Below are 106197 nucleotides of genomic sequence, written 5' to 3'. Positions count from 1 at the left end.
ATCTGCTGGTGCTGTTGATCTCTGGGATTCTTGGACCAGATTGTGCTCCCTCTTATATGGACTCCGCAAGATCCCAATTTTCTGGTACACCGACTTTTTCCAGCGTTGACTTCCTCTTTATTTTATTTTGACCATGAATAAATGGATCTTTTTTTGAGTTTAGCAAAAGACTTTATGTTTTTTCTTTGAAATCATTGATTTTACACACAATGTTAAATTAACAAGGGACAACAATCTCATTGAGTTTGAAAAAAAACACACCAAAAATACATTACTAATGTTAATAATGTTCAAGTGGTAAGTCTTGAAAATCCAAAAATTTACGTAACCAAAAACGGTGCTTTGGGTTAACTTTATCTAAAAACTAAAAAATAATCACTATAAAAAAAAAAATAATAATGGGTTCTTTGTGTTAACTTTACAAACCTAAAAAAAAAAAAAGGGGAAAAAGTATTATTAGTATGGAAACATTGTTTTTAAAATGCATACTATATCATTCATGAGATCAAAGAGAAAAAGAATCCAGAAATCAGTTTGGGAGAACTCTGATTATGAACAGCAAAACACCTTCGTTCTTTATAGAGCCTTCGTAAAGAAGAAATAAAATGCGCTGCATTCAACGATCACAGATTTTGCAGCGTGATGAATGTGCTACCTACAATACGAACACTAGTTTTACTAGACCGAGTGCTTCCGTTTAGTTTTTGCTTATGAGCATGCGTCGTTTTTTTGTCCGTCGGACTAGCATACAGACGAGCGGACTTCGGGGTCCGTCGTAGTTACGACGTAAAGATTTGAAGCATGCTTCAAATCTAAAGTCCGTCGGATTTGAGGCTAAAAAAGTACGTTGAAAGTCCGGAGAAGCCCACACACGATCGGATTACCAGCCAGCTTTAGTCCGTCAGCGTCCGTTGGACTTTTGTAGACGAAAAGTCCGACCGTGTGTACGCGGCATAAGGCCTGGTTCACACCTATGCATTTTTTCAGTGCATTTTCAGTTTTGCAGAAACACACTACAGTCCATTTAACATGGTTTCCTATGAATGTAGTTCACATCTGTGCATTTTATGGAAAGGGCCAGGGATTTTTTTCTGGTTTTTAGTTCCATAGACTTCAATGTTTTAGGCTCGATTCACACCTATGCATGTTGCTTTTGAGCGTTTTTGGAGGTTTTTTTTTCATGCTTGGCACGTTTTTGAGCAGCGTTTTTGTAGCGTTTTTGCCGCGTTTTTGCCGCGTTTTTGCCGCGATTTGCGTTTTGCGTTTTTTTTTTTTTTTCATTTTTTTTTACAGTCTTAAAAAAAAATTACAAAAAAAAAAAAAATAAAAAAAAAAAAACGGCAAAAACGCACCAAAAACGCTGCAAAAACGCTGCAAAAACGATGCACTTGCGTTTTTGATGCTTGTCCATTGAAATCCATTACATGCAAAACGCTGCTTTTTGCATGAAAAAAAGTCCCTGACCCTTTCCAAAAACGCAGAGATACAAAAAAGCATTGATGTGAACATGTTCCATAGGAACCCATGTTAAAAAATTCCCATGCATTTCTGCAAAATGCAAAATGCATCAAAAAACGCGCTAGTGTGAATGGAGCCTTAGGCTCGATTCACATCTATGCATGTTGCTTTTGAGCGTTTCTGCAGTGTTTTTTGTGGTGCTTGCCGTGTTTTTGAGCAGCGTTTTTGCAGCGTTTTTACAGCGTTTTTTGCGGCGTTTTTGCCGCGTTTTGTGTTTTGCGTTTTTTATTTTTTTAATTTTTTTTTTTACAGTTTTTTTTTAGACTGTATACAGTCTAAAAAAAAAATTCCAAAAACGCAAAACGCCGCAAAAACGCTGTAAAAACGCTGCAAAAACGCTGTACTTGCATTTTTGATGCTGGTCCATTGAATTTTTTAACATGGGTTCCTATGGAACATGTTCACATCAATGCCTTTTTGTTTCTCTGCATTTTTGGAAAGGGTCAGGGACTTTTTTTCATGCAAAATGCAGCGTTTTGCATGTAATAGAATTCAATGGACAAGCATCAAAAACGCAAGTGCAGCGTTTTTGCAGCGTTTTTGATGTGTTTTTGATGCGTTTTTGCCGTTTTTTTTTTTTTTTTAATTTTTTTTTAATTTTTTTTTTAGACTGTAAAAAAAAACTGTAAAAGAAAAAAAAAAAAAAAAAAAAATGCAAAACGCAAATCGCGGCAAAAACGCTGCAAAAACGCCGCAAAAACGCTGCTCAAAAACGTGGCAAGCATGAAAAAAAAACCTCCAAAAACGCTCAAAAGCAACATGCATAGGTGTGAATCGAGCTCGATTCACATCTATGCATGTTGCTTTTGAGCGTTTCTGCAGTGCTTTTTGCGGTACTTGCCACGGTTTTGAACATGCGTTTTGCCGCTTTTTTTTTTTCTTTAACAGTGTTTTTCTTTTACACTGTGGTTGCTTAGCAACCAGCTATATACAGTGTAAAAAAAGGAATTTAAAAAAAAATTGCGTCAAAAACGCGCTAAAAATGCGGTAAAAAGGCGGTACTTGCGTTTTGGATGCGGGTCCATTGAATTCTATTATATGCAAAATGCTGCATTTTGCATGAAAAAAGTCCCCAACCCTTTCCAAAAACGCAGAGGCACAAAAATGCATTGATGTGAACATGTTCCATAGAAACCCATGTTAAAAAATTTCCATGCATTTCTGAAAAATGCAAAATGCATCAAAAAACGCATTAGTGTGAATCAAGCCTAAGCCCTGGTTCACATTGGTCCGACTTGGCATGCAAGTTGATATGTCAAATCGCCGGCAATGGCACCGTCCTAATCGATGCGATGCCGCATTTGCAGTGCCGCACCAATTTCCAAAAGTAGTTTCTGTACTACTTTTGCCGATTTCGGGGTGCGATTTCCATTGCGATTCCAATTCCATTGCGATTCTATTGCGATTCCAATGCATTTTTAGTGCTTTTTGCATTTTGCAGATTTGCACTACAGAACGTGTTCCATAGGAAACCATGTTAAATGGACTGTAGTGCAAATCTGCAAAATGCAAAAAGCACCAAAAATGCATAGGTGTGAATCCAGCCTTAGGCTGGATTCACACCTATGCATGTTGCTTTTGGGCGATTTTGGAGTTTTTTTTTTCATGCTTGCCACGTTTTTGAGCAGCGTTTTTGCCGCGATTTTGCCGCGATTTGCGTTTTGCGTTTTTTTTTTTAACAGTTTTTTTTTACAGTCTAAAAAAAAAACAAAAAAAAAAAAACGGCAAAAACGCATCAAAAACGCATCAAAAACGCTGCAAAAACGGTGCACTTGCGTTTTTGATGCTTGTCCATTGAATTCTATTACATGCAAAACGCTGCATTTTGCATGAAAAAAAGTCCCTGACCCTTTCCAAAAATGCAGAGAAACAAAAAGGCATTGATGTGAACATGTTCCATAGGAACCCATGTTAAAAAATTCCCGTGCATTTCTGCAAAATGCAAAATGCATCAAAAAACGCGCTAGTGTGAATGGAGCCTAAAGCCCGGTGCTGCCAAATCTCCTTGTGTGCTTTTCATTTCCGTCAATTTTATCAACTAACTGATAGCAATAATGGACAAACACTTCCCTATTCCTGGTGATCCATATTTCTTCCATTACTAAAGTTTGAAGGGATACATGCAATGAATACACAGCCACACCCGGCTGACTAAACGGTTTCTCTAGTTATATCAGTCTGGGACTGGGTAGTGCCTTTAGAGTGCTTAGAATAAGGGCGTGCATTCCTATTCCTAGGTCTGAACACCTGCTGTGACTGTTATGAAGGCATCCTGATCTAGAATTTTATTTTATGTATTGTATACTATATAAAATGTAAGGTGTTTGAATATGCAAATGTGAAGAGGAATACTCAGAACTATTAAAAATGAAAAGAATGGCAGCAAACAATAGAAGTGGGTGCTTTATTATAACATAGTCTTAGCTCACATAGATTATACACTACTGTTCTATCATATAAGAAGAATGAAGGCAAGCCAAATTAGGATGCCACTTAACCACTTGCCTACTGGGCACTTTCACCCCCTTCCTGCCCAGGCCAATTTGCAGCTTACAGTGCTGTCACACTTTGAATGATAATTGCACGGTCATGCAACGCTGTACCTAAATTAAATTTTTATCATTTTTTTCACACAAATAGAGCTTTCTTTTGGTGGTATTTAATCACCACTGGGTTTTTAATTTTTTTTGCTATACAAAAAAAGACTGAAAATTTGCGGCTTCACTTGCTGGTTCCCTACTGCGCATGCACAACTCGCGCTGCACTATCCCACTGGTCCCTGCTGTCTCCTGGGACCTGTGTGTCTCCCAGAAGACAGCGGGGGGGGGGGGGGGGGGGACGGAGAAGGCGCCGGAAGTGGCGTAGATACCTGCGGGTGGCTCGGATATTTATGATCGGAAGTGGGAGCAAAATACCTATATTAGACAGGTATCTGCTCCCCCCTGAAAGGTGCTAAATGTGACAGCGGAGGGGGGGGAGGAACCGGAAAAACGTAAGTTCCATTTCTGGGTGGAACTCCGCTTTAAGTCTTAAGTTATTACTAAAACCAATAATATTCAAATGCAGATGCAATTATTTAATATGATAAAGAGTAGATACATTATAGTCTTACAGATAGAACCGGCCCTTTGAGGGCAACCATAATGCTGATGCGGCCCGCAATGAAAATGAGATTGACACCACTGTTTTAGCATGTACGTTGATCCCTTTCTTAAAAATAAGCTTAGTATATCTTACATTTGACAAAAAGGATGGACATCAACAAAAGGTCTGTTAGATGCAGTACAATAGCCATAAAGAAATCCTGCCCTTCATTGCCTGGAGCTAACATTAGTATTCTCCAATATACCTTCCTTCTATTTGCATGGTGTGAAAACTGGTTTTGCAATACAATATAATGACAGTCTACATGGCACATACAGAATTAGATATATGGCAGAGCCTTAAGGTGTATGTCAGATAGAGCTAACACTCACAGAGACTTAAGAAAGGTGACACCTTGGGTTCTCCTCTATAAACTTTTGTTTTTCATATTACGAGGATAGCGTTGGGTACAATGGTCAATTTGTCACACTACCCATGATAACCAATTATGTTGTTCCTTACCACTAAACTATTAAATATTTTATTGTGCTTGTGGAGCTATGGACTGTTAAAATAATGCAGATTTTTGCCACACTGCCTACACTTTTTTATTGATGCTTTCAGTGGGGCGTTATGTATTGTACATGTATGCATTCTGTATACTTCTGTTCAGAATCTCACAGCATTAGCTGTTGAGGTATCAAGTACTTCCTTACCTTGTGCCTTGCTTGTTTTTAAGTTCAAAAGATTTTTTATTGGTTAGAAACAAAACCATGTAACAAAATAAATAGCATACAGTCAGCCATATAAGTGGGATATCACAGGGTACATAGAGAATGGAAGGGCAAAATGAACACCAGCCCATAATCCCTAAACACAATGTATAAAAAGCTGTGAGCCAACCAATCAGGACCAACACATCAACAGCTACATCAAGTCATCAAGAGTATCCAAAAAGAGTCAGAGCACAACAGTGAGCCATCTACGATAATTTGTGAGGGCATATCAGAGGGTACGCTGTATGCGCAGAAGGCTGGCTGTAGTGTAAACATGAAAATAAAGCCAAAAAAGTCAAAAGAAGAAGAATGAGAATGTCTCCAAAGAGAGAGATCAGAAGGTAAGTTAAGAATAGAAAGGAAGGAGAAAGAAGAGGGAGACCTAGGTATCTCAGATGGTAACATCATCTTGTATTTGTAGTGGAGTGGAAGACCTTCACATAGGCTGCCCATGGTTTCCAAGTTTGTTCAAATAAAGCTTGTTTATCATTACACACGCTATCAACCTTTTCATTTATCATGATCCACACAGTTTTTTCTTCAGCTGACGAATGGACACAGAGGGTGTTTTCCATGACCCCGCAATGGTGATCTTGGCTGCCAACAATATAAAATAAAACATAGGCTGTGGTGATCTCAATGGAAAATTATTGAGAGAAGCTATGTGAGGCTGCTGTGCAATTGCATACTGTATAAGAGAGAAGAGCCGGCAACTCCAAAGTTCTTGATGCAAAAATGTATTGTCTACATATGAGCATTAAAAAGCAAACAGCTGACGTGGTTTGGCATGAGCCTTAGTCATAGCCATTGCTATGACTAAGGCTCATGCTGAAAAAGTGTCAGATGTTTGCTTTTTAATGCTCATATTTAGTCAATAAACGTTTGGCTTAAGGACTTTGGAGTAGCTGGCTCTTCTCTGTTATATACAGTGGGGCAAAAAAATATTTAGTTAGCCACCAATTGTGCAAGTTCTCCCACTTAAAAAGATGAGAGAGGCCTGTAATTGTCATCATAGGTATACCTCAACTATGAGAGACAAAATGTGGAAACAAATCCAGACAATCACATTGTCTGATTTTTGAAAGAATTTGTTTGCAAATTATGGTGGAAAATAAGTATTTGGTCACCTACAAACAAGCAAGATTTCTGGCTCTCACAGACCTGTATCTTCTTCTTTAAGAGGCTCCTCTGTCCTCCACTCATTACCTATATTAATGCGCCTGTTTGAACTTGTTATCAGTATAAAAGACACCTGTCCACAACCTCAAACAGTCACACTCCAAACTCCACTATGGTGAAGACCAAAGAGCTGTTGAAGGACACCAGAAACAAAATTGTAGACCTGCACCAGGCAGGGAAGACTGAATCTGCAATAGGCAAGCAGCTTGGTGTGAAGAAATCAACTGTGGGAGCAATAATTAGAAAATGAAAGACATACAAGACCACTGATAATCTCCCACGATCTGGGGCTCCATGCAAGATCTCACCCCGTGGGGTCAAAATGATCACAAGAACGGTGAGCAAAAATCCCAGAACCACATGGGGGGACCTAGTGAATGACCTGCAGAGAGCTGGGACCAACGTAACAAAGGCTACCATCAGTAACACACTACGCCGCCAGGGACTCAGATCCTGCAGTGCCAGACGTGTCCCCCTGCTTAAGCCAGTAAATGTCTGGGCCCGTCTGAGGTTTGCTAGAGAGCATTTGGATGATCCAGAAGAAGATTGGGAGAATGTCATATGGTCAGATGAAACCAAAGTAGAACTGTTTGGTAGAAACACTCGTTGTGTTTGGAGGAGAGAAAATACTGAGTTGCAACCAAAGAACACCATACCTACTGAGAAGCATGGAGGTGGCAACATTATGCTTTGGGGCTGTTTCTCTGCAAAGGGAACAGGACGACTGATACGTGTACATGAAAGAATGAATGGGGCCATGTATCGTGAGATTTTGAGTGCAAACCTCCTCCCATCAGCAAGGGCATTGAAGATGAAACGTGGCTGGGTCTTTTAGCATGACAATGATCCCAAACACACCACCTGGGCAACGAAGGAGTGGCTTCATAAGAAGCAATTCAAGGTCCTGGAGTGGCCTAGCCAGTCTCCAGATCTCAACCCCATAGAAAACCTTTGGAGGGAGTTGAAAGTCTGTGTTGCCCAGCGACAGCCCCAAAACATCACTGTTCTAGAGGAGATCTGCATGGAGGAATGGGCCAACATACCAGCAACAGTGTGTGACAACCTTGTGAAGACTTACAGAAAACGTTTGACCTCTGTCATTGCCAATAAAGGATATATAATAAAGTATTGAGATGAACTTTCGATATTGACCAAATACTTATTTTCCACCATGCAAATAAATTCTTTCCAAATCAGACAATGTGATAGTCTGGATTTGTTTCCACATTTTGTCTCTCATAGTTGAGGTATACCTATGATGACAATTACAGGCCTCTCTCAGCTTTTTAAGTGGGAGAACTTGAACAATTGGTGGCTGACTAAATACTTTTTTGCCCCACTGTATTGTATTTAGTGTGAGAAGACACACTGAGCCTTGGCACCTGTGCTGCAGACCACTAGGATTGGGTTGCTTCTGTTGAGAGCGCTGCATCTTTCAGCTGTGCAATTGCAATTTCCATTATTTTGCGAATCATTGAAAAAACCCTGCTCCAATAACTTTTAATCTTAGGACACTCCCACCGAATGTGGAACATAGTGGTAATATCCTCTAAAGCATTCTACTGATGCCATTGGGTACATCCATCCTGGCTAGGTTAGTAGGGACCAAATATCATCTCATCAAAACTTTGATACCTGTCTTTATCAATGAAACATTCAATATGCCCTTGTAATAAACCTGCAGCCTTGAAAACCAGTCCTCCAGCTCCCGCACAAATTTAAGGTCCCTCCCCCAAGCCAGCATGTACTGATGTTTATCATATGAGGTGAGGTGAGCAGGGATGCATTTACCATGGAAATACCACCCCTGGAGCCCTGGTCTTTGGTACACCACTGTTCATAAGCCGTTAGGGATGGGGGCTCTGCTGAGGATCGGAGGGTCTGTAAAAAATTAGCTATTTGGAGAAAATTGAACTCTTCAGAAGGGGGCATCTCTAAATTTGCAGTGCAATGAGAAAGGGTAAAAGGGTCTCTATGCGTGTAAAAGTGCCCTATGCGGCATAAGCCCTTCTCTGTCCACTATCTAAAGGCTCTGATGTTCATACCTAGAGGGAAATTAGGATTATGAAACAAGTAATTTAAGGGAGTAAAGTCAGATACCAGTGCAGGATTGGTATGCATGCTGTCTCAAAGTGCAAAGGAATGAGATAGCGAAGCTGCCATAATGGGAGATCTATCCTTAGGAGGGCGCCACAATAAAAAGTCAATAGTATAGGATGTATGGCCTGTCTTTCCATACTGTATATACCAAGTTGGGTCGTTTACGCCGTGAGTAGATCACCGACAACTGCATTAGTTGTGCCGCTTTATAGTATAGCCCCCTTTGATGTAAACAGGGTAGTACGTGCCAGCCTATGGCCCTTAGGGCCCCAAATAAATTTAATAATTTTGGATTAAAAGTGTTTCAGATCTATTAAGGGGTACTGGCAGGGAACAAAACAGGTAAAGCAGTTTAGGTAATAAGGTAATTTTGATAGCATGTATTTTCCTGAGCCATGAAAGATCGTGCGTAGTTCAGCTTGAATGAAGGTCATCTAGGCGCCAAAAAAAGGAGGGTAATTAGCCATGTATAATGAAGAATAAGACACAGTAAGGTGAACGCCAATATATGGTAAAGCTATATCTTGCCACAAAAATGAAAAAGTGGTGCGTATGTGCCAAAACAGCGTGTCGGGAGTGGTAGGACTTGCCTTGCCTGTTTTTAACTCTTTTTCCATCAGCTCAGCATTCTAAGATTTTTGCCTTTAAGCCTAATGACAGTAGGTTTATATGGCCACGACTTTCAAGCTTATTTTCCATTTTTAGTAACAGAGTGAAACCCCTTCAATGCATTGAAATCACAAAGCACCCATGGGTTGCGAAAGTCCTCTCAAACCACCATAAGATTTTAGACAGTGGTTGTGAGATGTACAGTATATTCAATAACCAGCTGACTTCAAACACACTGATTTCCTGCAAGCTATGTGAACAGAAATGTTCTTCATGTCAAAAAGTTCAGATTCCTGGCAAGAGAAAAATGAGATGAGTGGCTGTTTACTTTTAAAGTGGTTCTAAAGGTAGAAGGTTTTTTTTTTATCTTAATGCATTCTATGCATTAAGATAAAAAAACCTTCCATGTGCAGCAGCCCCCCTCAGCTCCCCTAATACTTACCTGAGCCCCATCTCGATCCAGCGATGTTGTACGAGAGAGTCAGCCCTGGGACTCTCCCTCCTGATTGGCTGAGACACACAGTGGGTGCCAATGGCTCTCGCTGCTGTCAATCAAAGGCAGTGAGCCAATGGGGAGCGAGAGGGGGCGGGGCCAAGCCACAGCTCCGTGTCTGAATGGACACACAGAGCAACTGCTCGGCTCGGGCACCCACATTGCAAGCTGTTTCCTGTGGGGGCACTTGGCAGGAGAGAGGGGCCAGGAGCGCTGGCGAGGGACCCGGGAAGAGGAGGATCTGGGCTGCTCTGTGCAAAACCACTGCACAGAGCAGGTAAGTATAACATGTTTGTTATTTTTCAACCAAAAAAAAACCAAGATGGATTCCAGGAAGTAAATGTTACATGAATCATCTGCCCTTACTCAAGGTGGCCGCAGCTAGACATGCCAGGGAGGTGTTTTTCAAAGTGATTTCTCAACAAAATAAAGCATGGAGACATGGATGGATGGAGGAGTTTGCTTTGAATATTAAAAATAAATTATTAGTTAATAATACTGTATTGGTTATTGGTGTAAATTTTGGTTTGTGGTGCTCAGATACAGTGAAGATCTGCTTTAGACCCCTTTCACATTGAGGTGCTCAAAAACTGATGTTTTTTGTGGCGCTTCTCAAGTGCTTTTGCAGTGTTAGCGGTGCGTTTTTTTTTTACGGTCATGTGACTCACAAGAACAATTTTGCGGCGCTTTTGAAGTGCTTTTCATGCACTTTTCAGGCACTTTTGAATTCAATGGACAGGGGCTTTTTTAAGCACTCCAAACATGCTCCAAAGATGCTGCTTGCAGGACTTTTTTCACAGCCCCACCAGTGCACCGCCCCAGTGTGAAAGGATCCATTGATAATTAATTAATGGGAAGCAGTTTTCAGCAGCTTTTCAGGCACTTTTTTTTTTTGCGTGAACGCGTCTGAAAAGTGCCTCAGTGTGAAAGGGGTCTAAAAGTGACCATGTCAAGCTAAAAGAAAAAAAAAAACAGCTGTTAAGAGATAAACTTTCATCTCTCTTTTTATATAAATTAAAGCTCTACTGGCTAAATTCAACAGGCACTTCTACATACCTCCCAACTTTTTAAAATGGGAACGAGGGACGCCTATTAGCAAAAGTATGTAGGCATAGGACACACCCCCTTAAAACAGAATTATACAGAAAAACAAGAAAAAACACAAGTGCTTTTTTTTACCACTACTATTCCTTTATTCTGATTTTTGATATTTACAAATGCAGTAATTTAGAAGTTGGATGAAAGGTTTTGCACCGTGAAACATGTTTTGAATGATAAAAATGTGCATTTTATATACAACCTATATAGATCAGACCAAAATGAGGAGGACAGAGGGACTTTGTTCCAAATCAGGGACAGTCCCTCGAAATCAGGGCCAGTTGGAAGCTATGACTTCTATGAGTTTGGCAACAAACCAAGTGAACTACTAACCAGGACACTGAGAGAGAAGAATCTCTGCAGCTTCATTTCCCAAACAGATCTGCACAGGGTATAAAGATATTTAGATCTTCAGAAATAGCTACCTGATATTCTACCAGTGACTTTTCAACATATCACAAGACCGTGATCACCCTCCGTCTCTCTAAGATCTAGTGCAGGGGTAGGCAACCTTTTGAGCACAGTGTGCGGAAAAATGTTTTCAAAGAAATTGAGCGTGCCGATTTTAGAACAATAAAATGTCAACTTCACACTCTCAATCTCAAACATTTTTTTTTCTAAAGTAAATGTAAACTACTTTAGTAGTGAGAAATTAACATCCTGCGCTCTCATGCCTCAGATCAGCCCCAATTCCTGCAACTCCACACCTCAGATCAGCCCCAATTCATGAACCTTCACACCTCAGATCACTGTCCCCCTACAAATCTGTTTCACCACTGTACTCCCCAGCTCATCTGCCCAATCACTGTAACACCCTGCACATCTACCCCACCACTGTACCCCCTGCACATTTGCCCCACCACTGTACCCCCTGCACATTTGCCCCACCACTGTACCCCCTGCCCATCTACCCCACCACTGTACTACCCTGCACAACTGCCCACCACTGTACTACCCTGCACATCAGCCCCACCACTGTACCCCCCTGCACATCTGTCTCACCACTGTACCCCCCTGCTCATCAGCCCCACCACTGTACCCCCCTGCACATCTGTCTCACCACTGTACCCCCCTGCTCATCTGTCCCACCACTGTAACTCCTGTACATCTGCCCCACCACTGTACCACCCTGCTCTTCTGTCCCATCACTGTAACCCCCTGTTCATCTGCCGCGCCAATATTCCCCCTTTCTCATATGCCCCACCACTGTACTTCCATGCACATCTGCTCCACCACTGAACCATCTTCTCTACTGTCCTAACACTGAACTTATTTGCTCAACTGCCCCATCACTGTAACCCCCTTTCTCCACTGCCCCACGACTATACCTCCTGCACATCTGCTCCACCTCTGTACCCCCTGCTCCTCTGCCCCAACACTGAAACCCCCCTGCTCATCTGTCCCAACACTGTAACCCCCTGCTTTTCTGCCCCACCACTGTACCTCCCTGCACATCTGCTGCACCGCCGTATAAAGATGCTCTTCTGTCCCACTACGAAATCACCTTCTCATCTGTCCTAACACTGAACACATCTGCTGCACCACTGTAACCCGCTTTCTCATCTGCCCCACCAATGTACCTCCTGCACATCTGTCTCACCTCTGTACCCCCCCTGCTCTCTTGCCCCACCACTGTATCCCCCTGCTCATCTGCCCCACCAATACACCTCCTTTCACATCTGCCCCACTGCTCTACCCCCTGCTCATCTGGCCCAACACTGAACCCCCCTGCTTTTCTGGCCCATCACTGTACCCCCCTTCTCTTCTGTCCCACTGCTGTACCCTCTTCTCATTTATGATATGTGTGATATGCAGAGTGGTGAAAGGAAGCAGAGAGGAGACACATCTACCTGTCCTGGCACACTCATTCTGCTGATCCACCTCGCATCCAGCCCACGTGCTTGTATGTGATGTAAGTGATGTCACATACAAGCATATGGAATGAATGCACAATGATGAGCTCAGGTCAGGGGCATTTTCTGAAAGCAGTGGGCCTGTGTGCAGGATCATAAATTGGGCCCCTGCAGCTGAGAAAAAGTGGTTGGGTGTGATTTTCATTGCGCTGAATTCTGGCTCTGGCTTAAAGGGACACAGAGTGCAGAGGGGTTCAGTAGTAAATGACACAAAGGTTCAGGAATAATTACAACAAAGTTCCCAGAAGCTCAACATTAATTCCACAAACTGTCACCTGATTGTGGTTTTCTCAATCACAGTGAAATCCCTTCTTTCTGAGATTGGTAGTGGCAACCAAGTGAGTCATCTTCTTCCAGATGGTGGGCAGGGCTAGCAGGACTGTGATTGGCTTTAGCAGTGGCCAAGACAGTCGTCCTCCTGGAAACAGGGACCGCCCCCCTAGCAGAACTGCACCCAATTTCTTCCCCATCACAAGAGCTGACGATCGCAGCTACAGCAAAGCTAGAGAACCAAACAATGTTTCCCATCTTTTACAATGTGTGGGGGCACACTGCCTCCTCCTCAGGGCAGGTGCGGCGGGGGAAATTCTGAAATTGGAATGCATTAGTGTCTCACTGACACTTCCCTGTGCTGCTCTGCTGATGGGGATGGAGTTGAGTGCCGGAAAAAGAGGTTTTGCGTGCCGGGGGTTGCCTACCCCTGATCTAGTGAATGCCACAACTCCGCTGGAAAAATGCAAAATGCTACATTTACATCACTTCTTAACCTCCATTACTAAACAATAGGACCCACAAACAAAATCTCCCACATGACCCACAAACAAAAGTCCCAGAAGACTGCGGGACCATTCAGAAAGCGCAACGCCACTCGGGAATGCTTCACAGCCAGTTTCCTATACTTACAATGTCGATTGAAGAATTGGCTTGGGTGCCGACAGCGTGGGATCCCTGGACAGGTAAGTGGACAGGTAAGTGTCCTTATATTAAAATTCAGCAGCTACAGTATTTGTAGCTGCTGACTTTATTTATTTATTTTTTTTTGGCAGACTGGAGCTCTGCATTTTATAATATTAATCATATACTATTCACCTGGATACCCATCTGGGCCAGTGGTTTGTCCATTTTAAGGGATTTTAAGGGATTTACCTGTTTGATTTCAATTTCTCTATGGTAATTGGGGCCTCTAAGGAGGGTTTATAGGCAGGGCCTAACCCATGTATCCTAGAACTGGGAGGAGTCAACACACATGGGTTTTTAAAACTTTGTTTATATTGTGGAAATTGAATAGACCCAAACAGGGCACTTATAGCAATGGTACCACATATGTTGCAGACCATGAAATTCTTCAGGCAGAAGAGGGTAGTGTTTATTCACAAAGCACTTTCCAAAAGTAATATAACATGTACTTACATAGACCACAGAGGAGCACATCTCACTGAAATTCCTATTCTTTCTATTCTTGACAGGTATCTTACTATCTTACTCCTGTGCTTTCCCTATCTATCAGGGACTTTGTCCCTATCTCACTTCCACACTATGGGCACATCAGATTACACATAATCTTCTACTAAAGACTTCTGTGTCTAGATGGTTACCCAAATCTTGCAGGATTTAAGTATCCAATAAGCAGACATCCCAAGTCTCCTGCAAGGTGCGGGAGCCTCCCGCATTTTGGCTGCGGCTCCCGCACACCCACGAGTGCCAGCCTCAGCCAACCAGAAGAAGAGCGGGTGCAAGAAAGAGCAACACGGAGAGAGGTAAGTGTGCTGTGGCAGCCACTTTCTCTGACTGTACTAAGAACACATCTTACACCATAGATTACATCGCAGTACAGGTCATATACCCCGACAACAGGAGAGTGTCTTATGTCATAAGGAAAGAGGGGAGCTACAGGGATGAATCAGATGGTGAAAAGGATGGTGGGGATAAGGATGATGGATGATTATGGAGAGAGGGAAGGATAGAGGCTGCTTGAGGCATGAAGATGAAGATGGATCATGTGGTGATAGAGTAAATAGAGGAAAGAGCACAAGAATACAAGGATGAGGATGATGGGTTACAAGGCAGGGAGGGATGGGAATGATTATGAAGAGTGAAGTTGGGGATGAAGATGGTTATGGAGAAAAATGAGAATGATGGTGTTACAATTGTGGAGAGAGATGAGAATCTCTCACCTTTAATATCTCTCAGAAGACGTAAACCTCTGTATACTGATTCCATTTCATTTGATCATGTTAAATTGGTGGTGGTGGTGGTGATGATGGTGGTGGGGGGGGTGCTTCGAGGCCTGGAGCGCCACCTCCCTGAAATGAGTTTGCCACCTCCCTGAAATAAGTTTTTGCAAGTTGGGATGTCTGAATAAGATATACTGTCCTCCCAAAGTTGGCTGTCCAGAGTCCATAGCAGTGGACAAATTAGTTCTCTACGGTCTCCTGCCAGCTTGAAGAAAAGGAACAGTGCCATCTTTAGGTTAGTGGATATACTGCAGCCCAACACCTGTCTACAGGTATATCTTCAGGTAGAATAGAAGGTGGGCCAATTCTGTGTAGGTATTTTACTCTTTTTATTCTTGCTTTGAGGTCGATTGATGTTGTATGGTATGTTGTAAATTCGCTGGTAGAATTCTCGAAATCTGGTAGTTGTTTCTGGAGAATGAAATAGCTTTGTACTCTGTACAGGTCTATTTGGGAAATGAAGCTGCGGAGGTGCATCTTTCTCAGTGACCTGGCTAGCAGTTTACTCAGTTTGCTGCCAAACTTGAAAAAGTGCCTGTTGATTCTAGGGATGAAAACATGTCTTGTGGAATTCCAGACTTAGTCCTAACTAAAGGATAAGTTCACCTTTTGACAAAAAATAATAAATGTACATTTTTTTGCAGGTAAAAAAAACGTGCATTTATTATTTTTTGTTGCAGGAGCCTGTAAAGCATTGCAGCAGCAATGAGCAGATCGCTGATGCTATGCAGATCTCCTGCAGACCTCTCAAGGTATCTGATCGTACCCCGTACAAGCAACCCGATACATGCTGACAGGAAGACTCAATGAACTACCACAGTGCTCACAGTGCTATGGTAGTTCATTGAGAACTTCAAGCCAACAGCCGCTAAGGCTGCCGGGACTTGTCGTTTTTCATTCACAGAACACTGTGAATGAGTGACGCGTCTGGGCAGGCGGCGCTCCACGCGGACACACTTTTTTAAAATTGTGACAGCTAGCGGGGGGTAGAAGATCCCCGCTAGCTGTCAAAGCAGGAGGGAGCGGGGGGCAGTCCTTTAATAACGTGGTACATGTTACACCCTGAATATAGATGTAACATGGGTGTAACTTGTAACGTGTTATGAAAGGTGATCGTATCCTTTAAAACTGCCTCCTCTCCCCTCCTAACATCTATGATAACTACAAACAGGGAGTAACACCGCTCCAGGTGATCATAATACCTTCCTTAATGATCAGGTACAGGTCCAGTCTGTGATCTGGGTAACTGATGCAGGAGACAAAATGATTAATCGCACTCCAAGGATAAAGAAAATTGCTTTATTGGTATAAACAACATGAAAAACCATTGAGGTTACAGTATCATGAAAGCACAGAGGGAGCATCTATGCTAACTATCCTGTGTAAGAAAAATGTATATACTTACCATTTTATAGGCAGCTCGGGTCCGGTTATGTGCAGTGCTGTGTTTTGGCCTAGGCCAACAAGGCCCAGGCCTAGGGCGGCACTTTGCAGGGGGACGGCAAAAAAGCCGCCCCACCAAAACGGCATCCGCATCCTCCTCCCGCACAGCAGGGCACATCAGAGGAGTAAAGCTTAGCAGTGCAGTGGCGTCGTGGCTGCAGATGGGGCCAGAAAGCAGTGTAAGCAGGAGCCGTCAAGCTGCCCCCGTAAAGCCGTGATTCTCTCTCTCCGATTGGTCCTCTGCTGTGGCCAATCATGGGGAGGGAAACAGCGGTCAGGAAGCTGGGCGGCGGCACGGCAAAACCAATTAGAGTCGCTCTCTCTCTCTTCTCCCTTCAGCTGACAGAAAGGGGAGGGGGGGCGAGCGGGGGAGTTCTCTGGTAAATGGAGCAGCAGCGTTGTGACAGGGAGAGGAGAGCTGTGGGTTGTCTGTGTATCTTCCCCGCTCGCCCCCCCTCCCCTTTCTGACCGCTGTTTCCCTCCCCATGATTGGCCACAGCAGAGGGCCAATCAGAAGACTCTGGGGGCATCATGGGAAAAGTAGTCCCTGAAGAGTGGCGGCCCCTGTGTGTCCACAGACATCATGCTACAGCCCCCAGCATGCATGCACTCTGCTGGGGGGTGTTACAGGAGGAGAAAAAGAATACTGTGCTGGGGAAGCCAGATAGGGAGCCACACTGTACCCCTGTACCCGCACCACCAGAGCCACGCTGTACCTGCACCACCAGAGCCACGCTGTACCCGCACCACCAGAGCCACGCTGTACCCGCACCACCAGAGAGCCACACTGTACCCGCACCACCAGAGCCACGCTGTACCCGCACCACCAGAGCCACGCTGTACCTGCACCACCACCAGAGCCACGCTGTACCCGCACCACCAGAGAGCCACGCTGTACCCGCACCACCAGAGAGCCACGCTACCCGCACTACCAGAGCCATGCTGTACCCGCACCACCAGAGAGCCACGCTGTACCCGCACCACCAGAGCCACACTGTACCCACACCACCAGAGAGCCACGCTGTACACGCACCACCAGAGAGCCATGCTGTACACGCACCACCAGAGCCACGCTGTACCCGCACCACCAGAGAGCCACGCTGTACCCGCACCACCAGAGCCACGCTGTGCCCGCACCACCAGAGAGCCACGCTGTACCCGCACCACCAGAGCCACGCTGTACCCGCACCATCAGAGAGCCACACTGTACCTGCACCACCAAAGAGAGCCATGCTGTACCCGCACCACCAGAGGAGGAGAAAGATGAAGCTACTGCCAGGGTAGAGACATGCTACACTACTGACTAGAGTCGGCCTGGGCAACCCAGAGTGAGGGAACGTCCAGCCAGAGAGATCACTGTTACAGTTTCATCGGGTCTGGTAAGAGAGCCTGTTGGCCATTATCCATTACTATTCCCAGGGACTGAGCCATTAGGAAGTGCCTAACCTGATATCCTCTAGGCCAACCCTAGTGACGCCACTGTCCCGGAGCCCACAAGTTCCGGCACTGAGTTTCGGTAACTGGCCAGACAGGGATGCGCCAGCGTGGGCACCCAGGACATTTGCTGCCCGGAGTCCCACAAGGTGTGATGGGCTTTCCGTGGCAGCCGACACCTCTCTCCCCACTGTCAGCCACACACACTCCTCGGCTCCCCCTCCCTTCTCCTTCTCGGTTCCAATGTTCTAGTGTACACAGCCAGGAGGAGGAGGAGCCACAGAGGAGGGACACGACTTCAGTGCAAGAGCCTCCCAAAGCACCCAGCACACATCCCCTTACCCCCCAAATGAAAAGATGTCGCATCCCTCACTGTCCTCCTCCCGCGGTGTCCCTCTGTCCTCCCATGAAGATGACAGGGCGTATCTTAAAAAGGAAGGGGTGTGGCCTTGACAGGAAGGGGTGGGTCATAGTTAAATTAGGGGGTGCGCAAGCTTAGTCAGGCCTAGGGCAGCACAAAACCTAAATACACCACTGGTTATGTGATCTCCCCTGTGTCAGCCAGCCCTGCTGCAGGGGAGAAGAGAGAATGCTCCAACAATGGCTAGTAAAGCCTTGAATGGAGATGTCACCCATAGGCTTCAATGGCCCATCCATTGTTGCCATTACCTCCTCTCCCCTGCAGCTGCACTGGCTGACACAGGAGAAATCATGTGACCAAACCAGAGCAGTATGAAAATAGGTAAGTATATACATCTTTCTAGGGTTAGGTAGCATAGATGTTAGGTGATGGAAGGGGACAATTGTAAAGCTAGTTAGGACTAAAAAAGAGGCATTGTATTAGTTTTCAGATTTTTTTTTCAGCCTGACAAGGTCACTTTAATACCAGACTAAACTGCACCATGTAGATGTGAACAAACCACATAAATAATGGGGTCTCCAGGTCCCAAAATCATGCAGTAAAATGTATGTGATTATGTATGTGTAAAAAAAAGAAAACCTTTATAGATTAATTTACAGCACACCTATTACTTTAACTATAGTGAAAAAATCTGCAAAAATCATGGATACATATAATTATAGCAAATGCAGACAGAACTGACATATAGCATTCCTAGCTATGATCTATTAAAAGACATATATATTTTTGTATGTCTTCCTTCTGAGAAATACCGCAATAAAGTCAATGACACACCTTTTTCAAAGAGATGTTTGTACCTGCTTTATCCTTAACCATGGGTCACAATCTAAAAGAAGTATTGCACTGTAATGTATAAAACCCTCAGGAGGAAGAATTCAAAGAAAGGAGTGGATCAATATCTTGCACATGCAACCACCACTATTTATTGCACATATTAGGTTTTTATCATTCTATTTTTAGGAAACTATAGTGTGTTTTAGATGTACACGTATGTTGAACATGTATGCAGAGGTATCACTGTAACATTATTGGTGTTTTTGTTTTTTTTTCTGGATGCAGGTACCTTTTTTTCTGACGGGTACACGCTCCCACTTCCCTTATGTAAGAATTACAGAAATTTGAACCACCCCCTCCCCGCCCATGACCTCCTGGGACACATCACATGTTCAATCTGAAAAGTAGTTGTGAACATACTATGTTATAGACCAGGGGTCAGCAACCTTTTTCCACTCAAAGGCCAGATTCAATGGATGTGAATGCATGGAGGGCCGCATTTACCTGCTCATAGCTCCCAACTGTCCCTGATTTCGATGGACTGTCCCTGATTTGGAGCAATCTCCCTCTGTCTCTCATTCCTCCTCATTTGTCCCTCATTTTGGTCTGATCTATATAGTTGTATATAAAATGCACTTTTTATCTATCAAAAAGTGTTTCCCAGTGCTAAACCTTTCATCTGATTTGTAAATTGCTGCAGTTATAAATTACAAAAGCCAATATAAAGGAATAGTAGTGGTAAATAAGCACTTGTGGGTTTAACCAATCTTGTTTTTTTTGTACAATTCTCCTTTAAGGGGACGTGGTAGGGGGTGTGTCCTATGCCTGTATACTTTTGCTGATAGGAGTCCCTCATTCCCATCTCAAAAAGTTAGGAGGTATGCCTGCTAATAAATGAAGATGGTGAGGTCCAGGAGGGGATACAGAGGTGGCTGGGGGGGAGCAGTGGTGGCTGTGGACAGGGGGGGATACAGAGGTGGCTGGGGGGGGGGGGGGATACAGCGGTGGCAGTGGACAGGAGGGGACAGTGCTGGCTGTGGACAGGGGGAGATACAGAGATGGCTGGGGGGGGGGGGGGGATACAGAGGTGGCTGTGGATGGGGGGGTACAGCTGTGGCTGTGGACGGGGGGGTACAAAGGTGACTGTGGACGGGGGGGGGGGTGATACAGAGGTGGCTGTGGAAAGGGGGGTACAGCAGTGGCTGTGGACTGGGAGGAGGATATAGAGGTGGCTGTGGATGGGGGGGGGGATACCGAGGTGGCTGTGGACAGGGGGGTACAGCAGTGGCTGTGGACTGGGGGGAGGATACAGAGGTGGCTGTGGACGGGGGGAGTACAGCAGTGGCTGTGGACTGGGGGGGATACAGAGGTGGCCGTGGACAAGGGGTGGGTACAGCGGTGGCTGCGGACAGGGGGGGATACAGAGGTGGCATTGGACGGTGGGGGGGTACAGCAGTGGCTGTGGACAGGGGGGGTACAGAGGTGGCTGTGGACAGGTGGGGAAACAGCGGTGGCTGTGAACAGGGGGGTACAGAGGGATGGTAGGGTACAGCAGTGGCTGTGGATGGGGAGGAGGATACAGAGGTGGCTGTGGATGCAGGATACAAGAAAATGGTTGCCCAGCATTTAATAATGTCATCTGCAAAAGTGTCTGTCTTATATAATAAAAATGCAGGTACAGTATATACGTCATTAAAGCGGTTATATTGTCCGCTTGCTCATTTTTACCTACAGGTAAGCCTATAATAAGGCTTACCTGTAGATAAAATGAGTATCTCCTATACCTTTACGGTTTAGGAGATAATCACCTTGCATGCAGCAGCTGACGTCAGTAGCGCATGCGCAGTAAAGGTCAGGCGAAGGTCCGGTGCATAGTGCAGGCCACTCACGGCGCCAGAGCAGCGAACCCGGAAGAAACGCAGAGGGAACATGTCAGCTCCCTCAGGGTGACCAGGCGGCCCTGTGGGAGCTTCGTTCTAATGCCACGTACACACAACCGTTTTTTCCGTCAGAATAAACTCTAATGGTTTTTCTGACAGAGTTCCGACGGAGTTCCGCTGAAACGGACTTGCATACACACAATCACACCAAAGTCTGATCGTTTAGAACATGGTGACGTACAACACGTACGAGGGAACTAGAAAAAGGAAGTTAAATAGCCAGAAGCCAATAGCTGCCCTTGCGTCGTTTTTGGTCTGTCGGAATAGCATACAGACGAGCGGTTTTCCCGATAGGAATTGATTCCGTCGGAAAGATTTAAAACATGTTCTATTTCTAAGTCCGTCAAAATTTTCAAAAGAGGAAGTCCGATGAAGCCCACACACGATCGGAATATCCGATGAAATGATTCGGTTAGACCTTTTCTGCCGGAAAGTCCGGTCATGTTTACGCGGCATTAGGTAAGTACTTCATAATGAGCTAGTATGCAGTGCATACTAGCTCATTATGCCTTTGCCTTACAGGGTTTTTTTTTGGCCATACAACCGTGTTAAGAGCGCCACTCGGCACTCACGTGACTCGCCGCCTCTCTCTTCTCCTCGTCTGACAATTGCAGCGGCAGGGCTGTGAATGACGTCAGTCAGGAGGGGAGGGGGGGAGGAAAGGAGGAGGAGAGAGTCATCTGAGCGCTATAGCTGCATTTTTATTATGTTACACAGACACTTTTGCAGATGACATTATTAAACAGAGACCCACTTGTCCACGGGCACTGACGGGCTGGAGATTTAGCGCCGGGTGCGACCCCTGTTATAGAAACAGTTATAAGTATGCAGTCACCATAACTGCTTTTGCTTAGTTTCCAAAATTATCTGGAGGATGATACAAACAAGCGGAGCTTCACCTTTTGCATTACGTATTTTTTTGGGTTGATTGCTGACTCTACTCACAAGGAACATGAAAAAGAGAAAATATGAGTGGGGCTTGTCACTACTGGAAATGTGGGCAGGGCTTGTCACTGTGTTCGGCTGTATAGGGTGGAAAAAGTGGGTCACAGATCGCACCATTGCCTGGCCCATAGGGTGCGCACGAGGCACACAAGTGAGAGGATGGCATATGACGTGCACCTGAGATAGCGATGCTCTCGCTGTTTGGCTGGAAGTCAGCTTTACCACACATAAAAATTTGATCGCTTCACTTTCAAAATATACATACAATCAGCATTACTATACAGTATATTAACCACTTGCTGACCACACTATAGCCAAATGACAGCTACAGGGTGGTTGTCCAGTTCTGGGACAACGTCATATGACGGCTTCCCGTGATCGCGCCCACTGCAAGGCGCGGGTGGTGTGCTCTGTGATAACAGTGTTCCTCGGACACTGCTAATCACAGATTGTGGTGAAGAACCAATCAGCGGCCCTTTACCACGTGATCAGCTGTGTCCAATCACAGCTGATCACGAAGGTAAACAGATGCTGGTTATTGGCACTCCTTTGCTTACGCTGACAGCATGAGGAAGAGAGAAGAGAGCTGATAACTGGCTTCTGCAAAAGGGACATGTACACCGATAACTTCCAACAGTGAACACCAGTGCTGCCAACCTGTCCCCACCAGTGCTGCCAATCAGTGCCTCCTCATCAATGTCGCTTATCAGTGCTGAATACCAGTGCCCATCATCCCTTTAAAACCAAAAAAACATATAATAATTACACAGGTTCTGAGGCTAATTCAATGCAGATAAGGCACTAAGGGCTAGTTTTCACTTGCTTCAAAACAAGGCTTCGGATACGCTTTGTTAACCACTTGACAACTGGGTACTTAAAGCCGGATTCCGGCCGTAAAAAAAGTCAGCAGCTACAAACACTGTAGCTGCTGACTTTAAATAAGTACTTACCTGTCCCGGATGCCCGCGATGTCGGCCGCCCGAGGCCGACCCGTCCCTCGGCTCTCGGGTCCTGGCACCGCCATCCTAGGTAAGGGAGACAGGCAGTGGAGCCTTGCGGCTTCACTGCCAGTTTCGTACTGCGCACGCGCGAGCGGCGCTGCACTCTGTGAATGGCCCCGTGGTGTTCTGGGAACACACACAGTTCCCAGAAGACAACGGGGCCGCTCACCGAGGAGCAGAAGACGCCACGGAAAAGGAAGAGGCAGATTAGGAAGACTGCCTAGCAACAAGGGTTTAGGTAAGTTTAAATTTTTTTTTTTTCAAATGTTTTTTTTTTATTTTTTTTTTAGGATTTTTGGTGTAATTTTTTTTTCAGGGTGGCCCTCCACTTTAAACACCCTTCCTAACCAGACCAATTTTCAGCTTCCGGTGCTCTCACATTTTGAATGACAATTACTCAGTCATGCAACACTGTACCCACATGAATTTTTTGTCCTTTTTTTCACACAAATAGAGCTTTCTTTTGGTGGTATTTGATCACCACTGGGTTTTTTATCCTTTGCGCTATAATGCCGCGTACACATGATCGCACATTCCCACAACAAAAGCCATGTTTTTTTTCCGACGGATATTGGCTCAAACTTGTCTTGCATACACACACAAAGCTTGTCGGAAATTCCGAACGTCAAGAACGCGGTGACGTACAACACGTACGACGAGCCGAGAAAAATGAAGTTCAATAGACAGTGCAGCTCTTCTGCTTGATTCCGAGCATGCGTGGAACTTTGTGCGGAATTTCCGACAACAAGCTCCCATCAAATATTATAATACACGGCATAAATGAAAAAAGCCTGAAAATTTGGGAAAAAAATGCATTTTTCTTTGTTTCTGTTATAAAATTTTGCAAATTAGTACATTTTCTTCATAAATTTTGGCCAAAATTTATACTGCTACATATCTTTGGTAAAAATAACCGAAATCAGTGCAAATTATTTCATCTTTGTGAAAGTTATAGAGTCTACAAGCTATGGTACAAATCATTGAAAATTGATCATACCTGATGTACTGATCCCATTTCTCATTCTCATCTCATAGGTGTCGTTGTGGATCGTTGTGAGCATGTGGACGTTTCATCTGTCCCTCTACCTGAGAGCCAATATCTCTTCATTCCGCAAAGACGCCGTCTCCCCTTGTTGTAGTCTTTCGGTAATGAGCCTTTGCGGGAAGCTTTGCGGAAGAGGGGCAAGCTTGTATAGTAATTATCCACATAAAGATGGTAACGTTTTCCAAGGAGTGGATATACGAGCTCCCAAACCACTTTTCTGCTGGCTCCTATGTACTCCGGACATTCAGGGGGATGCAGTTGGGTGTCCTTGCCTTCGTACACCAGGAAGGCGTAGATGTACGCCTCGGTTACATAGCTTGTAGAGCTTAACCCCATATCGAGCCCTTTTGCTGGGGATAAACTGCTTGAAGCCAAGCCTGCCTGTGAAGTGGACCAATGACTCATCCACGTTGATATTTTGGTCGGGGATAAATAACTGGGGGAATTTCTCAGAGAAAAAATTTAGAAGTGGCCGAATTTTAAATAATTTGTCATGTGATGGGTCATTTCGGGGAGGGCACTGGTGTTCTGATTGTAATGGAGGAAACACATTATCATAAGGTATCTTGATCTTGGCATAATGGTTGAATAGATTGGCATGTGGTGGATGGGGTTGGTGGACCAATAGGAGTATAATTCATTTTTTTTGTTTGTGAGTCCCATATTGAATGTTAAGCCTAAAAATAATTTAAATTCCTCCACTGTCAATGCTCTCCACTCAAAGGGATGGGCATAACTTGAACCAGGGTTGCTTGTTAAGAATTGTTGTGCATAGAGGTTGCACTGGGCCACAATGGAGGATAATAGGTCTTGGGTAAAATTTAAATTTAAAAAATCAATAGGGGCAAAATTCTCTGTGTTCACCGGAACACCTGGCTGGGTGGTGAAAGGGGGGATGTTTGCTGCTCCTGAATTAGGGGGAAGCCACAGAAGGTTTTCGAGGGCATAGGGAAGGCCGGCATGAGTCCTAACGCTTTGGGGCCGAAATGACACCCCACTAGTTCTTGGCCTTTGCTGCAGTGGTACTTCATTTCTTCTGGATGACACTGTGCTACTGGTGGATGGCACTGAGCTGCTAGTTGATGCCACTGCATTTCTGGTGGATGGCACTGAGCTGCTGGTTGATGCCATAGCATTACTTGTGGTAGCCTGCTGCTCCATGCCAGAACGTCTTTGTTTCATGGGCACACTTTGCTCTTCCTCCGATTCTGTAGCAGACCCACTGCTTACAACAGGTTCATATTCTGAACCAGAATCAGACGCAGACTCAGAGAGCTCCCTGCCGCTCTCGTCGGTCAAGGTAAGCAGTTGGTATGCCTCCTCATCAGAAAAAAATCTTTTTTCCATACTGGTGACTGTGGGTTGTGGTGACAAACTGCTGTGGTAGGGGCATTTGGACAGATATGGCTGTACTGATGGGTGCTGATGAGGCTGGTCTAATAAGGCTGCACTGCTGGGTGCTGAAAAGGCTGCACTGCTGGGTTCTGATGAGGGTGCACTGCTGGGTGCTGATGAGGGTGCACTGCTGGGTGCTGATGAGGGTGCACTGCTGGGTACTGATGAGGGTGCACTGATGGGTACTGATAAGGTTGCACTGATGTACACTAATGCACCACACTGAGGATGCACTGATTATCTGGCACTGATGTGCACTGATAAGGTAGCACTGATGAGTGCTGATGAGGATCCACTGATATGGTGGCACTGATGAGCACTCACTTATGGGCACTGATGTGCAATATTGGGTACTGTAGTGGCACTGATGAGCGCTGTAGTGGCGCAGATGAAGGCTGTAGTGGCATAGATGAGCGCTGTAGTAGTGCAGATGAGCACTCTAGTGATGCTGATGTGGTACTGATGGCACAAATGAGCACTGTATTGGTACTAATGTGGCACTGATGAGCACTGTAGTGGCACTTGGCACTGTTGTGGCACTGATGGAGCACTGACGTGGCACTGATGGAGCACTGACGTGGCACTGTAGTGGCACCGATGGGCACTGTAGTGGCACAGATGAGCACTGTAGTGGCACTGGGCACTGGTGTGGCACTGATGGAGCACTGACGTGGCACTGGCGGCACAGATGGGCACTGAGGTAGCAGAGGTGACACTGATGAGCACTGTAGTGGCACTGATGGCACAGATGAGCACTTTAGTGGCACTGATGGACACTTTAGTGGCACTGATGGGTCCTGTAGTGGCACTGATGGGTAGTGTAGTGGCACTGGTGGCACAGATGGGTACTGTAGTGGCACTTGTGTGGCACTGTACGGCACTGCTGGGTACTGTTGTACTCTGCAAATCACTGCACACTCACTGTTTGACACTCAATCTCTCTTCCCTCCTCTCACTCTGTATCGGTGTGAGGAGAGAAGAGAGCTGGACCTCTGTATGACCCCAGTTTGACCCCGCTGTCATTGGCCCTTTACCGCGATCTGTGTTGCGCCGGGTCCCGTGAACCCAGTAAGCACAGACACTTCCGTGAGTGCGAGTTCCGGAGGACGCCCATAGATGTCCTCCCAAAACAAGCCGACCGTGCTGGTTAAAGCTCTCTGAACGCCAGTCAAAGCCCCTGTCACTAAATAAAATGGTTAGCATACAGTCCTGTTTACACCTTGCTTTTGCTTGGTGCTTCGATGGGGCTTTGGTGAGGCTTCGGTGGGACTTCAGGTAAGCTTTGCCACTTTGGGACTTCTATGGAGGCTTTGAAGACACTTTGAAGCACCACTACATGGGGTATAATTTTTGAAGTGAAGCCAAAGCACAGCAAAACAAAAACAGGTGTAAACAGGACTGTAAGCTGACCATTTTATTTAGTGACAGGAGCTTTGACTGGTGTTCAGAGAGCTTTAACAATGCCTGTCCCAAGCCATGTTTTGAAGCAAGTGTAAACTAGCCATTAATGTGTGTTGAACCCGAAGCAAGTGTAAATGAACCCTAAGTGAGTTTAATTACCACCTTAATCAGCCACAGAACCTGTGTAATTCATACGTGTTTGGTTTTAGAGGGATGAGGTGGCAACTCTACCCTCAGTGCCCCCTATAAGTGCCCATCAGTGCCACCTATCAGTGCCGCCTCATCAGCGCACATCAGTAAAGGAGAAAAAATACCTGTTTACAAAATTTTAAAATAAGCTATATAATCGTTTTTGTTTTTTTTTCAAAATTTTTGGTCTTTATTTGTTTGTTAAGCAAAAAATAAAAAAACTCAGTGGTGATTAAATACCACCAAAAGAAAGCTCTATTTGTGTGAACAAAATTAGAAAAAAAAATCATGGGTACAGTGCTGCATGACCCCGCAATTGTCATCCAAAGTGTGACAGTGCTGAAAGCTGAAAATTGGCCTGGGCAGGAAGGGGGTAAAAAGTGCCCAGTAGGCAAGTGGTTAATAAAAGCATGAACAATTCTAAATAAATGTTTGCCAACAAACGAATACTATATAATGTTAATCCGTTCCACATACTCCCAGAAAATAAAGAACTATAAATATGGTCTAAACTTTGCCAGAAACAAGCATGGCAAACACAGGATCTCCCGGAGATGATGCCATAACACCTGATATAGGCTGTACTCACGCAGCGTTGCGCTCCAGTGTCACGAGCTCATGCGTTCCAATATCGCTCCGCCCCTTCCGACCCCGCTGCAGGCATGTCTACCCGGTCTAAGGTGGTCCTGGGCATCTCGCTGGTGCTGAGTGTGGGGACGGTGATCGGAGTACATATGACGCAGAACTTGGAGAGAGAGGTCGGTGGATGATCGGTGCTGTGGCTCTGCAGATACATGGGAGGTTACTGGTGAAGGTCAGGCAGGAGGGAGCCCTACCGATGGGACAATACACCACCTATCAGTGTATGGGCAGCACCCCCTGTATACATCTACATCCTTACCTAATACTTGTTATTCCGTACAGGAACTAACAGCAGCCAATCAGAATCTATGATGTATTGAGCTGACCTATGCAGGCTACAATCTGATTGGATACTGCACAATAAAACTCTTTGGAGGGAATTTACTAAAACTGAAGCTGCTGTGCATGGCAGCCAATCGGCTTTTGCCTTTCATTTTCAAAACTCAACTTACCAAGCTGAAGCGAGAAGCTAATTGCTTGACATTAACAGTTGCTGCAGATTCTGTCTGCTCCAGTTGTAGTAAATTTCCAGCTTTCTGCTGCATTCAGCAAGCAACTCCCCCCCATCCCTTCGATTTAAAATATCTAAACTAAAAATAATCAGCCTAGGATCACAGTACTGTGTGTTAGCAAACACATGAGTCTTTCATTAAAAATTTTAAGGCTCCGTTCACACCTAGGCGTTTAGAATCGCAGGCAGATTTGGTGTGGTTCCAGAATCGTGGCAAAACGCGCAACGCAATCGTGGTGTGATTGGCGGGTGATAAAACACGCAGCAATCGTGGCAAAATCACAACGCATAATGCTGTCGCCCCAAAAGAAGCGCCTGCTCCTTTCTTCTTGCGTTGCACCCCGCGCAATGGCTAATGCAGATCGGGTAGCCCTTTGAAACCAATGGCCTGCCGTACATGCAGCCACACAGATGTGAAATGAAACTAAAGCCAGCCGTAAATGGTTCAAATCTCGGCTGCTTCAGTGGGGACCAGTCGAGATTCGAATCATGTATAGGCAGACTGATTGTACCCAAGTCAATCCATCGATCAACTCGGTACAACCAGCATGTCGGATTTCTAGCATGTGATTATTGCCATCAGTTATAGCTGCTAGCAATAATCCTTGTTTTCCCCGGCCAGGGACGGCTGCCCACACCCCGCCACCGGGAGAGTATCTATGGCCAGCCTAGGGCTGGGTTCTTATACTGTATGTGCATTGTGCTGACAGCATCCCATTCATTGGAATGAACTGCCGTCCAAGAAACGCGCCGAGCCTCATGGTGCTATTAAGAATCAATGGCACACCCGTCCTTTTGCTAAAGAGCAGCACAATTCTGTGTATAATTTGGCTGGTTTTCTTACAGTTCTGCATCAGGGTAAGACGGAGAGGGCTCTTCTTTCAATTTTATATCTATAACCACTTCTTACCACCATTTTATGGAAAAAAAAAAAAACCAACAGCGTGAAGGTGAACTTCAGAAAACATGCTCAAGCAGCCATTTCCCCTTTAGACCAGGGGTCTCCAAACTTTCTATACAAAAGGACCAGATTACTGCCCTTAAAGCGGAGTTCCACAATCTCACAAATCAAGCTGATTCAGAAGCAGGCATTATAGACATTGACAAATGGAAAGAATTGTTTTTTTTTTTTTTTCCCCTAAGGGTTACCTTATTGATTGTTGAAGTGGCACTTCCTGTCCTAGCCACCCGCGGGTATTGGCGTCAGATCCGCGGGCGCAATGTCTGCTGGGGCAGCGCACTGACTCCTGGGAGCTAAGAATCAAGCTTCCCAGGAGTCAGTGTGGCTAGCTGCCGATAATCATCACGAGATCCCGAAACCATCACAACGGGGCGGGCACTTCTGACGACTCCGCCCGTTGTGATGGCAACGTCGGAAGCTTACAGTGCGACGTGGACTCAATGCGCGGGAACGGGCGGTGCATGCTGGTAGCTCAGCATCACCGTATCCCGGAAGTGTCTGCTTGTGGGCTTCACATGCCCACAGGCAAGATGAGAACTTCCACGAAGAAATGTTATATAAGTTGCTTTTAGAGACAAAAACAGACATCAGGGGATATTATGCACCAAAGAAGTGAGTGGTACATTTTGATTACATGAACTTAGGAATTTAGAAAAAAAAAAAAAATGTTATTATACGTTGTAACTCCGCTTTAAAACATTAGGGGTCCTGACTGTGGCCAGTGGGAGGAGAAAATGTCCTGGCGTCAGTGGAAATAAATACCCTGTTATAGTGCCCCCTCATTGGTGTCAGTGGGACAAAAAGTGCCCCGTCACTGGAAATGGTGCCCCATCATTTGTGTCCTTGGACTTAATAGTGACCAATTATTGGTATCAATAGGAGGAATAGGAGAAATATTGCCCCATTGTTGGTATCAATAGGAGGAATAGTGCCCCCATCGGTATGAATAGGTGGAATAGTACCCCATCGTTGGTATAAATAGGAGAAATAGTGCCCCATCGTTGGTAGGAATAGGAGGAATAGTGCCCCATCGTTGGTATAAATAGGAGAAATAGTGCCCCATCGTTGGTAGGAATAGTGCCCCATCGTTTGTAGGAGTAGGAGGAATAGTGCCCCATCGTTAGGAGGAATAGTGCCCCTTCATTGGTAGGAATAGGTGGAATAGTTTCCCATTGTTTGCGTCAGTCAGAGGACCAGTACCCCATTGTCAGCGGCAAGATCTATGCCCCACTGTTGCTGACAGTGGAGGGAATAATGACCCAAGGACCAGATAAAAGCAAGCAAAGGGTCACATCTGGTCCCCCGGCTGCAGTTTGGAGACCGCTGCTTTAGACAGCTCAGATCACTATCAAAATGTGCAGAGCCAAATAGAGTGGCTCTGTACCTTGTGGCTGCTGTGAACGATTTGCAGCCACAATCGTTTTGCCTTTTTATTTCTCTTTTAAACTGAATGGGTTATTTTACAAGGTAAAGGTTCACATATACTGTAACTCCTTCCCTGGCATCCAGTTAACTGGGCTATTGTGCCCGAGGGGGGCGGGGAGGTCTGCCTAATTATGTTACCACTGTGATTGGCTTTCACAACGGTCATATGATCGGTCTTGCCAATTCCCGAATGTTAGTACTGACCAAGAGCAGTCTTTCCCAGCTTGGTGTCTGCTGCGTACTCGCTCCCAGTACAGAAACCAATAATGTGTTGAAGCTCACCCTCTTTGACTCTGTACATATGTAATGGGTGACGAGGTTTATAACCTGGTCAACTGTCATCTAAAATGGACTGTATTTCCAATTTCCTTTCAGAGACTTCGTGAAGGTGTAGTTCAAGATTTGGAAAGGCAGAGACGGAAACAAGACAACCTGCGCCTTCTTAATGAACATATTGAGTTAACCAAACAGCTGGAGTCTGAACGGGAGAAGGTTTTTAAGTGAAACATCCAACAAATCACAACTGTGGACTTCTGCCTGAAACAAGGACAGCTGACTTTTATCATTTGTGACTTTTCTATACATTTTCAGATTGGCCTTGTTCTACATAGAGATCACACTCAGTTGTCATTGTGAAAAAAAAGACCTTATGGCCTCCTAATAAAAGTGCCTAAACTCTAGGAAAGTGTGTGCAGTGTGGTCTGTGCTGCCTGATTGTATTGTAGAATAGGGAGCCACATGTTCCGTATATAGAGACCTAAGACGTTTGTTCTAGCCAGATCCCGTCATCTGCTGAGCGTAGGTCATGGATACATCAGCCCATATCACTCCTATGGACGATGAGGCTACCAGGACATCGGCTTCAGAAGGTCTGGAGGAAGGGGAAGTGGAAGGGGAGACTCTGTTGCTGGTAGAGTCTGAAGACCAGGCTTCTGTAGACTTGTCTCATGATCAAAGTGGAGATTCTTTAAACAGTGATGTTGGCGATGAGGTAGACCTACCATGGATGGAGGAGATGCCTTTTCACTGTGACAAGTGTCAGAAATGGATCCCAGAAAGTATGTATGGGGTGCTTCTCCCTTTTTGTAGTTTTTATTTTATTTATTTATTTTTGATCTTCTAGAACAGGGGTGTCAAACTCAATTTCATTGTGGGCCACATCAGCATTATCATTGTCCTCAAAAGGGCCGGTTGTATCTGTAAGATTAGATGTCCTGCGCATCCCCTCCCCTTTCATTAGATGTCAAGAGCCACCCCACCATCAGAAGTTGAGTCCCCTACTCTCCCTAACAACGCAGTGCACCCCCTTTCCTTATGCTGCTGCTGGGAAGAAGCTGGATGCATTGCTTGAAAGCAGAAAGTAGAGGTCTAGAGGAGGGCTGGAGCTCTTCTGCAGCTGCAGGAGAGGTGTGAGGGCCACATGAAATGACCTGGAGGGCTGGATTCGGCCCACGGGCCTTGTGTTTGACACCTGTGTTCTAGAAAGTTGCTTATGAAAAGTAAGAAGGAAAACCGCAAAACTAATCTTGTTGTTGTGAATTCGATTTTATTGAGTGCAGATCTAATATGAGTTTGGTGGATATTTAAAGGAAGGCTGTCATGAGAGATATAGAGGAGCTGCCTTTCCTGACTTTTTTGAGTATGTTTGCTGATTATATATATATATATTATAGTGAATTATAATATATTATATATTACACTGTGGGACCCTGCTCGAAGTCACACAGCCTTTCAGAAAGGGTCATTGCTGGGTCCTCTTCATCCTGCGCCAAGGACCCATTGATTCCAATGGGGAGCCGTACTCATGACAGCCCCCAGGGCTCTTGCAGAGTGTCTCTCTCCATGGAAATAAATGGGGCCACAGTGCACATATGAAGGCTGACAAGGACCCGGTAAGGATTGTGTGGTGGGGCTCCAAGTAGGGCTGGGAGATTTTCTTAAAAAAAAAAAAAAAAAATCTTCGATTCTCTTAAAAAAAACTCGATTCACGATTCGAATCGAGTGGTTTTTTTTTTTTTTTTTTTTTTTTTTTTTTTTTTGTAAACCGTGCCGGTCCTGAGGCGCTGCGGGCATGAGCTTTTTAGGCGAGGCCGTGGGGTCCGGCCTCACGGACTAGGCCGAAGCCGCGGCCTCACCTAAAAACTCCTTGCCCGCAGCTCTTCAGGCCCGGCGCGCTGTCCACGCCGGTCCGGAGGCGCTGCAGGCATGAGTTTTTAGGCGAGGCTTCGGCCTAGTCCACGGATTCCAGCCGCGGACTAGGCCGAAGCCGCGCCCTCGCCTAAAAACTCATGCCCGCAGCGCCTTGGGACCGGCGTGGTGAAAAAAAAAAAAAATCGATTTGCTTAAATTTTGAATCGATTTGACCTCTCAACTCGATTCAAGATTTAAATCAATTTTTTTCCCAGCCCTATCTCCAAGCAGGGCCATACATTGAAGGATCACTGTGGGCTGGAGGTAATTATCAGACTAGGTGGGCTGCACTTGGAGGAATGGGGGTTATGCATTTGACTCGGTTACACTGCTAAGACATCGGATCTGACTTGTGGGAGCACAGGTCACATGACATGTCAAATGAAATGTTTCCCTATGAGAGCCGTCTTAACTGATCTGACACAAGTCTCTCCGACTTTAGAAAAGGTTCCTGCACTACTTTGGTCTGACATTGATACGGCTTCAATGCCATAGAGTGTAAAAGTCACATTAAACCGGATCAAAGTTGGACTGAAGTTGCAGGGCAAAGTTGGATTGGAAGTTGTGCAACATTCATGTCAAGGCAATGTGAATCTGGGCTTAAAGCAGATCTCCGTGTTTTCTGTCACTTTAAATAGCTTGTTTGACCCAAGCTTGTCCAAACTATTTGCCTCACGAAGTGCTGTATGTACTGCATGTAACTTCAGCTACATACAATGGAGGGTTCTGTCTGTGAGACAGACTTCCCATTTCACACCCAAAACAGAGGTGCTCAGCCATTCACAGGCAGCTTTGTATTCTGTGAGTAAATACAAAGCTTCCTCTGATTGGCCGAGTCTGAGAATGTGATGTCATCAGCTCACCCCTCCCACTCAGCCGATCAGAGGAAGCTTTTTGTATTCGTTCACAGAACACAAGGCAGCCTACGAATGGCTGAGCACCACTCAGACCGACTCTGTTTTGTTCTTAATGTAAGATGGGAAGTCTGTCTCACAGCCAGAACCCACCATTGTATGTAACTGAAGTTACATGCAGTATATACAGCACTTAGAGACACTGCAGCACTTGGTGAAGTGAATAGTTTGTTTGGGCCAGCTTGTTCAAACAAACTATTTAAAGTGACATAAAACATGGAGATCAGCTTTAAACGACACTATATTACCAAAAGTATTGGGACATCTGCCTTTACATGCACATGAATTTTAATGGCATCTTGGTCCGTAGGGTTCAATATTGCGTTGGCCCACCCTTTACAGCTATAACAGCTTCAGCTCTTCTGGGAAGGCTGTCCACAAGGTTTAGGAGTGTGTCTATGGGAATGTTTGACCATTCTTCCAGAAACGCATTTGTGAGGTCAGGCACTGATGTGGACGAGAAGGCTTGGCTCGCAGTCTCTGCTCTAATTCATTTCAAAGGTGTTCTATCGGGTTAATGTCAGGACTCTGTGCAGGCCAGTGAAGTTCCTCCACCCCAAACTCGCTCATCCATGTCTTTATGGACCTTGCTTTGAGCACTGGTGTGCAGTCATGTTGAAACAGGAAGGGGCCATCCCCAAACTGTTCTCACGAAGTTGGGAGCATGAAATTGTCCAAAATATCTTGGTATGCTGACGCCTTAAGAGTTCCCTTCACTGGAACTAAGGGGCCAAGCCCAACCCCTGAAAAACAACCCCACACCATAATCCCCCCTCCACCAAATGATTTGGACCAGTGCACAAAGCAAGGTCCATAAAGACATGGATGAGCAAGTTTGGGTTGGAGGAACTTGACTGGCCTGCACAGAGTCCTGACATTAACCTTTGGGATAAATTAGAGCGGAGACTGAGCCAGGCCTTCTCGTCCAACATCAGTGCCTGACCTCACAAATGTGCTTCTGGAAGAATGGTGAAACACTCCCATAGACACACTCCTAAACCTTGTGGACAGCCTTCCCAGAAGAGTCAAAGCTGTTATAGCTGCAAAGGTAGGCCAACTCAATATGAACCCTACAGACTAAGACTGGGATGACATTAACGTTCAAGTGCGTGTAAAGGCAGGTGACACAATACTTTTTGTAACATAGTGTAAAACTATAATGGCAAAACTTCTTTTTTTTTTGTTTTTTTTTTTGTTTCGTTTTGGACAGAACAACAATAGAGGGAAATCTTCCAATAGGGGCTCTAGTTCTGGCCGCCTTGGTGACAACCACGAATTCCCTCACTTTGGAGGGATTTCCTTTCACTTTCTTTTTTTGCAATAGGACACTTGTGAAAGCTCATCATTGCCTATATAATTTTCATAAGTGTTTTTTTTTTATGCCTGGAAGTATGAGCCCTTAAGGTGAAATTTGTGCCAGAAAATTTTACCCCACTGGGTTCTGTGCCCCATGCTTCCTGTGGGGTCACCAGGACAGGAAGTGAGCAGGATCTCTCCATTTTGGAAGAGATTTTTGGAAATAAAAGCTATTTTAGAGACTTGAGGAAGGGTCAGAAACTGTCGGTTTTAATTGCCCAATTTTATTGCTTCTTTTTTGTGTTAACTTTGGAAATTAGTGAATTTCTGCTCAACATTAAAACCCAGAAAGAGTTCTTGTCTCTTATTTACTGTCCAAAATAGAGAAAAAAATGTTGGCTGGAGTTGGACTTTCATAAACTACTCTTATACAAAGATAAGTCTACACCTTTCCATGGACCATGGTTAGGAAAAAAAAAAAAGCAAGGCCATATGTGTATATCTAATCTTAGGCTCCATTCACACCTGAGCGTATCGATTTACTGGTGTTATTTTTAAAGCTTTTTTAAAGCATTTTAGAATTGTATAACAGTGCCTTGAAAAAGTATTCATACCCCTTGAAATTTTCCACATTTTGTCATGTTGCAACCAAAAACGAAAAAGGATTTTATGTGATAGACCAACTCAAAGTGGCACATAATTGTGAAGAGGAAGAAAAATTATAAACGGTTTTCATTTTTTTTATTTATTTATTTTATTTTACAAATATATGAAAAGTGTGGTGTGTATTTGTATTCAGCCCCCCTGAGTCTATCATTTGTAGAACCCCCTTTTGCTGCAATTACAGCTGTAAGAGCCCTTGCACACTGGGGCGGTTTGCAGGCGCTATTGCGCTAATAATAGCGCCTGCAAACCGCCCCGAAAGTGCCACTGCTGTCATCCCAGTGTGAAAGCCCCGAGGGCTTGCACACTGGAGCGATGCACTAGCAGGACGGTAAAAAAAGTCCTGCCAGCAGCATCTTCGGAGCGGTGAAGGAGCGGTGTGTATACTGCTCCTGCCCATTGAAATCAATGGGACGGCGCGGCTATACCGCCGGCAATGCGCCTCTGCAGAGGCGCTTTGCGGTGGTATTTAACCCTTTCTCGGGTAAAACCGCCCCGCTAGCGACCGCATACCGACGGTAAAACGCCGCTAATAATAGCGGCGTTTTACCACCGACGCCGCCCCAGTGTGCAAGGGCTCTCAGTCTTTTTGGGGATGTCTCTACCAGCTTTGCACATCTAGAGCGTGACATTTTTGCCCATTTTTGCCCATTCTGCTCTGTGAGATGTTCAAAGCTTGGGATTTTTTTTTATAATCTAACCATGTTTTAAACTTTTCCACAGCCTCATCCCTGACCTGTCTGGTGTGTTCCTTGGCCTTCATGATGCTGTTTGTTCACCAAGGTTCTCTAACAAACCTCTGAGGGCTTTACAGAAAAGCCATATTTATACTGAGATTAAATTACACACAGGTGGACTCTATTTACTAATTAGATGACTTCTTTAGGCAATTGGTTCCACTAGATTTTAGTTAGGGGTATCAGAGTAAAGGGGGCTGAATACAAATGCACGCCACACTTTTCACATCTATTTGTAAAAAAAATTGAAAACACAATTATGTGCCACTTTGTGTTGGTCTATCACATAAAATCCCAATAAAATACATTTACATTTTTGGTTGTAACATGACAAAATGTGGAAAATTTCAAGGGGTATGAATACTTTTTCAAGGCACTGTACAAGCGTTTTACAGCTTCAGATGTTTTTCTTTAGCCAATAGAAAGCACTAGCACTGCCAGAAGTTTTTTCACCTTTAATGCATAAGATGCATTAAGGTGATAAAACACAAGGGGTCACAACCCCTTTAATATTGCTGCACTGTATTGTGTATGCTGAACAGTTTATTTTAGGGGAATTTTCCCATACAGAAACTTTTCTAGTGCAAAAAATAGACTTCCTGCATTTATATAATTACATAAAACGCCCAGAATTCTGGTATCCAGAGACCAAATGACTTTTGCCTAGACTTGTGGGAGGAAAGGTGTGTGTTGTGTTTTTTTTTTTTTTTTTTTTTTTTTTTTAGTCATGATACAAAATAATAATGAGCTTTTGTAAACCTGACTTGCCCTACTGATTCCTGTGAAGTGTAGAACTAGAAATCGTATGTCAGTTTAAATCTTTGTAGGTTTAACTTGATGTCAAATGCTTTCTTTTTGTTGACCCAGATTACTAAGGATCTTCTCGGTCATGTGTTCATTTTCAGGCCAGCTCAGAGGTGACCAACCAAGTCATCTGAAAGGGGACAATTTCTTCAAATTTACATGCAGTGACTGTGCAGAAGACGGCAAAGAGCATTTTGAGCGTTTAAGGCTGACTTGGCAGCAGGTAAATAGAAGAGCAGATTTAGAATGGGCCTAGGTTGACTTGGATGTTATATTTTTCGTTTTTTTTTTTGGTATTGAACCTATTCTGCTAATTATGAGTATCAGAGGTGAAATTGGTGTTAAGCCAAAATTCTACTCCATATATGGAAATTAAGATACCTTTTAAAAAAAAAAAAAAAAAAATCAGCATCTGGACAGGGAAACGTCCATATTCTCAAAGCAGCTGTAAAGAAAAAAAAATCAAAAACTTAAAGCGGTAGTAAACTCTAAAATATACAAGATTTAAACAATATTCAAATGTAAATATTAATTTGCAATAACATGGGCACTAAGAGTATACCAAAAACCGTTCTTGATGTCATTTTTCCTTTTATATTCGAAAAGCTCATCCTCAATATTAGCCGGCGTTATAGTAACTGTGGTCTTCCGCGTCTGTTTTCTTATTGACTTCCTCCCGCAGTAGCTTTTCCTCTCCATAATCCCACTCATGCGCAGTAATTGAGGTATCCAAGCCTCTTCACAATGCGGAAGTATAAGCAATTATTGCGTGATGTTGGGGCTGACAGCGGCGCTAGGAAATGACGCAGCCCCGGCATAGACCCTGCATTTTTCCGGGAGGGTCTCTGCTTGCCGGTGTTCTGCCGAGGAAGTTCCCCTCGGCGGATAAGGACCTCCCTCTAATGAGCAGGCGCTGCGCCTGCGCAGTAGGAGCCGGCGGAAATAGCCAAAGCCGAATAGTTGCAAATCAGCTGTATACGGCGCCTGTAAGAGGGCCCCTCGCGGGTTCGCTTCGCTCGCCACGCTTCAGGCATGGCCTCGCTTCGCTCGACACTTTTTTATTCTCCCTCTAGGTGCACTTGGATGGTGGGGCTTGAACCTGGACCTAGGGCGCAGGCGCCGTGTACAGCTGATTGAAGGTTTTTAGCTTCGGCTATCTTCGGCGGGTCCTAGTAGTTTGTACTACGCAAGCGCTGCGCCTGCGCAGTACAGGGGGGTCCTTATCCGCCGAAGGAACTTTCTCGGCAAGACACCGGAATAATAGAACATACGGCGCATGCACGGGTGACATGAAATATACAGATCACACGGAAGGAGGCATTCATATAGCGCAACTAATTTTTAAAACCTGCAATTGTCCATTTAAGGAAAAGTCATCGGAATGGGTCTACAACCGCTTTAATGTTCATCAGACCAGAAGCTGGACCTTTTCATATCGGGCTCCTGTAATCTTCTGCACATAGGGTGGGGGGAGAACTGTAATGCTCCAATCACATTAGCACGTCTCCCAAGTCCCATGATTTCCAGTTCGACTTTGATGTGACTTTTGCTGTGACTTTGATCTGACTCTACATTCTCTGGACCAAAGTCACATCAAAAGTTACACCGATGTAGTGCAGACACCTTTTCAAAGTGTTACCACTGTAACCAATTGCCTACTGGGTACTTTCACCCCCTTCCTGCCCAGGCCAGTTTTCAGCTTTCAGCGCTGTTGCACTTTGACAATTGTGTGGTCATGCAACCCTGTACCCAAACTAAATTTTATCATTTTTTTTTTTTTTGAGACTGAGCTTTCTTTGGGGGGTATTTAATCAGCATTGGGGTTTTTTTTTTGTTAAACGAAAAAAGACCGAAAAATGTTAGAAACTAAGAAAAACCTCTTCTTCTTTTTTCTTTTTTTTTTTTTTTTATTATTATTATTATTATAAAATTTTTTTGTAAACGAGTAATTTTTCTCCTTCACTGATGAGGCGACATTAATTGGCACTGACAGGCATCACTGATGGGCACAGATTGGCAGCACTGTTGGGGCTGCACTGATAATCAGGACACTGATGATCAGAGCCCTAGTTTTCAGTGCAGATGTCCCCTGTTTACATTGTGACCAGCTGTGATTTGGCACAGCTGATCCCATGGTAAAGAGCCGCTGTGATTGGCTCTTTACCCCGATCTGCGATCGGAGGCAGCGATCACAGATCCCTGCTGAGGCAGCGTGAGCACAGGAGGACCTAATTTGACGGCTGTAGCCAACATTCGGCTATGGCGCAGTCGCAAAGAGATTAAGTCGCACCGATTTGAACAGGTGCCATTGAAAAGAAAGGGATGCAGCTTGTCATCTGTCTTTGATGTCCAAAGTCACATGACCAGTCGCACGAGTGTGAATGAAGCCTAAGCCAACCAAGGTCTACAGTGTTGTCCATCTAATACTTCCTGAGAGAGGAGAAGGGTGCAGAGCGATGTTATTGGTGTGCTTTTGCTCTTTTATTGTCCAATCACAGGTCGGTGTGGTTCCTAGTTGTTCAACTGCAGTGCGGTCTGCAAAGAGGCCTCGACGTGCAGCACTTTGCTGGATGCAAGGATCCTGGGTGATATCTAAGAAATGCAATAGGTTTTTGTATGTGTAGTAACTTAAAACCGCTCACACTGAAATTAAAGCGGAGTTCTACCCAAATCTTTTTTTTTTTTTTTTTTTTTTTTTTTTAAATAACTCTTATGCCCCGTACACACGGTCGGACATTGATAGGACATTCCGACAACAAAATCCTAGGATTTTTTCCGACGTATGTTGGCTCAAACTTGTCTTGCATACACACGGTCACACTAAGTTGTCGGAAAATCCGATCGTTCTGAACGCGGTGACGTAAAACACGTATGTCGGGACTCTAAACGGGGCAGTAGCCAATAGCTTTCATCTCTTTATTCTGAGCATGCCTGGCACTTTGTGCGTCGGATTTGTGTACACACGATCGGAAATTCCGACAACGGATTTTGTTGTCGGAAAATTTTATAGCAAGCTCTCAAACTTTGTGTGTCGGAAAATCCGATGGAAAATGTGTGATGGAGCCTACACACGGTCGGAATTTCCGACAACAAGGTCCTATCACACATTTTCCGTCGGAAAATCCAACCGTGTGTACGGGGCATAACTCTTGCATAATGCATATTTAGCAATTCTTACTCCTTGTCATTAACGCTGCCTTTATGATTATTTTATTGGAAAAAATACATTTTTGATTTTGCCTTCTTGGGAATTCCCATCTTACTTGTGGGCAGGAGAAGCCCACAAGCATATTCTTCCCGGATACGGCGCTGCTGTATTCCCAGCATTCACAGCCTGTTTTCGCGCATGCGCAGTAGCAGCACGTAGCGGCACTGGAAACTACACAGGTTGCCATCACAACGGGCGTCGTCGGAAGTGCCCACCCCGTTGTTACGGCAACCTAGCCCTCGGCGCTGCCCACTGACTCCTGGGAAATGATGACACACATATCCCAGGAGCAGAGGCGCCGAGGGAAATGACGTCAGGCGCCGTGGTGAGGAAGGGGAAGATTAGAAGGGATCACATAGCAACAGGCATTAAAAGGTAAGTAAAAAAAAAAAAAAAAAAAACAATTTTGTTCAAATGTTGTTAGGTTATTTGCTGCACAGTAAATGTCAACTTAATTTTATGGGTGGAACTCAGCTTTAATTAGAAACTATAAGATTTTATAGGTCTCCCACAGCACTAAGTGCTTGAGGCTGGGTTCACATATGGGCACGCAGAGGCTCACAGCAGGAGTCCGATGCGTCCTCGTTCACCGTTTCAGGTCCGATATCGGTCCGAATTTTTTGCTGAATTCGCACCTGAAATGGTCCAAAAGACGCATAGGGCTCCTGTGCAAATCCATAGAAAGCTGGTCACAATCTCCTGCTGTGCTAATTGGATGCGGAAATTCCGCATCCAATTCGCACTAGTGTGAACCCAGCCTTAGTCATGCAATTGTAGGGGCATGGCACTACAATATCCGGACTAACAGCTACTGGGACAAATTTACTGACTGGTGCATTAAGGGGTGACATGTAAACAGAATCTAATTATATAGATATTAGGTTTTGCTTTAATTTGGCTCCCAGAATAACCTGAATGACTCCTGAATTCTGAATTTCCCTGCCCCATAGTAATAGAAATTGTATTTTTCATTTTGTTATTGTATTCAAAAACATTTTAGATCTATCTATCTATCTATCTATCTATCTATCTATCTATCTATCTATCTATCTATCTATCTATCTATCTATCTATCTAGTGGTTATCTAGCGAATACAATGATCAGCACTCCAAATGGTCTGAATGATATGATTCTGGTATTTCAGGTGGTTATGCTGGCCATGTACAACCTGTCCCTGGAAGGATCTGGCCGCCAGGGTTATTTTAGATGGAAGGAAGACATCTGCTCATTTATAGAGAAACAATGGACCTTCTTGCTGGGGAGCAGGTGAGAATTTGAAATGTATATATGCCACTAACTAGGCTGGTTCTTCAGTTTTGTGGGTAGATATACTGTTATATCATTTGTATATCTGAAGCCAAAACGTCTTTTTCTTCTTTTTTTTTTTTCAATTTTGGATGGAGTAGGGGAGGGTTTTTTTCTTGTCTCATCTGCTTATTAGGGAGATTCCCCTCACTTCCTGTCCTGTAGACTCAACAGGAAGTGAGAAGATATCTCTTCACCGTGGGGGAAATTCCCTCTTCGGCTGTTTTCGCATCTGTCATGTTTTTGAGTGTTTTTTATTTTGGGGGGGTTGCATGCATGTTTTTGAATCATTTGAGCTTTGCCATTTTTGTGTTTATTAGCCAATAGAGAAAAATAGCACGGTTTCATCAATTGTTGCTGTGTTTTTCAGCTTTTTCATCTGCTGTTATATAGGCTGGATTCACACCAGTCCGGAGCGAATTTCAGCTCCGTTCTCTGTGCGAAGAGAAAAAGCAGCTGTTCAGTGTTTCCTCTCCGTTGTAGCTGCAGATCAGCTGAGTGGGGAGAGGGGGGAGGTGTAGTGAGGAGGGGGAGAGAATGCCTGTTCACAACGGAACACATCGGCAAATCAGATGTGTTCCCATAGAAGAATCTGTGCCTGCAATTCGCACCGCAATGCCTAGAAAACGCACACGTTTTTTGGGCAATGCGGACTGCGAATGCAACGCACATATCTGAACCAGACTGATTGAAAGTAATAGATTTTAAAATGTTCTGCGAATTGGATGCAGTGTAAGCCACATCCAATTTGCATAGGTGTGAACCCAGCCATAATAATAATAATAATTATTATTAATAATTGATTTTTGTCCTGTTTTTTGTAGGGGGTAAATTTATTTACATTATACATTTTTTTTATTAGGTTAGGGGTTTTTAACTTTATTAATATTATTTTTATTTCATTATTGCATTTGAGCAGAAAAATGCTCATAAAACGTGCAACAAAATGCGCTAAAACGCTCAAAACCACTTGAGTGAAGCGTTTCCATGCATTTCTATAGAACAAAAAAACACTTAAAAATGCACCAATCTGCCCAATTTGAGCTACAAAAAAAACCAAACACTTCAGACCCTTTTTGAGCTTCAGGCGACGTGTAGTGGAGATGTGAACCATCTCCACAGAGAATAATTGATTTTTTTTCTCCTCCAGTGTTTTGGAGCTTCGAGCTTGGTGTGAATGGGACCTTAAAGAGGTGTCCCAGGTACATCTACCTGTGATTTTAATATATTTTAATGAGTACAACTTCTGGTAATACTGTGGTGTGTGATTCACAATCATAAAGTTTTGAGTTTTTTAAATGTCAATCAAACTACTTTTTATGTATTTTAGTCTATGTTTAATTACGTTAAATATTTTTGTATGGATTTTCATCTTGAAGGTGTGTGTGTGTGTGTGTGTGTGTGTGTGTGTGTATGTACAGTATCTCACAAAAGTGAGTACGCCCCTCTCATTTTTGTAAATATTTTATTCTATCTTTTCATGTGACAACACTGAAGAAATGACACTTTGCTACAATGTAAAGTAGTGAGTGTACAGCTTGTATAAGCCTCGGTTCACACCAGAGGCGGCACGACTTGCAGGTCGCCTCACCGAGGCGACCTGCACACGACTGCCTGGGCGACTTGCAAAATGACTTCTGTATAGAAGTCTATGCAAGTCGCCCCAAGTCGCTCCCAAAGTCGTACAGGAACCTTTTTCTAAGTCGGAGCGACTTGCGTCGCTCCCCTTAGAACGGTTCCATTGTACAGAACGGGAGGCGACTAGGTCGCCTGACAAGTCGCCCCCGTGTGAACCGAGCCTTACAGTGTAAATTTGCTGTCCCCTCAAAATAACTCAACACACAGACATTAATGTCTAAACCGCTGGCAACAAAAGTGAGTACACCCCTAAGTGAAAATGTCCAAATTGGGCCCAATTAGCCATTTTCTCTCCCCGGTGCCATGCAACTCGTTAGTGTTACAAGGTCTCAGCTGTGAATGGGGAGCAGCTGTGTTAAATTTGGGGTTATCGCTCTCATACTGGTCACTGGAAGTTCAACGTGGCACCTCATGGCAAAGAACTGTCTGAGCATCTGAAAAAAAGAATTGTTGCTCTACCTAAAGATGGCCTAGGCTATAAGAAGATTGCCAAGACCCTGAAACTGAGCTGCAGCACAGTGGCCAAGACCATACAGCGGTTTAACAGAACAAGTTCCACTCAGAACAGGCCCCGCTATGGTCGACCAAAGAAGTTGAGTGCACATGCTCAGCGTCATATCCAAAGGTTGTCTTTGGGAAATAGACGTACGAATGCTGCCAGCATTGCTGAAGAGGTTGAAGGGGTCGGGGTCAGCCTGTCAGTGCTCAGACCATACGCCACACACAGCATCATATTGGTCTGCATGGCTGTTGTCCCAGAAGGAAGCCTCTTCTAAAGATGATGCACAAGAAAGCCTGCAAACAGTTTGCTGAAGACAAGCAGACTAAGGACATGGATTTCTGGAACCACGTCCTGTGGTCTGATGAGACCAAGATAAACTTATTTCGTTCAGATGGTGTCAAGTGTGTGTGGCGGCAACCAAGTGAGGAGTACAAAGTCAAGTCTGTCTTGCCTTTAGTCAAGCATGGTGGTGTGGTGGGAGTGTCATGGTCTGGGGCTGCATGAGTGCTGTCGGCACTGGGGAGCTACAGTTCATTGAGGGAACCATGAATGCCAATATGTACTGTGATATACTGAAGCATGATCCCCTCCCTTCAGAGACTGGGCCACAAGGCAGTATTCAAACATGTGAACAACCCCAAACACACCTCCAAGATGACCACTGCCTTGCTAAAGAAGCCGAGGGTAAAGGTGATGGACTGGCCAAGCATGGTTCCAGACTTAATCCCTATTGAGCATCTGTGGGACATCCTCAAATGGAAGGTGGAGGAGCACAAGGTCTCTAACATCCACCAGCTCTGTGATGCCATCATGGAGGAGTGGAAGAGGACTCCAGTGGCAACCTGTGAAGCTCTGGTGAACTCCATGCCCAAGAGGATTAAGGCAGTGCTGGAAAATAATGGTGGCCACACAAAATATTGACACTTGGGCCTAATTTGGACATTTTCACTTAGGGGTGTACTCATTTTTGTTGCCAGCAGTTTAGACATTAATGGCTGTGTGTTGAGTTATTTTGAGGGGACAGCAAAATCTGAACATTATAGTATCCCATCCTTTTTGTTTAAGGAATGTAATCCGAAACACCATTTAAAAGAAGCCTTTTTAAAATCTTCTGCAGCCAGTAATGGCTATGTACGGGGCAGGCATTGGGACCAGCACTCCCTAGTGCCATGGGAGGAGGTACCGTCCTTTTCTTTCAGGCTGCACATGCACGGTGTGTACTCTGTTGCCTAAAGGGTATTCAGCGCCTGTGACCAGAGAGTGTACACACTGCCACATTTGCAGCCCAAAAGAACAGGTCCATTAGTCAGCCAGCCAGTGGGCTGAACGAAAAAGAAATAAAAACAATTCCTCCACCCGCACAACAGTAGTTTCCCTGTAACACATTGTACTGCGAAGAAATTCATCCATCATTCTTCAGTTAGCTATTATACACTATATTACTTAAAGTATTGGGACGCCTGCCTTTACACACACATGAACTTTAATGGCATCCCCGTCTTAGTCTGTAGGGTTCAATATTGAGTTGGCCCACCCTTTGCAGCTATAACAGCTTCAACTCTTTTGGGAAGGCTGTCCATAAGGTTTAGGAGTGTGTCTATGGGAATGTTTGACCATTCTTCCAGAAGTGCATTTGTGATGTCAGGCACTGATGTGGACGAGAAGGTCTGGCTCGCAGTCTCCGCTTTAATTCATCCCAATGTTGTGTTCTATTGGGTTGAGGTCAGGACTTTGCAGGCCAGTCAAGTTCCTCTACCCCAAACTCGCTCATCCCTGTCTTTATGGACCTGTATTTGTATTTGTGCATATTGTTGCCTTCTGTTTTACTTGCTTTACTAGTATAACAGGAGGTGTGTTGGGTGTGTACACTGGATAAATATCCATGCATTTGTTTATAGAAAGAAGACTTCTACCTGGTGGAGCACAGTTGCTGGATGTCTGTCTGTGGGAAGCCCCATGTTCTTCCGGTCTGGAGCTCAGGAGTTTGGAGAGCCAGGGTGGTGGAAGCTCGTTCACAACAAACCTCCAGCCATGAGACCTGAGGGTGAGATGTATTCTCTTACTTTTCAGGCGTTACAAGGTATGGTATGCTCTCAGAACCAATATTTAGCTTGGCAATTGCTACAACCACTGAGAAACCTGTTATAGGAAAGAACAGTGGAAGACTGGTCTTCATTATAACCAACCCTGTACTTCAAGTTTGTTGTGGCTCTTCATACATTACGCAGCCCAACAAAGAAAAAAATTGCCTTGCTTCTTAGACCTGTACTTGGGATTATTTTGAGCACTGATTCAGAAAATAGCATTGGCTAGAGTGGATCAGCTCTAGTTTCTTAGACATGGTCGAATATGTAATTTTTTTTTAGTCAGTTTTTGGAAGGATCTTGCTGATTAGTTGTTGTTCTGTTACCTAGTTTGTATTTTTGTGTCTCTGATGGCGGCATGACGGTTGATGTATAAACAGAAAAGTCAGTGCTGCTACCCATACACCAGTTAGATAGCAGAGCTCCCAGGTGCTCAATCCACAGTCGCTGTAATGTAGAACACAGTAGAGTAATGTAGAAAAAGTGATCCGCACTCAGGTTGTTGCTCTTAAAATGTCTTCATTTTATTGAATAGCCACAGTGAACAAACGCAGATTAAGTCATTTGACGCGTTTCAGCCTATAAGGCCTTAGTCATAACTAAGGATGAGCTCTGGCGTGTTTGCACAGCCCACGTGCAGAGCCCGCCAGGAAGTCAGCACTGTGCTGCGCTAATCACAGGCAGTGAGACATTGTCCCGATGCGGGGCTGCAGAGATCGGGAAATGTCTCACTGCCTGTGATTAGCGCAGCACAGTGCTGACTTCCTGGCGGGCTCTGCACGTGGGCTGTGCGAACACTCCGGAGCTCATCCTTAGTCATAACCACCATGACGGTTGATGTGTACTTGCAGGTGTGAGTTGGCCCCCTGGGGGACCAACATTGTTTTCCACTAAATACGGGTGGCACGAGTATCTGTGATTGATATATTGGGCAGCATGTCCATCCTTTCTGTCTTAAGAGGTGTGAGTTGGCATCCTCGGAGGGTCGATATTGTTCCCTTACCGATCACGGGTGACGTTATTGGTTATTAATATATTGGTGCAGTATGTCCATCTATCCTGCTTAAACAGAGACAATGTTGTTGAAACAAATATATTTTTTTATATTCCATAACGTACATGGATAGTCGATGGCCAATTTTTGCCCCTGTGACCGCCTGCCAGACTTTTTTGTGTGTGGTATGTTCCAAGTGGTCAGAAATGACATTATATCTGGATTTGGAGAAGTCTGCTCTACAACTAGGTGTTGCATATTCATATACAATTTATTATATTGGTCTATATGCTTCCCTGTCCAGTAATGTGTATTGTCTGTACGCTTTTATAGGAATTGGGGGATAATATCCCTGTAATTTTTTTTGTGTTTTTTTTTTTCTTTTAATGTGACTTCAATAAACTGTTAATTTTTGTAACATCTGTGTGCCACATTGTGCCAATAAAGTCTGTTATCTATAGGGGGGGTGCACAATTTAGCAGCCATCGTGAGAGTGTTTATGTACTTACAACTGTAATTTTACATCGGAATCATTGGATTCTAAAGTGTAGGCTGTTACCTATATCATAGTTATGATTGGCACTCGTATTGTTTTATTTTTGCAGATGGAGCACCATAGAGGTCATGGCTACTTCACGATGGTGCTGCCTGAATATCTGATGCATTTTGCTATATTTATATCCTGATTTTTGATGGGCAACCAGAGTGAAGGGTGGTATATGGCAATGTTTTTAACTCCAGTCCTCAAGTACCCCCAACAGGTCATGTTTTCAGGATTTCCCTGAGATGGCTGTGGTAATTACTAAGACAGTGAAACTGATCAAATCACCTGTGCAAAATAATGGTAAGCCTGAAAACATGACCTGTTGGGGGTGCTTGAGGACTGTATTTGAGAAACATTGGTATGTGGCATTTATGCTCTATATCCAAAACTAGAGCTGATAGGGAATAAAAGTGCTGTTTTTGGAATCAGCAGGTCAAATATATACAGGAACAGGTCTAACACTCGAGGCACCAAAATGGTGTTGGCCTGTGTATCTGATCGTTGTAAGCAGTACAAAAATAAATCGCATCACGTTGAATACATTTTTGGTATTTCACAAGATTAAGATAAAAAAAGTTGAATACACTTGCAGTGGTTGAACATATAGCCAGTTCTTGTCTGAATTTTTAAACTTCTTTTAGAGGCATTTAACCTATTTATTGGTGGTAAATCCACTGTTTGCAGTTTAACCAACCAAGACTAGTGCATTGTGTCCAATTAAGAGCTGAACTCCAGGCAAACCGCTAAATACGCAAGTCAAATCCATATAAGTGTTGTTTGTTTTACCTAACAAAGGACATGTATTTCTCTCTATTCAGTCATGAGATTTGCACAGCTTTGACACCTGAATTTAATATGTTACGGTTACACAACACAGGTCTTGTCCTCCTCTGAGAAAAACAGAAATGGAAGGCGTGCACACCTAGTGCATTACCAAAGATAATTTATTAATAAAAATATTTTATATAAAAGTGGGTACTCACAAAATGCAACTGACAAAAGGCCATAAAAACAATGCATGGACATGCACAGAACACGAGGTACAGCTAACGCGTTTCGGGGGCACACCCCCTTCCTCAGAGCTTGTCCCTCCTCTGGCCTGTGGCTGGACAGTGAAAGGAGAAGCAGCAGGCTGATAAGTTCATCTTTATCATGCTGCTCCCTCCTCCTATCATCATGCCCTTTGGTAGCACATGGGCACTGCAGTACAATTCTTCGGCTTTTGCTGCTTTTATCTCTCCCGATCTGAGCTTTTCTGTGCAGATGATTACAAGAGCCTAATACCAAGTCACATTCAGGTACATGCAGTGCTTGCATTTAGGAAATACGGGTAATGATGTGTTCATGACTACAGAGCTGCATTGATTTTTTTTTTTTTTATAACTGGAATATAGCATTAAAGGGTTACTAAACCCTCTTTTTTTAATAACAACCATATATCATACTTGCCTCCTCTGTGCAGTTGGTTTTGCATAGAGTGGCCCCGATCCTCCTCTTCTGGGGTCCCTCAGCGGCACTGGTGGCTGCTCCTCTTCTCGAGTGCCCCGTTGGAGAAGCGCTCTCCTTCGGGACACCCATGCGGGCGTGCTCCCGAGTCCTGCTACTGCATCTAATGACACAGACAGCAGGACTAGGCCCTGCCTGCGTCATTGGATTTGATTGACAGCAGCGGGAGCCAATGGCTGCGCTGCTATCAATCTATCCAATCAGGACACGAGACTCTGGCTGGGGCTGGTGTGCTCAATCCCGCCGTGGGAATTGTGGGGCTCGGAATGCATTAAGGTGAAAAACCTTAAGGGGGTTACAACCTTTTTAAAATGGTATTAAACCCAAAAGTACACATTTATTATATTGCAGCTTACCAATTCTTACAAGTGATGGCTGCAATAGTCTTCCTTTTTTAGGCTTGCTTTCTCCTATGGTAACCTGGTGATCTGGCCAGTAAGCCTGTCGTTTTTCAAAAGAACAAGCTCTCCTACAGACATATCATTTTAAAGGGATGAGACAAACCCTTTACCACTGACAGGGGCACTTTCAATGATCAGCTTTTATTTATTTATGTAAAACCGTTATCCCCAGAATAAAAATGTTTGCTGTAATTGCTTATAAAGCTCAAGCTGGAGTTTAGCTTCAGTTTGTTAGTGTATTTAAATCTGTTAGTTCATTTAACGCTCCCCTCCCCCCAGACTAACAATGCTGCTGTCTGTTGTGCCCACTGTTCTCATTCATCCAGAGTGGAGGCACTCTTAATACAGAAGGTGTGTTACTGGACAGGTCACCAGGGGAAAACAGAAGGGGGGAAAAAAATGAATGCAGCCATCACATCTAGTGATTGGTAAGCTGCAATACATTTGCATTTTTTGTTTTGGGTTTAATATCACTTTCTGCTGAGGCCAATTTTTACTTTAGATGTAAAAATCAACATTGTTTTTGCTAGAAAATTACTTGGAACCCCCAAACATTGTATATTGTCTGAAAGCAACGGCAGTGGAGAACTAAATGGCGGTTGTTGCACTTATTTTATGTTGCAGGATATTTGCACAGCGGTTTATCAAACGCAAAATTTCAGGATAACACTCAAATTAATTTATTGCACACAAACATAATATGAAACCCACTTTTTGGTAAAATATAAAGGAGGTTCTGCTGAGTAAATAGATACCTTACATGTAATGCTTTAAAATTGTGCACATCTGTGAAGTGGTGACACACTACGGTACATTAATTTATCCATAGGTGACACTTTAAAAAGCCTTTATAGTTTACCAGTAGAGTTAAAGTGGAACTTCACCTAAAAGGGGAAGTGCTGCTTCTTTACAGTGCCTTGAAAAAGTATTCATACTTGAAATTTTCCACATTTTGTGTTACAACCAAAAACGTAAATTTATTTTATTGGGATTTTACTTGATAGAGCAACACAAAGTGGCACATAATTGTGAAGTGGAAAGAAAATGATAAATGGTTTTCAAAATGTTTTACAAATATGTGAAAAGTATGGCGTGCATTTTTATTCAGCCCCCATGAGTCAATACTTTGTAGAATCACCTTTCTCTGCAATTACAGCTGCAAGTCTTTTTTGGGAATGTCTCTAGTTCTTTGCACATCTAGATCCTTTTGCCCATTCTTCTTTGCAAAATAGCTCAAGCTCTGTCAGATTGGATGGAGAGCATCTGTGAACAGCAATTTTCAAGTCTTGCCACAGATTCTCAGTTGGATTTAGGTCTGGACTTTGACTGGGCCATTCTAACGCATGAATATGCTTTTATCTAAACCATTCCATTGTAGCTCTGGCTGTATGTTTAGGGTCGTTGTCCTGCTGGAAGGTGAACCTCCGCCCCAGTCTCAAGTCTTTTTTTTTTCCAGACTCTAACAGGTTTTCTTCTAAGATTGCCCTGTATTTGGCTCAATCAGTCTTCCCATCAACTCTGACCAGCTTCTCTGTCCCTGCTGACGAAAAGCATCCCCCAACATGATGCTGCCACCACCATGTTTCACAGTGGGGATGGTGTGTTCAGGGTGATGTACAGTGTTAGTTTTCCGCCACACAGCGTTTTACTTTTAGGCCAAAGCTAAATTTAGGTCTCATCTGACCAGAGCACCTTCTTCTACGTGTTTGCTGTGTCCCCCACATGGCTTTTCGCAAACTGAAAATGGGACTTCTTATGGCTTTTCTTTCAACAATGGCTTTCTCCTTGCCACTCTTCTATAAAGGCCAGATTTGTGGAGTGGAGTCTCGTGGACAGGTTCTCCCACCTGAGCTGTGGATCTCTGCAGCTCCTCCAGAGTTATCATGGACCTCTTGGCTGCTTCTCTGATTAGAGCTCTCCTTGCCCGGCCTGTCAATTTAGGTGGACGACCATGTCTTGGTAGGTTTGCAGTTGTGCCATACTCTCCTTTTCGAATGATGGATTGAACAGTGCTCAATGACATGTTAAAAGCTTGGGATATAACCTAACCCTGCTTTAAACTTCTCCACAACTTTATCCCTGACCTGTCTGGAGTGTTCATTGGCCTTGATGATGCTGTTTGTTCACTAAGGCTCTCTAACAAAACCTCTGAGGGCTTCATAGAACAGCTGTATTTATACTGAGATTAAATTACACACAGGTGGACTCTATTTACTAATTAGGTGACTTCTGAAGGCCATTGGTTCCACTAGATTTTAGTTAGGGGTATCAGAGTAAAGGGGGCTTAATACAAATGTACGCCACACTTTTCAGTTATTTATTTGGAAAAAAATTGAAAATGTATCATTTTTCTTTCACTTCACAATTATGTGCCACTTTGTGTTGGTCTATCACATAAAATATAAATGAAATAAATTTACGGTTTTTGGTTGTAACATGACAAAATGTAGAAAATTTTAAGGGGTATGAATACTTTTTCAAGGCACTGTACATCCTCCCCCTTCCACTGCCACACTGGTTTTGACAGGTACTCGCTCCCACTTTCGGTCAGATGCTCCTGGCGATCTGAGCTGGAAGTTCAGCCCTTCCCCTGCAGCCTTCTGGGACACATTACAGGTTTCTGTGTACGTGTCTCAATTTGCGGCAATACCTCACATGTGTGGTGCAATCATTGTTTACATTTGTGTGCAGGACTTATGTGCGCATTGGCACATGAGCATGGCAGGGCACTTTCATTTTTAAAAAATATAAATATATTTATTATTAAACTTTATTGCTGTCACAAGGGATGAACAACAACCCTTGTGATAGCATGGGCAGTGGAAGGTACTCTATGGAGAGATCTGGGGCTTTTTAGACCCCAGATCTCTCCTCTGCCCTCCAAATCTGCTGATGAAATCGAGCCAGGAATGGCTAGTAAATACATAACTAGAACTGACGAAATCACCGTCGCTTTTGGTTTCGTTGGTCGCTTTTCTGTGTACTTCTGATGAGATAGGTCCCATTGGTTCAGGGTAGATCAGGAGAGCCCAGGAAAGGAGGCGGCGGGAGGAGGGGGGCCCCCTTCCGCACCCTGTAAAAGTGATCGGGCAGTTATAGAGCTGCTCGGATGACATTTACAAGAAAAAGAATTGCTGGTTGCAAATTTTGATACCAGGGTCATGGCTGCGGAAGCAGCCATGATCCTAGTATATAACCACTTCCACCTAGAGACGACCAGGTACATCCTAAGGGCTGGAAGTGGTTACCTTAATAACTATATAATCATTACCTGCACACAGTTCATAAATATGTCATAGATATGTTGTGCTTTGTTACTCCAGCACCTGGCAAGTCTAACCTGGACCAAGTGATTACAGTGGAGGGCCTACGGAAGAGATCTAGAGGAAACCCAGTGGAGTCGGCCATAGAGCTCAAAGAGAAGCGATTGCGTACACAAGAAGCAAAGGATATCAGGAAAGCACAGAAAGAGGCCAGCAGCTTTGGTGATCGGAGCACATCATCCACTCCTGTGAAGTTTTCAAGCCGGAACCGCAGACCAGATTTTATGCTAGAGAAAGGGGAAGTAATAGACTTTTCATCTATGAGCTCTTCTGATCGGACACCCATGACTAGTCCCTCTCCTTCTCCATCTTTGGATTTTTCAGCTCCTGGAACACCAGCATCTCACTCTGCTACACCCAGCCTGCTGTCCGAGGCTGATCTAATCCCTGATGTCATGCCACCCCAAGCATTGTTCCATGGTTAGTGCTTCTTAATTGGCTTTACTGTAGATACCATGCTTAAATATATTGGAAATCTCTGTGACCAGTGAAAACTAGTCACGTGCTGGGAATTTCCCTCAGTGAAAATTGCCGTGTTTACTACCTACTTACACAAACTCAGCAGTTCTGAAATTGTGACCTTTTTGGGGAGCTTGAGCAATAAAGTAAAGAAAATTGTTTTGTCTAAAGCATTTGCAGGGAACCTGTTTCCTTCTAGATGTCATCCATTCTTATCATGTCATTCTAGCCTTTCTTTGACAGCTTCTGTCATTTCTGGGCTTCAGACCTTAGATGGTCCAGTGCCTTCCAATGATGAGCTTTTCTTTAAGTAGATTTAAACCTTAACATGATGACATTTAGTTTGCCAAAGCAGCATATTTAATGAACAACAGTAATGCTAAACTTCACAGCCAGGTAAGTGACACCACTATTTCTATTTCTGGTTTTACGGTATCCCGTGTCAACTGCTTCCTCATTGGAGAGCAAGCTCACACTGCTAAGTCAAAAAAACAGGCAGATAACACAGGAAGAGTGGAGTTGTAACAAGTCTGGCAAGATGGTGTCTCGAAAAGTACAAGGTTTTTACCTTAATGCATTAGGGTAAAAAACCTTCTCCATGCAGCCCCCCCCCCCTAAATACTTACCTGAGCCCAATCTCAATCCATTGATGTGCACTAGAGCAGCGTCTCTCTCCCTCCTCATTGAACAGAGAGGCAACAGTGGGAGCCATTATCTCCTGTTGCTGTCAATCACAGCCAGTGAGGGTGTGGGGCCCAGCCATGCTCTGTGTGTCAATGGACTGGATTGAGCCCGCACGAGTCCCCCAAGAGCAAGTAGCTTGCTATGGGGGCACTTGGCATGAGTGTGGAGCCAGGAGTGCTGGCAAGGGACCCCAGAAGAAGATGATCGGGGCTGCTATGTGCAAAACTATTGCACAGAGCAGGTAAGTATGACATATTTGTTGTGTTTTTTTTTTAAATATTGCTTTTAGAAGCACTTTAAACAGTTAACGCATGTATTTAACTGTGAATTTAGCAATTTGCCTGGAGTTCTGCCTTAGGAATTCTCTGTAATGCCCCAGAGGTTTAAATATTAATCTAACATAATTTTCCCCCTTCAAGATATGCAAGCAAGTGCACAGTGTTGTTTAAGTCTTTTGCCGCATTCTTTTGTGTTTGTGTTTTTCATTTGTGTTCTTGTGGCCCCTGTTCAGATGATGAAGAAATGGATGCTGATGGTGTCATTGATCCTGGGATTGAATACTTTCCTTCTCCAAATGCTACTCATTCTACTCCTATTAGTCGAAAGAACTACAAGTCATCTGTCCATGTGAAACAAGAAATAGAGAGTGAGGAGGAGAAAATGGAGCGGTTAGAGGGTGAACTGCATGGGGGTCCCTCCATTGAGAGAATGCGGGACAAGAGGAGACCACAACCGATTGAGAGAGACCGAAGTAGAAGCTCTCAGCACCACCCTATAAGCTTGTATGAAGAAAAGCTGCTGTTAAAACGCCTTGAGGCTTGTCCTAATGCTGTAGCTGTGACTCCAGAGGCCAGGAGACTCAGGCAAAGACTGCTGGTGCGCAAGGCCAAGCGAGAAAGGGGTCTTCCTATTTTTGACCTGGACCAGGCAGTGAATGCAGCTCTGTCACTGGTTGGAGGAGTATATGGAGCTAGAGAAGGCTCTGTTTCTAGGCCATTACCCTCTGATCAGGAGTACACCCGGACAAGCAAAGACATGAGAATACTGGATAGATACCAAGTAAGTTCCATCCAGGTTAAACGGAAGTTGCAAAACCTTTCAGTGCTTGTGTGCTTACAGGAACTTATAGAAAAATCTCAGATGTGTAAGCTGAATAAAAGTATTGAGGGGTAAGTGCAGCGCAAAATATAAATAAACCAATCAAAATGAACTGAATGAATTCCCCAATAGTCTATCAGGACAGAACCATGTAAACTTCAGATAACAGGAATAAGTCTTGTATACAGTATCCAATTGCACTTACCAGAGATAGTGGACCTCTGCACAGCAGGGGTCAAACTCACATATATCCCCACGGGGATGATGGTAATTCCTAGTGGTGTCACTGGAGGGGATCACTGCAGTGGGAGATCCAGATATCCAGAGGGGTGAACCGACCTTCTAACAGGGATATGCCAGAGAGTGAAAACCGCCAGATTGGAGATGTAGAAAAAGACCGCTCCGAGATGTCAACAGCAAATAAAAATAAAAAGGGGATACCATCTAAGAGTAATCCATCTTTTTTATTAAAAATCCAATATAGATGTCATAAAAACAAAGCGCTAACAAGCGCAGATGGTATAAATAAGGTCGGACTACAATGCAATGTAGTACCGACACACACAGTATGGCAGCGGGTGACGTCCGTAGCAAGGCTCCCCCCCCCGTACGCGGTGTTACGTCCTGATTGGACTTCGTCAGCGAGGGGTGGAGCATGACAGTCACCCAGCATCTCCCACTGCAGTGATCCCCTCCAGTGACACCACTAGGAATTACCATCATCCCGTGGGGATATATGTGAGTTTGACCCCTGCTGTGCAGAGGTCCATTATCTCTGGTAAGCGCAATTGGATACTGTATACAAGACTGATTCCTGTTATCTGAAGTTTACATGGTTCTGTCCTGATAGACTATTGGGGAATTCATTCAGTTCATTTTGATTGTTTGGTTTATTTATGTTTTGCGCTGCACTTACCCCTCAATACTTTTGTTACTTCTCAGGCATATGTGATTGCCTGTAGTGTTCAGCTTGCATTTCTGCTATTGTTCACATGTGTTTGCGCTGATTGTTTTCCCCTTTTATTTTTATGTAAGCTGAATAGATTTGCTGCTTATTGAAATTTGTTCTGTTTAAAGTGAGATTAAAGGCTCATTTATTTTTATTTTTTAAAGCGCAAGCATGTTGTACGTACCTGCTCTGTGCAGTGTGCTCTTGCACAGAGCAGCCCTGATCCTCTTTTTTTTCAGGTCCCCCCTGCTGGCACTCCTGGCTCCTCCTCTTCGGCCAGGGCCCTCAATAGCAAGTCGCTTGCTTTGGGGGAACTGGTAAATGCTCGCTCCCGAGCCCCACTCTGTGTCCATAGAGGACCTGGATCTGATGTCAGCAGACTCAGAACTGTCTCTCAAGTCCATTTCTGTAGTATTTCTATTTGCTCTTCCCACAGAAGCTACATAAAAGGTTAAAGTGGTTGTAAACTCTGTTACACCACTTGTACCTACAGGCAAGCCTATATTAAGGCTTAGCTGTAGGTACTGTGAATATCTCCTAAACTTGCACAGTTTAGGAGATGCGCAGAGTGCATGCAGCCTATGACAGCTGCCAGACATTCAGAGCCTGTGGCGGAAACAACAGCTCCCGCACGCATGCGCAGCAGTGACGTCACCGTGCCCCCGGCCACTCATGTAGTCGAAGGCCGCGAACCCGGAGGGAAGACCGGGTGAAGATGTCAGCCATCTCAGCCCTGACATTGTGGCACTGGAGGGCTTCGTTCTAAAGTAAGTTTCTCATAATGTGCTAGTAAGGGATATTTTTTATTTTTTTGCCACTAGCCATTTACAACCACTTTAAGTAGCGGGATAAAGGTGAGGGATGGAGGAGCTGGACCAGCATAGACAGTAATTTGACGCTCCCAGAAGGGGACAGGGCTATGATGTACAAGGCTAGAGGCGGCTATGGTAGGAAATTTTTTAGCAAGATCAAAAGTATATTGCAAGTAAATAAACAGTTATAGAAAGAAAAAACACTGCAAGTAAGTATTTAAAATATTTTGTGTGTTTTTAACCTGAAGTTTTTGTTGGTGACAGGATCTCCTTAAAAGAAGAATTCCAGGTGTGGAAACTTTTTCTTACTTATATTGGTCCAGCTTGAACCAATGTAGCTTTGCATTTACCATACCTGAGGGGTCTCATTAGAAGCTGGAAATCACTGTAGTAGAAACTGCTACTACAATGATCTCCTCCAGTTTCTGGATCCTGTGTTTAGCGGCTGCCCTGCTGCGTTCTGAACACAGGAGATCTGAGATTCTGAGATCATTTTGCATTTTTTTTCAATGAATGCTAAGTGTTCTCTGATTGGACAAGGTGGGATGGTGACGTCACTCTCCACCTTGTCCAATCAGAGAGCACTTTGCATTCATTGAGAACGGCCAACCTCTTCTGTTCACAATGCACCAGAGCAAAAGCTTGGCATGTGACCTGGAAGTAAGTGGAGATTACTTAAGAAGTAGTGTCTACTACAGTCATTTTGAGCTCCTAGAGGGGATCCCAAAGATATGGTATATGCATAGGTACATATGACAAACCTGGACCAATATGAAATTTTCCATACCTACAACTCTTCTTTAACCACTTAAGCCCCGAAAGGGTTTGCCCCCTTAAAGACCAGGCCATTTTTTGCGATACGACATTGTGTCGGTTTAACTGACAATTGCGCGATCATGCTTCGCTGTACCCAAACAATATAGATGTCCTTTTTTCCCAACAAATAGAGCTTTCTTTTGGTGGTATTTGATCACCTCTGCGGTTTTTATTTTTTGCGCTATAAACAAAAAAGAGCAACAATTTTGAAAAAAAAGCAATATTTTTTACTATTTGCGATAATAAATATCCCCCCAAAAAATATAAAAAAAACAAATTTCTTCCACAGTTTAGGCCGATATATGTATTCTACATAGCTGCTGGCTGAGGGGGCACTCGATAGGAGGGAGGGGTCAGAAGCATCAAAGAGGCACCCAAGAAAAGGAGGATCTGGGCTGCTCTGTGCAAAACCAACTGCACAGAGCAGGTAAGTATAACATGTTTGTTATTTATATATGTTCCTAAAGGTGAACTTAGACCCCATTCACACCTCAGCATTTCCTCGCTTGAAGCTCACAGCCCCAAAATGCTGGAGGAGAAAAAAAATCAATGATCCTCTAATGGAGCTGGTTCACATCTCCAATACAAGTCATCTGAAGCCAAACGCCTGAAGCTCAAAAAAGTTCTGTATCTTGTTTTTGTACAGTAGCTTAAATCAGGCAGATTGGGGTGTTTTTTGAAGTTTTTTTGTTCCATAGAAATGCATTTTTTAGTGTTTTAGCAGGTTCTGTTGCACGTTTCAGAGCTTTTTTCTGCTCAAATGCAATAATTAAGTAAATACTAATAAATAAAATACATTAATAAGCATAAATAAATAATAAAAATAAAGTAACCCCAACCCTTAACCCTAATGTCGACCCCCTAATAAACCTAACCCTAATAAACCCTAACCCTAATAATACCCAACCCTGATCCTAACCCCTAAACCTAATATTAGAGTGGTTGTAAAGCCACTTTGTAAAGTATACACAATCCCCTCTGTTAGAAAACGTCCTATGCTGCAGTGTATGTTCTTTGTAAAAAATATGCCCATTACTTCCTTATTTCAGAGCACTGCTCGGCACTCCGTGACTCCTCACTGCTCCCTCTCCCGATCTGACAGTGGAAGGGGCCAAGAATCCCTTGCTGACATCAGCCTGAAGGAAGGGAGGAGAGAGCCGAGACGTCAGCGAGGGAGGAGGAGACCAGCGAGGGGTCAGGGAGCGCTGAGCAGCGCTCAGAAATAAGGTAGTAATGGGCATATTTTGTACAAAGAATATACACTGGAGTAAAGGATTGTGTGTACTCTACACAGTTATTTCAGCAGCAAGAGGGGAGGGGCGCTGGTGAGAGCTGACAGGCAGGGAGGGAGGGGGGGGAGAGAGGACAGAGGAGAGCTGCGGATAACGGAGGCACGTAAACTGACCACAGTGTCAGGGCTCAGCAGCCATTATAAACCGTGGTCAGTTTACAGGGGGGGGGGGGGGCATAACCAGGCAGGATCAGCCGGGTATTTCAGGTGATACAGGGGGTCAAATTACACAGCACAAGCACTGTGCTATATAACATGCTTTAAAGTAACAGGATCCATTTTTTTTTGTTACAAATGCTTTAACCTCTAATCCTAACCTAACTTAATAAATGAACCCCTTACAAAAAAAAGTTTAACAATTTATTAGATAAATAGTAAATAAAACCCCCCCAAAAAAATGTGATGCTTCATGTCTAAATGCATTGTTTAACACATGTTGCATTGTGTTGGGTCTTTCATCTCCAATGGGCCTAACATGGCAAAAACACGGCTTTTTCTTTCCACACAGTGCGTGTATTCTTTATTGCATGGGTTGTGGTGCTGTCTGGGGTGTGCACATTTGTTTTGACCATGTATTATGTTCATTAGGGTAGGGAGCCGTAGAAGATGAATGTTAGCCAGGCTTGGTGCACAGCTTTCCACTGAATATTCAGTATGGACCATTTATATATCGGTATGTAAAATAGTTTCTTACAGTATGTGATGATCTTCTGACACACAACAAGCATTAGGGGGCTACTGAAGAAGGTTGCTAATCATTTAGAGAGAGGAATCGTGGGGATGAGGTTATCAAGATGAGTAATCTTAATGTCCAACTTTATATTTCGCTTTCAATCTTGGCTGAAAAAATTAAGCCTTGAAAGTCACAGAATTTAACAAAATGATCAAAAATAAGTCCGCTGCAGTCAGTCAACGCTCTTCTTTTTTCACGTGTGTATTTTGTCTTTATTGATAGTGTGCTGTGCCAGTCAGAAGAGGATTACAATATTCCACAGCAAGTTTTTTGTGTCGTCTTGGTGTAGCTGAAGTCCAACATGCAGATCTTAGCATAGTGAGTCCTTACACTGCTCGGGTTCTAAAGCCATATATAAGGTAAGCTCTCAGAGACTATATCTTCATTATCTAATAGTAATATCAGCTCATTAATAAAGAAGTTAGTATTTGCAGCCTCCATGTATTTAGTGTATTGATATTCTGTGCAGTTAAAGGGGAACTCTTTCAGGCTTGTATTACTGTCTGTGTTCACCTTCTTTTTGTACCAGGCAGGAGCTGAGGCGATGTGCATTGCCAGTGGCAAAACTTTGTGTGTCAGCAAAGCTGAGCTGGACCAATCCAAGTGTCAAAGAGATCAAAGTACAGTGGAACATTGGATTACGAGCATAATCCGTTCAAGGAGAATGCTTGTAATCCAAAGCACTTGCATATCAAAGCGAGTTTCCCCATAGAAGTCAATGGAAACGAAGATAATTTGTTCCGCATTTACTTCTATTGCATGCAATACTGCATGTGGCCAGAGGTGGGGGGGGAACCGGAGAGCCTCGGAAATACTCTGACAGCTCGTCTTAACTCGGAAAGGCTCAAAAACACTCGGGAACGGAGTGTTTCTGAGTATTTCCGAACGGCTCCGAACCGTTCCGAGTGTCGCTGGCGCCCCCGCACCTCTGGCCAAATGCAGTACTGCACAACCCATTGGCTTGAATCCTGCTTGTTTTGCGAGACAACACTCGCAAACCAAGTCCGAATATTAAAAAAAAAGCTGCTCGTCTTTCAAAATGCTTGTTAACTGTGTTACTCGTAAACCAAGGTTCCACTGTATACAAATCCATCTTGCGGAGAATTCACAAACATGTCTGCTATCACACCACAACCTAAACATGCCTTAACCAGTTGCCGACCGCCACACGATGATGTACGTCGGTAGAATGGCACGGGCAGGCAAAAGGACTTACAGGTACGTCCTTGCCTGCCCGATCGGACCCCCGATAAAAAAAATTAAAAAATTAAAATATATATATAAAATTTTAAAAAAATAGTTGTCGTTTTATTGTTCTCTCTCTCTCTATTCTCTCTCTATTGTTCTGCTCTTTTTTACTGTATTCTATTCTGCAATGTTTTATTGTTATTATGTTTTATCACGTTTGCTTTTCAGGTATGCAATTTTTTATACTTTACCGTTTACTGTGTTTTATTGTTAACCATTTTTTTGCCTTCAGGTACGCCATTCACGACTTTGAGTGGTTATACCAGAATGATGCCTGCAGGTTTAGGTATCATCTTGGTATCATTCTTTTCAGCCAGCGGTTGGCTTTCATGTAAAAGCAATCCTAGCGGCTAATTAGCCTCTAGACTGCTTTTACAAGCAGTGGGAGGGAATGCCCCCCCCCCCCCCCCAACCTTCTTCTGTGTTTTTCTCTGGCTCTCCTGTCTCAACAGGGAACCTGAGAATGCAGCCGGTGATTCAGCCAGCTGACCATAGAGCTGATCAGAGACCAGAGTGGCTCCAAACATCTCTATGGCCTAAGAAACTGGAAGCTACAAGCATTTCATGACTTAGATTTCACCGGATGTAAACAGCGCCATTTGGAAATTGGGAAAGCATTTTATCACACCGATCTTGGTGTGGTCAGATGCTTTGAGGGCAGAGGAGAGATCTAGGGTCTAATAGACCCCCAATTTTTTCAAAAAGAGTACCTGTCACTACCTATTGCTATCATAGGGGATATTTACATTCCCTGAGATAACAATAAAAATGATAAAAAAAAAAAAATGAAAGGAACAGTTTAAAAATAAGATAAAAAAGCAAAAAAATAATAAAGAAAAAAAAAAAAAAAAAGCACCCGCCCCCCCCCCCCCTGCTCTCGCGCTAAGGCGAACGCAAGCGTTGGTTTGGCGTCAAATGTAAAACAGCAATTGCACCATGCATGTGAGGTATCACCGCAAAGGTCAGATCGAGGGCAGTCATTTTAGCAGTAGACCTCTGTGAATCTAAAGTGGTAACCTGTAAAGGCTTTTAAAGGCTTTTAAAAATGTATTTATCTTGTTGCCACTGCACGTTTGTGCGCAATTTTAAAGCATGTCATGTTTGGTATCCATGTACGCGGCCTCAGATCATCTTTTTTATTTCATCAAACATTTGGGCAATATAGTGTGTTTTAGTGCTTTCAAATTTAAAAAAGTGTGTTTTTTCCCCAAAAAATGCGTTTGAAAAATCGCTGCACAAATACTGTGTGAAAAAAAAAATGAAACACCCACCATTTTAATCTGTAGGGCATTTGCTTTAAAAAAAATATATAATGTTTGGGGGTTCAAAGTAATTTTCTTGCAAAAAAAATAATTTTTTCATGTAAACAAAAAGTGTCAGAAAGGGCTTTGTCTTCAAGTGGTTAGAAGAGTGGGTGATGTGTGACATAAGCTTCTAAATGTTGTGCATAAAATGCCAGGACAGTTCAAACCCCCCCCCCAAACGACCCCATTTTGGAAAGTAGACACCCCAAGCTATTTGCTGAGAGGCATGTCGAGTCCATGGAATATTTTATATTGTGACACAAGTTGCGGGAAAGAGACAATTTTTTTTTTTTTTTTGCACAAAGTTGTCACTAAATGATATATTGCTCAAACATGCCATGGGTATATGTGAAATTACACCCCAAAATACATTCTGTTGCTTCTCCTGAGTATGGGGATACCACGTGTGGGACTTTTTGGGAGCCTAGCCACGTACGGGGCCCCGAAAACCAAGCACCGCCTTCAGGCTTTCTAAGGGCGTAAATTTTTTATTTCACTCTTCACTGCCTATCACAGTTTTGGAGGCCATGGAATGCCCAGGTGGCACAAACCACCCCAAATGACCCCATTTTGGAAAGTAGACACCCCAAGCTATTTGCTGAGAGGTATAGTGAGTATTTTGCAAACCTCACTTTTTGTCACAAAGTTTTGAAAAAAGAAAAAAAAATGTTTTTTCTTGTCTTTCTTCATTTTCAAAAACAAATGAGAGCTGCAAAATACTCACCATGCCTCTCCGCAAATAGCTTGGGGTGTCTACTTTCCAAAATGGGGTCATTTGGGGGGGGTTTTGTGCCACCTGGGCATTCCATGGCCTCCGAAACTGTGATAGGTAGTGAGGAGTGAAATCAAAAATTTACATCCTTAGAAATCCTGAAGGCAGAGATTGGTTTTCGGGGCCCCGTACGTGGCTAGGCTCCCAAAAAGTCCCACATGTGGTATCCCCATACTCAGGAGAAGCAGCTAAATGTATTTTGGGGTGCAATTCCACATATGCCCATGGCCTGTGTGAGCAATATATCATTTAGTGACAACTTTGTGCAAAAAAAAACAAATTTGTCACTTTCCCGCAACTTGTGTCAAAATATAAAATATTCCATGGACTCAACATGCCTCTCAGCAAATAGCTTGGGGTGTCTACTTTCCAAAATGGGGTCATTTGGGGGGGGGGGGGTTGTGCCATCTTGGCATTTTATGGCCTTCAAAACTGTGATAGGTAGTGAGGAGTGAAATCAAAAATTTACGCCCTTAGAAATCCTGAAGGCAGTGATTGGTTTTCGGGGCCCCGTACGCGGCTAGGCTCCCAAAAAGTCCCACACATGTGGTATCCCTGTACTCAGGAGAAGCAGCTGAATGTATTTTGGGGTGCAATTCCACATATGCCCATGGCCTGTGTGAGCAATATATCATTTAGTGACAACTTTTTGTAATTTTTTTTTTTTGTTGTTGTCATTATTCAATCAATACAAAAAAAATAATATTCAATGGGCTCAACATTGTACCCTAGCTTGTAGACGCTATAACTTTTGCGCAAACCAATAAATATACACTTATTGACATTTTTTTTTTACCCAAGACATGTGGCCGAATACATTTTGGCCTAAATGTATGACTAAAATTGAGTTTATTGGATTTTTTTTATAACAAAAAGTAGAAAATATCATTTTTTTTCAAAAATTTTCGGTCTTTTTCCGTTTATAGCGCAAAAAATAAAAACGGCAGAGGTGATCAAATACCATCAAAAGAAAGCTCTATTTGTGGGAAGAAAAGGAAGCAAATTTCATTTGGGTACAGCATTGCATGACCGCGCAATTAGCAGTTAAAGCGACGCAGTGCCAAATTGTAAAAAGTGCTCTGGTCAGGAAGGGGGTAAATCCTTCCGGAGCTGAAGTGGTTAACCACTTGAGCCCCGGACCATTATGCTGCCTAAGGACCAGAGGTCTTTTTCCAATTTGGCACTGCGTCGCTTTAACTGCTAATTGCGCGGTTATGCAATGCTGTACCCAAACGAAATTTGCGTCCTTTTCTTCCCACAAATAGAGCTTTCTTTTGATGGTATTTGATCACTTCTGCAGTTTTTATTTTTTGCGCTATAAACGGAAAAAGACCGAAAATTTTGAAAAAAAATGATATTTTCTACTTTTTGTTATAAAAAAAATCCAATAAACTCAATTTTAGTCATACATTTAGGCCAAAATGTATTCGGCCACATGTCTTTGGTAAAAAAAATGTCAATAAGCGTATATTTATTGGTTTGCGCAAAAGTTATAGCGTCTACAAACTAGGGTACATTTTCTGGAATTTACACAGCTTTTAGTTTATGACTGCCTATGTCATTTCTTGAGGTGCTAAAATGGCAGGGCGGTACAAAACCCCCCCAAATGACCCCATTTTGGAAAGTAGACACCCCAAGGAAATTGCTGATAGGCATGTTGAACCCATTGAATATTTATTTTTTTTGTCCCAAGTGATTGAATAATGACAAAAAAAAAAAAAAAAAAAAATATTTACAAAAAGTTGTCACTAAATGATATATTGCTCACACAGGCCATGGGCCTATGTGGAATTGCACCCCAAAATATATTCAGCTACTTCTCCTGAGTACGGGGATACCACATGTGTGGGACTTTTTGGGAGCCTAGCCGCGTATGGGACCCCGAAAACCAATCACCGCCTTCAGGATTTCTAAGGGTGTAACTTTTTGATTTCACTCTTCACTGCCTATCACAGTTTCGGAGGCCATGGAATGCCCAGGTGGCACAACCCCCCCCCAAATGACCCCATTTTGGAAAGTAGACACCACAAGCTATTTGCTGAGAGGCATATTGAGTCCATGGAATATTTTATATTTTGACACAAGTTGCGGGAAAGTGACACTTTTTTTTTTTTTTTTTTTTTTTTTGCACAAAGTTGTCACTAAATGATATATTGCTCACACAGGCCATGGGCCTATGTGGAATTGCACCCCAAAATACATTTAGCTGCTTCTCCTGAGTATGGGGATACCACATGTGTGGGACTTTTTGGGAGCCTAGCCGCGTACGGGGCCCCGAAAACCAATCACCGCCTTCAGCGTTTTTAAGGGCGTGAATTTTTGATTTTACTCTTCACTGCCTAACACCGTTTCGGAGGCCATGGAATGCCCAGGTGGCACAAACCCCCCCCAAATGACCCCATTTTGGAAAGTAGACACCCCAAGCTATTTGCTGAGAGGCATGGTGAGTATTTTGCAGCTCTCATTTGTTTTTGAAAATGAAGAAAGACAAGAAAAAACTTTTTTTTTTTTTCTTTTTTCAAATTTCAAAACTTTGTGACAAAAAGTGAGGTCTGCAAAATACTCACTATACCTCTCAGCAAATAGCTTGGGGTGTCTACTTTCCAAAATGGGGTCATTTGGGGGGGTTTTGTGCCACCTGGGCATTCCATGGCCTCCGAAACTGTGATAGGCAGTGAAGAGTGAAATCAAAAATTCACGCCCCTTAGAAAGCCTGAAGGCAGTGCTTGGTTTTCGGGGTCCCGTACACGGCTAGGCTCCCAAAAAGTCTCACACATATGGTATCCCCGTACTCAGGAGAAGCAGCAGAATGTATTTTGGGGTGTAATTTCACATATTCCCATGGCATGTTTGAGCAATATATCATTTAGTGACAACTTTGTGCAAAAAAAAAAAAAAAAAAAAAAAAATTTGTCTCTTTCCCGCAACTTGTGTCGCAATATAAAATATTCCATGGACTCGACATGCCTCTCAGCAAATAGCTTGGGGTGTCTACTTTCCAAAATGGGGTCATTTGGGGGGGTTTTGAACTGTCCTGGCATTTTATGCACAACATTTAGAAGCTTATGTCACACATCACCCACTCTTCTAACCACTTGAAGACAAAGCCCTTTCTGACACTTATTTTTTACATGAAAAAGTTTTTTTTTTTTTGCAAGAAAATTACTTTGAACCCCCAAACATTATATATTTTTTTTAAAGCAAATGCCCTACAGATTAAAATGGTGGGTGTTTCATTTTTTTTTTTCACACAGTATTTGCGCAGCGATTTTTCAAACGCATTTTTTGGGGAAAAAACACACTTTTTTAAATTTTAATGCACTAAAACACACTATATTGCCCAAATGTTTGATGAAATAAAAAAGATGATCTTAGACCGAGTACATGGATACCAAACATGACATGCTTTACAATTGCGCACAAACGTGCAGTGGCAACAAAATAAATACATTTTTAAAAGCCTTTAAAAGCCTTTACAGGTTACCACTTTAGATCTACAGAGGAGGTCTACTGCAAAAATTACTGCCCTCGATCTGACCTTCGCGGCGATACCTCACATGCATGGTGCAATTGCTGTTTACGTTTGACGACAGACCGCCGCTTGCGTTCGCCTTAGCGCAAGAGCAGGGGGCGACAGGGGTGCTTTTTTTTTTTTTTTTTTTTTTTCTTTATTATTTTTTTGCTTTTTTATCTTATTTTTAAACTGTTCCTTTCATTTTTTTTTTTTTTAAATCATTTTTATTGTTATCTCAGGGAATGTAAATATCCCCTATGATAGCAATAGGTAGTGACAGGTACTCTTTTTTGAAAAAATTGGGGTCTATTAGACCCTAGATCTCTCCTCTGCCCTCAAAGCATCTGACCACACCAAGATCAGTGTGATAAAATGCTTCCCCAATTTCCCAATGGCGCTATTTACATCCGGCGAAATCTAAGTCATAAAATGCTCGTAGCTTCCGGTTTCTTAGGCCATAGAGATGTTTGGAGCCACTCTTGTCTCTGATCAGCTCTATGGTCAGCTGGCTGAATCACCGGCTGCATTCTCAGGTTCCCTGTTGAGACAGGAGAGCCAGAGAAAAACACGGAAGACGGTGGGGGGGGGGGGGGCATTCCCTCCCACGGCTTGTAAAGGCAGTCTAGAGGCTAATTAGCCGCTAGGATTGCTTTTACATGAAAGCCGACCGCTGGCTGAAAAGAATGATACCAAGATGATACCTAAACCTGCAGGCATCATTCTGGTATAACCACTCAAAGTTGTGAATGGCGTACCTGAAGACAAAAAAATGGTTAACAATAAAGCACAGTAAACAATAAAGTATAAATAATTACATACCTGAAAAACAAACATGATAAAACATAACAACAATAACAATAACAATAAAACACTGCAGAATAGAATACAGTAAAAAAAGAGCAGAACAATAGAGAGAGAGAATAGAGAGAGAGAGAACAATAAAACGACAACTATTTTTTTTTATTTTATATATATTTTTTTTTTTTTTTACACTTTTTTTGTAACTAACTTTTATAACTGTAACCGGTTCCAGGTTCGGGTCTCTCAAAATGCGATGGCATCTTGGGAGACCCTGTGAAAGTGTGCCTAGTCTGTGCAATGCTGTACCCTACGCTAATACTCAACTAGTGTATGGTAGCGTTCAAAACATTCACCAATGCAAAGACCAGGATTGTCAGGACAGGAGGGACAATAATAGCGGGTGTCACGCCTATATCCGCGTTTGCTGCAGACACAACATCTTTTTGGGGGGGGTTCGTTGGGTAGGGGTACTCGGGAGCACATAAAAATGCCTCTCATGCAGCCGACTGCATTTCGTTGGGGGATGTGAATGGGGGAAGTACGGGCGCTGCAGAAGTGGTGGGTTCCCAATTAGGATTGGCGAATGCAGCAGGAAGGGCACTATGGGCACGACGGGCCTGTGTTTGTCTTTTTGGTGGCAGCGGGACACTACTTGTGCTTGTCACCTCACCAGCTTGAACTGCACTTATGGGACTCGCCACGTCACCAAGTGTTACTGCAGTGCTGGTTTGACTACGACCGGGTGTACTAGGCCGCTGGTGCTTGCCAGTTCAATAAAAAGCTTCCAAAAAAACTGTTAGCGATCGCAGGGATCAGGCCTGACTCTGCGAACGCTGCAGTTATGCGTTTAGTGTTTTGTAAGTGACAGTGATCGATCGATACTGCACTTGGGTGGGCTGGACTGGGCCGGGCGGAGGGGCAAAACGCAGGTGCTAGCAGGTATCTGGGCTGATCCCGCTAACACTGCGTTTTTGGGAACCCTAAACTGCTGGGGACGCTAGTATAGATCTGATCTGATCGGATCAGATATTGATCCGTTCAGATACTATACCACTAAAGGAGGCGTATGCTGCGTGCGTGGGTGTTAGTGGTACTGGCGCTAACCTGACGCTGCCTGGGGCCGGTGCTTGCTAGTTCACCAAAATGCTACCAAAAAAACTGTTAGCGATCGCAGGGATCAGGCCTGACTCTGCGAACGCTGCAGTTATGCGTTTAGTGCCTTGTAAGTGTCAGTGATCGATCGATACTGCACTTGGGTGGGCTGGGCTGGGCCGGGCGGAGGGGCACAACGCAGGTGCTAGCAGGTATCTGGGCTGATCCCACTAACACTGCGTTTTTGGGAACCCTAAACTGCTGGGGACGCTAGTATAGATCTGATCGGATCAGATATTGATCCGATCAGATACTATACCACTAAGGGAGGTGTACGGTGCGTGCGTGGGTGTTAGCGGTACTGGCGCTAACCTGACGCTGCCTGGTGCTTGCTTGCCAGTTCACCAAAATGCTACCAAAAAAACTGTTAGCGATCGCAGGGATCAGGCCTGACTCTGTGAACGCTGCAGTTATGCGTTTAGTGTTTTGTAAGTGACAGTGATCGATCGATACTGCACTTGGGTGGGCTGGGCGGAGGGGCAAAACGCAGGTGCTAGCGGGTATCTGGGCTGATCCCGCTAACACTGTGTTTTTGGGAACCCTAAACTGCTGGGGACGCTAGTATAGATCTGATCAGATCAGATATTGATCCGTTCTGATACTATACCACTAAGGGAGGCGCATGCTGCGTGCGTGGGTGTTAGCGGTACTGGCGCTAATCTGACGCTGCCTGGGGTGACGCATATCACCGCCGGGCGATCAGGGGGCTAAACCTTTATTAGGTAATAAACGGCGGGTGCCCTGACACTATAAAAAATAAACGAACTAACCTGCGTCACCCGTAACGGTTATACGGTGATCAGTGGTGAAAGGGTTAACTAGGGGGCAATCAAGGGGTTAAAACATTTATTAGGTAGTATATGGGGGTCCCTGTCACTATAAAACGCTGACGGCGAACCTAAATATTTACCTCACTAACTAGCGTCACCAGCGACACTAATACAGCGATCAGAAAAATGATCGCTTAGCAACACTGGTGACAGGGGGTGATCAAGGGGTTAAAACTTTATTAGGGGGGGTTAGGGGGGTACCCTAGACCTAAAGGGGGGTAATACTCACTGTCCCAACACTGTAACTGTCACAAACTGACACTATGCAGTAATCAGAAAAAAAAAAAAAAAAAAAAAAAAAAAACCTGCTGGTGTCAGTTTGTGACAGGGGGGGGGGGGTGATTGGGGGGGGATCGGGGGGCGATCGGGGGGGGGATCGGGGTGTTTTGTATGCCTGGCATGTTCTACTGTGTTGTGTAGTGTGTTTTCACTCACATTGATGTCTTCTCCCCTCGGCGCTGGAACGGAAAATACCGAGCCGAGGGGAGATGACATCATTTCCTTTGCTGCTGTTTAGCATACAGCAGCAAAGGAGTGTTCCCATTGGCCGGCGGCGATCGCGAGGGGGGGGCCACGAACGGATGGCCTCCCCCTCATCTCGGATCGCCGGGGAACAGAACGGGACCGCTTCGGGCACCGGGGGGGGGTCCGATCGGACCCCCCACCCGCGAGAGGCAAATCACGTACATGTACGTGATTTTGCCTGCCCGTGCCGCCTTGCCGACGTAAATCGGCGTTAGGCGGTCCTTAAGTGGTTAAAGCTGATAATTTCCTCTACATCACATGCTCTTTTAAGCACTTCCTTCTAGAAAAGCAACATTTTCATTGGCATTTATCACTGGAATGAAATGAGGAAAGAATGAATCTCCTGGAAGGCAAAAGAATTTAAAATTTGGAAGTCGCATTCAAGAATTTTTATTTAGAGTAGCAACAATTACATCGAGCCAACTCGTTTCAGGAGAAAGGATTCTCCCTTCTTCAGGGCTGTTTTTGCATGCTAGTTGACTAGGAGTAAATCCCACGTCACAAGGTTTTCTGAAGGCAGGCTGGCGGAGTGACAGCTGTGGTTGCAGGGGCAGCAACAGCCCCTTCTCCCGAAATGCACCGGCTTGATATACTTGATGCTATGCTAAATAAAAATTCTTGAATCGACTCCCAATCTCAAAATTCTTTAGAATAGCCGGTGCTCCCTCCTTTTCTCATTTTGTTCCAGTCCTACATGCAGAAACGACTTTAAGGCCATACCAAAAAGGCAGCTGCCCATAACCCAAGAGGGTTTATGACCTATCTCCACCATCAAACATATTCTTACTGGAAAATCCTTCCAGTTCTGCCCACATAACCATCCACCCAGGAGCAGCAACAGATTCAGTCTTCAATCTTAACAGATTTATTAAGCATTCTTGAAGCGTTTTCAGCACTTCATAAACACAACGAAAACGCATCATAAATGCTACAGGGGCGTTTAGTGAGCATTGCTTTGTTCTTCATAATCAACACACATGTGAATGAGCCCTTTTTGTCGCATAATAACCAGTGAGATTCAAAATCTGTTTTCTGTGGAAAAGGTTAGAAAACAAAGATAACATCTGCTTGATATTCAGTACTTTCTCTTTTCATTTTCTCCAGTTTTATGTAAAATCCAATTGTCCTATGAGTATAAAAGTGTATTGCCTTTCACTGGTTTTCACATGTTTCCTTCATTATTCTTATACAGGTGAAATGACTAAAAATCCTCCTGTTATGGGAAGCACAGCTCTCTCAAACACTTATCTGTCAGATATATTTACACATTGGCCTATCTGTATCTGCACTTCTTTTTTCATTCAATCAGCAAGGTGGATGGAGGAAGCTTTCCCGACAGAACATTGTATTCCGACAGCTTTTCCAGCATGTCCCTTCAACAGAAGTCTATCAAATGATGGACTTCTGTTGAACAGGGACAGCCACATTCTGATCGAAATTCAGCCGATCCCCCTGCTGATTCTGCCAAATTTCAATCTGTCTATGGCTAGCTTAAAGCGGAGTTTCCCCCAAAAGGAACTTCCACTTTAAGTGCTGGTGACTATATATATATATATATATATATATATATAGATATAGATATACAGATATATCTATATCTATATATATATATATATATATATATATATATATATATATATATACAGATATATCTATATATATATATATATACAGATATATAGATATATATATACAGATATATATAGATAGATAGATAGATAGAAAGAGAGATATATCTATATAGATCTATATATACCATATATAATATATAGTTGGAAGCCCCTACTGGAGCTCTATTTGCGCTGGTGGTTCCTGCCCTTTGAGCTTCATCATGAAACTATTTTTTATATATATATATATATATATATATATATATATATATATATATATATATATTTTTTTTTTTTTTGTAGCACACTGTTTTGTTGTTTGGTTTTCTTTTCAATCAAGACTCTTCTCTACATTGCTGTGAGTGATTTGTCTTTTTGGTTACAGCTCACCAGAACAGTCATCCCCAGCCTGTTCTTTTGTAGTATTGTTTATGGACCCGACTGGAAAGAGTGAGGATAGCCTGAAAGTGACCCTCGGGTACTGGGTTCTGTGTGGGGTTCTTTAGAGAGTCCCTTCTGGTAAAAGTTAGCAATAGAGCACTTTCTAGCTTCTCAGCCTCTGGCAATGCTTTAGTGCAGTGATGGCGAACCTTGGCACCCCAGATGTTTTGGAACTACATTTCCCATGATGCTCAGCTACACTGCAGAGTGCATGAGCATCATGGGAAATGTAGTTCCAAAACATCTGGGGTGCCAAGGTTCGCCATCACTGCCTTAGTGCTTGCCCCGTGTCTTAAGATTCACTTAATGAGTAGGCCAGGTAGGCTGGAGCAGTGGGAGCGCCTTTATTTCCTTGTCCTCCTGTACTGGTTACCCATACATTAGCTTACATTCTGCTAACTGTTTTGGGGCTGCTTGCAGCGCACCTACTGATGGTGCTGATGTCTCCAGCCTGAAATCATGTTATCTGCCTTTTAGAGTCTGTTTAGTCCTTGGAGTCCTCTTTTGCTTCGTTGGATGTAGTCGGGCCCTCTCCCCTCCTTGGCTGATGTTTTTTTTTTTTTTTACCAAGGTCTTGCAAGATTTTTTGACCCAAATAAGCCCATTATTTTCTGACTGCACATCCTCTCCTGGATATTTTATATCAGATTCATGTGGGGCCTTAGCGGCTTCCGAGCCACCGGCCACAGAGTCTCTGTTCTTCTCCAGTTGCTCCATTCCTTTACTGATGAACTTGCTTGTAGTTGTTTCCAGTCATGGGTCGTTTTAAGGCCTTAGGCTGTAAAGACTTTCTCTCTGCACCTGCTTTTTCATCTTTTTTTTTCTATGGGAATTATAAACCTTCCAATAGGCTGTTTGCTCCCCCTGTACAGTTATTAGCGATGCACTCATTTGAGGAGAATTTTGTGCATCTGTGAATCCAGCACACTTGTCCCATCTTAAAAGGACGTTTACAATTTCGATAGACGTGCCAGTCTTTAAGAACCCAACTGATAAGCAGTTGGAAGCCCCTTCTAGAGCTCTGTTTGCACTGGTGGGTCTGACTAGTGAAAATCCCTTAAGGCTTCATTCACACTACTGCTGGTAAACAGACGTTTAGGTGCAGTTGGGCATTTTTTTCAGCTGCCCCTGAACTCTCCTCTGTTGTCTTATCGGTACATGTACACAGGGTCGTTTATAGTCGTTTCTAGGCAGTTGAGTTTAGAAGCAATTTTTGGAAAGCAAAAAAATGCGTTCAGAGGCATTTGAAACGCCTGTAACAGGTTGTAATCGCGGTAACGTTTAGCTGCATTTTGTTTACAGGCATTTTTAATGGAGATACATTTTTGACTATTTGAAAAAAAAAACGCTCCTAAACGCAAACGCGGCATGTAAATGAGCAAAATTGACGTTTTTTAACATCGTTTGCGATCTGTCAAATTAAATCGTTCAGGGGAGGTTTTAAAATGTGCCGTGTACATTAAGCCTAAAAAAGCTCTAACTGCTGCCGAGGTTTATCCTTTGCTTATAGAACACATTGGTTGTAGAAGTAAACTTTAGTTATGGTTTGCTGGAAGCTTCCCATCTCATCTGCTGCACGTGTCTCTTGTCAGTACATATGCGTAGGGAATTTTGGTGGACTGCAGAATTCTTGTGTAAAAAGTATTTGATTCCAATGGCCTTCGAGAGAAGGCGTCCCTTCAGACCAGCTTTTGACAGCATCACCTAGGACGATACTGGTGTCAAGAGAAAGCACCTTACTCAGGGAAAGAAACCTAAGGAACTGGCTGCAAAGGTCTTTTCTTTCTCTCTCGCCACTTTGTGGTTTTTCCACTATGTTGAAGCTCCAGTGAAATCACAAAATAGAACAGAGGGCATACAGGCCCCAGTGCATTATCCTCCATATAAATCTTTATTAAGTAAAAGGTTAAGTATTATACTCACAAATGCACGCATGTATCACAGCTTATAACAGCAGCAGCTTTAGGTCTGCATTGAGACATAGCTCATAACAGATAAAATGTCCAACAGTGCAGCTGAGGAAGAGGCGAGTCCTTGAAATGCGTTAGCCTGCTGTACTGTTGGACTTTTGATCAGTTATGTGCTATGTCTCATCGTGGACCTAAAGCTGCTGCTGTGCATTCAGACTTCCCTGGTCTCTTGAGAGCAGCAAGGCGTGACTTATCCAAATAAACCAGGATGAGAGTCTAGGCAACAACCACATTTGGGCCCACTTCTAAGCGTAGAGAGATGTATGTTTAGGACCTTGTTGAAGCTGCAGTATCTGGGTCTAATCTTGTTCCTTCAAGAGGGAAAACTTTTGACACTCTATTATCCTATTCCTTTTTGTATTCCAGTAGCTGTCTGTCTTGTCAATTTTGCATGAGAGTCATAAGTCCGATAGCCTCTTTTGAGGCAGTGCCATTTGCGCATTTTCCCTTTACTCCGCTACAATGCAACATTCTGTCAGCATGGGGCAAGTTGATCTGATCACTGCACAGACAAATTCATTGATCGTGAGGACCAGCTTGTCCCTGGCTGTCTCTACATCACTGGACCAACCAATCCAGATTCGGATGGACATTGCAGTGGTGTACATCAATTATCAGGGAGGAACCAGAAGCCTTGCTGTGGCAAGATAGGTAGATTGGATTTTGTCCTGGGCAGAACTTTACATTCCATCCTTGTCTGCTGCCATATACATTCTAGGCGTGGATGTTAGTCAGGCACATTTCTTCAGAAGGCAGCATCTGGATCCAGGGGAGAGGATCCTACCCATGGAGTTGTTTTAGAACTTGAGTTGCACTGGGCACACTGGATGTGGACCTTCTGGCCCCCAGGTTTAACAACTATCTGGACAGGTTTATCTCTAGGTACAGGTTTCCTCTATTGGAAGCAGTATTGCTCTGGTGGCTCCATGGGATCAGTAGATCCTGATCTATGTGTTTCCTCCCCTGAAACTTCTTACCCATCTCCTTCATAAAATCAAGATGGAGGGCATTCCAGTGATCCTCTTTGCTTCGGACTGGCCCAGGTGGGTGTGGTATTCTGGATTGATATGACTCCTGGCAGAGGCTCCATGAGCTCTACAAGATCATTTGAATCTTATGCCCCAGGACCAATTTGCCATTCTGCTTCACGGTCTCGGGATTACATACTTCACTTGGTGGGAGTCTCAGGTCTTCCACTCTAGTAGTTTCTTTACGGGATGAGGTCGGTCCTTCCCTGGCTGTCAGCACTATCAGGGTTAGGTTTCTGTCCTTTCCATTTTGTTTCATAGATATGGCCTCTCACACTTTAAGACCTTTGTAGAGGGGATCTCCCAAGTAGCTCTATGTGGCTCCATGGGATCTGAATCTGGTTCTCTCTGCACTTCAGAAACAACTGTTTGAACCCATGAGTGACATTTATTTTCTCTCACAGGGTAGTGTGTTTTGTAGACATTACCTCTGTGAGGCGAGTGTCTGTACAGGTGGCTTATCCTATGAGGAACCCTTTATGGTTCTGCATAAGCACAAGGTGTTCTTGAGACCCAGGACTTCCTACTTGATTAGGGTAGTTTGTCTTTAACGTCAATGAGGACATTGTTGTTCCATCCTTTTGTCCAGTTCCAGATCACAAAAAGGAAATCTCCCTCCACTGTCTGGATTTGTGGTTCAGTCACTGCTTTTTTCAGGAAGACAGATTCCCTCTTTTTTTAATCCCTGATGAGACCAGCTTCTCGTTCTAACATCTTTAGGTGGCTTAGGCAGCCCATCATCCAAGTTAAGTCTACATGATTGGGTTCCACCTTTTTCTGTTATGGTGTGTACCCTACTAGATCTGTAAGTAATTTTTGGGCTTTTTGGTAACAACGATCCCCAGATTTGCAAAGCTGTCATCTGGTTTTATGTTCACACGTTCTTTGAAGCTCTACCAGGTTGATGTTGCATCTCATCTGATGCCAGCTTAGGGCTTAAGGTCCTTCAGACAGCTTCAGACAGCTCTTGAAACTGTAGACAACGAATTTACTGCTGTTTTGCTGGGCCTGTTCATGTTTGTTTGCTGTGTTGCCTATTTCTGGATTGCTTTTGGTCCTCCCAAAGGTTAAAGACTCCCTGTGTCCCTCAATAGACAAGAAAGAAAATAGGATTTTTTGTACTCGCTGTAAAATCCTTTTCTTGAAGTCCATTGAATAACACAAGTCCTACCCTTCTGAGCTTATGACCATGCTCTCGGGACTGGTTTGCTACAAAACGGAGGCATGCTGGTAGTGGGAGGGGTTGCTCTGGGCTGGTCTACAGTTTTTTTCTTTTTGCCAGTGTGCAATCCTCCTGTAAGCGACTGGCAGTATAACCTAAAGCATTTGACCCATGCACAGCCCCACTGCACGGGAAAATAAACATTTTGCCTTGAGTTCTACATTAAAGGCATTGTGTCCTTCAGTGGACTCTAAGGCCCCTTTCACACTGGGGCTGTTTGCAGGCGTTATTGCGCTAAAAATACCGCCTGCAAACCGCCCCAAAACAGCCTCCGCTGTTTGTTCAGTGTGAAAGCCAGAGGGCTTTCACACTGAAGCGGTGCGCTGGCAGGAGAAGAAAAAATTTCCTGTCAGCCGCATCTTTGGAGCGGTGAAGGAGCGGTGTATTCACCGCTCCTGCCCATTGAAATCAATGGGACAGCGCGGCTATACTGCGGCAATACCGCGGCTATAGCCGTGCTATACGAGTGGATTTAACCTTTTTTCAGCTGCCAGCGGGGGGGGGTTTAAACCGAACCGCTAGCGGCCGAATACCGCGGTAAAACAGCGCTAAAAATAGCGCTGTTTTACCGCCGACGCCCCCTACCGCCCCGGTGTGAAAGGGGCCTAAGAAATTCTATGGTGAGTACAAAAAGCCTATTTTTGTCTGAAGTTGCAATTTTAGGAAACTTGTTTACAATTGTGCATTTTTTGTGCAGTTAGCCCTTTTACTCTTAGGCTCGGTTCACACTGGGGCGACTTGGGATCCGACTTGTACGCCCTCAAGTCGCCCCAAGTCGCCCCAGAAATAGTTTTGATGGGAGTTAACGCTAGTGTCTTAATAGACACTACTGAAGTCGCTCCGACTTCAGAGCGTACTCCCTGTATTACTTTGATCCGACTTGGTAGGCGACCTGTACCATAGAAATCAATGGAAGTCGCCTCCAAGTCGGATCTCTCTGTAAAGTCAAGCGACTTTGCAGGGAAAACCCCTCCCTCCCCCCCTCCCTCCCAGAGAGCTGATTGGCCACAGGCGAAGTCGCCTGTCATGGAGGCGACTTCAAGTCGCCTCGTAATTTGCCGAAGTCGCGTCGGAGTTGCGTCGAAGTCGCGTCGAGGTCGCGTCGAAGCCGCCGTGCAAAGTCGCGCTAAAGTCGTGTTGCCCATGTGTGAACCGACCCTTAGGGTTTAATCCAATATGTTTTTTTCTTTCCTCTATTACCTTCCACTTTTGCAAGTTAAAATAGTAAAAGTTATTTAAATAATGTACCAATTTGTACATTCTCATTCTTTATGTAATCTAACCTACACTATATTACCAAAAGTATTGGGACACATGAACTTTAATGGCATCCCAGTCTTAGTCTGTAGGGTTACAACTTCAACTCCTCTGGGAAGGCTGTCCACAAGGTTTAGGAGTGTGTCTATGGGAATGTTTGACCATTCTTCCAGTAGCACATTTAAGAGGTCAGGCACTGAAGGCCTGGCTTGCAGTCTCTGCTCTAATTCATCCCAAAGGTGTTCTATCAGGTTGAGGTCAGGACTCTGTGCAGGCCAGTCAAGTTCCTCCACCCCAAACTCACTCATCTCATGTCTTTATTGACCTTGCTTTGTGCACTGATCCAAATCATTTGGTGGAGGGGGGATTATGGTCTGGGGTTGTTTTTCAGGAGTTGGGCTAGGCCCCGTAGTTCCAGTGAAGGGAACTCTTAAGTTGTCAGCATACTAAGACATTTTGGACAATTTCATGCTCCCAGCCTTGGGACAGTTTGGGGATGGCCCCTTCCTGTTCCAACATGTCTGCTCACCAGTGCACAAAGCAAGGTTCATAAAGACATGGATGAGCGAGTTTGGGGTAGAGGAACTTGACTGGCCTGAACAGAGTCCTAACTCAACCCGATAGAACACCTTAGGGATTAATTAGAATGGTCAAACATTCCCATAGACACACTCCTAAACCTTGTGGACAGCTTTCCAAGAAGAGTTGAAGCTGTTATAGCTGCAAAGGGTGGGCCAACTCAATATCGAACCCTACTGACTAAAGGCACGTACACATGGTACGATTGTTGGCCAACCGAGCGTCTGATTTTTGTCTTAAGGGCGTGTGCTAGGATCTTGTCTTGCATACTAATGCCCCGTACACACGGTCAATATCAGAAGAATGGAGGTTCTAAAGAATCTGCTATACACCAGCCAACACCCCAATCTTGAATATGGTACAAATTTTGTACCGTACACGCGGTCGCAATTTCCGACGGAAAATGTTCGATGGGAGCCTTTTGTCGGAAATTCCATCGGAATTTCCGTTGCACAAAATTTGAGATCTGGTTCTCAAATTTTCCGACAACAAAATCAGTTTGCGTAAATTCCGATCGTGTGTACACAATTCCGACACACAAAGTGCCACGCATGCTTGGAATCAAGCAGAAGAGCAGCACTGGCTATTGAACTTCATTTTTCTCGACCCGTCGTACGTGTTGTATGTCACCATGTTCTTGACGTTCGGAATTTCAGACCAACTTTGTGTGACCATGTGTATGCAAGACAAGTTTGAGCCAACATCCGTCAGAAAAAAACATGGATTTTGTTGTTGGAATGCGTGTGTACGAGGCATAACAGTGCACAATTGTCGTGCAACAAACACGAACGTAGTGACGTACTACGAGGAATTTCAGCTCTTTAGTGCCACCCTTTGGACCCCTTCTGCTAATTTCGTGTTTGGTGAGCATTGATTCCAGAGCATGCGTGCTTGTACCTTCGACTTTTGTGTGACAGATTTCCATACTGACCGTACAAAAATCTGACAACAGACTGTTGTCCGCCGAAAATTTACTAGCCTGTCATCCGACATTTGTTGGCCGAAAGTTGGACAACAATTGTCAAAAGGAGCATACTAATGGTAAGATTTTAGGACAACAGTCTGTGAACAGACAATCCCCTTCCAACAATCGCATTGCGTATACGAGGCTTTAGAAGGGATGCCATTAAAGTTCATGTGCGTGTAAAGGCAGGCGTTTACATAGTGTACTTGTGAAGAGACAGGTAGAATAACAATCCAGCAGTCTGCTTCTGTCTCATTCAGATGGTGAGAGTTTTTCCTAACAGGTCGTTATTTTTTGTTTGCTAGGCGTGACTATGAGACCAGACCTTACAGGCTGCAGCTGTTGTCTCAGATCCGAGCACACGGCCATAGAAATGATCCTGACTGGGTACCAGAACCCGAATCTCCCATAGACTATTGCTATGTCCGTCCTGCCCACATCCCCACCATCAATGCCATATGTCAGCAATTTTTCTGGCCAGGTAAGACGACAAGTTTGTATGTCTGTTTTTAGTTTTCCGATACACCTTTGCATGTGCACATCTTACATGACGAAGAAATATGGTGGTTGAGGCTGTATATTTAAAGTGTATGTCCAGAAAGCGTTTTATTTTTTGGGGTTTTGGGAAAAGTAGCAAAGGATTAGAACCCCTGTTGGGTTTTTACTACTTTCTCTGTTCGAGAGCGGTTCCCTTCACTTTCTACCTTGATGAAAACAAACAGTATCCCCAAAATGGAAGTGAGGGAAATTCTGTAACAAGGACACAAGCGGCAATTAACCACTACCAGACCGCCGCACGCCGATGTACGTCCCTACTTTGAGGACAGATATCGTTGTTATGGCAGGAGCTAACTGCCTTAACCCCGGTATCCCTGTGTTCAGCCAGCGGTCTGGTACAAGATAAAAGTTGTCTCTGTGGCGGATTCACCGCAAGATCACTTTTATCAGCGGCGGGAGAGGGCCCTCCCACCTCAATCCGGTGCCCTCCGCCGCTTACTGGAGCCGGCAGCAGCGGCGGAGGCGATCGGAACCTTCCTGTGGCTGTGCATGCAGATGAGTGAGGGGAAGATGGCCCCCACCCATCTCCATGACACTGCAGGGTGGTCACAACGTCACTTCCGCACACAGCTCTTAAAGGGACTTTTTTTTTCATTTTTTTAAATTACATTTTTTTTTTGTTTGTTTGTTTTGCATTTTAGTGTAAATATGAGATCTGAGGTCTTTTTGACCCCAGATCTCATATTTAAGAGGTCCTGTCATGCTGTTTACATTCCTTGTAATAGGAATAAAAGTGACACAATTTATATATTTTTTTAAAACAGTGTAATAAGAAAAAAAAAAAAAAATTTAAACGCGCCCTGTCCCGCCAAGCTTGCGTGCAGAAGCGAACGCATACGTGAGTAGCGCCTGCATATGAAAACGGTGTTCAATCCACACATGTGAGGTATCGCCGCGATCGGTAGAGCGAGAGCAATAATTCTAGCTCTACCTTCTCTGTAACGCAAAACATACAACCGGTACAATTTTTTAAATGTCGCCTATGGAAATTTTTAAGGGTAAAAGTTTGTCGCCATTCCACGAGCGGGCGCAATTTTGAAGCGTGACATGTTGAGTGTCAATTTACTTGGCGTAACATTATCTTTCACAATATAAAAAAAAAAATGGGCTAACTTTACTGTTGTCTTATTTTTTAATTTAAAAAAAAGTGTATTTTTTCAAAAAAACGTGCGCTTGTAAGACCGCTGTGCAAATACGGTGTGACAGAAAGTATTGCAACGACCACCATTTTATTCTCTAGGGTGTTAGAAAAAAATGTATAATGTTTGGGGGTTCTAAGTAATTTTCTAGCAAAAAAAAAACTGTTTTTACTTGTAAACAACATATCTAAAAAAGAGGCCCGGTCTTAAAGTGGTTAAAAGCCGATGGGGCTTTAGTTTTCAGTACTCTACTCAAAGAGTTTCCTGTGTAACCCAGGCTAGCTGTGAAAGTGGTTTGGATCTTTTCTCCCCCACTCTTTTCAGTACTAAAAATACATGTTTTGGCAGGACATACATCTCATTTAAGCCAACAAGGAAACTAACCTCTCCAGAAGGAGGTCAGAAAATGCAATTTTTGCATTTTTGAAATGACTTTTGTCCATTAAAGAAGCTTTGCACAGGGTCCCTCTGTTGGCAAACAAAGTAATGATCTGTAGTGTGAAAGGTTTGCCCAGTTGCCAGAAAACACAGGTGTGGTCTGTAGATACCTGTTAGTTTTTGTCTGTTATGAAGTCAATGACAATGTAATTTCTTTTCTTTTCTTTTTTTTTTTTCTTTTTCTTGTGTCCAGGCATTGATGTCTCTGAATGTCTCCAGTATCCGGATTTCAGTGTGGTAGTTCTGTACAAGAAGGTCGTTGTTGCCTTTGGCTTTATGGTGCCCGATGTGAAGTATAACGAGGCATACATTTCATTTCTGTTTGTCCATCCAGAGTGGAGGCGATCTGGAATTGCCACATTTATGATTTACCATCTCATTCAGGTAACCAGCATTGAGTGCTAACTTACAATTCCATAGACCTTTTACGGATGTCATGTTGGATTCCTTGTTCCATTGGAAGGAACCATCTTGTTGGCTCAACCAAATTTAATTTAACCACTTCAGCTCTGGAAGGTTTACCCCTCTTCATGACCAGGCCATTTTTTCTGTGCTATAAACAAAAAAATAATCGACAATTTAAAAAAATAAAAACAATATATTTTACTTTCTGCTATAAAACACATTCAATAAAAAATGTAAAAAATCAAATTTCTTCATCAGCATATGCCAATATGTATTCTGCTCCATATTTTTTGGTAACAAAAAATCCCAAAAAGCGTATATTGATTTGTTTGCGCAAAAGTTGTAGCATCTACAAACTCTGGGTTTTTTTTTTTTTACTAGTAATGGTGACGATCAGTGACTTACAGCGGGACTTCGATATTGCAGTGGACAGTCGGGACACTGACACTGTCTGCTGTACCCGCCAACCAGCTCCCACTGTGTTTAATCACAGCGGGCCGCTGGCGACACGTGACCCAAACCCAAAAGTGCTGGATCACGTACAGGAGAGCTGCCGTATAGTACAGTACAGGTGTGCTCCAAAAATTGGCTACATATTGTCAGGAAATGTGCTTTGTGTATTTTTTCTTTTATTGTGAGCTGCAGAAGGTCATGAAATTGAAGGGGTTCGGTCACCTGCCCATACAGCAAAGTAAACTCACCGAGCCACACTCCCCCACCACCCTCCCCTACCACCTTCCCACTGCCGGAGTCCACCCAGTGTGAGCTCCCATGTAAGATGGTGTCAGAGCTGACCAGGGTGGATGACGCCACTGCCTGTCCCCACGTGATGGTGTTTGGGGTTGGTGATTGGCCGCTCATGCCTGAGCACTGTCACACAGGGGAGGTCACAGGCTCCACCATACTTGGAAGCTCTGCTCTATTAGGACAATGGGCCAAAGGCTCTGACTGACCATGGATTGATGATTATAACTTCTGGAGAAAGGACATTGTCACTTTCATTTAGGCTGGGTGCACACCATTGCGAATTGGCTGCGGGTTCCTCACATCCAATTCTCAATAGCAGGAGATTTTGACTGGCTCCCTATGGAGCCGGTTCACGTATCTCCGATGAAAAAAAATTTGGGCTGAAATTGGACCTGAAACTGTGAACCAGGACACACCGGACCACTGCTGAGAGCCACATGCGGCGATGGTGTGAACCCAACCTTAGTCTGTTAAAGGTTGAAAATAAGTTCCCAGATTCACCATCTGGACATTTGAGATAATGTAAAGTTTATCACAGAATCCGAATACTTTCGGTGCAATGACCAGTTGTGTCCACAGCACAGCAGCAAGAGCATTCTCCTCCTTCCCAAACACTTGTTCAACTGGTTTGATTTAATAGTCCTACCACATCAAAACAAACACCTGTTTCCAAAAAAGGTAAAGGAAAACTATAGTGAAAGAATTTCTTACTTTGCAATTACTTACCATGCTGACTTGACCTTCTTGGGAAAATGCTAACTGCCTGGCTGTCATCCACTTCAGTGTGGATAAAGATTATTGGTTACATTTGTTTGTATATATTATGTATATATATTTGATTTATAAATTTTGGTATTTGTAAGATACTTTGCATATGTTAACTATTATGCCTTTTTCTATTTATGTTACTAAGAATGGTTAAGTATCATAACGCAAGAGCAATTGAGATGCAAGTTGTGTATATCTCTTGATATTGTACCATTCAGAAAATGGAAAATTAAAAATAAGTCACTGGCCCAGAACAAGTGTGAAGCCAGTGAAGTGAAACCCTTGATCTGCATTTCTTTCAAGGTCATTGGCCTAAAGCAGTGGTCTTCAAACTGCTTACCTCTATCCGGCCCTTGGGACACTTTTTTTTTCAACTGACACCGGTGATAAGTCACTATTCCTTTCACTGACACCATCAATGGGGCACTATTCCTCTCACTGACACCATAAATGGGACACTATTCCTCTCACTGACACCATCAATAGGGCACTATTCCTCTCACTGACACCATCAATGGGGCACTATTCCTCTCACTGAAACCATAGATGGGGCACTATTCCTTTCACTGACACCATCAATGGGGCACTATTCCTCTCACTGACACCATCAATGGGGCACTATTCCTCTCACTGAAACCATAGATGGGGCACTATTCCTCTCACTGAAACCATAGATGGGGCACTATTCCTCTCACTGAAACCATAGATGGGGCACTATTCCTCTCACTGAAACCATAGATGGGGCACTATTCCTCTCACTGAAACCATAGATGGGGCACTATTCCTCTCACTGAAACCATAGATGGGGCACTATTCCTCTCACTGACACCATCAATGGGGCACTATTCCTCTCACTGAAACCATAGATGGGGCACTATTCCTCTCACTGAAACCATAGATGGGGCACTATTCCTCTCGCTGGCACCATTGATGGGCCACTATTCCTCCTGCTAAAACCACTGATGGGGCAGTCTATACTCCCTCTGATGCCGGGACATTTTCTATTCACCGGCAACAGTCCGGCCCCCCTAAAGACTGAAGGACAGTAAACTGGCCCTTTGGAGACCCTTGGCCTAAAGCATTGAATCCAGGGGGTCAGCCTAAAAGCAAGGCGAATAGCATTGTCATGAGTACAGTAGCGCATACATATTTCCCTCATTGATTGATTCAGTGTCAATCAATACAAGTTTCCTTGTAGTGATTCACACTGTTGCGTTGCGGTAATAGAAGTTACCACAACATGCTGTGGTGCCATTCATTCTGATTGGTACCCCAATGCACCAGTGCTGCAGCATTATTACACTACAGTGCGTCGTGGTGTGCTGCATTGCTAAAAATGGTGCATGCACTTTCTTTGCATGTGGTACGTTAGGCAGTCTGTTCAAATTACTGGGCTACTGAAATAAATATGGGGTGGTTTTAGATACGCCCTATTTATTATAAAGATGTATTAACTTGTCTAGTCCTATAATTAGCTAATCTAGCAAAGCTCAGATAAAGTGAACGGTGATGATATAACAACAATATTAGCTGTAAAAGTAAATACACTGCTTAAATAAGCAAGGAGCTCATTTATTATAAAGAAAGTGGAAATGCTAACATAAAAACACTAAAAGTAGACTTCAGAGCAAATAAAACAAAAGAAAATAGATGATACTTTACGTAAGGGCATCCTCTGTATTCAGTATCTTCAGCTGGGCTCAGTGGGCAAGAGGAAGTTATTCAAGCCGGCCAGTACTTTTTAAACTGCACTCAGACACCACCCACACAACACCCACTGCCAGCCTATCTCAGCGTTCTGACAAATGAAAATCGATAAGAGGCAGTCCTTCTTCTGCCCATCCTCCGAGAAGCATGATGTGTTGTCCACTAGGGGCAGCATTTGTCCACAAATCAACACTATTTGTCCCAGGTCATCCTTCAGTAACAGCTGGCCTCTGATGTTGGTGTAACTCAGGAAATCAGTCGTTTTTAACAGCAGCTGACCCTTAAAGCTTTTTTTTGCAGTCATGGTAATCAGGCACTTCAATCTTCATTACACCAGGTGGTTTGAAGCCAAGCTCTCATAACCCGTACTCCCCTGTCAGTGGGTATACGTGAAGGTTCTGATATGCATTCTTCAGTTACATAGCCCTAATGAATAAACCTGCTGTAATGGCATTCCAGGCTGCCCCCAACAGTGTCAAGACTAGGTATAATCCGATTTCATAGTTCAGAAACATCTTACATTATGAAAAATAAAACATGTTGCCCTCCAACTATGGTTGCCACCTCAAACCCTTTAAACCCGAACACATCTGAATTACACAGGTTCTGAGGCTAATTTAATGCAGACAAGGCAACAAGTGAGTTTAATTATCACCCTAATCAGCCACAGAACCTGTGTAATTCATATGTGTTTGGTTTTAAAGGGATGAGGTGGCAACCCTACTTCCAACAGCTACCTTTTATGCAACTCATGTTAAATATGAGACATAATGGGGTTGATTTACTAAAACTGGAGAGTGCAAAATCTGGTGCAGCTGTATAGAAACCAATCAGCTTACAGTTTTTTTTGTTAAAGCTTAATTGTACAAGCTGCAGTTAGAAGCTGATTGGCTACCATGGACAGCTGTACCAGATTTTGGTAAATCAACCTCACTGCGTTTGAATGCACTGCCTAAATCTGAACGGGCCCTTAAAGTGGAACCTTTCTGTAATTTTACAGTTGGAAAAATGTGTCATAAGAGAGTTGCAGCAGAATAGAACTAAATTTTGCAATCGGTTATTAGTGAAGAATTGTGGTGAAATGTGTTGTGTTAGTGCTGTGTACTCTCATTGCCTTTGTGTTCCACTTTCTCATAATCTGTTCTTTATTACACTCTTTCTGACAGACCTGTATGGGGAAGGACGTTACTCTACACGTGTCTGCAAACAATCCAGCAATGTTGCTCTACCAGAAGTTTGGATTCAAGACAGAAGAGTACATCCTTGATTTCTATGACAAGTACTACCCCGTAGATAGCAAAGAGTGCAAACATGCCTTCTTCCTGCGCCTGCGGAGGTGATGATACATGGATTATGTTTTCGAAGAGACCTTTGTGAACTCCCTTTTTTTTTCTTTTTAAAACCAGCTGCCTATCCAAACAGTACATGGTGATAACTGTATTCTATTTCTGTCTGTATGGATGGGGTAATACATCTAAAAACGACTTTTCACTATAGCTACTTGTGTTAAACTGGGGGAAACCATTTTTTTGGAACAGTAAAAAGTCCTCGGCGAAGCTGAGATTGCAGTTTTTACGTGTTTTCATGAACTGTTTCTATTACATTTGGAAGACTGTAGGAGGAAATGGATATCCATGTGGCAATAGGAATACTTCCATAACTGCAGCTTGGACTGTACAGTGGATCTGAACTCAAATAAGTGAAGATTTGCTATGTTATTTTCTGAAATTCCTATTGAAAAAAACAGCAGTGCACTTCTTGGTATAAGAGGGTGCCTAAGCACACCTGTGCATTTATCCCCATATCAGTATATCTTCAGTGATCTAAAGCTGAATATACACATGCAGGTATTGTTTTCGTTCAACAGGTTACACTTGACCACCCATAGAGCAGAGCCAGCTGTGTCCTTGTTTTGTCTGCATAAATTGAGTAGACACTGTCCTGTCGCCCGCCCGCCCTCCCGCTCGCTCTGCTCTGCCCAGCGGGGGGATCAGCGGACAGATCCCTTGCTGAGGAAAGCAGATTCAGGCCCGTGTGAAAGGGGCCTCACAGCAAGGGTAAGTGTGTGCGTGGCCCTTTTTACGTTACTGTGTGGGGTCTACAGAATATATAATAAACACTTGCTGGAGGACGCAGAAGGCAGGCCCTTAAATCATTTTGTGAGCATCTACCTATTTTCAAGCAGTAGTAAACTGCGACAAAGTTTAAAAAAAAAAATTAAAAACCACACGTGCTAGTATGCATCACATACTAGCACATTATGAAATACTTTCCTTAGAACAAAGCCCTCCAGTGGCACGCTGGCACAGCTAAGAGGGCTGACATTTTCCCCCGGTCTTTCTTCCGGGTTCGCAGGCTCAGGCGCTGTGAGTGCCTGGAATCGTGATGGCGTCCCTCCCACGTATGCGCGCGGGATTCATCGGTTTTGGCACGAAGCTCTGAAGGTCCAGACCTTCAGAGCGCATGCGCCGGTGGGGTTACTGGCTGCATCCATGGGAATAATCTAAACAGTGTATGTTTAGGAGATATTCATTTTACTTAGAGGTAAGCCTTATAGGCTTACTTATAGGTAAGACTCACAAAGCGGGCTTTGCTACCGCTTTCGTTAGAATGTAATGTACGATTACTCTCATTGTAGGATGATTAAATAGTGTTTGTTTTCTAGAGTTGTATTAATAAATAGTTATTTTCAAAAATTTAATTCAACAGCCTGTCTTCTTTTATTAAAGGATTTAAAGGATAGGTTCACCTTTAGTAACATGTCACATGTTCCACCTGTAGTTACAGTGTAAAATGTTACAATGCACCAGTCCTTGATTTCTACACACTTTAAAAACAGCGGGGCTCTGCCCACACAGCTGCGTCATTCATTCAATGGATGAACTACAAGTCCCATCTTCCACCACGGAAGAATGCTTTTAGTTATCAATGAGCTGTGAGTGCACTAGTGAGCACTCTCATAGTTCATTGACACTTTTTAAAGCTTTCAAACAGAGCACAGGCAGAAAGCTGCAGGAAGGAGCCTGACATTGCACCCATGATCTGTTGATCATGGGTGCAATGTCCACGCTTGAGAAAATAATAAATAAATGCATTTATTTATTTTTTTACCTGCAATAACATGTACATTTTATTTATTTATTTTTTTTTTTTTAAAGGGAACTTTGCCTTTTAATTCTGTATAAATAACCACATTTTGTATGTGAAGCTGTACTCACAGGTCTGTTGGCCACCACCTTGTCGTGTTGGTAGACATGGCACAACTGCACATGTGAACCACTTTTGGGGTGCATTGATCCATATCGAATGTGTGTAGCCACCATAAGAGATTGTAAGCTCTTCTGTCCATCTGTATCCTTCCCTAGTAGCTTGACACTAAACTCAAATTATTTTACATGAATCGTATCAACTATACCATTACTCAATAGTCTTACTAATGTTTTCAGACTTCTGTGTTTTTCCTGTGCACGATCCATTAATACAGCAGTCCCCAACATTTTTGACACCAGGGACCAGTTTCATAGCAGACAATTTTCCTCGAACGGGGGTGGGGGGTGCGCACATGTTAGGGGAGGATGGCGGTTGAGGTAGCCGGGGGGGGGGGGGGGGGGGGTTGGCTCAGGGGATATTCACAAAGTCTGTCCTCAGCCCCTTTCACACCACAACCCCCTTTACAGCACAGTCCCCTTCCCCCCTTTATATCAGTGTTCACAGTCCCCCTTTACATCACAGTTCCCCCTTTAAAGCAGTCCCACAGTGTCCTCAGTTCCCCTTCACATGACAGCCCCCCTTTACATTACAGTGCCCATTTAATTTATAGTGCAGTCCCCTTTAATTAATGTAACTGGGACTGCTCTGTAAGAGGGGCACTGTGATATAAAGGGGACTGTGCTGCAAAGGAGGCACTGTAATGTAAAGGGGGATGTAATGTAAAGGGGGACTGCATTGTAACAGTGCAGTCCCCTTTAATATTACAGTGCCCCTGCAGTCTGCCCCTTCTCCTGCTCAGGACTCCTACCTGCAGGGAAGAGGCTGTTAAGTCTGTGTGTCCTCTTCCAGCTCCTTCATCCGCCAGCCCGGCCGAAGATGTCATCCTATCAGCAGGGCAGGGGGCGGGAGGAGCTCTCCATTCCGATCTGCAGCTTCCCCCATCCCCTGCCCTGTTGTAGGATGACATTGTCGGCTGGATGGCAGAGGAGCCGGAAGAGGACATACGGCCATGGCCGCACAGCAGGAGGTGAGCAGCTACCGCAGTCTGTGATAACCCTGTGCAGACCCCGGTCGCCGCTCATCTCCTGCTGTATGGCCTTTGGGGGTGGGGGAACCCTGCACTAATGCACCTCACCAATACTAGTGTAGTCCCCGTATTTTTGATCACATGATCTGTTCTATGCTTACTACAATTCCCATAGAGCTGAATGAGATGTGCACAAAGCTGTGTCCACCTTGGGGGCAAGCACAAAAAGCGTGACTACATTCACATACACAGTGGGGGCTTGAAGAGCAAACGTAGCCACAGAACAGAAAGTCTGAGAATAGTTAAAAAAAAAAGCTGACATTTGAGAGATGAAATTAAGAAAGAGAAGATACAGTCTACTTATATTTAAACATTGCTTCTTTTTTTTTTAAATGTGAGCTTAGTGTCACTTTAATACAGGCCAAATACTCAAACTTTTCAGTGTCAGCTACCTTATTTCAACTGTAAAACGAACAAACTTGGAAAAAACCAAAGCAGCCTACAACCTGAATTTTCAGGCCATGTTCATACTGATGTGATTGAAGACATCACATGTGATTTGCACCAGATTCCTGTGCACATCACATGCAATGTCTGTGCTGTGCGATTTCAGCCATACAGTTTGTATGGCTGAAATCGCATACGCACCAAAATGGTGCAGAACCCCTTTTTTCTTCCGCACCTGAATCGCATTGCATGGGGATTCTGGCAATCTCACTGCGTTTTGTAATGTTTCAGGGTGTCCTTAAGATGACATTGACACCCTCAGCAGATCCGCATTGCATAAGTCCTGCATCGCATAAGCGTGAAAACAGACTTGGCCCTCGTTCGGGGGCGATTTGAAAGACATCTGTGCGGGTTCATGCACAAATATCTCTTGAAATTGCCCCCAAAGTTGCCAAAAGTAGTGCAGGAACCACTTTTGGAAATTAGTGCGGTGCCACAAAGTCGGCGTCGCACCAATTGTGACAGTGCTGTTGCCGGCAATAGGCTGCAATTTGGCATGCAATTTGACATGTTAAATTCCATGTCAAATCACACTGATGTGAATGGGGGCTTAATCAGAATTGCGAAATGATCACTGTTGGTGGCAGGTTGCCTGATCTGTTTGTTTTGTTTTTTTCTTCTTTTGTATCATAACGGAAGTCCTAATACTTTTAATTTTGATATGGTTTGATTCCAGGTGGTGGCTCCTGGAGATATGAGCTTTACTGCTCAGAATTCTATGGTGCCCATAGAGGCTTTTTTGCATGTATGGACCTCCAATCCAATCCTGGGTGCTCCCAAAATTGTGAATGCAAAGTGTGAACACACATCTTTTAGTACCGTGTCTGTCGTGTCTTGCATTTGCACTAGTCTACTTGCCCTCCAATAGATGGCACCTATAGAATTGCCATTCACAAAATTAAAGGAAAACAAAACAACAAAAATCACATTTATTTATTTGAGCTCCAGGTCTCTAGTCTCACAAACAATTCTTAAATGAACCAAGTGATTGACCGTTCGGATCGATTTGACACAGGCTTTATATGCTTAGTTAAATGGTACCCGAGCCTCGCAAAGAAGACTCAAGATCCTGCGAGGTTTTGCCTGTAATACGACCTCCAGGCGCTGGACCCTGTGAAGCGGAATCCTGGACACCACAGTGGTAAGGCATTCCTGCAGGTCTAAGGGAGTGGACCCTAAAAAAGAAAAGGGTACCCAGTCCTTGAAGGTACTCAAGTGACAGGAACCCATCGTGATGGGTGAAGTTTGGGCTCTTGGTTTCTAAGCTGCCCTGCGCCTGGATGGGTAAGTGTAACCCTTTTACTATTATTGTGGGGTGTCCCAGTGATTGTAACAATCAGTCAAGTTAGCTAGAGGCTGGACACCCATGTGCGGTGACCATACAGGGGAGTTTTTGGGCTAGCTGTGGGTGTTTGCAAAGTGTACCTTTTTTGCTTGTGTCTGGCTGTTTCTTACCTGTATGATGGCGCACGACGGTGCGTCATTTCGCCTTGGTTTACTATGGCACATGTGCGTTCACAAGAGTGCCACTGTGTTCAGCAGTTGTTTGGTGGCCATTGCGCACGTGCTTTCACAAAAGTGCCGCTGGACTCAGCAGTTTCTTTGGCAGCCATGGCGCATGCGGCTTCGCCAGACATGAGCAGTAGCCTTTATCTGGGCGCACAAGGATTCGCATTATACACGAATACAACCACGCCCGTTCGCCGGGACCACGCACATGCGCACGCACAGATTGTTCTGGCGCACACCCAGCTTATTTAAGCTGTATAGGCCAAGCATGCAGTGCTTCCAGAAGGCAGCTGTGGGACACAGAGCAGGCTCTGAACAGACACTAGCAGTGGTTCATTCTTTCCTTACCAGGTCACATGAGTCACCAAGTGTTGCTTGGCAGGCTAAATGTGCTTAGCAGGATTTTTACATAGGGGCTTGAGAGCCCTATTTAAAGGGTCTACCTTCTGAGGTGTTTTATTACTACACCCAGGTATTCTTTTTGTGGCTAGTAAATGTCTTCAAAAAAGAGGAGTGAGACTAACACTATAGGGAAGGGCACACCTATGTCATCAGTAGTTCCTGATAAACCTAGTCGTATCCCTAGTGTTGAATCCCCTGAAAGACCAGAGGCTTCTGGGCAATCTGAGCCGCTGCGCCTATCTGGTATTGTCCCTACAGTCAACGCTGCTGCTTCACCCTTTATCACTAAGGATGAACTGTCCTCGGCCCTAGCTGGGTTAGAGCACAGGATTGCTGCCATGATTGCCTCCATCCCGCAGAGCAGCAGGAAGCGTGACAGATCCCCCTCCTGGATCCTCGTAGTTAGGAGCAGGAATGGGTTGAGGATGGGGAAGAGCTTAAAGCTCAGGATCCTGTAGAGGGCCCGGCAGATGAGTCTGCTTCCGAGCAATCTCGACAAGAAGATATCCAGCTGATGTCTGCCTCTCAATCGCAGAGGCTTTTTATCCTGACTCTGACCATAATGGATCGTTCTGCCTTCAAGTTGCCTCTTGCAGAGGTGACTGAGCCCCCCTGGTCCTCTTTGGGATCTCTGAGGCCTCTTCAGGCCGCACAGGCTTTCCCTCTACACCTATGTTGTAACAGGCAGTGTATGCTGATTGGGAACATCCTAACAGGAATTTTGTTCCTCCTAAGAGGTTTTGCCTTTTATATCCCATGAATGAAAAAATTGTTAAAAAATGGAGCATGCCAGCCGTAGATGCAGCAGTCTCTTCCTTAAACAGGAACTTAACTTGTCTGGTAGATAACGCACAGGGCTTGAAAGACCCTGTTGACAAGAAATTAGAGTTATTATTAAAGGCTTCCTTTTCTTTGGCCAGTTCAGCTATTCAGCCAGCTGTTGCGGCAATTGGTATTTGCCAGTCCGTAAAGGATCAGGTCAAACGGCCTAACAAAAAAAGAAAAAACAGAAAAGTGCCTCTGAGTACAATGTTTAATGTGTAGTACAATAAAGTATTCAACACTTCTTTTTTTTTTTTTTTAATCCAACAAACTTTTATTTCTGGTAAACAAGGATAACAGAAATAGGACAATGTGTACATATAATTTCGGAGTATAATATAAGCTTTGTAGTAAGCAGAGTTCAGCTTTACAACAGAGAAAATAAACATTTGTGTTGTATACATTACGGCGTACCTCAGTGGTTCACAAGCGAGTGTGTAGGGCGTTATGCCATGGCTAAGTCAGGTAGGGCAGTCACAAGCAAGCGTTGACATATACTAGAGGGAAGCGTGTGTGTTGCAGTAAGGGCCTTCTACCTATTAATGATAGCAGTGGTCAATCAGCTCCGAGATCTAGTACTGTAGATGTGGATGCTGATTCCAGCCAACGGTCCCAAATTTTGTGGTGTTTCCCTGGGCAGTTTCTGTGCTTATATATAATGTTTTTGTAGGGTAGGGATTGGTTGACAGTGGCTATCCATTCCTGAAGTGTCGGTGTATCAGCCCGCAGCCATTTTCTAGCTATCAGAAGCCTGGTTTCAAATAATGTTTCTTGCATAAAAATGTGAAGAGGTCTGTTCTGTTCATGTTCAGTGAGTATTCCCAATAGACATTGTTTGGAGCATAATGTTAGGGGAGAGCCCATGCCATCGTGTAGGAACTTGACCAGTTCTCAGTAGGATCGTATGGTCGGACAAGACCAGATCAAGTGGTAGAAAGAGCTATTGTGGTCTTTGCATCTGGGGCATGAGGGGATACCTGAGAGGCGAGATAGTAAGCATGGCGATCGAGCAGTGCAGTACCACCCAGCTCCGTGGAGTTTTTTTTAGGACTCGCCAAGATACCTTATGCCGAGAGTTGCCGCAGACAAATGAGTTCAGGATAGAGTCCATAATTTTAAATATCCGGAGCAGGAGGTAAGTTAGGGAGTGCCAAAAAATGTATGCGTTTGGGCAACAAGATCATCTTGATCAGGTTAATGCGACCCATGACTCCAAGAGGAAGACGCACCCGATTTTGGGTTTGTTTTAATTAATGCATACAGGGGTTCTACATTCAATTTGGCCTATGCCTCTGGGGAGCAGGTGACTTGAAACCCCAAGTATTTAATTTGGCTAGCTCTTATCAAAGGGAGATGGGCTTGGTCTAAGTTCGGAGGACCTAGGTCTAGGGGGAGGATCTGTGATTTGTCCCAATTGATCCGGAGACCGGAGAATTCCCTGAAATGTTCAATGAGATTTAGGGCTGCCGATAAAGAGGGGCCCACATCCTCCAAGTACAGCAGCATGTCATCGGCGTATAGGTTAATGGTTTCAACCAGGGATCCCATCCTGAGGCCTCTTATGCCTGGATGTTCCTTATGGCTATCGCCAGGGGTTCCACCGCCAGAGTCTACAGAGCCAGAGTCTACAGCAACGGAGACAGTGGACACCCCTGACGCATACCCCTATTCAATGGGAAGGGATCAGAGATCTTGCCGTTCACCTGAACCCTGGCTACCGGGGACTGATACAGCAATTTGATCCATGTGATGAAATTGGGGCCAAATCTATCACTGCCAAGGCACTCCCAAAGGTAATTCCATTCAACTGCCTTGGTGGCGTCAAGGCTGACAATCGCGCGGAAGCCTACCAAGTCATGGGTGGTCTGTAAATTCAAAAACAGACGTCTTAAGTTGAAAGTCATGTTTTTATTGGGCATGAAGCCTATTTGATCAGGCTGGACTAAGTTGAGGATAACCTTGTTTAAGCAAAGCAAAAGAATTTTAGCCAGGATTCAGGATCAAGTTGGAGCAATGAGATGGGGTGATAGGATTCCGGGAGGGAGGGGTCCTTTCCAGGTTTAGGTATCAAGGCTATCAGGGCTTCTCGCATTGAATGTGGGAGGGTGGAGGAATCAAAAATGTGTTGGAATAGCTCCTGAAATTTGGGCACCAAAACCTCCCTAAACTGGGAATAGAATTCTAGTGGGAGGCCATCTGTACCAGGGGGCTTAGCCATGGCCAAGTGCGAAATGGCCTCACCAATATCTTCAGTAGTGATGGGGCTTCCAGTTGGGTAACTTGAGTATGGGACAGCGAAGGAAAGTTTAAAGATTGCAGGAGAGATACTAACTCATCATGGGTGTACTGGGCAGTGGAGGAGTACAGGGTGGAGAAGAAGGCATGGAACTCTCCAGCCACAAGGTCAGGTTTGGTAATCCGTTGACCGGTGGGGTCAACAAGGGATACCACCACTGGAGGCCTATGATCTAAGTGCACAAGATAAGCTAGCAACCTGCCCACCCATTCTCCATGTTCGAAAATCCTTTGTTTGCAGAAGAAGATTTTTTGTTTGGCTTTCTCAGAGTGGAGGGTATTAACTAGTCAAAATTGTACCTTCACGGACGAGGCAGTGTCCGAGGAAGGGTTTAACTGTTCTAGTGATCCTAAGTGGGCTTCAGCTTGTCGTAGGGCTGATTTAGAGGACGACTTGTATCTGGAGATACGAGTCGATAGCAGCATCTTGACATGCAGATTTAAAGGATTCCCATATTGTTCCGCAAGGGGCCGATTCTCTATTGGTGTTAAAAAAGAAGAGCAGTTCATCCTGTATAGTTTCTACGTCAGGGAGGACAGATAACCAAAAGGGGTTAAATTGCCACTTTGGAGACGAGGTGGGAGACTGCAAGTCAAATGCGGTCCAGTAAGGGGCGTGGTCAGAGAGAATACGGGCGCTGTATCCCACATCCACCAGCCGCGGAAGCAGGGAGGAGGATATAAAAATGTAGTCTATCCACGACATGTTGGAGTGGGAGGCGGAAAAGCAGGAGTAGCCAGGGAGGGTGGGGAATTTGTGGTGCCAAGTGTCAACCAGGGCAAATTCACCCATCAAGTGGCCAAACGTCGCTAAGGCGTGGGGGCGTGGTTCAGGAGCCCCTGAGTCCAATCTGTCTTTTGAGGGGTCAATGACCATATTAAAGTCACCCAGCCAAGCAGCTGGAATAGTGGGATATTGTTCCATGAATGTAATGCCGTCCTGTATGACTGCAAATTTAAACGGAGGGGGGACATGAAATTCCTGAATTTAGCAATGAAGCTGCGTGGGGGGGCGCCACTTGGAGGGGGTCTGGCAGCCAGGCGGTGTGCACGCTCCACGACGAAGGAGGTTGAAAAGGCATCCCTGCCATAGGTGGTGATGAGCAGGTTTTCCAAGAATGCCTCTGGATCTGTGCCCTCCGAGCCCTCAGGCAGACCCAAGAAGTGAAGATTGCATCTTCTCAGCTTATTTTCCATATCGTCTTGTTTTTGCATGACAGAATGGAGCTGATGTTGTAGCTGTTCAGTGGAGATCTGCAGTGGGGGGATGTCGTCCTCCACCTGGCTGATCCGTCTTTCAGTCTCAGACACGTGGTCCCGTAGCTTCTGGAAATCGTGCCTGAGCAAGGAGAGGTCCGCTTTCACCTCTTCAATTTTGGAAGTCAGGGTGGTCTGGCACTGTGAAATGGCCTCGAATACCTTAGCGGTGTCTCCAGCAGCTTTTTCCGTCTCAGCAGGGAGTTCGGCGCCATCTTCCCTCAGTCTCCTTCTCCTCATGGCGGTACTTGCCAAGCTTGTTGATGGCTTCAGACGTCCATTTAGGAGGCGACATCTCAGCAACTTAGGACAAGCTGAGCCTCAGGAATAAAGCGGACGACAAGAACAGACAGGATATCCTGAGGATCGGTGTAGTTAGGATTAATGGCCGGCAGAGCTCTCAGCTAAAGCGTCCTACACCATGCCGCTTCAGGCCACGCAAGTATTCAACACTTAATAAGTACAGATGTATTCATGTGAGATAGAAGTCTCACAGAGGTGTTGCCGGTGTCTGAAGCATGTTCCAAGGAGTGCCAAATCCAGGCTATGTAAGCCGCAAGGAGCCGGAGAGGAAGCCGGCTGTGGTCTATGGAAGAGATGGTAGGGATCTGCTCATGGAACACTTGAGAAAGGAGCGTGCATGCGCCATATGGACTTTGCGCATGATCTGAAATGTGTTGTTTTTCAGCTGACCTCGCTGACGTCACACGCTGTTCCACAAGCAGATCCTCCATAGGACACAGCCGGCTTCCTCTCCGGCTCCTTGCAGCTTACATAGCCTGGATTTGGCACTCTTTGGAACATGCTTCAGACACCAGCAACACCTCCGTGAGACTTCTACCTCACATGACTTCCTCTGTACTTTATATGTAAGTGTTGAATACTTTATTGTACTACACATTAACCGCTTCAGCCCCGGAAGATTTTACCCCCTTTCTGACCTGACCACTTTTTGCGATTCGGCACTGCGTCGCTTTAACTGACAATTGCGTGGCCGTGCGACGTTATACCCAAACAAAATCTTTTTTTTTTTTCCCACAAATAGAGCTTTCTTTTGGTGGTATTTGATCACCTCTGCGGTTTTTATTTTTTGCGCTGTAAACAAAAAAAGCGTCAATTTTGGAAAAAAAGCAATATTTTTTACTTTTTGCTATAATCAATATCCCCAAAAAATATACAAAAAAAACGATTTTTTCCCTCAGTTTAGGCTGATATGTATTATACATATTTTGGTAAAAAAAATCACAATAAGCGTATATTGATTGGTTTGCGTTTGATCTGCGATTTTTATTGTGACTGCGACATTATGGCGGACACATCGGACACTTTTGACACCATTTTGGGACCTTTGTCATTTATACAGCGATCAGTGCTATAAAAATGCACTGATTACTGTGTAAATGACACTGGCAGGGAAGGGGTTAAACACTAGGGGCGATCAAGGAGTTAAGTGTGTCCTAGGGAGTGATTCTAACTGTTGGGGGGGTGGGCTTCCACTGACATGACAGCGATCACTGCTCCCGATCACAGGGAGCAGTGATCTCTGTCCTGTCACTAGGCAGAATGGGGTAATGCGTTGTTTACATAGGCATCTCCCCGTTCTGCGGCTCCGTGCTACGATCGCCGGGACACTGGCGGACATAGGGGTCCCGTGGGCATGGTCACACTGTACGTGGCGGGCGCGTGCCCGCTAGCCCCGCCAATTAAAGGAGACGTACAGGTACACCCATTTGCCCACTGCTGCCATTATGCCGACGTATATCTGTGTGCAGCGGTCAGCAAGTGGTTAAACATTGCACTCAGAGGCGCTTTTCTGTTTTTTCTTTTTTCCATGTTGATCCTGAGTTGGCTTCACTCCTGAGAGTTTCCCTATAGATTTTACCATCCCTATCCATCTCCCTAGATCCACTACTCAGTATCTCTTATAACTGATTGGACTTCTTTTTATAATTGTTTGTGGACTTTTTATAATTGATTTATCCAGTCCTGCCTTTTATTACTAGTTCTTTATTGAATTGATTGTGAGTCACTATACCGGTATCCTGAGCGCTAGCATTTACTGTTTTGTTCATGATAGGCCTAACCAGGAGGATGATCTGCCTGAAAATAAGACAGATAATTCTTGAGCGCTGTGTTTTGCTATCAGGGGGGGGAAGGCTGCTACACATTGCAGAAATTTGGAGAACAATAATTCAGGACGAGTGGGTCACCTCAATTATATCTCGTGGTTACAAGCTAGAGTTGCGGGGAGTTCCCCCTCAGAGGTTTTTAAGATCCAGCGTCCACTTGGATCCTCCAAAAAAGCATATTGCTTCAGGTACTACATCATGTAGTACATCAAGGAGTGATTGTAGAGGTTCCGGTATCCGAAAGGGGCACAAGGTTTTACTCAAATCTGTTTACCATTCAGAAACCAAACTGGGACACAAGGTCCATTTTTGACCTAAGATCCCTGAGCAAGTATCTACTGATACAATCCTTTCGGATAGTCTGTCGGCTCAGTAGTAGCCTGACTACAGAGGGGAGACTTTCTAGCCTCCATCGATATAAATGACGCGTATTTACACATGCCTATCTTTCAGCCTCATCAGAGGTTCCTACTTTTTGCAGTAGAGGAACATCATTTTCAGTTTGTGGCTCTACCCTTCGGCCTGGCTACAGCTCCCTGGGGGTTCAAAAAGGTCCTAGCACCAGTACTGGATCTTTTAAGGACCCAAGGGATCCTAGTGCTCGGGTATCTGGACAACCTTCTGCTCTATGATCGATCATTACAGGCTCTAGAACAGAGCATAATATGCACAGTGCGGTATTTGAAAAGCTTAAGCTGGATCATAAATACTGAAAAGTCAGCCTTGAAACCAGCTCAAAGTCTAAAGTATTTAGGTCAGATCCTAGATACGGTTCAAGCAAGAATATTCTTGCCACCTGTAAGGATCTGTGCTCTGAAGGTTCAGGTGCGTCAGATAAGGGGCACCAGACAACCCTCCATTCGGCTCTGTATGAGTCTTCTAGGGAGGATGGTATCCTCCTTCGAGGTAGTGCCCTATTCCCAGTTCCATTCCAGGCCTTTATAACAAGACATCTTGTTGGCCTGGACCAGAAGAGGAAAAGCCTTGGATTATCCAATGTGCCTATCTCCCCAGGCACGCTTAAGCCTAAACTGGTGGTTGCAGGATCAGAACCTGCGAAAGGGAAAATCCTTTTTCCCGGTAACTTGGAGTGTACTTACTACAGATGCCAGTCTCTCAGGCTGGGGAGTGACCCTAGAAGGGCTCACAGCTCAGGGGAAATGGTCAGAACAGATCCTGCCTATCAACGACCTGGAATTACGGGCAGTACGTATGGCCCTACAGTCCTGGATGGTGAAGCTTCAGGACTGCCCTATCAGGGTTCGGCCCGACAATGCCACTGCAGTGGCCTATATAAACCACCAAGGCCGTACCAGGAGTCGTTCAGCTCTGAAGGAGGTGAACCACATACTAGCCTGGGCAGAGGGACATGTGCCGATTTATATCGGCAGTCCATATCCCAAGAGTAGAGAACTGGAAGACAGATTATCTCAGCCGCCAGCAGATCTGCCCGGGGGAATAGTCCCCACACCCAGGGGTGTTGCAGGAAATTTGCGTTGGGGAAGGCCAGAGGTCGACCTATTGGCATCTAGATTCTTCAACAAGCTACAGCAATTTGTGTCCTGAACAAGGGATCCTCTGGCAATCGGAACAGATGCTCTGATAGTTCCATGGAGACAGTACTCCCTGGTTTATGCTCTCCCTCCTATCCCTCTCCTTCCACATTTGTTGTGCAGGATTCAAAAAGGGGGGGTTCCAGTCATTCTGATGGCACCAGCCTGGCCCAGAAGGCCCTGGTTCCCGGAGATTGTGAGACTGACAATAGACGGGCCATGGACGCTTCCACATCACCCCAATCTACTATCTCAAGGTCCTATATTCCACCCCAATTTAGAGTTCAAAATTTCATGGCATGGCTATTTCATGGCATGGCATGGCTATTGAAGCCAGGGTGTTAAAGGACCATGGCATTTTGGGATCAGCAGTGTCTACCCTAGTGAATGCTAGAAAAGCTGTCACTAGGAAAATAAGGTCTGGAAGACTTGTATTGCTTGGTGTCGAGCCAGAAAATGGCATCCTCGGAAATACGTGACTGGAAGAATTCTCTTTTCTACAGTCAGCTGTGGAAATCAAATTGGCTTCAAGTACAATCAGAGGTCAAGTTTCCGCCCTATCAGTATTCTTCCAAATGCTTTTAGCCTCCCATTCACTGATCCGAACCTTTATGCAGGGTGCAACTCGTTTGCTTCCCCCCATTAGGTCACCTATGTGTCCTTGAGACTTGAACTTGGTGCTGTCTGTGTTACAGAAACAACCATTTGAACCTATCAAGAAAATTCCATTAGGCTGTCACACAAGCTAGCCTTCCTGATGGCTATCACCTTGGCTAGAAGAGTGTCGGAGTTGGCGGCCCTTGCATGCAGCGAATCGTACTTGATCCTTCACCACGACAGGGTTGTGTTACGACCTGTTCCATCCTTTTTGCCAAAAGTGGTGTCGACCTTTCATTTAAATCAGAACATTATTTTGCCTTCTTTTTCTCTCGGCCTCATTCAGTGGAACAGAGAGGACTGCATTCTTTGGGCATTGTCCGGGCAGTCAAGGTTTATTTGTCTAGATCTGCGGAGTTCCGATGATCAGACTCCTTTTTTGTTTTATCAAAAGGACCCAAGAAAGGGCAGGCAGCTTCCAATGCCAATTGCGTCCATCAATTGGTCATTCAGGCCTACAGTCTGAAACGTAAAGCTCCCCCCTTTAGGGTGAGAGCTCATTCTACCAGGGGTGTAGGAACCTCCTGGGCTTTTTCACCATCAGAGTATAGATGGGGGTTATGGCGCTCCCTTATGGGGGGTATATAAGTGAATACAGTGAATAACTAAAGTAAATAAAGTGAATATTTAAATACCATACGCAAAAAGTAAAATAGTGCAACAAATCTCATTGCTCATACATTGATTAATACCATCAAAAAATTGAAAAATGTGAAAAGATGAAAAAATGAAAACCTATAGTGGGTAAGTGTGAAGTATTAATCAGTTGCAAGTGCTAACCATTGAGTGCTATTTGTTATATATATAGTGCATGTGCAACTCTGTCATTAGTCCAACGTGCTCCAAAAGTTGATGACAAATGCAAGCCAGTAGGAGAAATTGATAATGGATAAAAGAAAAAATAGGGTAAAAAATTCAAAAAGTCTAATCAAAAGTTGTATATTCAAAAATATATATAGGGATATCAGAACAAAGTTCCAGCTGCATTGGTGACTGTGGTGCCCACAAAGAAGGATATCCGTCCGGACCTCGCAGTGACTGGACGTACTGTCTGATAGCTCCACAGAGATTCGAACAATCTAACGCCATCCGGCGTATTCTGCCAACAGGGGAGCCTTTACACTTCGCCCTTCGGTAGTGGGGCATCTCTAACACAGAACCCGGGAGAAATTTCGGAAGTTTACCTACCCGACCTGGTCGTTCTGAGGCGCCGGCCGGCTCATCCGCACGAGCGACTCGCCGCCATCTTGCGGCCTACAGCCCCTCATCATCCCCGGACTCAAGTGCTGTAATCGGCGGAATACGGAGGAGCCGCACTACCGCCATCCACTACGGCTATAGCAGGGGTGGATCGGACGCGGTGTTGGTGCTGTGGAAGCCGACAATCTCCGGAAAATTGGCGCAGAACGCTCGCGGCCCGCCGCCGTCCTGAGGCCTGTTTAGCCTCCAGCATCCCCGAACGGGAGTACCGCAATCGGCGGTACGAGCGCTTCCGAATCCGGCCCATCTTACGGCGGACACCTACGGAGGGTAGGCGCTCCCCATACAGGCCCCATAAGCCGGCAGCTGCATAGGAAAGGCCGCTCTCAGACACCCGCGGCCTACCACATACTTCCCAGGTTACTACCTAGGAAAATAGGAGGCTCTGGCCTACCTCTGGAAAACGGCCGCCATCTTGTACATTCAGGAACATCTCACCTCACCTAATTTCTCTTCTGAGGGGCATCGCCTGACTTGACATGGCGACGGACACCTAAACCCTGAGCTCTGTCCACCACGGGAGAAACACTAAGAAGCCGGGAGGTACTCGCGCACTATACTACCAGTGGATAATGGGCACTGCTTCCCGATCATCCTCTGCATCCCGCTCGAGATCCCCCAGGGATCTAACCGAATCCCAAAACCGCCATATACCGGAGATGTTCAGAACCGGCAGAGGCAATATGGCGCCTATCCCTCATGGCCCACCGCACTCAGGAGCACAGCCGCTGCCTCCAACCATCCCAAACACGTCTGACTCCAGTCAGACCAGATCCAATGCTGCAGGAGACGGGATCATTCTCACCCCCCAGCCTCCGCTCAACATCCAGGACATAAGACTGATTGCTGAAGACATCAAGGACACTTTGTCCACAGCCATAGCGGAGTTGCGGTTGGATTTTCGCGCCTTGAACGAGAGAGTCCTGAGAGTTGAGACAGTGACTGAACGTCACGACACCGCCATTCACGTAGTCACTGATTGCATTGATTCCCACACACTGCAGATGCGTGACATGCAGCGACACTTGGAGGACCTCGACAACAGGGGTCGGAGGCATAATTTACGTGTCAGAGGCCTTCCGGAGGCCTTCGAGGGGGAACAGATCTCTCAAGAAGTAACTAGCCTTTTCAACGGCCTTCTCCACAGACCCCCGCAAACACCCATCCAAATGGAAAGGATACATCGAGCACTGCGCCCCAAGGGACGTGAGACAGATCCCCCACGGGACATAATATGCTGCATAGTCGATTACAAACTAAAAGAGGACATCCTAAACCAAGCCAGGAGCAGCCAGCAAATTATGCACGCGGGTGCACATATCCAATTATACCAAGACCTATCTGGGATCACACTTCAACATAGAAGGGACCTGAGGCCACTTCTGGATGTCTTAAGGGAGAAACGTATTCTCTATAAATGGAAATTTCCCTTCTGCCTCTCAGCTTCCAACAACGGCCGCACAGCACTACTCAAAGTTCCAGAGGATCTACCTCACTTCTGCGCCACACTTGGGATTGCTACGGTACCAGTGCCTAATTGGTATGCCGCCTTTCGCAGGGTCCCATCACACCTCGACCAACCTAGAGATGAACCCATGGATGCGCAAGACTCCAGACACCGCAGAAGACGCTCGCCTTCCACCCATAGGTACCAGCCCACCTACCGGAGCGGTCCTGGAGCGGATTACAATACCACCTCCCCACGATCCAGGCGGAGGCGCAGGGACCGCTAATATAGGGGCGCCGGGACTCTATATCTCTGTTACACGTTTTTCTTTACTTTAGTTTTGTTGAGCGTTGTTCAGTGCCTTATCTGAAGAACTTTGTTTTGGGACCCAATTTTTGACCCCCATATGTCACTACATAAGTTTGGACACTTATTACTATAGGCTGTCTCCTCAATTACATCCGTTCATGCCCGCTGGGTCGCAAGATCTCCTCAGGATACCCAGGCTCGCTCTCACGCCTTCCTGTCTGTTTACAGATCTACATGCGGCTTGCTGCCCACACCATCGCTCAGAACTCCTTGGTTACGGATTCAGGACACAACACTGAACTACTCCTAACCCAGCACTACAATCCCCAAAAGTCTGAGCGTTCACAGACACCGCCTGGCAACACTATCGGAGTCTCTTAATCCACGCATCCTGCAGCGGACACAATGGGATCTTTCGACAACGCAGACGCCAGCATTATACTCCCAGCCGAAGAGATAGGATCCGCTCCTCCTCACTCAACCACACTGTGGGCGCCCTGCTGAACTTGGCACTTCCACTTTGACCGACTGTCCTGCCTTTAGGCTTCGATTACCTCGTCCTCAAAGGATCGGATTGGCCGGTATACTGCGACAGACGCCCACCTACTCAAATCGGCGAATTATTTACAGACTCACGCCTACACTGTTCCGGCAACATCACAGCCGATAGGACAGGTTTCTAAGTATAAGTTCTATCTTTTAGTTCTCCGTTTTTACTTTATTGCTTCCTTTTCAGCACAGCGGACTGTTGGATGCATAGCTGACCTGCACCAATTTATTTTCCTAGCAGCCCAGTGTAAAGTAAGAGTTTTTAGAGGTTACTTATGCGGTTAAGATAGTTCAAATATATGCAGATATACACAAGTCACCTCCCCAAGACAAGATAAATCTCCCTTTTAAGTGTCATTGAGGGTTGCGGAGCTAGATCTTTGTCGGCTGCCGCCGCCCCTTCCCCGCCTTCCCGGACCCAGAGATGGGTTTGGGGGGTGAGGAGGGGTCGATTTGGCGCCCTTTCCCCCGAATGGGGAGCCTTGCAGACCTGTAAATCTCCCTACTACTAACCTGCACAATACTCGTGGCTAGGATCTCCTCTCACCGCCACACCAATATCGGGGAACCGATTTGTTACTGCATTACCCACTGGGACGTTAACACACCCACTAGGGGTGCTACATTAGGTAATCCTACCCCTCTCAAGCTACACACCATCCCGTGGTGGCGGCTCACATTCCGTTCATTGAACGTCACCCTCATTTAGTCCATCACTGCCAGGATTCTCGGCCAACCCCCACACGGACTCGGTTAGGGATATTGTCCACCTGTCAGGACTCTCTCCCTACACGGGTTCCGCTTTACGCCGATTGCTACCCACGAGGTTGTTGGATAAGTAATTCCACACCTCTTCGGATACTTTCCGGGTACACACTCACCTGACTCTCTCACATCCTCAGCTCCCCGGATTCCCCCCTCCCCCTAACTACCCTCTTACCCCCTCCCTCCACCTATGGCGGGCACGCAGGACACCATCTCCTCTACGGACACAACTTCACAACAACTACACTCACTGAAACTATACTCCATAAACATCCGGGGCCTCAACGTTCCGGAAAAGCGATCTAAACTTCTCCATTCTCTACAACAAGCCCACGCTCACATCGCACTCATACAGGAGACCCACTTTCGGTCGGATTCTATCCCTAAACTTAAAAATCACTACTTCCCCACAGCATTCCATTCCTCCAATCCGGAAGCCAAATCGAAGGGGGTCACCATCCTCATCGCCAAAAATTGCCCACTCCAAGTAACGGAAGTACAAACAGACCCAATGGGATGTTTTCTTTTTATTAAAGGCACCCTGAACAAAATACCTCTCACCATTGCGAATATTTACGCTCCTAATATTGGCCAGGTAACCTTCTTCCGACATACTCTACAGCAGCTCTCCAGCTTCCACTCAGGAACCCTTATCGTGGGCGGCGACCTTAACGTTTCCCTAACCCCCTCCATTGATACTTCAAATGGAGCCTCCTCCCTTTCCTATAGGGCCCTAAAGTCGATCAAGCAACAATTTCATAACCTCCTACTCCATGACACGTGGCGCACGCTACACCCCAAGGTAAAAGACTATACCTTCTTCTCTCCCCCACACAAGTACTCAAGACTTGACCACTTCTTTCTTTCCCAGACGGACCTCTCACACCTAGCCAACGCAACCATTGACCCAGCCATCCTCTCGGACCACAATCCCATCTCCATGACTCTACGACTGCAATCACCCACCAGGAAACAACGTATTTGGCGCCTAGACAGCTCCCTCTTAACAGACGAGACATATGCTCAGAGACTGACCACTTGCCTCTCCAACTTTTTTCGGGATAACTCATCCTCAGAAGTAGCTCCCACGGTTACATGGGCAGCGCATAAATGTGTCGTCCGCGGGGAACTGATGAATATAGCTGCACACCGTAACAAACTTAAGAACTCTCGACTGAAGGAGTTGACGGCTCGCATTCGTACACTAGAGCAGACACACAAGGCCTCACTCGCCAAGTCCACACTTGCTGAACTCTCTCAAGCTAGGGAAGACCTCTTAGACACACTGACGACAGCGGTCAAACGCAAGTATACATTATCACATAAGCTATATTACGAATTCGGCAATAAAGCCGGTAAACTATTGGCGAGAGCTCTCCAATCCAAAAAAGCCTCTCATACTATTCATAAGCTTACTACCCCCAAAGGAGAGGCAGTGGTCACAAACGAGGGCATTTCTGCGCAATTCGTACAATACTTCACCAAGCTATATAACCTCCCGAATTCCCAAAGTACTGATGCTGCAAATACCCGTAGGAAGACCCTAACTGATTTTTTAGCACAATTTGGCCCCACTCCGCTTACCCCAGAGGACTCACAGACTCTAGACCTCCCAATAACGTCGGACGAAATCCTCCTTGCTCTCAAACACATGAAGACAGGTAAAAGCCCGGGACCGGACGGCCTCACAGCAGCATATTACAAATCGTTCCCGCAAATTCTCATACCACATTTAACCAAAGCACTTAATGACCTTACAACAACCTCGGTAGCCCACAGAGATTTATTGGAAGCCCACATTACCCTCATCCCGAAACAGGGCAAAGACCCCTCCTTGGTACCCAACTATCGTCCCATATCGCTCCTTAATGTCGATCTGAAACTATACGCGAAAGTTTTGGCCAATCGTATCGTTCCCTTCATCCCAGCCCTGGTTTCTCTAGATCAGGTCGGTTTTGTCCCGGGCCGTGAAGCCAGGGACAACACCACTAAGGCCCTCAACATCCATCATTGGCTTACTAAAACTGCCACACCAGG

At 44.5% G+C, this 106197-nt stretch overlaps 2 protein-coding genes across 3 annotated transcripts; both read left to right on the top strand.

Moving 5' to 3' along the window:
- Window positions 1–27576: 27576 nt before the first annotated feature.
- PET117 (PET117 cytochrome c oxidase chaperone) lies at window positions 27577–31216 on the top strand. The gene is made up of 2 exons (XM_073628166.1): window positions 27577–27750; window positions 30907–31216. The coding sequence occupies exons 1-2, from the start codon at window positions 27655–27657 to the stop codon at window positions 31033–31035; spliced, it is 225 nt and encodes a 74-aa protein (XP_073484267.1). The 5' UTR covers window positions 27577–27654; the 3' UTR covers window positions 31036–31216.
- Window positions 31217–31331: 115 nt separating this feature from the next.
- Window positions 31332–87158, top strand: KAT14 (lysine acetyltransferase 14). Of its 2 annotated transcripts, XM_073628163.1 has the most exons (10): window positions 31332–31589; window positions 37237–37358; window positions 41489–41610; window positions 45688–45833; window positions 52642–53061; window positions 54296–54843; window positions 59706–59842; window positions 79006–79181; window positions 81029–81219; window positions 85629–87158. In XM_073628163.1, the coding sequence occupies exons 1-10, from the start codon at window positions 31337–31339 to the stop codon at window positions 85800–85802; spliced, it is 2289 nt and encodes a 762-aa protein (XP_073484264.1). In that variant the 5' UTR covers window positions 31332–31336; the 3' UTR covers window positions 85803–87158. The 2 variants fall into 2 exon arrangements, with proteins under 2 accessions (XP_073484264.1, XP_073484266.1); XM_073628165.1 differs by lacking the exon at window positions 52642–53061.
- The last annotated feature ends 19039 nt before the right edge of the window (window positions 87159–106197 follow it).

The sequence above is a fragment of the Aquarana catesbeiana genome, linkage group LG04 (assembly GCF_042186555.1).
Source record: "Aquarana catesbeiana isolate 2022-GZ linkage group LG04, ASM4218655v1, whole genome shotgun sequence".
Classification (NCBI taxonomy): domain Eukaryota; kingdom Metazoa; phylum Chordata; class Amphibia; order Anura; family Ranidae; genus Aquarana; species Aquarana catesbeiana.
Note: the sequence above shows the minus strand (reverse complement) of the source record. Positions and strands in the feature narration are given on the sequence as shown.

What these genes read in the sequence shown, in the direction of transcription:
- KAT14 (XM_073628163.1), top strand. Translation starts at nt 31,337, where the DNA reads ATGGATACATCAGCCCATATCACTCCTATGGACGATGAGGCTACCAGG. An exon ending in ACCTTCTTGCTGGGGAGCAG is followed by an intron (nt 41,611 to 45,687) that starts GTGAGAATTTGA and finishes ATTTGTTTATAG; the next exon opens with AAAGAAGACTTCTACCTGGT. An exon ending in TGATTTACCATCTCATTCAG is followed by an intron (nt 81,220 to 85,628) that starts GTAACCAGCATT and finishes TCTTTCTGACAG; the next exon opens with ACCTGTATGGGGAAGGACGT.
- PET117 (XM_073628166.1), top strand. Translation starts at nt 27,655, where the DNA reads ATGTCTACCCGGTCTAAGGTGGTCCTGGGCATCTCGCTGGTGCTGAGT. An exon ending in CGCAGAACTTGGAGAGAGAG is followed by an intron (nt 27,751 to 30,906) that starts GTCGGTGGATGA and finishes ATTTCCTTTCAG; the next exon opens with AGACTTCGTGAAGGTGTAGT.